At 33.6% G+C, this 127,310-nt stretch overlaps 2 protein-coding genes across 3 annotated transcripts; both read right to left on the bottom strand.

Moving 5' to 3' along the window:
* Window positions 1-22,400: 22,400 nt before the first annotated feature.
* GNRHR (gonadotropin releasing hormone receptor) lies at window positions 22,401-38,372 on the bottom strand (the record flags this gene model as incomplete). 2 transcript variants are annotated; one of them, XM_079153025.1, is made up of 3 exons in its annotated part: window positions 22,401-22,794; window positions 25,765-25,984; window positions 37,857-38,372. In XM_079153025.1, the coding sequence occupies 3 exons, from the start codon at window positions 38,370-38,372 to the stop codon at window positions 22,550-22,552; spliced, it is 981 nt and encodes a 326-aa protein (XP_079009151.1). In that variant the 3' UTR covers window positions 22,401-22,549. The 2 variants fall into 2 exon arrangements, with proteins under 2 accessions (XP_079009151.1, XP_079009152.1); XM_079153026.1 differs by having other exon boundaries at window positions 25,765-25,856.
* A 15,240-nt stretch (window positions 38,373-53,612) lies between these two features.
* Window positions 53,613-112,940, bottom strand: LOC306669137 (transmembrane protease serine 11C-like; the record flags this gene model as incomplete). Its single annotated transcript, XM_079153020.1, has 10 exons — window positions 53,613-53,774; window positions 56,662-56,804; window positions 57,829-58,088; window positions 59,287-59,458; window positions 63,172-63,210; window positions 75,775-75,938; window positions 86,902-86,969; window positions 96,478-96,596; window positions 106,487-106,602; window positions 112,885-112,940. The coding sequence occupies 10 exons, from the start codon at window positions 112,938-112,940 to the stop codon at window positions 53,613-53,615; spliced, it is 1,299 nt and encodes a 432-aa protein (XP_079009146.1).
* Window positions 112,941-127,310: the final 14,370 nt, after the last annotated feature.

The raw sequence follows: 127,310 nt of genomic DNA, 5'->3' as shown, positions 1-127,310 counted from the left end.
CATGCACCTTGGGGGGACATTTATGATCTAAACCATAGCAGAAGGCATTAGATTTGATGAAATGTGGTATGAATTATTTGAGATGTACAATATATTAGGAGCTCAGAGTTAACAGATTTTAATGTTTTATCATACTTTCAAATTGGAAAATAATTAAAAAATCATCAGGCTTTTTGACAGAGAAGTTTCATACCACAAGAAAGTAAGATTACATATTTAGGATATTAAAGGGGAAAAAAACTTTAAGTCAAGGATTTTATATCCAGCAAAACAAACAAGTTCAAAGAGTACAAATATTTATCCACTATTGATAAGATATCAGCCTTTGATTAGACTATCCTTTTCATGAGCCTCTCTTGAATAGTTATTACAGAATTAATTTATAGCCACCAAAAAAACTAGACAGACGTGGGCATGGGGATTGCATCAAGTTCTTCACAGATAATCTATTGTGTTTATTAGCATTTGTATTTCTCCTACTTTGTTTTTGGATACTAATTCTCCTGAGTTCTCACCTCATTTCCAAGTTTTTCTAATTCTGAATTATGTTCATTCATGTCTTGTACCATTTTCTTAATATCATTTAGCCAGTTTCCAGAGAGTAACTTATAATTTACATCTATTTTGTGGTACCTCTTTCAGGCATATTTTCATTGTCTTTGATAATGCTACTATGCTTCTCATTGTCTTTCCTGTGTAACTTTGTATCAGTTTTGTACTTGATGCTTTTTGTTGTTGTTATTGCTCACTTTTATGTGAAAATAGTGATCTTGAATTTTTAGTATGAAACAGACTTCTTGATTCAATAAGCCTAAATGCCTAAATCCGCCAGGAATAAACTGTGTTTCAAGAAAGTCAGGAACATTGCAAGAAGGGAGCCACATTCCAAAAGAATTATGGGATGCCTCACCAAACAAAGGAAAGAAAGATTTATTGAAGGAAATTGGAGAAGTGTGGAGTTTAGCAGATATTAAAATAAAGTAGTATTTTGATAGGCTCAAAAGACTGTATGTAAAGAAGTTTACTTTAGGTCTGAATTGCAGCATGGACAAAAGACTCTGTATTCTTAGAATCAAGTTAAAATAGAAGTAGAATGTGTAGAAAAACACAGCTTTTTTATATGTGTTGCTAGGGTTAGTACAGTGGATTGAACCTTTACCACTGAGGTACATCCCCAGCCCTTTTTATTTTTTATTGTGAGACAAGATCTCACTGAATTGGCCAGGCTGGCTCAAATTTGCCATCCCTCTGCTTTAGCCTCCCAAGTTGCTGGAATTACAGCCTTGTACCATAGCACTAAGCAACATACATATGTTTGAAGTTCTGTAACTTGTTTGGAAATACAGGCTGTTTGTCTGTGTCTAAGAGACGTAGATGTTCTAGCCAAGAAGGAGATATTTATCTTAATGACAGAATTTCAAACAATAGAGTTTTTGACAATCTATGATTTTTTTACAGAAAAGTGTTCTCTGTGAGTGAAAGATCAATAATAACTCAAAATGGAGGGGTTTGTAACACTTATTTTATTTTTTATTTATTTTAATTAAAAATCATAAATTTACATAGGGCAATATTGTTTGATTCATTCTGTTATTTTTTCGCTTCCCCCCCACCCCTCCCGCCCGTATTTTCCCTCTATACAGTCCTTCCTTCCTCCATTTTTACCACCCTCCTTATCCCTAACCCTAAACCTAATCCTCACCGTAACACTAACCCCTCCAACCCCCCCTTATATGTCCTTATCCGCTTATCAGTGAGATCATTCGTCCTTTAGATTTTTGAGATTGGCTTCTCTCACTTAGCATGATATCCTCCAATTTCATCCATTTGCCTGTGGATGCCATAATTTTATCATTCTTCATGGCTGAGTAATATTCTATATATATATATATATATATATATATATATATATATATATATATATATATATATATGCGCCACAGTTTCTTTATCCATTCATCACCTAAAGGGCATCTAGGTTGGTTCCACAATCTGGCTATAGTGAATTAAGCAGCTATGAACATTGATGTGGCTGTATCTCTGTAGTATGCTGATTTTAAGTCCTTTGGGTATAGGCCAAGGAGTGGGATAGCTGGGTCAAATGGTGGTTCCATTCCAAGCTTTCTGAGGAATCTCCATACTGCTTTCCAGAGTGGCTGCACTAATTTGCAGCCCCACCAGCAATGTATGAGTGTACCTTTTTCCCCACATCCTTGCCAACACCTATTGTTGCTTGTGTTCTTGATAATCACCATTCTAATTGAGGTGAGATGAAATCTTAGAGTAGTTTTGATTTGCATTTCTCTTATTACAAGAGATGTTGAACATTTTTTCATATATCAGTTGACTCCTTGTACATCTTCTTCTGTGAAGTGTCTGTTCATTTCCTAAGCCCATTTGTTGATTGGATTATTTGTATTCTTGGTGTAGAGTTTTTTGAGTTCTTTATAGATTCTGGAAATTAGCGCTCTATCTGAAGTATGAGTGGGAAAGATATTCTCCCACTCTGTAGGCTCTCCCTTCACATTACTGATAGTTTCCTTTGCTAAGAGAAAGCTTTTTAGTTTGAATCTATCCCAGTGGTTGATTCTAGCTTTTATTTCTTGTGCTATGCGAGTCCTGTTAAGGAAGTTTGATCCTAAGCCAACAAGTTGAAGGTTTGGACCTACTTTTTCTTCTATAAGATGCAGGGTCTCTGGTCTGATTCCGAGTCCTTGATCCATTTTGAGTTGAGTTTTGTGCAGGGTGAGAGATAGGGGTTTAGTTTCATTCTGTTGCATATGGATTTCCAGTTTTCCCAGCACCATTTGTTGAAGAGGCTATCTTTTCTCCATTGCATGTTTTGGCACCTTTGTCTAGTATGAGAAAATTGTATTTATTTGGGTTTGTGTCCGTGTCCTCTATTCTGTACCATTGATCTACCTGTCTATTTTGGTACCAATACCATGCCGTTCTTGTTACTATTGCTTTGTAATAGAGTTGAAGTTCTGGTATTGCGATACCCCCTGCTTCGCTCTTTCTACTGAGGATTGCTTTAGCTATTCTGGGTTTTTTATTCTTCCAGATGAATTTCATAATTGCTTGCTCTATTTCTGTAAGGTACATCATTGGGATTGTAATTGGAATTGCATTGAATCTGTATAGCACTTTTGGTAGTCTGGCCATTTTGACAATATTAATTCTGCCTATCCAAGGACATGGGAGATCTTTCCATCTTCTAAGGTGTTCTTTAATTTCTTTCTTTAGTATTCTTTATTCTCATTGTAGAGGTCTTTCACCTCTTTTGTGAGATTGATTCCCAAGTATTTTATTTTTTTCAATGCTATTGTGAATGGGGTAGTCTTCCTAATTTCTCTTTCTGAAGATTCATCACTTATATATAAAAATGCATTGGATTTATGAGCATTGATCTTGTAACCTGCTACTTTACTGAATTCACTCATGAGTTCTAAGAGTTTTCTGGTGGAATTTCCAGGTTCCTCTAAATATATAATCATGTCATCAGTGAACAGGGATGGTTTGAGTTCCTCTTTTCCAATTCGTATGCCTTTAATTTGATTAGTATGTCTAATTAATTGCTCTGGCTAGAGTCTCAAGAACGATATTGAATAGAAGTGGTGAAAGAGGGCATCCCTGCCTTGTTCCAGTTTTTAGGGGGAATGCTTTCAGTTTTTCACCATTTAGAATGATATTAGCGATGGGCTTAGCATAGATGGCCTTTACAATGTTAAGGAATGTTCCCACTACCCCAATTTTTTCTAGTGTTTTGAGCTTGAAGGGATGCTGTATTTTATCGAATGCTTTTTCTGCATCTATTGAAATAATCATGTGATTCTTAACTTTTACTCTGTTGATATGGTGAATGACATTTATTGATTTCTGGAAGTTGAACCAACCTTGCATCCCTGGGACAAAACCGACTTGATCGTGGTGCACTATCTTTTTAATATATTTTTGTATGCGATTTGCTAAAATTTTGTTGAGAATTTTTGCGTCGATGTTCATTAAGGATATTGGTCTGAAATTTTCTTTCCTTGATGTGTCTCTGTGTGGTTTAGGTATCAGGGTGATATTGGCTTCGTTGAATGAGTTTGGGAGGGTTCCCTCCTCTTCTATTTTATGGAATACTTTGAGAAGTATTGGAATGAGCTCTTCTTTAAAGGTTTTGTAGAACTCGGCTGAGAACCCATCTGGTCCCGGACTTTTCTTTGTTGGTAGGCTTTTAATGACCTCTTCTATTTCATTGCTTGAAATTGATTTATTTAAGTTGTGTATGTCCTCCTCGTTCAGTTTAGGTAATTCATATGTCTCTAGAAACTTGTTGATGTCTTCAAGGTTTTGTGTTTTGTTGGAGTATAGATTTTCAAAATAGCTTCTAATTATGTTTTGTATTTCACTCGTGTCTGTTGTGATATTTCCTTGTTCATTCCGAATTTTAGTAATTTGAGTTTTCTCCCTCTTTCTCTTTGTTAGTGTGGCTAAGGGTTTATCAATTTTGTTTATTTTTTCAAAGAACCAACTATTTATTTTGTTAATTTTTCCGATTGTTTCTTTTATTTCAATTTCGTTGATTTCGGCTCTGATTTTAACTATTTCCTGTGTTCTACTACTTTTGGTGTTGATCTGCTCTTCTTTTTCTAGGGCTTTGAGCTGTAGTGTTAAGTCGTTTATTTGTTCATTTCTACTTCTTTTGTTGAATGGGCCCCATGACATAAATCTTCCTCTCAGTACTGCTTTCATAGTGTCCCAGAGATTTTGATATGATGTGTCTTTGTTCTTGTTTACTTCTAAAAATTTTTTTATTTCCCTCCTGATGTCTTCTGTTATCCATTCATCATATAATAGTGTATTATTTAATCTCCAGGTATTGGAGAAGTTTCTGTTTTTTATTCTGTCATTTATTTCTAATTTCAATCCATTATGATATGATAGAGTACAAGGTAGTATCTCTATCTTCTTGTATTTGCTATCAGTAACTTTGTGGTCTATTTTAGAGAAGGATCCATGTGCTGCTGAGAAGAAAGTGTATTCGTTCTTTGTTGGATGGTATATTCTATATAAGTCGGTTAAGTCTAAATTGTTGATTGTGTTATTGAGATCTATGGTTTCTTTATTCAATTTTTGTTTGGACGATCTATCCAGCGGTGAGAGAGGTGTGTTAAAATCGCCTAGTATTATTGTGTTGTGGTCTATTTGATTTCTGGAATTGAGAAGGATTTGTTTGACGTACATGGCTGAGCCAATGTTCGGGGCATAGATGTTTATGATTGTTATGTCTTGCTGATTTATGCTTCCCTTAAGCAGTATGTAATGTCCTTCTTTATCCCTTCTGATTAGTTTTGGGTTGAAGTCCACATTATCTGAAATGAGGATGGATACTCCAGCTCTTTTGCTCTGTCCGTGTGCATGGTATGTTTTTTCCCATCCTTTCACCTTTAGTCTATGGGTATCTCTTTCTATGAGATGAGTCTCTTGCAGGCAGCAAATTGTTGGATTTTCTTTTTAATCCATCTGCCAGTCTATGTCTTTTGATTGATGAGTTCAGGCCATTAATATTCACGGTTATTATTGTGATATGATTTGTATTCCCAGTCATTTGACTCAATTTTGTTTTTTGACATGATTTGGTTTCCCCTTTATTTGGTTATTCCTTTAGGCTAGTTCCTCCCGTTGCTGATTTGCATGGTTGTTTTTCATCTCTTCCTCATGGAATATTTTGCTGAGAATGTTCTGTAATGCTGGCTTTCTTTTTTTGTAAATTCCTTTAGCTTTTGTTTGTCATGGAAGGATCTTATTTCATCATCAAATCTGAAAGTAAGTTTTGCTGGGTATAAGATTCTTGGTTGGCATCCATTTTCTTTCGGGGCTTGGTAAATGTTGTTCCAGGCCCTTGTGGCTTTTAGGGTCTGGATTGAAAAATCTGCTGATATTCTTATTGGTTTCCCCTGAATGTAATTTGATTCTTTTCTCTCGCGGCCTTTAAAATTCTGTCTTTATTTTGTATGTTAGGTGTTTTCATAATAATGTGCCTTGGTGTGGGTCTGTTGTAATTTTGTATATTTGGAGTCCTATAAGCCTCTTGAACTTGATTTTCCATTTCATTCTTCAGATTTGGGAAATTTTCTGATATTATTTCATTCAATAGATTGTTCATTTCTTTGGTTTGTTTCTCTAAGCCTTCCTCAATCCCAATAATTCTTAAATTTGGCCTTTTCATAATATCCCATAATTCTTGTAGATTGTGTTCATGATTTCTTACCATCTTCTCTGTTTGGTCAACTTTGTTATCAGTATTAAATATTTTTTCTTCAGTATCTGAGGTTCTGTCTTCCAAGTGTTCTATCCTATTAATTGTGCTTTCTATGGAGTTTTTAACTTGGTTTATTGTTTCCTTCATTTCAAGGATTTCTGTTTGGTTGTTTTTCAATATCTCTCTTTATTGAAATGATCTCTTGCTTCCCGTATTTGCTCTTTTAACTGTTGATTGGTGCGATCATTTAATGCCTGCATTTGCTCTTTCATCTCCTCCTTCAATGCCTGAATTTGCTCTTTCATCTTCTCTTTTGCTTCCCTAATTGTTTTAATTATGTACATTCTGAACTCCCTTTCTTACATTTCTTCTGTTGTGCTGTCCTTGGGTTTTATTGATATAGTATCTAGGTTTGTTTGGGACATTTTCTTCCCTTGTTTTCTCATATTGGTCAGATGTTAGTGGGACTTTATGATATTGCAGAATTCTTCTATTGGCTTATATTGTCCCTGTAGATTTCCAGTGTATCACCTTTCTGCCTTCAGTAGCCTGAAGTCTTGGAGTAACTTGATAATGCTGTGCTTCCAAGGAAAGCTGCCCCTAGCCCGCTACCAGTTCCAGGACTTGGAGCTGGCTCTGTGTGGAAAGGCTCTCACGGGGGGGCCAGCTCTGAGAAGCTAGCATGGAAAGGCACTTCCTGCTGGAGGGGGCCAGGCTGCGGGCTGCTTGGGGAAGTCCCTGGCTGCCCTGTCCTGGTCCCTGAAGCAACCTGCAGGCAGGAACTCGCCGCCCGGGTTCAGGGACTTGAAGCTTGTTACTGTGCAGGAAGTCTCTCACTGGGGGGCCTGCTCCGAGATGCTGGAGAATCTGGCCTTGTGGGAGGAGCCCACTGCCAGAGTGTGCAGAGCTGCCTGGGAAGACTCTAGCTGCCCTACCCTACTCTAATAAGCCACCCGAATCCGGGCCTGCTGCCTGGGCAGCGCTTCACCGGGTGGGGGAGACTCACCCCGTGGCTCTATTTTAGTCCGAGTCTCTCAATGCCTCCCCTTCTTGAATCCTGGGTTCTGGAGCCACTGGAGATGCAGTCACCCTCTAGTCTGCCATCTTGGATTGCCCCATGGAAAAAACCTGTGGCCAGGGGTCGGGGGGGTGGGGCAGGTCCACCTGGAGAGGTCTCTGGCTGCCTTGCCCTGGTCCCAGAGGCTGCTTGGGGGCCGGAGGTCTCCACTGGCTTGGGGACTTTTGGCTGGCTCTGTGTGGAAAGGCTCTCACTGGGGGCTCTGCTCCAAGAAGCTAGCCTGGAAAGGCTCTTCCCGCCGGGGTGGCCGGGCTGCGGGCTGCTTGGGGAAGTCCCTGGCTGCCCTGTCCTGGTCCCTGAAACAGCCTGCGGGCAGAAACTCACTACTGTGGTTCAGGGACTTGAAGCTTGGTTCTGTGCATAAAGGCTGTCACTGGGGGGCCTGCTCCAAGATGCTTCAGAATGTGGCCCTGTGGGAGGAGCCCACCACAGGAGTGCACGGGGCTGCCTGGGGAATTCTCTAGCTGCCGTGCCCTACTCTAATAAGCCGCCCTAATACGGGCCTGCCACCCGGGCAGCGCTTTACCGGGTGGGGGAACTCACCCTGTGGCTCTATTTTAGTTCGAGTCTCTCGATGCCTCCCCTTCTTGAATCCTGGGTTCTGGAGTGTCTGGAGATGCAGTCACTCTCTAGTCTGCCATCCTAGATCGCTCGTAACACTTTAAAACATGTTCTTGAGAAGAACCATTGGTTAACTCAGCATCTGACTTTATCTATGTCTGTTATAAATACTTGATGAATGGCAAAACAGAGTTTTATTTTCTTAGTCCATGCTCATTTTTACTTTTTCATGGGGCTCAGGAAAATTTTTCTAATTTCAGAAAGCTCTCCTTCCTCTTGCTTTTGTGTAGTGTTAAAAATATGGCTGCTTGATGTCTGATTTCCTTTCACTCCTACTTTTTCCACTTTGGTTTGGACAGTCCCTTTTTTTAATTTCTGTGGTCCTGTGAATGCAGGTTTATATTCTAAAGACTTAACACAATAATTTTATTTAAAATATTTACTTGGAATAATTTTATATTTACAGAAAATTTGCAAAGACAGTGCATAGAATGCTGTATATCCTTCAACCAGCTTTCCCTAATCATAACATCTGACCTTATTAACATGGTGAATTTTTCAAATTTAAGATCTTACTGTTGGCATATTACTGTTAACTTATTATATACTTTACTGGGATATCACTAGAGTTTTTTCCATTAATTTCCTTTTTTTTTCACCTGCTCCAGAATCTAATCCAGGATACCATAATACATTTAGTCATCTCATTTTAATCATTATATAAGTGAACATAGTAATGTATATCTTCTTGAAAATTTACGTGCAAATTGGATTTCTATAAATTTGATAGTTTATGTTATAACTTGTAAAGATAACCAACAGCATCTATATTGTGTTTTATAATTACAGAGTATATTTAAATGTACTTCTTTCACTTTATACTTTTAAATTATTGGATATCAGCACAGAGAAGATGCTCAACAGTCATCTAAATATACAGCCCCTTTGTTTTACAGAGGAGGTTAAACAACTTGAATAAATTCACATTATTTTAGGCAGAGAGTCAGGACTTAAACTCAGTGTTCTTTCAATTCTGGTATTTTTCTACGTTATTATACCTACATCTTAACAGTTAGAACCCCTGTTTCATGACTATCAAAAAGGATAGGAATTATTCAGCCCTGAGGTGAGGACTCCATGAACAGGTTTGGAAGGTAACCAGCCTCCTGAATTTTGATACAGGCTTCTTTGATCATCATTGTAGTCACATTTGAACTGGTTGGAAACTATTTAGAAAAACCTAGAGGTAATTCCTTTGTAAAGAAAATAACCCTATTAAAATATGAATATTTATATTCTTTGTGAATTAGAATATGTATGCTATAGACTATGTTTTTGTAACACAAAATTCATATGTTGACACCTAATCCCCATTGTGATGATATTTGAAGGTGGGATGTTTGAGAACTGAGAGTTCAGAGATCTCCTTCTTCCCTTGGGCCACATGGGGATACAGCAAGAACATGGCTGTGTAGGAACCAGAAAGGGCATCTTCACTAGACATGAAATCTTTCAATACCTTGATCTTGGAATTTCTGGCTTCCAGAAAATTTAAGAAATGAATTTCTATTTTTTATAACTATGGCAGATTGTTCTAGCAGCCTAAACAGACTGACAATATGCATATCACAATTTCCAGAAATATTTTTGAAAAAGTACAAGCACAATAAAAACCATCATGAACTAGCAATAGAAATATAATTTCCAAGACACTTTATTGTTTAATTACTTAAGCAACAGTGACTAGAGATAAAATATAATAAATTATGCTCCTAAGTTTAACTTTCCACTAATATAGATATAAAACAGATGGAAAGCTGGGCACAGTAGAGCATGCCTATAATCCCAGCAGGTTGGGAGGCTGAGGCAGGAGGATTGTGAATTGAAAACCAGCCTAAGCAACTTAGAGAGGCCCTAAGCAATTCAGTGAGACCCTGTCTCTAAATAAAATACAAAGAAGGGCTGGTGATGTGACTCAGTGATTAAGCACCCCTGAGTTCAATCTCTAGCACAAAAGAAAAAAAAAAAAAAAAAAAAACAAAAAAAAAACAACAGATGAAAATTTGAAAATCCTTAAGTGGGATTTCAAGATCTCATGGCTTTCTAGGCAATATACTGTAAGTCTGTTGAGATCTGCTTTCCCAGGGAAGTAGGAACGCCTAGCCCCTTTATGAAAGAGAATATTCAGATCCCTATTCCAGAGATTTAGAGCCCATCCATGATCACTTCACCATTAAACGAGTTGACATCTAAACTCATGCTAGTTCATTTTACATCTTTTTTTTTTTTTGCTTGACCAAAACAATGTGCAAATCATTTTCCTGCTCATCTTTTTTTTTCTTATTAATTTGATAGCCATATTCTTTATCCTATTGGGTATCAGACTTCATCAGACATCAAAATCACGTGGTCTACTTGTTGAAACATTTGCTGGGCATCACACTGGCATTTCTGCTTCAGTGGATGGGACCTGAGAATTTGCATATTTAACAAGTTCCCTGATGACATATGTGCTGCTATACTAGGACCACAATTTGTACTGCTCTAACCCTCTTCCTCTCACAATTTGAATTACCTCTAACCTTGTCTTTAGTCCGGTATTCCTTTTTTTTTTTTTAATACCCTTATTTTATTTATTTATTTGTTTGTTTATTTATTTGGTGCTGAGATCAATCCCAGAGCCTCATACATGCGAGAGAAGCGCTCTACCATTGAGCCACAACCCCACCCCCTAGTCAGTTTTCTTTATTGAATTCTGGGCTTCACTGATTGTTGGCTTAGTCTTTTGGTTTCTGTTGCTTGGTGTTTTCAGTCTCATTCTGCCTGGCTATTATCTGTGGTTTTATACTCTGGATTCCGCCTTGACACATATCTAGTGGTACCTGGGTCCCCTTTCACTTTTTAGTTTTCCACCTGACAGATTTCCTTTTTTGCATGCACTGGACTAACATGTTTGTTGTTCATAAATGTGCAATAAACTGAATGCTTTGTCTTTTCATGGGAGGGAGTAATTAGTATTAACCAAGAGAAGAGAAGATGATACAGAATTTTTTTTTTTTACCATTTTTAGGAAATTTTTACCCTTTTTAGGAATTTTACACCTGCATGTTGACTGTCCCAAGTCTGAAAATCCAAAATCTGAAATGCTGTAAAATTCAAAACTTTTTTAGCACAAAAATAACACAAGTGAAAAATTCTACACCTGAACTCATGTAATAGGTTGCTGTCAAAACACAGGCACACTAAAAATGTTATATAAAATTACCAGCAGGCTGTTTTTGTAAGATGTATATGAAACATAAATGAATTTCATGTTTGGACTTGGGTCTCATCCCTAAGATACTTTATTATAAATATGTGAATATCCCCAAATCTGTAAAAATCCAAAATGCTTCTAGTCCCAGACATTTTGAGTAAGGGACACTTAACTTGAACCACTCCCATACTAGGGTATTGTCTACCATACCTATGTATGCTTTGTTCCTTCACAGGATGCAAGCTTCTGCTCAAATATCATTTCCGTAGAGGATCTTTCTCTGCCCACCCCTCATCATGTTCACTCACTAACTTCTTATCTTGCTTTAGTGTTTCCAATCGTTCATGAATATTTCAAAGTATATACTTTTTAAATTTGTATATCTGATTTTTATTTGAACTCTTCTAGGCTAATGTGTCTAGATGGTAGTCACTATGAAGGAGCTTACTCAAGGTAAAGCTGGAGAGGAGACATGAGCCTGGTCACTTGGGAACGTATTGATGCAACACGTATTTTACGTTCAAGATCAGAGATGACTCCCTTTCCTTCTTAAGCGTAGTCTCTTTATGTGTCTCTATCGTCTATCCCCCTGCATGCATGCACACACACACACACATACACACACACACACACACACACACACCTACAGGCCAAAAGAAATGAACAACTGATATTTCTCTCCTTTTTGTCCTTTCCTCTTAAGTCCATACTGAACTTCTCATAATCTTCCTCTAAGGCATGCATACTTTAGAACACTCCTCTTCCTCCATCTCCTCACCAGTATGCACAGTGTACAAAGGCACTCTTGGCATGACAAACCAGTCTAGGCAAGCTCTCACTTATGACAACAGTGTTGCTCAATGGGTCCACATCTCCTTTATTTTTGCAGCGGGAGGCTGGTAATGGATGCCGACTTTGAAGTCAGGGAAGTGCTGATCTATAATCTCATCTCAATGGTGACAGTACTGCCTTCATATTTGTGAAAACCATATTATGTGATACTATGGGCAGAGAGCCATAAATTATCATTGCAGTGGTTACATTTCTTATCTTAATTGACTGTGGGCAAGCATTAGTAATTTCTGCTACAGAAAATGTTTGTGGTAGGTTTTCTAAGCAGAGAAAACTGGGACACACATACACACACATGCATATCTATAAACTGGATATATACATATATATATAACCCCAGTTTATATGTATCTATGTGTGTGTACATACACAAACACACAGAAGAAAGTGGATTGGGAGATAAAGAACAAGTTTGTATGGAATTCTGACATGTTGACTTTTAAGAGATTATAAAATATTAGAGAAATAGTGATGGAGGATACAGTATGGTGGATAATGTGGTTAAGTTATTGTATATTAGATGTTCGATATCAAGGTTTCTATACATATATAATAGATTGCCTCCTTCTCCAATATAAAGACAATTAGAATGCTCCAGGGTATATGGAGGTGAGGACAGGACTCAGCTATTTCAGAAGAAAGCTAAGAAACTGGATAAATGGAGAACTTTTGAGAACATAAAGAATTTGGCCAACAATAGGCAAATTAAAAACTGATTTTGCAAATCAGCAGAAATTCTAGAAAGCCAAAAAAATCTATATTTACATAAACCAATTTCTGAACAACACTAGGTCACTACCGATGAGGTAGGAGGAAAACCAGGAGGGGATGTTTTCATAGAGCCAAGAACAGTGTTTTAAGTATGATGTAAATTGGTGTAGGATTTTATTACTGTCCAGTGACACTCAAATGTTCACGTTAGGCTTTCTCTTCCAAAGCATCACCACTCTTCAGTGTTGGAAAAACATACCCCACTCGTCCCTTTCAGGGGAATTAAAAATGTACTAGATTGATGAAAAGGGTAATTTACATATAGCCTCTCATTTATATGAGAACAGCACTATTTTAAAACAATGACTATTTCTGTGAATAATCAATAGCTGATGTGCAGATATTTGAAAATGGAAGGATATCACTGGCTAGTGATAAGAAAAATAGCCTAAGGCACCTCAATGAAGGCAATGTGGTTTACTCACTTGAAGGAGGAGGCGTGGCATTCAGACATTGCTATGGACTCAGAGTTTATGCCCACATCCAATGCATATGTTGAAGCCCTAACCCCAAATGTGGTTCCAGAAATTGCAATGCAGTGGATTTAGGAGGTGGGTTCTTTGGAAGGTGATAAGGTTTTGATGAGGTCATTTTAGGACATAGCATGAAGGCAGTTTCTGCAAGCCATGAAAAGGGCCCTCCCCAGAACACAGCCATACTGACACCCTAATTTCTGATTTCTTAGCCTTTAGAACTGTTCAAAGTAAATTTCTTGTGGCATCTTTGTTACTGCATCCTGTGCAAAGAAAGACATCAATTTAGCTTTCTTAAAGTTCTCTGGTGCTTGGTAATATCCTGACCCATGTCCTCGTCATGTCTCTCTTAAGCCCTCCCCTCTAGTTTTCACCAAGAGGTGACCCAGTCTTTCTCCACTGGAATTCCTTACAGAAAAAATGGACAATCATTTGAATATCAGTGAACATTACAGTAAGTCAAAAAGAAAAATGTCTCTTCTTAGTTTAGGTGACCTTGGTGATCTTAAGAATAATATGAGTAGTAAGATCAGGATTCAAGTTAATACGTGTTAAGGATTAAAAGAGAATTAAGGAAGAGAAGTTATCATGTGTGGACAACTCTTGACGATTTTTTTATTTCATTATTTTATGAAGAGGAGAAGTAAATTGTGGGAGATGAGACAGATTAAATATATAGTTTAGGATTTTCTTAAAGATTCAAAATAATGAAGTATTTTTATATGCCAGTGGGAATGATTTGTTAGCAAGGGGGCAGTAATGGTGTGGGGGATAGAATGGATATCAGAAAAAGTTATGTCCTTGAAAAATGAGGGGAAAGGGTAGCCAGAGCATGAGAAGAGTGATCTACCTTGAAGAGGTTCAGAGACAAATCTTTTATAATAACATGACAATATAGAGAAAATTATATAATTTAGGGATGTTTAAGATTTAGAGATAGGAAGTTCAGGGAACTCTCCTATTTTGTATTCTTGGTAAGTTTCCATGTTTTCATCTCTTTGGGATATATATTCTATTTGGGTTTAAATAGAAAATATATTCCAAAGAAATATTTTGGTGGTTGTATTTTCTTAAATAGCTGATCATGGAATTATCTCCAGTAGACTTGGGCAAGCTTTGAGGAGTTGGTCCAGGAATTATACCTGTTGGGGCAAACAACTGTTGTAGAGTAATCAGCTTTAGTAAAGAGAGAAAGTGCACCTTAGAAAGCAGAACAGATCCAGTGGGTTTAATGACAGATAATGGAAAGAATTTCAGGAGAGCAGTGAGTAATTGGGGAAGAGATGAATTAGAGTATAGTGAGATGTATCACTAGGTGGGTGGGTGGCATACTAATTTGGGAAGTAGTCTTAGAAATAATGCACGGCTTTAATTCCTATCAAAGGGATCCATGTTTTCCAGGGTGCCAAGATTTTACAATTTGGGGTGCTCTTTATAATTGAATTTAAAGAAAATATTTTGTTAGGAAAAAAAAAACCTATAGGCTAAGGAACTGAACAGACACTTCACAGAAGAAATACAATCGATCAACAAACAGATGAAAAAATGTTCATCATTTCCAGCAATTAAAGAAATGCAAATCAAAACTCAGATTTCATCTCACTCCAGTCAGAATGGCAATTATCAAGAATACAAGCAATAATGAGTGTTGGCAAGGATGTGGGGGAAAAATACACTCATAAATTACTGGTGGGACTGCAGATTGGTGCGACCCCTATGGAAAGCAGAATGGAGATTCCTTATAAAACTTGGATGGAACTACCATTTGACCCAGCTATCCCACTCCTCAGTTTATACCCAAAGGACTTAAAATCAGCATACTACAGTGACGCAGCCACACCAATGTTTATAGCAGCTCAATTCCAATAGCTAAACTATAGAATCAACCTAGATGCCCTTCAACAGATAATGAATAAAGAAAATGTGGTACATATAAATAATGGAATATTACTCGGCCTTAAAGAAGAATGAAATTATGGCATTTGCAGGTAAATGAATGGAGTTGTAGAATATCATGCTAAGTGAAGTAATAAGCCAATGCCCAAAAAAACAAAGCTGAATGTTTTCTATGATAAGTGGATGCTGATCCATAGTGGGGGTGGGGAGAGGAAAGAATGAAGGAACTTTGGATTGTGCAGAGGGGAGTGAAGGGATGGGTGGGGTGGTGGGGATGGGAAAGGCAGTAGAATGAGATAGACATTATTACCCTATAGACCTGTATAATTATACTACTGGTGTGACTCAGCACCATGTACAGCTAGAGGAATGGGAAGTTATACTCCATTTGTGTACAATGTGTTAAAATGCATTCTTCTGTCATGTATAATTAATTAGAACAAATTAAAAAATTCCCAGTAAAAAAGCAAAACAAAAAACATAATATATTACAAAATCTCACAAATACCAAACACATCATAAAATCCACGAAATAATATAATTTTATCATTAGCTGCTTGACATAATTGTGAAATACTTTTTTCCCCTAAATCATTTTGTTTGCGTACTATTTATATTAATCTGTTTTCTGTTACTATAATGAAATACCCAAGGCCAGGTAACTTTATAAAGAAAAAGAGGTTTAGCTCACAGTTCTGAAGGTTCAAGGGCATGGAGCTCAGTTCTGGGGAAGGCCTAAGAAGGGTGGCATCACCTTGGTGAGATGTTGTACAAGAGGGAGGGATCATATTGCCAGACAGAATGCCAAAGAACAAGGTTAAGGGTCCAGTTTTGCTCTTTTTATAATAACCCTTTCTCAAAAACTAACACAATGTCCCATGAAAACAAATCCCTTCCGAGGACAGGGCCCCCCAAAGACCTCCCTCTACTCCATCTTGTAAAGGGCCAACTACTTCTGCAGTAAACACTAAGGACCAGGCCTTCAATACATGAACCTTAAGACACACCAACAATATACAAACCATAGCACTAATTGATTATACTATAGTATAACAATATTCTGTAACATCATTTTTATATTGATCATTTAAAAAGATTTTAAGTTTCACAATTCTGTATTAGTAATGACATCCTAACATGCAATCTGATTCTTCATTGGGATTCATAAAACAGATGTACTTTCCGTTTATGTTCCTGTCATTATTTTGTGCTATATAAACAGGCATTTTGATAAATTAGATCCTATGTATTTCCAATAAAAAAATGTAGAGGAGTTTACAATTGTCTATGCTACGGTGTTGATTGTATTTCCATTTTGAGTAGGATTTGATGGTGACCAAATCTTTTCCTTACAATTTAACATGTTAAGTATATTAGTTTTCCATTGCTGCATAAAAAATTACCACATATTTAGTAATTTAAAGCAACACACATTTATTACTGCTTCTTTGGGTAAGGAATCTGCCCAGGCTAGAGACTGGGTCCTCTGCTCAAAGTCCCACTAGAATATAGTCAAGGTGCTACTGTACTTGTCTGAAGGCTTGAGTAAGGAAGAATTAACTGACAAACTTACTCATATTGTTTAATTCATTTCCTTCCATATGTTTGACTGAGGGTCCTACCTTCTTACTGGCTTTCACAGGAAGCTACCCTAACTTCCTAATGGATGCCCACAATTCTTTATTACATAGTTCTGGCAAAAGCAGTCCACCTCATGACTATTTGCTTCTTTAAAGACCACAGAAGTTCTTGTTCCTGTTTGCTAAGGTAGAATCATGTATAATATAATGTAACCATGAGACTGATCTTTTTTTTGTTATGTCACTTAATCAAGGTAATGATATTATTAACTGTCCACAGGTAAAGCAGAATTAAGTCACAGGTTCTAGTCATAAAGAAAGGAGTTATACAATAATGTGACTTATTGGGATTCATCTTTGGCCGTACATACTAAGGATTGGCAGAACTTTGCACAGACTGTTTTTTGTATTTTATATCTTGTTCCACTCTTACTATCCACATAGTTCTAGGTGCCATTTTTCTAGACACATATCATGATATGGCCATATTGTACCAAATGAGTCAGTTTGGTGAGTATTTTATCTAATATTATGCCTAGAAACTTACTATGATGGTTAGTAATGACTTAATTATACATGAAATGGACCAAGAAGCACATAGTATCTTCTCTAGACTTAACCTAAAGATATCCCTAATTCAGCTTTCTGTTGGCTGGATTCTAAAGCTTCATGGACATTCCAACACCACCACATATGAAAAGAAGTGTGACAGAAGGAAAGTAAAAAATAAATAGTCTTAACCAATTGCAATTAAAATATCGAATTTTGGTAAATTAAAAAAAAATAAATGTGATTGTGTGAAACTGTCATCTTCAGGGCCTCAGGATTAGACTGAATAAATGAGTAGCTTTGAAGTTAAATTTCATTAGCTTTATGAAAAATTCACATGAAGTTGAAGTTATTTATTAATTTACTTGGCAGTTTTTCTCTGAATTTGAAGTAATGATCAGATTTTTTAAAATTTATGAATACTTCTTGGACTAACAGACATACCAACAAATTAAAAAAAACAGAATTCACAAGTTCCTAAGAAAGTCAATAATTAGAACTTACCTTTCATGTCAGACGTATATTCCAGCCATATAGAGTTTAAAATGCTCAGATGGAGATCATGAAAACAATACAAATCTATTCTTTTTCTGTAGGACATTTGTTGTATAATTACTGTTCCCCAGACTACATATAGTTTTTACACTTTGTATTCAAATTGTGTACATTTAAATTTATGGTACATGTAGTCTCAATTTTGTTTTGAGAAGGTGTTTTGGTCAGCATTTTCGTTGCTATGACCAAAAGACTGACAAGAACAATTAGAGGAGGGAAAGTTTATTTTGGGGCTCACAGTTTCAGAGAATTCAGTCCATAGATGGCTGACTCCATTCTTTGGGGCCCAAGGTGAGGCAGAGTGTCATGGCGGAAGAATGTGGCAGAGGAAATCAGCTGGGAATGTGGCATCAGGAAGCAGAGAGAATTTCCCTCACCACAACAAAATACAAGTGCCAAGGGAATGCCCCCATGACCCACCTCCTTCAGTCACACACTACCTGCCTACAGTAACTGCCCAGCTAATCCCTATTAGCAGATTAATGCACTGATTAGGTTAAGTGTCTTATAACCCAATCATTTCACCTCTAAATGTTCTTGCATTGTCTCACACATGAGCTTTTGGGAGATACCTCACATCTAAACCTTATCAGAAAGTGGTGATTTTAGTAGGTAGTACAGTTTTCTGACCCAAAAGGTGCCCCCCCCCCTTTGCTCTTTAACACACACACACACACGCACAGAGTGAATGCTCATATACATGGAAGAAAAAGAAAACTAAAAGTCTACATCTTTTTTTCAGCCATCAGATTCACTAAGTGTTCAAGGAAATTGAGCCCTGTCCCACAAGATAAATCATGCCCTTAGGGTGTTCGGGAGAATCCTCTTGTTCTTTGTGAGTGAGTTTGTGTCCCCATTTTGGTCCATTTAAGAGAAATGTTGAGTGACTTGGGAAAGGAAGATTCATAATTAGAAGCCACTCTTCCTTTCCCCTTTGAGATTTACAATGGTAACAAGTAACTTCTAGTCAGGAAAGAAAAGTCCAGTGGAAGCAGAAAAACTCATGCAGATCTCTGAGTTAACCAGTTATGCATGCCTACTTTTGAACATCCTGTGACATGAGTAGGAAAAATGCCCCTTCTAGTATGATATTTCTTTTCCTTATAGCAAAAATGTTCTAACACAGACAGTGATGCATAAATAAAAGTCATACAAACACCCATGCATTTGTCATTCATTGTTTTTTCTCATAATAAAATCAATATATATTTGGGGGGATTTTGAATTACAGAAATTTAAAAGGAAAAAATTTTATAATAACTATATTTACATATTTTGCATGTGCTTATCTATTTTTTCAGTGCATACATTTTACATGCTATGGAACTTCTAAAATCGGACTGTTTTCAACCTGATTTTTTAACTTAATTATAAAAATGATAAGCAAGATTAAATTGAACTACATTCTTTTATTAATATGGAAATACTTCATAGTAATTAGCAAAGGCTTAGGCATTGATTCTGAAATTCTAAAAATATCTTAACTGTCTAAAAATGTTATTTCTGTTTCAGGACTACCATGTAAGTTCTGAGATGAAGTCACAAAGATAATTCCTTACTTATTTATGCTGATATATACTCCTAGGAAGATAATTGTGATACTACCACCCCACCACTCTGTTTTTGGCTACTTTAATAGGTTAAAATTGAATTAATGTAATTTATGTTCAACTCATTGTTATTAGTTCATGTCACTTAGCTATTAAACTGAGTTACTATAAGAAATCCGAATTTTAACTCTAGTTTATAGATTAAATAAAGAAATCAGGCTAGAAAATTATCTGATATATGGGGTTCACTCTTCAGAACATTTCCTGTTTTACAAAGAATCTTCATCTTTTATTATGATGGGAAATAGAATAAATTAATATAATATCAGGTGTGAAATACTCTGGTGAGTTATAAACCTTTCTTTGAAAAGTCACATTTAATTTGTGGGCTATAAATTTTAATTTATATCTATATTCATATTATAATTTATGGGCTACAATACTGATATCGAATACTTACATCTGTAAAGTTTCTCATAACACATTGAACCTTAAAGGAGTTTCTCAGTTTAAAAAGAATGATTAAGCATATTAGAACAATATAGTTTTAGTATTAGCCCATTATTGTGCATATAGCAAACAAATAAATACATTTTTATTATAATAAACTTCCTTATAAATATACCAAAGCAAGCAGGCATTCTCAACCTTTTTTTTTGTGCCTTTTATTGACAGTCTGATGTAGCCTATAAACCCCTTATCAGGATAATGATGCATTTCTGTATAGTCAAAAATCGATTCCTGTGGCCTCCCAGGTGTTTCTTACTGCCATTCTTTTCAGCCAGGAGGGTTGACTGAGTTCCAGCTGGGGACAACTCCAGTTAGTTTTTATTTTTTTATTTTTTTTTTTTTTTTTTTTTTTATTTTTTATTTTTTTATTTTTATTTTTTTTATTGTAAACAAATGGGATACATGTTGTTTCTCTGTTTGTACATGGCGTAAAGGCATACCATTTGTGTAATCATAAATTTACATAGAGCAATGTTGTTTGATTCATTCTGTTATTTTTTTCCCTTCCCCCCACCCCTCCCACCCCTCTTTACCCTCTATACAGTAGTTCCTTCCTCTATACTTGCCCCCCTCCCTAACCCTAACTCTAACCCTTCCCTCCCCCCCATTATGTGTCAACCTCCACTTATTAGCGATATCATTCGTCCTTTGGCTTTTTGAAATTGGCTTATCTCACTTAGCATGATATTCTCCAATTTCATCCATTTGCCTGCAAATGTCATAATTTTATCATTCTTTATGGCTGAGTAATATTCCATAGTATATATATACCACAGTTTCTTTATCCACTCATCAATTGAAGGGCATCTAGGTTGGTACCAGTTAGTTTTTAAATTGCATAAAATAATATGAATAGGGAAACCCCAAAACAATTTTGATACAATATAGTTCTGTTCATGGGCCATAGATTAAAGACCCCTGATTCCAGATTTTGAGTAGCCCTTTACTAAAGATATTTTTAAAATGCCTGAGGGAATGCCTAAATATGTTTCTTGAATACATAAGAACTGAACTAAGATATGGTCATTAAACACATATGCAATAAAGCCCTTAAATTGCACCTTGTGCAGGTATGTTATTTTTGCATTTATATCCAGAAGAGAGATTTATTATCAGTTTAGGAATAAGTATAAAGAGCCCTGGAGAAGACTGCTTTTATTGTGAGTTATCTACATCCCTATAACATCTAACAGAACTGTAAAATCTTGATACGAGTCTACATACAGTGAGCATTTCAGCACACTGCAGATTTTGAACCATGCCCAAGCTGTAGAGTTGGGTTATGAATTGGTTAATTAAAGGTATGAATTGAGTAACAAAGAAGATATGAAAGAAAGAGTACAAAGAAGGAGCTCAAAAGAGTCAGATTTGGAAAATAAGGTGGGATGTGAAAAGAATTCCACAATAAAACTACAAAACTGAAAGAATGAGAGGAGAAAAATAAGGAAGAACTTATTTAGCAGTTTGCTCTCCACAATTTGTCATGCACTGGAATATTTGGAAATTACTTCCCATTTCCATCCTTTGTGTAGCATTAATAGTTCATATGAATAATTGTATCTTATTTATTTAAAAATGTTAAAGAGTAGTTGAATTTAAGCCCCATATAATATTTTTATCACTAAATGTATATTATACTTCCATTGTTTTCACATACTACTGTTTTTCATGGAAGGGGTAGAACTAGGTTTGAATTAAAAAAAGATATTTTGTATGGACATATTTTGGAAACTGTATCACTTAAGCTGAGTATCAGTAGGTATTAATTTCACATTTACAGAATTTTTCTTTTCCTTTCTTCTTCCAATGCTCTCTGCAGTCTTTGATTTGTACGAACTAAAACTGTACAGTTTTCTCTCCAGAGTTCCTTTTAGGTATCAAATATCTTTTTAAATTTTTTTTTTTATTTTTACAGACTGTGTTTTGATTCATTGTACACAAATGGGGCACATCATTTTGTTTCTATGGTTGCACACAATGTAGATTCATACCATTTGTGTAATCATACATGTACATAGGGTAGTAATGTCTGTCTCATTCCACCATTTTTCATAGCCCCTTCCCTCTCATTTTGCTTGTGCATTTACTTGATTTTTTGACTTTCTCAGTGATTTATGGATTATGCATTTAGTAAGATCAGGAGATGGACAAAAAATTCCTCACATTATTAAAACAGGCTATATTATGCATAGAACATAATCTATATATATTTTTTCTTACTTGTATTTAAATAGTTGTAATTGCTACTCAGTCACTTTTGGAGAAAAACTGCAAAAGCATGTGTTGTGGTTTCTCAGTCTTAATTTTTGGCATATTTTTGCCTTAGATTTTGGTTATTTTAAATATTATTATATTTAGTAATATAATATTTCTCCTTGTTTTATTATACAAATAATATATAATACAAGTTCAGAAAGGGCAGATAATAATTTAGAAGTTCATGATTAGGAGAAAATTTTCAGTATATTTCCTGAAGTTTTGTTTTTTTTTTTTTTTTCTTACAATTGAGACTTTGACAGTATGGTTTCTAAAAGAATAAGAATGGTAACTAAAACTTAAGTCCTGCTTTGCTTGTATGTAATATGTTGAAGCTTTGTCCTTGTCATTCCCAAGTGGAGAAATTCATTATCTTGCTTTTCTTTATATTACTTCCTGTGCAGTCTATCAGTTACAGAGAGAAATATCCATATATAAGTGGATCAAAACATGGATTTAAAAAAGCAAAGAGAAAGAAGAAATGATTTACTGGATCTGACACCCTGTTTAACATTTGAGGATCAAACCAATACCAAATTCCTAGGACATAGTAGGGAGTCCAGCAGACAATAAATGAAGTGGCAAATGCAACTGTCATCTTTAGGGTCTTCAGCCGTGCTCTTGGTATATTGTTCTTGGATTGATTCAATTGTAGTTCTATTAGAGAAAAAGAGTAGGTGTTTAAAGACAGTTTCTCACACAACCAAAACAGTCCAAAAGAGAAACTCACTTATTCAACCTAATAAATATTATAGGAGAAACTTTCCATTATTTTAAATAATGATAGTTTGTTTAAAAAGCATACTTCTATTGTTTTTCACTGTGTCACATAATGAATAGAAAAGATTGAAGAGGTGCATGCTCTTTAAGTTTATACTAGACTAATCTAGATTTGAAATTTGGGATACCCAAACTTTGAAATATAAATTTAAGAAAATAGACAGGTAATCTGAGTTGAATTCTGACTCACTGGGTGTCTCTGCCACTAAGGATAGTAAGAATCATGCATGGATGGAAGCGTGCTACTCCAAATTGTCTACCTCAGCCATATGCTTCTTTCTATGATATCTGAAAAAAATTTCACTTTTCACATAAACCTTTAGAGTTCATAGGTTATTCTTGTGAAGAAATTTATTGAAATCAATGAAATTGCTGACTTTAATAGGCTGCCTCTTAGAATTTAACAACTTAGTTTTTAAAGTAATAAAGTTGCAATTTTAAGTGCTCAAAATCTGTTTTTGTATTTTGTAATCCAGAACTGCTATTTTAGAATAAGAAATACTTTTCACATACTATATTTCTTGAGGGAAGCAGATAATGCTATTTAGAAATGCTTTTTCATTGATCATTCAAGAGTGGAAATATGGAGGAAAACATTTATATTCATAATATCATCAAGTTAATTTTTGACTTCAAATGTTAAAATAGGTATTTTATTGAATATAGACTGGTCATGAATTTTTGGTCAGACAAAACTAATTACCGTTTAGTATATGCCTTGCTAGTGGGCCTTGCTCTTTTCACACATTATTTCATTTAATCATCAATATGTGTAAATATTATGTGTATGTAATAAAGCAATCAGGAATGAACACTTTTTAAAAAAAAATCTTCATGGCTTAGCACAATGGCTGAATATGATAAAATACAGACAAAACATGCTGTACTTCTCCTTTGGAAGTATCACACTTGATTATTGGTTTACTGTTTGTTCTCTGACTTTTATACTGGACTATGGGCTCCATGAAAACAGGATAGATACTAGGCCACCAGGGTATTCCACTCAGTATGATTTCCAGCAATATCAGACAGTATATTTTAGTTGAGTAAATAAAAAAGTAAATGTCTAAAAGTGTTAGTGAATATGTAACTATTACTCCCTACCTTTTTTCTATCTCTGTACTACTCATATTTCTTCAGATTAACCCCTATTTTTTATTCATTTTCTTATTCAGAATGTAGCATTATTAAATAATCCTTACATAACTGAACCTCTCTTGGATAAGATTTGAATAGCAAATTGTTTTTGCACTATTCTTTTTTTTTAAAATATTAAATACCATTTTGGGCTGGCAAGTGGAAACTTACACAACATCACTATAATTATTTCCTTTTGAGAATATCTACTGAAACTGATGATACCTTAATAATTAAGATGATTTTCCTATTCACTTATACCAGTATATAACTTGTGTACTGTGTCACTGGTAGCATGTCTTTGAGATGTCATGCCAATATAATCATGCTTATTTCATAAATTTATAAATTTTAGTTTGGGGAGTGCACCAGATTACTGAAGCAAAAAAAAAAAAAAAAAAAAAGAAAAAATATAAAGCTACAACTGTAATATTTAGGATGAAATAATTATATATTTAATATTTAACTTGTAAATATGTACACGTGCATATAAGCATATACACAAACATGTGCATAATTTATGTTTGTGGATATTAGGGGATTTGAATCAGTTTATCAAGTGTCATGATTTAGATGTGAGGTAACTCCCAAAAGTTTGTTATACAAAACAAGAAAGTAGGTGAACTGTTTGGATTATGAAAGCCTTAATTTAATCAATGCATTAATCCCTGATAGAGATTCACTGAGTGGTGACCATAGGCAGGTAGGGTGTACCTGGAGAGATGGTTTGATGGGGGCGTGCCCTTGGGGTTTATATTTTGTCCATTTGAGGAACTCTCTCTCTCTTTTTCTCTGCTTCCTGGTGTAAGGTATTGAGCTGCTTCCCCCACCACACTCTTTCACCATGATGTTCTTTTATTTTTTTTTCATTGATTTTTATTTATTTATTTATTTTTATTTTCACAGATTGCATTTTGATTCATTGTACAAAATGTAGTACAACTTTTCATTTCTATGGTTGTACACAATGTAGATTCACACCATTTGTGTAATCCATCTTTTGTTCTTTTTGTTCTTTTTAGATATACATGACAGTAGGATGTATTTTGACTTATTATACCTACATGGAGTACAACTCCCCATTCTTGTTGTTGTACATGGTGTGTAGTTATACTAGTTGTGAATTCATATATGGACATAGGAAAGTTATATCCGACTCATTCTACTGTCTTTCCTATTCCCATCCCCATCACCATGATGTTAGGCCTCATCTCAAGCCCTGAGGAATGGAACCTGTTGTCTATGGACTAAGACCTCTGAAACCATGAGCCCCCAAATAAACTTTTCGTCCTCTAAAATTGTTCTTGTCATGTCTTTTGGTCACAACAATGAAGAAGCTAGATAAAACAACAAATTTAGTGGCTAGCATTTAATAGGTTACTTGCTGTATTCTAGATATCAGGTGTTGGTGTATTATTTCAAGGCCCAGCAGTAACAATTTTCAGATGCTTATTCTGAGTTTTAGTGAAGTAATTATCCTTTCTTTAATTTCTTGATGTACATTTAGAACATCAGAAGATATCAAATCATCTGTAAATTAAGCACATAATAAAAGTATTACCTCATGAGGTGACTGTAAATAATAAATGAGCTAATATATATAAACTTTTTAGAACAGTATCTGGCACATAGTTAAGGGCCACTCTGCTTTAGTTTTGTTATATAAAAATTGTTTCACCATAATTAACTCTAAATCTAAGTGATACATACTGTGGGGATCCTGATGAAGGACCCGTGTCAGGGTGAGGATGATTTTTGCATTGCAGATCAACATGATGAGAAGAGGGATGATGAAGAGGCAGCTGAAAGTGAAGAAGTTATAAAAGGCTTGGTACCACCATTGTGGAAAACTACAGTGTGTTACACATTGAGAGAAAATTTCTGTTTGTCCAGAACCATCTGTTAGGTGAATCATCCTGAAGATATATAACTGTATGAGAAAATAAGAAAAAAAAAAAAAAACTTGTTATTTTTTTCAAACACTATTTGGAAACTTTATCTTCTTTATTCTGCTATCCTAACATATATTATCTAAAGCAATTTCTAAGTTCCTTAGTATTTATCTTTCGGCATTTATTGAAAACTTATAATTGAATATTTACTTAAAATATGTTTGAGTAAGTATGAATGGAACTATAGTATTTTGGCTGTTTTTGGAAGTCATTCAATGTTTCAGAATAATCACCCAAGAATTTAAACCTTGTTCATTCTTTCATTTTCAAGTACAATTATACTGAATAAACTTTTGGCAAGTGATTTTGTTTGTAATATATCCACATTGCCTAAAACAGTATCTGACCCTTACAATATCCCCCAATACATATTTAAAATTTAGTTTAGAGACTGACAGCTCTACTGAACTAAAATTTTGAAAAGAAATAGTCAAAAGATGCAAAAGCTTTACAAAAAAGTTTGTGAAAATGGCCCTCAGACATTGCTTATTCATTGTATCCTGATTCATCATAAGATTAATGCCAATTAAAGTAACACTGAAATGCCATTTTCACTATTGAGATTGGCAGAAATATAAAAAGCACAACAATACCATCTACTGGCAAGGCTGTGGGGAAACCAGTAACCTTGTACAGTGCTACTTGGAATGCAAATTGGCCCAACCATTATGGAGGGAAATTTAGTAATGACTAGCATAACTACATATGTATTGTGATGGTTAATATTACTTGTCGACTTGACTGAATTGAGAACTGCCTAGGTAAAATACACTTCTGGATGTGTCTGTGAGGTGTTTCTGGAGATGATTGGCATGTAGGTAAGTCAACTGAGGAAGGAAGACCCACCCTGAATGTGTGACACCACCTAATAGGCTGGGGGCCTGGATAGAACAAAAAGTGAAAGAAGGGGAAAACTTGCCCCATGCCTGTGCTTCACTCTTTTTGAGCAAGTGCTTATTCTTGCTGTCATCATATCCTGTGGACATTGGACTCCATGTATATTTTTTTATTAGAGCTTTATAGTTATACATAGCAGTTGGGTTCATCCTGACAAACTCAAACATGCATGGAAATTGATTTCAGTTCATGATTCCTCCTTTTTCTTCCTGTTGTTCCTGCCCTCTCCCATTCTCCTAATACTCTACTAGATTTCCTTTCACTTATTAATTTATATTTCATTGGTTCTTCATGTTAACCTTTCATTCCTTCCTCCTTTCCTTTATTTTACTGTAGTTGCTGCATAAGAAAAAATATTTGACTTTGATTTTCTGAGTTTGGTTTATTTTACTTAGCATGATATCTCCATTTCCATCCATTTACCAGCAAAAGCCATGATTTCATTCTTTTATGACTGAGTAGAACTCCATTGTCTATATATACCAACATTTCTTAATCCATTCATCTATTGATGGGCATCTGGGTTGATTTCATAATTTAGCTATTGTCAATTGTGCTGCTCTAAACATTGAGGTGAATGTATGCTGCAGTATGCCGAGTTTAGATCTTTTGAGAAAAACACAAGAGTAGGACAATTGGGTCATATGGTGATTCCATCCTTACTTTTTTGAGGAATCTCCATACTAATTTCCAGAGTGGTTGTACTAGTCTGCAGTTCTACCAACAAGGTACAAATATACCTTCCCCTGCTACATTCTTTAGTCCTTGAATGCAGACTTGTACCTGTGCCTCTTCAGGGAGCTTCCAGGTCTTCACTCTAGAACTGGAGCTGCATAATTGGTCCCTCTTATACTGAGGCTTCCAGTTTCTTGGACTGAAAAACTACTGGTTTCCTTGACTGAACTGTGCAGCCTGGCTATTTTGGTGCCAATCTGTGCTCATGCAGACCAATCTAATAAATGCCCTAATATATATGTTCTATTGATTCTACTCCTTTGTAGAACTAATAACAATATTTCCTTTATTCCAGCAATCTCACACCAGGCAATTACTCTGAACATACACTCATACCCCTATTATGTGAAAATACATCTGTGCAAGATTATTAGCTGCATAATTTGTCATTAAAAATGTTGACAATGATCTACATGACAGTTTTTAAAATAATGGCTGAATAAATTATGGTAGATTGCACTATGAAATGCTGTACAACTGTAAAAGAGTAAGGAAAATATGTGTACACACACACACACATACACAATGCCAACAAGACCAAGTCACAGCATCTGCCTCCTTAGATAATGAATTGAGAAGAACTTAGTGTCATTTCTTTAGTATTACTGCTTTAAGTGAATCTAACTATGAGAAAACATTAGACAAAACCAAACTGAAGGGCATTCTACTTGCTTGTACTCTTCAAAAAAGTCAATATTATGAAAAACAAAGAAAGACTGAGGAATGGTTCCAGCTAAAAGAAGACTAAGGACATGTGCAACTGAATCCACTACCTAATCATTTAGTTTGTTAAAAGTATAAAAATTAAATTAAGTACAACTGTTGAGATCTAAACAGGGTATATAGATTGAATAATAGTATTGTATCAATGCTACTTTCCTTGTTTAGATACTCATGCTGGGGTTATGTGTGAGAGGTCTTAAATACACATTGAAGTATAGAGGGATAAAGAGATACAATATCTAAAACTTAAACAATTGAAAAAAATGTATATGAGAAAAGAAAGTAAATAAGCAAATGTAGGAAAAATGCTAATATTTGGGAATCTATCTATCTATCTATATGAAAGATATCCAAGAAATCTTTTTGTGATCCTTGAACTCTTTCTCTGAGAAATTATATTTTCAAAAACTTGCTTTTTTCTAAAACTTATAAAAGCTCAAATTGAATAAGCTTATTTTAAATTTATTTTTATTAGAGCATTGTAGTTAAACTCTTAATGAAACATTGCAAGTAGTTTTCAAGAATAAATTCTAGTGGACATTTATTTTTTTTTTCTCCATTCATCAAGCACATATGTTTTATAGTCATTTCCATTCTCCACTGAGAAACTTCATTTTGCTGCAAAACATTATTATAATAAAAGGATAGGAGATCCCAAGTGTTTTTAAACTGATAGCAAATAAATTTGAACAAAATATTTTTATTTTAATCAAATTAGGGATAGCATTCTTTTCAAAGAAGTTTTTGTTGAATTAAGACAATTTAAATTATTTAACAGGTTCAGGGGTTCTATCCTTTTTGGAATTTGGGGGGCTATAGTAGTGGAAGCGGAATATGATGCTTTAAAAGGTACCACAAATTTTTTTTCTTTTTAGAGTAGGAAAATAATCCTGTTTCTTAAGTTTATTACTAGTTGATTTTCAGTTTCATCATTTTTTCCAATTTCAAGGGGAAAATAATTTTAAACTAATCCACTAGAGGGCGACGAATAGTCATATTATCAATCTCCAAGTCCAGAAACCCCAAAATGTTCATTCAGCTAATTTTATCTTATGATACAGACCAACTTTTTCTCATATTATGAAATGATAATATTTCAGTTTTTCCTACTTTTTTCTAATTTGAACTTATTTGAAGTTTAGTATTGAATTATACCAAACAGATGTGTGAGTTGAAGTCTTTGTAAGGTTTAGTTCACATAGAATCTGAGAAATTGTTTTTTTTTTTGTTTTTTTGTTTTCTTTTTTTAACTTTACTACTCTTCTCCACACCTTTGGAATCAGATGAACTGATTTTGTTTTTCTGTTTCACACTGTACCACATTCTTACTTTAATAATTCATATATTTAAACCTTAATAATGAAACTTTCAAAAACCTTGATTTTCAAAGGTTGTACTATGATATGAGTTACTGGTTATAATTTTTATTTAATAAATGCTTATTTTTTAAGCAACTCCTTGGTAAAAATAAATATACCAGTTGCTCTCTGCTGTAAAAGACAAGCCAGATATATCTTTCTATTGGGGAATTTAATATTTGGTAATGGATATTATGGAATGTTTGTGACACTTGTGATACAAGATAGACTGATAGTTTTAAAAGAAAAAAACAGTAAAAGTAAATGGAAGTTCAGTCTTACTTGCCTATCAATTAATTTGCCTTTGTCTTGCTTTGGTTTATTTTGTGCTCCAAGGCCATACTCATTTGAGTGATTGATATAGGGATACACTTTACTTTCTGTGATTCCTTTGTCCTTGGATTATATTTCTTTGATTTCTGTATGTTTTTTCCTCTGTTATCCACAGCTGTAGTTCTTATCAATGTTTGCTTTATTTTGACATAAACAGGAACGTTCTGTTTTTCTTCTTCATAGGCAATTGTGGATGCTTATTTCTTCTTAGAATATTACCTTTAACCCTCACCTACTCCACACTAATTACAGAATTATCTAATTTTTCCAAAGGTAATTATCTTCAGTGGAATGCTTTAGTTTCCTCATTTATAAAGTAGAGGTAATAATAGTATCTACCTCTAAGGGATGTCATGACAATTAAATGAATTATTACATGCAAAGCAACTGGGATAGTGCCTGTGCACAGTTAGCACTATATTACTCTTAATCATTATGACAAAAATTCAAGGCACACAACTTTATGTGTATCCATATGTATTTATGTATCTATAAATACATACCATATTTTTTTCCTGATGTCTTTTATCCTTCTAGTCTCATCTTAAACATTTCCTTTCTTTTCCTTAGCCTCCTACACGAAAAAAGGAAATAGCTAAGTACATAATAGAGTAGAGTGCAGTAGTTCTGGTTATGGAGTTGCAAGAATTAAGGCAAAATATGCCAAATTGGTACATTGATTTTTTCAAGCTGGAAAATCCTTGAGGAACTCTAACTTTAGAGAGAGCCTTTTGACTTGATTTTCCCTACATGTAGTAAGCCATAAAGATTCTTTTGGGAGGGTCATCCTTCAAATACCAAGATTGGAAAATAGCCTTGATCATCAGAGACTGTAACGGGAGCTGCAGTAACCTAAGTAACAAACTCCTTTAGTAATGCTTCTCTTTAACTAGCTTGCACATTCTCCCCTTCATGTCCTTAGTAACATCCCTAGAATTTAGTACTCTAGTCCACATATCCATTTGTGCTATTGTTTCTGCACTAATTTGTTTTTATCTGCCTGAAAAGTACAAAAGCATCATGCTTTGTTCATTTCTTCAGATTTCACTTTTTTGTAAAGATCTCCATGTACATATAAATTTAACAAAATCTTTACACTTTTCTCTCGCTAACCATCTTTTGTTAATTGAGTTCCACATAAAAACTAAGGTGGGTAGAGGGGATAATTCTGTTTCCTACTGACAATTCTACTTATTAGATAGTAACCATGGGTATCTTACACAGGTTTAGTTTCTTCATGTGTAAAATAAGGATACTAATTGAGCCTAATTTATAGGGTTGTTGGAACATTCATGAAATATTGCATGTGAAGGTATTTAGCGCAATTACTGGCACTTATTTATGTCTTCAAGTATTATTTAGCATTCTCAATCTTATTGTTATTTTTGCTGCTAGCATGCTGCTACTATGTTCTAGCATAGTACTGGCATATTGCATATATGAGGTAAATATTAATTGAATTTAAACTGCTCTTCAAATTCAGAAGTGCATTTACACCAGTGAATTCTCTTATGTGTCAAAGCAAGCCTCCACACATCTTCAAACCACACTCCTTTACAACAAAGACTAAGGAGTGGCTCATATTTCTTGCCTGCAGGCTTGAGTTAACTATAATTTAAAAACTGTCAATATGTAATACTCCATATTAACACAGATAAGCTAGGGATATGAACTCTTTCTCTAAATAATGTGCTACTCTGGAATTCTTGTGGTCTTGGATGACTCTCATTAAAAAGCATGTGATTTTTAATTAGATATAGACACACCTAATTTAGGAAGTGTTTTTTACTCAACTTATAGTTACCAGCCTAACCACAGATAGTTTAAAGTTAGAGCTACTCCCAGGGTGTATGTTTGTTGCTTTTTCGTTTCTTCCCTTCTTTTCTCATTTCCTCCCTTCCTCCTTTCCTCTCTCATTTCTTTTCTTCCTTACCAGTCTACTTTTGGATATGAAGCTTCCAAGACTTGAGTTATGCTCTTATATACAAAACTTTCAGAGTGAACAGTATAGTTTTGTGACCAGGGAGTAGTTTGGTCAAATTTACTGATCAGTCAGAAGGCAAGGTATAATTAAAAAAAAAAAAAAAAATGAAGAGATTCGTCTTTATATAAGCATTTATATTTGTTGTTTCTTAGCAAATTAGCCATTTTACTATTTATATTTCTGCATTTTTCTTTCCTGACCTCAAAAACAATTATGAAGGAAAGAAAAAAGGAAGGGGAGAAGAAAATGAAAAGGAAAAGAAGAAAAAGAACATTAATTGAGTGTTTAAAATTAAAGTGTAAAGTCTCACTATGGATTATTTTATATATCACATAATTTGTTCTTTAGAGTTACTCTTTTAAACTTAGTTATTTGTTCAGAGTCCCATAGCTGGTAAGAGAAAGTACTGAGATTTGAATGCCATTGTTCAAATCCAGTACCCATGCCATTTCTACAATCCACTGGTTTTCAAACTTTGTTGCTGGACTATCAGAAATCTTTAAAGGAAATATGACTTGGGGCTAGTGATCAGCCAAGAAGAGGAGAGGTCTTCTCTTATGACTGTTTGAAACAGAAAGGGTCCACTTACAATTATTTAGTTTATTGGGGCTCCACACAGGATTTTTAAAAAGAATTCTATTACTAGCAAGCCAAGTTTTTATGCCCCCTATGCTGAAGCTTCTGAGAACACATTCCCAAACTCTCACAGAGCTTAGCTTCTGAGGCTAATGATTAGGAAAGTAGAAAACCAAGGTGGCCAATTTAAAATAGATCATTGTGAGCTCTAGCAAAATATCATAAATTCCCAGATTCCCCGGCTTGAGTTGGGACAACTAGGGTCTTGTTTTGTTGTTGTTTTAACTGTGGTTTGACTTAAGTAATAAACAACCAATATATGCATCAAAGAATGAAGATTAAAGTCACACTTTAAATGTAAATTGGCCACAACAGGATATGACTTTGTCAATGGGTTTATGCATAGAGTGTGGTGACGCATGACACATCCTATGTGTCACAGTCAACAAATATAGAGCTCTCAAGCTGTTTTTTTTTTTTCCCGCTCCCCTTCCTTTTCTTCCTGAACATCTGCTATGTTTTTCTCTGCATCTGTGATTTGCCTAACCCATCACCAGAATACAAGTTTTCAAAAATCTATAAATCTTTCCAACTCTGTTTCTTTTATTTTTCTGCCTTTCTCTCTCTCTCTCTCTCTCTCTCTCTTCTTTGTAGTACTGGTATTGAACCCAGGTTATCACACATGATAGGTAAGAAATGAACTATATTCCTAACCATTTCTTTATTATATTTTGATACAGGGTCTGCTAAGTTGCCCAGAATGGACTCAGACTTATGGTCTTCCTGCCACAGCTAACCTGGTCATCATTAGCATTAGAGATGTGTATCACCCTTCTGGCAAAGGAGTGATTTCTGATCTGTTTGGTTTAATTTCAAATGTCCAGCATGTGAAGCAATGCAGGCACACAGTAAGTGCTCAATAAAGAACTGTTTATTGAGCCCAGAATGTTGCTGGGTTCAGTTTTACTGTGTTCTTAGGTTGAGATGCAACCACCCCACTGTAATCTGACTCAGGGGAGGTGAGGTAAAAGAATGGCAAGTTTGAGGCCAGCCAGGGCAAATAAGGGAAACCTGCCTCAAATTAAAAAAAAAAAAAAAAAAAAAAAAATACCAAGTAAACATATACAAAAAAGGGAATGTCACTAAGTGGTAGAGCACCCCTGGATTCAATCTCTACTACCAAAAAACAAAAACAAAAACAAAAACAAACAAACAAAAAACAAAGAAAGAAAGAAGAGAGAGAGAGGGGTAAAAAGAAAAGGGTACAGTTTAGTGGAAGAAACTGTGTAGCATGTGAGTATGAAGTCCTAAATTCAGTCACCAGTATTGCAAAAATTGATTAATTCAAGATAGAACAACTTACATAGCAACTGAAAAGGCTCACTTAATCTCCCCAAAACATACTTCAATATGAATTTTAAGTGACATTTGCTTCCCATATAGAAAAGAATTTATGTGTCATGATGGGAGGGCAAGAAATCAAAAGCAAAATATTCTAATAAGCCATTTACAATCCAGCTAGGTTTGATGGTGCATGCCTGTAATCCCAGTGACTCAGGAGGCTGAGACAAGAAGATTTCAAATTCTAGGTCAGCCTCAACAACTTAGTGAGACTGTCTCAAAATAAAAATTTAAAAATGGCTGGAGATGGACATAACTCAGTGATAGAGCTCTTGACTAACAGGTTTAAGGCCCTGGGTATAACCAGCTCTGAAGAAAGAAAAAGAAAAAGAAAGAAAATGCTTACTCATGAGTTTTTTTTTTTGTTTGTTTGTTTTTTTTTTTTTTTTTCAGGAAACTTCAGCAAAGTTCTTTATAAACTTAAAAGCGTTTTTGGAAGTAAGGATTAGTCATTTGTTATACAAAATAAAATATTACCATTATTTTCTGTGGTTGATAGTCACATTTCTCTAGTAGAACAATGTATTTGAGGTCAGACCATTATGTGCAATTCTTAAACAATTCAAAGTTAAGTTCTTATTTTCTTTTTGCTGTGCCAACATGGATAAGTACGGTATTTGGCATTATCTTTCTATTATTGCTATAATATATTTAGAGAAAAGTAGTTGAAGTAATATATCAGTATTTTAGGTGGGGCTTCTGGGAGACTTCTTTCAAGGAGAAAGAGATTATGGATATGTTATTCAGTTATTATCACAAACTGTCTTATTTCTGCTTCTGTTTGCATTTTCATCTACACAAGTATCACAGATTATCAAATATTTTCCTGATAGCTGTATCTATACAATGATCTTACATTGCCATTAATCATGTCCTAAAGCCATTTTCCCCCCTTTTTATTGGCTAAAGCCTTTTCCCACTGTTTGCCTTCTGACTGTCTTCAAACAGACAGGCAGAAAAATACTTCTCCATCTACTTATTTCAGTGGTTTCACTATTCAAACTTTTGGCTAAAAATATTAGAGCTTTATTTTCCTCTGCTGTATTATTAAATAGAGCTAATTTGTTGCTAAGCTTTTTCTTGTTGTTATTTGGAATGTCTTTCTTATTATCAATTCATTCCTGCCCTTCAATTTAATCACTTACTTGCTAAATGATTTGAAAAGATTCTTTGTCTTACTCTATTCTATTTGGCCTTACATGTATTTTGTTAAAATGTTTTTGTTTAAAAGAAATAGCATTGATTTGAGGTGAAGTTTATGCTGACTTGATCACTACAAAATGTGATTTATGGAAACATTACATTGTACCATATAAATATGTACAATTATTTTTTTGAAAATTAAAAATAAAATTTGAAATGCCATTTTACTCCTAATATAGGACTCACAAAGGTTCTCATATTAATTTTAGATTTTTTATTATCAATGCTATCATAATCATTAATTCATTTACCCATTTTTAACGTTCGATCTTTAAAAACATTTCGTTCAATTTTTTAAAATTGATATATAAAACAAAATTTATCTATATTAGTATCTGAGCATTTTTAACTTATAGTTTTGCTAGGTATCTTAGTAGGAAAAATAAATATTAAGGTGCATACAACAAAGACTGCACCATATAGAAATGTATACCTTAATGGTAAACATGGGCTGACAAACATATATTCACAATGCTTTATAACATCATGAAGTCAAAGGAAAGGGGCAACCACCAAATCTAATTTTTCATTATTCCTAACTCTCAATCTTTCACTTCAGCAAAACAAGTTTCCTATGAAAATTGATCATACCTTTTAGCCTTCATTGAAAAGATACATTTGCTACTTCATTTATTTTTTCTTGCCCAAATACCATTCAGTGTTAAAAACTTACCTTATTCTACCTTTACCCTAAAACCTTTCTTCATAATTTCAACCCAAACTAACCTCTTTTCTTCTTTTAATAGTTTAAATTTTAGTATCTACTTATATTAGTTTTTTTTTTTTTTTTAATATGAGTTTTGTCTTCCCAAATGAATTAATTTTTTTTTGAGGGCTTTTTTGCTTGTTGTACCAGTCTCAGTCTTCCTGTTAGCAACCTAACTTGTGCTTATCTTCAAGTAAACCAACAAATAAGTAGTAATCATTCTTTAAAAAAATAAAATGAAAATTTCAAGCATATAAGCCTTAGACAAATAACCTAATTTCAAGTGACTTGTTTGTGAAGCCTAATCTTATATATTTAGTCGTTATGAGAACAATTGTAATATACTTTTCTCTAAGGAAATAAAACTTCAGAAATAAAGATTTTCAGTTTTTCTCATTTTTCCTATGGATGAAACACATATTTATTCAATTATCTAATATAAAAAAAAATTGAGAAATCTGTGGGAAAATTTCTTGCAATATTCAGTGAATTACTGGCAATTGTTTTTGTTGTTTGGTATTGGGGATTAAATCCAGTGGTGCTCTACCTCTGAGATATATCCCCCATCTCTTTTAAGTAAGACCTGGGTCTTACAAAATTGGTTAGGGCCTCACTAAGTTGCTGAGACTGGCCTCAAACTTTTGAACCTCCTGCCTCAACCTCCAGAGTTTTCAGGATTACAGGCATGCACCTCCACACCTGGCCTGTTGTTATTTAAACTACCTGGCCAGTTTAGAATGTCTAGATAGATTTACTTTTTTTTTGGTGGTGGTTCTGGGGATTGAACCCAGGGTTTTATGCATGTGAAGAAAGCATTCTACCACCCCAATCCCAGGATTTAAAAATTTAAAGGCAATTTTTTGGAGGGTCTTAGGGAACTCTGACTTTACTTCTTAACACATTCTTGTACCCTGGGTTTACCATATAGTGCATTTGTAAGCATAGAGACAATTTATTAATTTGTTATGAAAAGATCTTTGTTATTTGAAAGAATTTCTTATTTTCTTCAGAAATCTGATTGTTGAAAAGGTAGATTCTGCAGGCCAATCTACCAGGCTGCCTTTATTGAAGGCAATCTGAAGAGACATATGCCTTCCAGAGGTATGTGGGAAAGGGCCTGCTGTCTTAGCAACAGTCATAAAGCTTTATCAACAACCTATCCCCAACACAACAGCACAACAGTATTCAATTTTTCCAAAGTCAAAGATTTTCAACTTTCTCTCTTCGTTCGATTTCACCTAACTGTGAACTATAAAACAACATGCTTATCAAGATAATTTTCCCTTAGTTGTAGCAACAGGAATCTTAGTTTCTACTCAAAAAATCCTAAGTCAAAAAAGTTATAAAATTTTTCTATTTATTCAAATTTCATAGTTCCTAGAACTTCTCTCAATTAATCATTAAATGTTCATCAACTAGGGGAAAAGGAAAAATGGAAGAAACCACATCCAGTGGTATATGCTTGTAATCCCAGCTACTCAGGAAGTTAAGGCATAAGGATTGTGAATTGGAAGTCAGCCTACTGGGCAACAAAGTGATAGGCTCCTTCTCAAAAAAACCAAAAACCAAAAAACAAAAAAAACAAAAAAAGGATAGGGATGAGGTCAATTTCAGCATAGTTACTTTTTAAGGAACTTTTACTATGTACCCTATATTATACTATATATTTTAATTACTAGATATTTATTCATTTAATTATTATAAAGGTACATGAAGTAGGCATTACCTCATTTTATAAATAAAAGGCAGAAACCTAGAGATGTTAAGAAATTTGCTTGATACTGAACAGTCAGGTTTAAACTCCACTCTGACATCCAGACCCTCAGTTCCTAAAGGTAAAGCAGAATGTGCTGTCTCTGATAAGACCTTTACTCAGGTTTAGATAGGAAATCCGTGATCACCATATTAATACAAGTTCATGAATAATGGATTACCTGTGGTCCAGCAAAAATACTACTGAGAATCCAGGCCACGCTGGTCATGGAGCGTTCAAGCTTGCTGTTGTTTTGCGCAGCTAGGGGTCTGGTGATAGCCAGGGAACGGTCCAGGCTGATCACCACCATCATGAAAGCTGGGGCATACATAGAGAAAAGCTTCAGATAGCTGAGGACTTTGCAGAGGAACTCTCCCGCATACCACTGGACTGTAATATTCCACATGCCGTCCAGTGGCATGACAATCAGAGTCTCCAACAAGTTGGCTAACGTCAAATGTTTTAAAAGCAACTTCATTCTCGAGAGTTTTTTTCCTTTTTCTTTCTTCTGAGTCCACTTCTGAAGTTTCAGTAAGAAAGAAGCATTAAAGGTGGTGGAGAGTAGAAAAAGGCAGAAAGTCACTGTCACTCGGATCTTTCCAGATAAGGTCAGGGTGGGGAGGTTACCCTGCATCAGCGGGATGCTGTTGTTGATGGCTGAGCAGTGATTCTGTTCAGGAGAGGCACTGTTTGCCATATTTCCCCAATGATAAAACTTCCAGACTTGTATTTCTGGTATTTGTGATGTTTTATTTTAATCGAATTTAAGTCCCATTTTATTTCTGCCTTTTTTAGATGGGAACATCACAGGTTTAGATTTATGTCAACTTTTGTCCCTGAGATACTTTAGACTTAGTGTGAAAGATCAAGGTGAACTTGTTTTGTAGGTTTCTAATCCAACAGAATACTAAAACAGAGGATTTCAAACACATTGTGAGGGCCAAGTGTAACTGTACCCCCTCAGCAGATGGCCTGGCTTTCATATTTTTTCCTAAGTGAAGAAGGACACTCGAATCCTACTTTTGAATTTAAAAGTTCCTCATAATATTTTTAGAATACATTTAATGAAGAGATTTTCCAAAAGCTGTTAACTTTTTTGTTCTGTCCAATATACAAGTGCAAAATGAAAATGAAGGAAAATACTAAAAATACTTGATCCAATTAAAATCTGTTGTCCTAAGAATTGAAGACATTTCTTTTTTTTTTTTTTTTTTTAGGTGGTGGAGATTGAACCCAGGGCCTTATGCTTGTAAGGCAAGCACTCTACCAACTGAGCTATCTCCCCAGCCCCTGAAGACATTTCTGAAAGATGTTTCTTCGTTTTGTTTTTCAAATACACATTGTTAAGTTTCAACCACTAGACATATATGTTGATTTAAAACTGACCCATGCAAAACAAGAAATTACTACCTTCATAGAATCAATGTGAACTAATACAAATTAGACTGTGTTCAAACTTATCAGTCTAAATGGTAAGATTATCCATGCTTAAGTTAGAGTAAAAAGATTAGTCATTTAAAAATTATTGCTTTGATTTTATAATTGTCTAAATATTATACTTAAATTATTATTATGGCACAGGGTTGCATAAGGAGAACAATATATTGAAGAGAAGATTTGCATAAATACTCTAGTACATACATATATATATATGTTCCTTCATATATAAATATATATATTTTTATGTTCCTTTACATCTTATCTGATCATTTCACATTAAGACTATTTAAAATCTTTCTCTGTGTTACTATTTTAACTTTCATGATGAGTGCTTGATGATGTCATTTAGGAACATTGATATTACTTATATTAGAATAATTCAGTGTCTTGATCTGAAAATACCATCAATTCTATGGCAGCCAAAGCAGGGACAAAGATAAAGGTGACTTTTTTTACTTAGATTTTCAATTTTTCTTGGTTTATTTATTGATTTATCTTGTCTTATATTCACTTATTTAGTGAAGAGTTACTAAATATCTACTACACATACTTAGTTTTGCTGATGATAAAAAGCGAACACATTATTCAGGCCCTTTAGGAGCTTGTTTGGTACTAAAATAGGTTAGATGGGTATATGGGACATGTCTGATGTGCCTCCTCATATTCCCTTTACTCTGACGGCTTCCTGCATCTTCAGTAGCTTAGACCATTGCTTACCTGGCATCCTTTTGGTTGTCACTATATGCCCAGAATTCTCTCACTACTTTCAGACTTGGATAAAATATTATATTATAGTAAGAGCATGGAGTTTGAGTTTCCAAATGGCTTTCTGAAGCATCTAGATATATTTTGTCACAAGAGTACTTTGGTTTTGAAATATATTGTTTTGGAATAACTAGTGGGAGGAATAAATAAGTCAAAAGTCACGAGAAGTATACCTTTTAGAAAAATGTAATACATCTGTTTTATCATTTTTAAGCACAAATATGCACAAACACCAGTTGATTATCATTATGTTTCAGTTATATCAAGTCACCACAAACACCAAATTATTGAATATTGAACCATTGCTCCTAGGAAAATATAGGGTTGGATTCCTGTGACCCCAAACACCACTTGTATTACATATGGTCATTTGCCAAAGTCATACAATAATCCAGTTTCATCAACAATGAAAATCTACTATTTCTCATAACTATTTCCCTGTATAACACTTAGCAGATATTTAAAAAATCCTTCCACAGTTGCAGAATGTACCTCACTTGCAACATTTTCTATACCATACTGAGTAAAGTGTATTAGAAATATAAACTGTTCATAACATTAAAAAACAGCATTTTGTCCCAAATTCATAATAGCTTAAAAGAAATATTACTTTGTGAACCCTCAGGTATTGAGATTTTAGGGAAGAGTGAAATCATATTTATATTTGATATCAAAGAGAGATTTTTTTCATTATACCATTATCTTTATTAACCATAAGAACAATAACAATGACATATACACCAATGAAGACCATGGAGCTGATTCCTAGAAAACAATGATTATGAAACACAGGTCCTATCCTTAGAAGTTGATCCATAAACACTACCATTTCTTAGGATAGCGTTCATTGGTGGGAGGTCCTTTCCATAACCTGAATTCCAGAGGAGTTTCAGGAGGGCAACACGATTGAGAAAGCAAGCTTAGGAGTAAGGTATCTGGAAGGAGGAGAGTAGATTAAATCTGTTAGCCTTCTGTTTTACACTATAGTTATATATAAAAGTGGGATTCATTGTGGTGTATTTGTAAATGGACATAGCATAATTTGATGGTCTTTCTTCCCCATTACTTTTGCATGTCCTCCCCTCCTCCCTGCTGCCCCCCTTCCTCTGTTCTGTTGGCTTCCCTTCTATTTTCATGAGATCGCTTTTTTAATTCCTTTTTTTAGAGAGACTTTTTATACCAAAGGTTTGTGACCATAAAATTTGTACCTATTAAATTAGCTATAATGGGTTCCTTATAACAAAACAGTCCAATTTGTTTTTCTTAAGAACTCATGAGCTTTGTATATACATATCAGTTAATCTGATCAGGGCCATATGCTTGAAGCAAAACAAAACAAGATAAACACTGGATAGATTTACAAGCTTGAAAAGCTATCGTATGCATGCTAGCAACCCAAAGAACAAAGGAAATATGTTCATGATAAAATCTAATTTTATTGAAGTATGTTTTGCCCTTTGTCATCTCCATTTAGGCAAAGAAAAAATGAGCTTCATTATTAGCTCCTTCCCTTTCCTTTTTTCCCCTTTTTAAACCTTTAATTCTCTCTCTCTTTTCTCTCAAAACACAACTTATCAAGAATGCTCATATCTATAATCACTGCCAAATGGATAAAAGGGAAATATTTTTTCTCCACATTTTTTATTGATATATGATCATTGTACATAATGGTGAAATTTGTTGTTACATATTAATACATGCACACAATTTAACAATATAATTTGACCAATATCCTTCCCCAGTATTTCTCCACTCCTTCTTTGTCTATCTCTTGGTCCCTTCTCTTTCCTCTATTCTACTGATCTCCCTTTGATTTTTATGAGATTACCCCCCACCACCACCACCTTTCTTTTCCTTTTTCCTTTATAACTTCCAAATATGAGAGAAAACATTACCCTAGATCTTATGAGACTGGCTTATTTTGCTTAAATAATGGTCTCAAATTCTATCCATTCTCCAGCAAATGACATAATTACATTTTTCTTTATGGGTGAATAAAACTCCATTGTGAAAAAAAACCTCCATTGTGTATATGTACTACATATATATCACATTTTCTTTATGCATTCATTTGTTGAAGGATACCTAGGCTGGTTCCATAGTTTGACTATTGTGAATTGTACTGCTATTAATAGAGGAATGCATGTATCAATATAGTATATTGACATCAATTCTTTAGGATGAATACCAAGGAGTAGTATAACTGGGTCCTAGTAGTATGGTGGATCCTAGTTTTTGAGGAAGCTCCACACTGATTTCCATAGTGGTTGTATTAATTTACAATCCTACCAACAGTGTAAAAGTATTCCTTTTTGTCCCATTCTCTCCAGTATTTATTATTGTTTGTGTTTTTGATGACTGCCATCCTGACTGGTGTGAGATGAAATCTCAGGATAGTTTTGATTTGCATTTCTTCAATTGTAATAATGTTGGGCATTTTTTCATATATTTGTTGACCATTTGTATTTCTTCTTTTGAGAAGTGCCTCCAATTAATTTGCCCACTTATTGATTGGATTATGTGTGTGTGTGTGTGTGTGTGTGTGTGTTATTTATATATTCTAGCTATAAATTCTGTCAGAAAAGTAGATAGCAAAGAATGTCTCCCACTCTGTAGGTTATGTCTTCACATTCTTAATTGTTTCCTTTGCTGTGGAAAAGCTTTTTAATTTGATGGCACTCCATTTATTAATTCTTGGCATTACTTCCTGAGCTTAGGGGTCCTATTGAGAATGTCCTTGCCTGTGCCTATATGCTAGAGTGTTAACCCTATGTTTTCTTCAGTAGTTGCATGACTTCTGGTCTAATTCCCAGATCTTTGATCCATTTTGAGTTGATTGTTGTGCAGGATGAGAGATAAGAGTCTAGTCTTATTCTACATATGGATAATGAGTTTTCCCACACCATTTTTTAAAGAGGCTGTCTTTTCTCCAATGTGTGTTCTTGGCACCTTTTTCTAGGATCAGATAATTGTGTGGGTTTGTCTCTGTGCCTTCTATTCTGTGTCTGTTTTTTATACCAGTACCATGTAGTTTTTGTTTAACAGCTGTGTAGTATAATTTGAAGTCAGGTATTATCATACCTCCAGCATTGCTTTTTTTCTTTTTCTTTTTGGTACCAGGGATTGAATCCAGGGGCATTGAACCACTGAGTCACATCTCCAATCCCTTTTTATATTTTATTTTGAGACAGGATCTCTCTAAATTGCTTAGGGCCTCACTAAATTGCTAAGGCTGGCTTTGAACTTGTGATCCTCCTGTCTCAGTCTTCTGAGCTACTGGAACTATAGGTGTATGCCAACATACCCCACTCCAGAATTGCTTTTTTTTTGGTTCAGAATTGTTTTGGCTATTCTGGTTCTTTTATTCTTCCAAATGAATCATAGGACTGCTTTTTCTAGTTCTGTTTTTTCCAGTTCTAGCTGGTATTTTGATGGATATTACATTGAAGCTGTATATCCCTTTTGGTAGTGTGTCCATATTAACAATATTAATTCTTCCTATCCATGAGTATGGGAGATCTTTCCATCTTCTTGTGTCTTCTTCAGTTTCTTCAATGTTCTATGGTTTTCATTATAGAGTTTTTTCACCTCCTTGGTTAGATTTATCCCTACATGTTTTATTTTATTTTTTGAGGCTATTGTGAATGGGATTATTTTCCTGATTTCTTTCTCAGCAGATCCATTATTGGTGTATAGGAAAGCTACTGATTTTTGTATGTTGATTTTGTAAACTGCTACTTTGAAAAATTTGTTTATTAGCTCTAGAAGTCTTCTTCGGAACTCTTTGGATCTTCTAATAGAGGATCATATCATCTGCAAATGGTGATAATTTAATTCTTCCTTTCCTATTTGTATCCCTTTCATTTCCTTCTCTTGCCTAATTGCACTGTCTAGAATTTCTAGCACTATTTTAAGTAGGAGTGGTGAAAGTTGACATCCTCATTTTGTTTCAGATTTTAAAGGAAAGACTTTCAGTTTTCCCCTATTTCCTATGAGGTTGACTTTGAGTTTTTCATGTATAGCCTCTTTGATGTTGAGATAGGTTCCTTCTATTGTAGTTTCTTCAGTATTTGTATCATGAATGGGTGCTAAATTTTGTCAAAGGCTTTCTCTGCATCTATTGAGATGATCAAATGATTTTATTCATAATTCTATGTATGTGATGAATTACATTTATTGATTTGCATATGTTAAAACATCCTTGTATCTCTGTAATAAAACCAAATTAGTCATGATGTACAATCTTCTTAATACATTGTTGAACTCAATTTGCTAATATTTTGGTGAGTCATATGTGTTTAAATATGTGTCCATTTCTTCTAGGTTTTCTAGTAGACTGGAGTATAAGTTTTCAAAATAGTCCCTAATGATAAATTAGATTTCTGGGATGGCTGTGGTGATTTCTACTTTTTTTCCTCTAATTTTATTAGTGTAGGTCTTCTCTCTTTATCTTTGGTTATTTTGGCTAAAGGCTTATCAATCTTGTTTATCTGTTCAAAGAATCAACTCTGTTTCTTTGTTCCTTTGTATTGTTTCTTTATTCTAAACTACTTGACTTTGGCTCTGATCTTCATTACTTCCTTTCTTCTGGTTTTGGATTTGGTTTATTCTTTTTTATCAAAGGGCCTTGAGATGCATCATTAGTTTGTTTATTTGGGATCTTTCTAGTTTTCTTATGTGGGAACTCATAGCTATAAACTTTCCTCTTAGAACCATCTTCATAGTGTACCAAAGGGTCTCGTATGTTGTTTTACTAGTCTCATTTGAGTCTAAGAATTTTAAAATTTCTCCCCTAATTTCTCCTATCACCCATTCATCATTCAAAAAGGTATTGTTCAGTCTTCATACATTTATAGTTTCTGTAGGTTTTCTTTTTTTGTTTTTATTTTTATAGAATGCATCTTGATTCATTATACACAAATGGGGTATAACTTTTCATTTCTATGGTCGTACACAAAGTAGGGTCACACCGTTTGTGTAATCATACATGTACAAAGGATAATTATATTTGTCTCATTCCACTATCTTTCCTTCCCCTGTCCCCGCCGCATTTCCCTCTACACAGTCCAACACTCCTCCATTCTTCCCTTACCCCCAACCCCCATTATATATCAGCATCCACTTATCAGAGAAAACATTCAGTCCTTGGTTTTTTGGGATTGGCTTATCTCACTTGGCATGATATTCTCCAACTCCATCCATTTACCTGCAAATGCCATAATTTTATTCTTCTTTATGGCTGAGTAATATTCCATTGTGTATATACAATAGTTTCTTTATCCATTCATCAATTGAAGGGCATCTAGGTTGGCTCAAGAATCTAGTTATTATGAATTGAGCTACTATAAACATTGATGTGACTGTGTTACTGTAGTATGCTGATTTTAAGTCCTTTGAGTATAAACCAAGGAGTGGGATAACTGGGTCAAATGGTGGATCTATTTCAAGTTTTCTGAGGAATCTCCATACTGCTTTCCAGAGTGGCTGCACCAATTTGCAACTCCACCAGCAAAGTGTGAGTGTGCCTTTTACCCCACCTATTATTGCTTGAATTCTTGATAATAGCCATTCTAAGTGGTCCATAGGTTTTCTTGGTGTTGATTTGTAATTTCATTCCATCATGAATTGATAAGATGCAAGGAATTACATCAAATTTTTTTCATATTTGCTAAGAGTTTCCTTTTGGCCTAGAGAAGTACTTTTATTCAAGTTTAATTGATAGTATTTGAAGAAGGAAGATGAAGATAGTATTTGAAGAAGAGTTATGAAAAGCATATAGAATACAAATTATGAATATATGAAATGAACAAAAAAAAGCATAATGGTCATGGTTATTTCTCAGAAATGACTTATTTACTAAGTACTGAAAGTAATAATATTTTACTTTTGTTTTAATTTAAATTAAGAATATATAACAGACCTAAGCTACCAAGACTATCATATTTATTAAAAAATTTTATTTGGTGAAACATTTATTGACCATTCATGTTAGGCATTATACTTGTGGATAACAAAGAAATGCTAAAAGTTCATTTCTTTATCTTGTATTTACAAACATATTTCATGATTATTTCATGGTGAAATTTTATTTACATAAAATTCCTGTGGGTTACTATTTAGAAAATACAGTATGATTTTAAATTTATCCTTTTACTGATAAGCTGTTGACACCCTTAGCTTTTCTATTTCATAAATTAATTAAACTCTGAAATACATCTCAATTCCATCATTTTCAAGACTGAAAGTGTGAAAGTTAGGACTCCAATAACTGTATTATTTAAGAATTTATGATGGAAGTATATAATACTATAAATATGGTTTAAAAATGGAATTTAGAAAAATATACACAATTATAAATATCATTCATTTTTATTCAAACTGTTTTGGTAAGGTTGAGCTCACATGAAATTGATATCCTATCAATTTATGTACAACATGCTATCATTTTATTCTTTCTTCTTATTCTACTTTTCAAAGTATTTCTATAAAGTCTCTGATGTTTCTAAAAGAGGTTCATTTACTCACACGATTCCTTGATGCTCCTTTCAATAAGAATTTATCTAAAAATATTCAATACTTCCTGCTTTAAACTTTTCATATGTTCCACAGTATAGCATGTTGAGGTTTAAAATTTTTCTTAGGAGAATTAAATGAATTTTCCTGATTTAATTTTATTCAGTGTCATAGTAAGATAGAGCAACATGGCCTGAGTATGTGACAGTGCCACTGAAGCTAGCTTAGAAATGATTAGTATAAGTTAGCAAATATTTCAAATGTAGTATTTTTTTCTGGAAAAATAATAAAAGAAATATTTTTATGATTTATTTTATTGCCTATGCTACTCCTAGAAAGAGCATGGGAAATTTCTCTGTATATGTAAGGATGCACTTTTTCTATAATTCATACTTTGTACAGTGATACAGTGATAATAATATATCATAAACCTATTCAGAATATTCCACAAGGATAAGAATATACCATCTTAAGTAATTATTTTAATATTCACCCCCATTATTTTGTGATGATAGAAATCAAACCTAGAGCCTCATCCATTGGAAGCACTCGCTGTACCACTGAGCTGTATCCCCAGCCCAAAAGTTTCTCATTTTCTAATTTGCATTCCTTTAATGAGAAGAAGTATTATGAAATAAGATCATTCCCATTCTTCAAGTTTTAATACCTATTTTGTTGACCAAACACCAGTATAGAAATTATATGCCAGGAAGTATTCTATGTGCTTTATTGAATCTTCATAACTTCCTTCTGAGGGAGGAACTATTGTTACCCTGATTTTACAAATGGGGAAATTGAGGCATAGAGTTGTTAGGTGACTCGTTCAGAATCATACAGCTATTAGGTGGCAGAAAACCCAAGATTACTGCCTCTGGAGATCAGTGCTCTTAACTTTCTCTTTGCCACTTCATGCAAAGACCCACTCATGCACTTGAGTTTTTTTCTCTCCATAATAAAGAAATAAATATTCATTTCAAAGTTAATGACAATGACATTCTTTTATGACAAAATTTTTATAAACAGATATTTAATGAATTAAACTTTAGAAAAATGCATATTATATTTTTTAAATCTTTAGGACATGAGATTAAAACAGAGTTGAAACACAAAGATACTGTTATTATTTAAGAAGATCTTTGAAAACTATTTTTAGTTAAGTAAATTATAACTATACTGCTTTTATCTGGGATTTTTTCATTAATTTTTGCCAAGATATTAAATTTGAAAATTGTTTGTTATTATTTTTCAAAGGTAGGATATGACAGGAAATTGAAATATAAACAGTTCTTAGCTTATTTGTTTTGGTCTATGATGCAGATATTTCATAACTAAGGCATTTGTTATAAAGAGTCATTTCATAGATTGGGATATATTTTTGTGATATAGTATCATTTATTGTATAGAATATTTCCTTATTAGATCATCAGTGAATCCTTAGGGATAAAGAAAAATCTTTTAAAGCAAGAGTCTTTGAATTGTAAAATTCAATTAACTGGGATTCTAAGGTTTTGTTTAGTTAATTGAAAATCTTTTTGCTTTGTCTTCCCATGAAAAGGGGAAAAGAGAAGTGAGAACGTAAGTTTTGTCAAACACGAGACTATATCCTAAAATCAATACAGTTACATTTAAATAATTAAAACACCTGCCTCTAACTTTATGGTATCATACAAGGAAACTTCATGTTTGGAATGATGAACTTCAGGCAATATATTCTGAAAGAGTAAAGATCCAATCAGGTTTACTGTACTGTATTTATTGAATTAGAAAAATATACTGAAGTATTTCAAGTATTTTAGGAAAAATATAAGAAAACTTCCCTCTAACATTTAAATTAATCTGAAAACTAAATCAACCAGTTGAGTTCTCTGGAATCAAAAGTTGGAGATGAGGATTCTTGTGCATGAATTTGAGGGTATACTTTGAGTTGATACCTCTAAAAAATGAAGAAGGCAAGATGGGACAGAGGAAGAAAAAGGGGTCAGCTGAATTTGAGCCTTAGCCCAGTGTCACCTGGAGTCCTCGGGCACGAATGGAACCACAAAAAGAACCCATCATTAAGAAAGGAGGCCAAGATTTTATGCTCCTGTATCAGTTACCCATTGGTTGATAGGTGGAGAGAAGTATAATTTCTCAGGCATGTCTAGGGTGGTGGCTCCCATTAATAGATGACACTTTTCAGAAGGAGGTGGTGATGAGTCATAGGCAACAACTGATGGAAGAGTGTTCTGATAAAGGAACCTGGGTAGGATACCACCATTGTCCATCAGGATACCACCGTTGTCCATTACATCAGAGTAATACAGTCAAGTAATATTCTAGGAAATCATTGATTCAGGGCCACAGCATGCCCTGTGATGGAATGTCAATTGTTATTTTCATAATGAGTATATTATAGAAGGAAGAGAATTATACAGAGAATCAGGAGATCCTAGTTTTCTAGTATGAGCCCCAAGTCCCCTGTCTCATAGCTATAAAATTCATGATGTAGTATTTAAGTTCTCTTTCAGGAAGCTTCATAATCATTTTCTATTATTCTATATTATTATGGATAGTTTTCTACTTATTAAAAAGATGTGTTTTAATTTTTTGGAGACGTCTTAATATAGCAATAAGAATTATAATTTGTAGACTTTATTCATTTACTCATTCTTCATTCATTTATTTGACAAATATTTCTTATGTATCAGACAGAACTTTAGATTATGGTAATATAGAATAAGACAAAGAATTATAATCTCATGGAGTTTATTAAGGGAATGCAATGTTGCTGGAATTGAAGTTTCTGCTGCTCACCATTCAACCAAAACACAGGAGACATAAGTTCTTAGATGAAAGTAGGTTTATTCAAAGCAAACCCTGAGGGATACAGAGATTTTTCTGTCTTATATTTTCTGTGGGGGTGGTGCTTAGGACCAAGAACAGCTTTTATGCGAGGAAAGCAAGTACAGTGGATCAAAAGGCAGAAATGTACATATATAGATTTAGCAAGGCCTCCCTAGCAAGGGAATTATGTTATAATCATGCTTTTTCAACACTTGATTGTATGTGCCCAGGTTTGGGAGGCAGTTTTTTTTTGCCTCCACTACCAGCAAGAGGAAACCAGGATGCATGAAAAACAGGTTACTAGGAAATTAGGAACAAAAAACAATTTGGGGCTTTTAATTTGAAAGGGGCTCTATTACAATAAGACCATCCTTTTTTCCTGGAATTTGAAAAGGTGTATATAGGATAGCTCCTTTTTTTTTTTTTTTTTTTTTTTCCCATTCTTGAAAATGATACCAAACTCTCTAGAAAGGTCTGTGTATTGTTTATTTGGTGAAAAATCTTCTTGGTGAAATCATTGAGGAAGCCAGTTGTTTCCATCTAAACTATGAGATTTTCTAAGAGGAAGTAAACAAATTATGCCAAAAGATTCTGAACAATCTTAAATGCATTTTCCAGTGGCATAAAAAAAAAAAAAACAGTAAATCCAACAAAATCAGCCCTGAAAAATCAGAAATCAGTAGTCTGACTAAAAATGAGAGGTGTTAGAGATCAAAGTAAAAATGTTAGCAAGGATGGCAAATAAACTGGTCTTACAGTATCACCTGAGGGATTCTGTAGGCATAATTGAGTACAATCGCAAAGACAATGAAGGAGATGCTGGGGTACTTCAGCTGGAGGCAGACACAAAGCTATGGGTTTAAGAAGATGAAGGAAGAAACCAACTGAGAAGTGAAACTTAAGTTGACTAAAATTTTACTCATTTTCTAGTAAGGAGATATTAAGAGTGTATTTAAACATGAAGAAATTGTAGTGATGTCTGTATGATGTTTAATTCACTTTAAAAAACCTGATAGTTATTTATATTCAGGGTATTGATTTTTCAAAATTCTTATTTTATTTTATTTATTTATTTTGGTGCTGGGGATCAAACCCACGGCCTTGTGCTTACAAGGCAAGTGCTCTACCGACTGAGCTATCTCCCCAGCCCCTCAAAGTTCTTATTTTAGAATATTTATTGACAATATTGTATATGTCCAAGTGATTAAATGAAATGAATTGATATATGTATATATTATATAATGGTTATTATGATCAAATTAACACATTTGATACTACCTTTGTATTTAGATCCACAGAACTTGTCCATATTATAACTGAAAGTTTATATCCTTTCATTAAACACTTTCTTTCTCCCAACATCCAGCCCCTGGCCACTACCATTCTACCCTGTTTGTATGATTCAACTTTTTTATATTTTACATGTAAAGGCTATCATTCAATATTTGTTTTTCTGTGTTTACCATAATGTTCTCCAGGTTAGTCCATTTTGTCATAAGTGGCATTATATCCTTTTCTTTTATGACTCAATAACAGTCCATTGTGTGTAGGTGTATACCACATTTTTAATCCATTTTTCCATTATGAATAAATTATTTTCATATCTGGCTTAATGTTGCAGTGAAGATGGGGTGCAAATATCTCTTTGAAATACTGATTTCAATTCCTTTGCATATGGCAATTCTGATTTTAATTTCTTTAGAAAACTTCATATTGTTTTCCATAATGGCTATATCAATTTACATTCCCACTAACAATGTATAAGGGTTGATTTTTTTCCATACCTTTGCTAACACTTGTTATCTCCTGTCTTTTTGATAATAACCATTCTAACATTGCGAAGTGATACCTCACTATGATTTTAATTTTCCCTTTTGTAATAATTAATCAGTTGACCACCTTTTCATATACTTGTTGGGCATCTGTATGTATGTTTTTGGAAAAAGTATTGACAGATGATTTGACCCTTTTAAAATTCAGGTTATTGGTTTTTCTTTTCAGTACTGATTTATATGAGTTCTTTATATATTTGGATATATGGTTATATCCATAATATATGATTATTATACCATAATAAGATACAAACTTATGGTTTGTAGGTATTTTTTTCTCTTTTGTAGTTTGTCTTTTCATTTTTTGATTGTTTCCTTTGTAATACAGAAGCTTTTTTGGTTTAATTTTCAGTTAGTTTTTGTGTATGAAATAATGGTTCAATTTGATTCTTTTGCATGTGTTCTCATCATGAACTCTTTCTATATACTATTTATAGCAGAAATGCTCAAATTTGAAGAGACCCAGTAATTATGACACTGGTGCCCAGGTGGGGAGACACCCTTATTACTGTCATTACTTCCTATTTTGACTTGTACAGAGGAAAAGGGAACCTATTATTATACAGCATATCATCATGCTGGTGGGTTCACTCAAGCCAGTCTTATCTGGAGGCACAGTCTAAAATTTTGCTAACTTAATATATCTGTCCTCATGTTAAATTATTTTCTAAATAAAAAGTGAAACATTTTGTACTTTTTTTCTCATAGGAAGTTTTTACTCCTTTCATACATGAATAAATTAGGTAAAGGGGAATACTGATGGCTTAAGTCACTTACTAGTCCATATTGCTAGTTTCCAAGATAGCAGAATAGGAATAACACGAAAAATCTGTGACTTATAACTTAACATATGAGAGTACAGAATTTATTTATTGTGAGTATGATTTTAAATAATACTTTACTCAGGAGACAGCACATTTTGCATTGGGTAATGGATGGCTATTATTTTTAAAAAGTCTATCCAGTATTTTTTTTCTGAAAATGCCCCTACAAGACCTGAAGTTTTGCCAATCAAGAGTCCACCACCTCCTCAATCACAAGAGAGGTACCTGGATCCATGCTAGGTCAATCTTCACTGATGTGCATGTAGTTTTATTTTGTTTATGCTTAATTTCTAAAACATCAAGTGGTAGAAATGCTAATTCTTATGACTATATAAATGTGTCAAAATATTTAATAAAGCAACAGTATTAATTTATCAATTAGGTTTCTGCAAAATGTTACATTTTAGAATATTATACTTGGAAAAGTCTTAGTTATCACAACGTAACTTAACATAACTTAGTTGTTACAAGTCTGAGCTCTGGGATACATTTACATGATTTTGAATCTCAGCTTAGTGAATTAAAAGCTCTGATCTTCAGAAAGTTACTTGAATTTTCTATACCTCAGTTTCCTTACCTGTAAAATTGATATTCCAAGGGAACAATCAACCTGGGGTTTCTTCGGTGGGTTCAATGTAATAATACACATAAAATGTGCCTGTACATAGCAAGGACTCAATAAATATTAGCTACTATTATTAATGCAATTTGGGGAGTATTATGAAAAATTGTACATCATGATAGAAGCTATTAGTGGTAACTGTAAATTTTTAGTGATGTAAAGGAGAAAAAAAAAACCTCTTATAGAGTCACTGATGGACTACTGTCTTAAGAAAGTACTTGGAGGAGACAGCATTTTTGATAAATAGCAACTGATCTGATGATTTGGCATAATAATGCATATATGGACATGTGTGCTACGATGATTCTGTAAAAAGAGTGAAGTGGAAGCAAGATTTTCACATGACTTATCCTAGTTGATAATTTGTATTGTTGACAAATCTTAAGAGTTTAGAGATATATAATATGTCATTATTTGCATATTCAAGCCATAGGTTGAAACAAAGTCCACATGTCTGAGGATGATGTTACTATTGTGTGTACAAATGAGAATCATGCACAGGTCTCACTTTCAAACTCAAAAAATAATAAGTCAAGAAGCATTGTGATATATTAAATGTACCATATGGCATTATCTTGTTGTTTTCTCTAACCGAAGATGAAGAAGCCATAAATAGAGAAGGAATTAGCTTTGGTACAAGGACCAGAAAAAAAAAGAGGTAGACAGATTTTCCTGAGTAATTCTTATAGGTAGTATTACTGCTACTCACTAGACTGCAACACTACAAATATATTTATTCTGTGGGATCCATGTGCTTGTCAGCAGAGGAGTGTTTCTACTCTCAGTATTGATAAAACCTATTCAATGATTTTCCAAAAGATCTGGATATACAAATCAGCAGAAAATAGTTCCTTAATAAACTGAAAACATATTTACTCACATAATTACCTTCAATCTGGAAATGGGTAAAGAGGAAAATTGTATGTCCTGGTTCATAGTCTCACTAAGCCATTGTCAAAGTCTAATAAAGTTTTCATAGTTCTAAAATTATATGTTTCATTTTGACTTATTAAATATGCAGAAGAAGAGGTAATATCTAAGTTAAACGTGGTCTGGAATTAGAAATGTTTTTAACAAGCATATAATTGTTGAGCTTTAATCTACAGAGGACTTCTTCCCTAGAGACCAGTTTTGGACATGATCCAGTCTCGGTAGTATGTCACTCGAGTGTAGACACCAGGCTTGTTTGGAAGAGCACATTCATCTCCCCAGCTCACAATACCAGCAAGGAACCAGGTACCTTTAGAATCTGCACTAACCAGTGGTCCTCCAGAATCACCCTAGAGAGAAAAAGGGTATATACAATTACTATGTTTTAAAGGTGAATATTGTACTTTTTTTTAAGTAAGGATAGAGAAGGATTAGAGGAAAAAAGAACCCTAGGTTTTTCAAAATTAAAATGTTTTAGTCTAGAATATTCTTCGTCATATGGGAAATTTACCTAAATCCAAGATATATATTTGGATATAACAATATAATAATGGAAAACATGTATGAAAGTTTCAATTCAGTCATTATCCAAAGGAGCTTCTGAATGTATTATTGTTCATGCAATCAACAGTATATTGAGGAACTCTGATTAGTCTCCCCGTGTCCCTTATTTCCAGATAAATAGTGGGAAAAAGGGAAGGTTTTATTTACTGAGCATCAACACTGAATTATTGCTCTTTATTCAAGTTTAAACTTTGCTTCTGTTTCAGAATTGTATAATTTGCCTAATCCCTCTCTATACTTCTTATAATTTTCATCCATTAAACTTTAGCCCATTCCTGGAATGATGGAACACCTTATCATCTGGATTTCCCTTTGCTCTTAATTTTTTTGATCATTCTAGATGATTTTAACATGCATTATATGATGAATCTAATATCTTGACCCACAGTGTCTTGGCTTCCTTGGCTTTGATCATTTGCATATTTATAAACCTTTTCACATATTCCTTGTCATTACCTGGAACTGTTCCACTTCTGAAACACCACTTTTCAGCATTATGATTGTTTGTAACAACCCTTTTTTGACTTATTCCAATTTTGCCCTGCATCTGCTGTTCAACCTCACTAAGAATGCCAATTCTCTCCTCCCCTTTCCTATTAGTTTATCGGGTCTTTTCCTCCTTCCCATCTTTTGTTATGCAAGTTACATTCCTTGATTCATCCATAACACTACTCTTATCAACAGTATCTTCAGCTCCTTACCTTCTCCCCATTATAGCCTGTGCTCGCCCATACACTGGGAAATAAAATCATGTTACAAAATTTCCTCTCAGAAGTATTTTTTATGTCTACAGTCAATTTCTTTTCTCATTTTTTCAGGCCATCATTCCAAACTTTTGTCATTTCATAAATTAAAAAATCTAGTTCTGTTGCTTGAAAGCTAATATAATTCTTAGAGTCGGTGGAAAATAACAGGCGGCAATCCCTCTGTTCCTTGTCCTGTTCCTTTTGATTTCTAAGCTCACCTCTATAAGTCCACATCTCTATCTCCTTCTCAGACAGATTGATGTATGTTATATATTTTTTAAATTGAAGTAAGATTGACAAACATTGCATGTGATTAAGGTATGTAATGTGATATTTTGATATATAAATACATTGTGCAGCAATTTGCTCAATCAAGTGAATTAACTTGTTCATCATGTCATATGTTTATGGTTTTGTAGAAATCTAGTTTCATAGAAAATTTCAAGTACATAATGCATCATTATTGTCACTATCCTATATATTAGATCCCCATAACTTATTAATTTTATAAATAAAACTTTATACCCTTTGAATAATATCCTTCCCTTTCCTCCACGTAACTGTCAATCATTGTTATACTTTTAGTAGAAAATATTTCAGTGAAATATCATATGTTAAGGAAGATATGGATATGGTAGGATAGAGAGTTAAAGAATATGATGAAGGTTTTACATAGCACTATAAGAGATGGGTCTAATATTACAATTCTTTAATGAATCTCTCGTTGTGCCATCTATGAATAAATGACTGCAGTTTACAAGAAGGCACAATTTCTTCTATGTGTGCTCATATAAGAGCAAAGAAAAATGATAGACATCTCTGTGATTGAAGATAATTAGAACAGGTCTGGGGAGAGTAGAAGATTAAGTCATGTAGTTTATTGTAAACAGTGGTTGAAATAATAAAGTGTGGGTTTTATGTTTCATAAAGTCAAGAGTCATGAGGCTGGGGTGATGGACTGAGAGAAAATTGAAGGAATTGCATATTTAAGTACTTCTTATCAAAGAATAGGTTTAGTTAGTGGAACAATTGGAAAGATGGAAATCTGTTAATAGAGATGATAATTATGTATTGTATATACTTGTTTGCATGTTCACTGGCTCCTGGAGTGCAAGAATATGCTCCATTCATTTTAACTTCCCTGTACATAGCACAGGATCTGGCACACAGTAGTAAATAAATAATCATTATGTGTAAGAATGGAAGAATAAAATCAGGTTCTTCCTGAACTTATCACTGATTCTGCCTGCATAAATAACTATAGTAGTACTTTTGATAGCTTTAGGATTATTGCTTATAAACAGCAAATAGAGGCATGAGAGGCTCATTAAGTATAACAAATGGAAACATAGTAGAGTTCCGAGTATGGGCCCCAGAGCCAAATTTCCTGCATTGGAAATCCAGTTCTGTCACTTACTAGCTGTGTGAGTTTAGATAAGGTACTTGATCTCTTTGTCTCAGTCTATTTATCTGAGAAATTGGGTTTAAAATAATTTCCATAACTAGAATTAATTAATATTTGTAAAGAGCTTCTGGCATACTGGGATACTATGTAAAGTATTGCTAAATAAATAAATATTTATTATGTTGAAGCCATATTATGAAATCTCCAGTATGTAGGTTTTTACCAGACTCAATTGAGGGTGTCTTGAAGATCAAACTAAAGTTACCAGTAATCTATTTTTCTTTTCATTGTTTTTTATAATTGAGTCTTTTCCCCACTTCTACTCACTACTTATAACAAAAAGGGTAATTTAGAATTTCAGTATTTTAATGAGTCCTAAATAATATCAATATAATTTTCATTAGATGCTTTGGGTATGCAACATACTTGAGCTTTTAAAAACAGAGAAAAAAATGAATTGGTTAATTGCAAAGTTAAAACTATAAGAAAAAAAAATCTGGAAAATGAACTAGGCAGATTTACCTGACAGGCATCTACACGTCCCTCCAGGAACCCAGCACACAACATTCCAGGTGTGACGACGCCACCATATGCCTTTCCACTGTTGCAGGTCTTGCTATCTATAATCTTCACTGATCCTTTTTGGAGTATATTAGGAATTTTTCCTAAAGGAAGGAAATTATATAATTTTGCTAAAGTCAATGTTAATTTCTCTGGCTAGGTTACTAATATCTTAATTTTAACACTGTGTACAATTTCTAAATCAATGTAAAACATATTTATTAAACTTTTATTTGACTTATTTTTTAGTAACGGAAGCATATAATATTTCTGAACACACTAAATTAAATTAGCAATTTAATTTAATTATCACATTTAGACATAGTATGTGGTGGGATTTTTTTTCTTTAAAATTGTTTTTAGAATTTTATACTTACTACATATTTGACTAACAAAGCAAAGTTTAAAATTCATATCCCAGAAGATAGATTTCATGATCTTTTATAGATTTTTCAATTGTTTATTACTTTAATTCTGAATCTTGGGAATTGATTTTAACTTTATTTTCCTCTTTTCAAAATGTATATATGAACATAAATAGTCACTAAATATTTATATCATTGGGGTCTTAAGAATGCACTTATATAAAAGAAATTTACTCAAGTATTGCCTACTTATGAGGGCTACTCTTCTCATTGCATCTGAAGTGCTCAATCTTCTGGAATCCTTATTTTTTCCATTGGCAATTACATTCATGATACATGCTATATATATTTACTTCTTTCTGGTATTTTTGAAATTTTTGTTTTTCTTTTTATATTGAGAATCAAAGCTTTTATCTTGCTAAGAAAATAGGGATATTTGCCTATTTTATCTTTTTAAGAATCTCGACCATAATCAAAATAAATGTTTATTCAATGAATGAATAAAATGGAGGAAAATGAATTGTGTATCCAAATAATAAAGTTCCATAAAAACTGCCATTTTTAGGAGAATTATGATAAACAGCTCTATGAAATTATAGGTTTTTCATGAATTATGTTGAAGATCATTTTTAATCCATTGCACATTATCCTCTGTGAAATGATCCAGAGAAAGTAATTTTCAGATTTAGATATACTTCTGAGTAGATTTCTTTTTAATTCTTAAAACTCAAGTCATGTAAAAAGAGAGAGGTTTCAAACTCACCATCAGACTTTAATGTTCCCCATCCAGTGACTACCATATTTGAATTGGGTGGGAATTTATAAGTAGCTTCTGGAAGACATGCTCTTCGGATGTTGCTTGTGTATAATACTGGTGAAGACAGATGCACAACAGCAATGTCATTATCATGTGCAGGGTAATGGTAGTTTTCATGAATTATAATATCCTTGATAGTTCGTTGTATTTTGGGATCACTTAAAAGAAGCCCAAAACTGACATTCCAGTCTTTAGGATTATTTGCCCTAAAAAATAGATTTAATTAAAAACATTACACTTTAAAGTTGTAGGACTTAATCTCTTAATCTTTTAAAAATAATTAGGTATGCCAAAATTAAGCTACATGTAAAAGAAAATATAAAAATAATGATAACATCAGATTTGGAATATCTGTTTACTGTCTTATAAAAGATAGCTCAGTGAAACTACATTTTATTTCTTGATTTGACTAGAAAATACTAAAAATACTAAAGAGAGATCTAGAAAGATAAATATGATAACATAAAACAATATTAAGTAAAAAGTAGGCAAGGATATGTGGTAAGAGTGCATTTATGGAAATTAAAAAATAGTCTAAATCCTCTCTTTCAACCATTAAAGACTATAAAGAAAATACTTTTGACATTATTATTTGTTCAAGGATTTTTATATTAACTACTATGTATTACTACTAATAGTGCTACTACCACTACTACTACTAATAGTACTACTAATTAGTACTACTAATAGTGCTTCTAGAACATTTTCAAACCCTACTAAAGAAACATAAAAAGCAAGCATGATTTTGAAGAGAGTGGTTCAAGGTTGACAAGGATTTCTTTTTAATAAAATTAAAATATTCGTCAAAGATTTAAGTAACTTTTAGATTAAAAATTCTATACTTTTTGAGCAATTATCTTTTTTAAAAAGTCATTTAAAATGAGGCTGTAGATTTATGGGAACATGTATTAAAATACTTATGGTTAAATATATGAAACTAACTTTTATAATGATGTATGAAAGAAATATGATACATGTTCAATTTGAAATTTAAAGTTTTCTTTTATAAAATTGAAGTAAATGACTCTAACTTAGTGGTTGTCAACTGGGGGCCATTTCCCCCCGCATTTGGCAATGTCTGGAGACATTTTGGCTTGTTAATATTGAGGAATGCTGCTGGTGTCAGAGCAAGAATGCTGCTAAATATTCCACGGTATACAGGGCAGCTTTCCGTAACAAAGAATTATCTTATCCCAACTGCCTGTAGTGAGTGACACTCCACAAATCCTGCTCTAAACTAACCATTTCTATTATTTTACTGATAAGTCATTCAGTAATTTTGAGGGTATATCTCACGATATTGATGTGTTGGAAGTATAGTTTACGACCACATTGTTGAAATATATTTGTCAGAACTTTAGATACTTAATTGACTTTTAGACCTTCATCTGGGCCAGAGCTTACTTTATAAAACAGTGAGCAGCTGTGACAAGCCAGTTGTTACTAATCAGAGTAGCTCCACATCGGTGGACATCGTTCTGTTGAAGGCTAGCTTGCCAGGGCCATTCTCCTTCTTCTGCATCCTGACCTCCTGCTATTTTGTTGCCAGAGCGAGTTATTGTGCGTTGCCCACAACCTGTTTAAAATAGAGTTCCATAGTATTGGTATTGTTTAATTTTGCTGTAGTAAACAAACTTCCCATAATATAAATCTCATCATGTTGTATCTGAAGTATGAGTGGCAAAGATTTTCTCCCACTCTGTAGGCTCTCTCTTCACATTGCTGATAGTTTCCTTTGCTGAGAGAAAGCTTTTTAGTTTGAATCTATCCCAGTTATTGATTCTTGCTTTTATTTCTTGTGCTTTGGGAGTCATGTTAAGGATGTCTGATCGTAAGCCGACATGATGAAGATTTGGACCTACTTTTTCTTCTTTAAGGGGCAGGGTCTCTGGTCTGATTCCAAGGTCCTTGATCCATTTTGAGTTGAGTTTTGTGCAGGTTGAGAGATGGGGGTTTAATTTCATTCTGCTGCATATCGATTTCCAGTTTTCCCAGCACCATTTGTTGAACAGGCTGTTAGGACTGACTTACTGCTGACATGAGATTTACTGAGAATTTATTCAAAATAGATTGACATTTTCTTCCCCTATAGCCATCACTCACAGATGCTCTGTATGCCTGTATGGCCTCACTGTGACCTGATGTAAGAGGTAAATTCAAATTATAGGGTTGGGTTTAGAAGAAAATAACTGTTACATTATTGAATTGCACAGGGACACATGTGCATTTCAATTTTAGTGAAGGTTGTTGTTGAGCAATGAATTAGTGTGATGAAAACATTCCTATGAAAGTGTGAGTGAACAAACATGAATGTGAAAATATACTGAAAAGACACAAAATAGACTGACATTTATTCTTCCTAACATCATAATACACAATACCTGTATAAATGAATGACATGTGAAGATAGCCAACCAGTTTCCAAAGTTCTGTGATTCTATGAATTGGGACTGTGCCTTATTGTCTATTTAGATCTTGAGAAACTTCCAGATTCTGAGGTCTTTAAAGCAAATCTGCAGTGTTCTTTCCATCTGATTTTGTCTCTCTGATTCCCTTGATTAACTTAACTTCATTCCTAACTAAATACCAAGTTTGTCCTTTCACTGTTTATGGTATCTTTTACTGTCTCATTAATAGAAAGCAGGGATCACACCATCTTTTTTTTTTTTTTTTTTTTTAATGTATCTGCAGAACTTACCACAGAGAATATTAGCACATAAAAAGGAGCTAAATAAATGTTTGTAGAAATATAATCTGTATGGTATAATCCATGAGACATATTGAAACAAAAATGATACTTGATTACAAAGTTCTTTTTTGTAATAGATATGTTCCAAAGCATTTGGAGAGTGAAAAAAACAAAAACAAAAAACAAAAAACCAATTTGCCATAATCATTGTGGGGGGTATAGATTAAAGCAGTGGCTCTCTACCAGGGTTAGTTTTTGAACATTATCTCCTCTGGAATAATTAGCAATGTCAAAGACATTTTTGGTTATCACAATTAGGATATTTCAGGGAGGCTACAGGTATCAAGTGGGTAAAGACCAGGGAAGCTGCAAAATATTCTGTATTAAACAGGAGCACTACTGAAAAAAAGAATATCTGACTCTGTCAATATTCTGTAATGGATGAGGCACCCTGGATTAGAGAAAGGTACTTATACCAAGAATGAGAATACATAAATAAATTGGAAAGGTTAGCTGCTCAATTCTTCAGAGATTTTGTTTTTTTCCTCAAATTTCACAGATTATTATTAATAAAGTATGTTGAGAATAACAGAAGACAAGCAGTAAAAGTTCAAATGATTATTATTAGAAATGGGCTTTTAAAATCTTTTTATTGGTGCAGAGTAATTAGAATGCTAGATGTACTTTGAGATGTTCTTTCCTGAAGTTAGAAAGATATTAGAAGCACAGGAAAAAGTTGTGTAGACTATTTTAAAGGTCTTACTGGTCCTCTGATGTCTTTTAAGTTTGCATGTTGTTTTTAATTTTAGGTTATTCTCAGGTTGTTAAGGTTTGCACTTTGTAAGAATCACTTGGCTGAACTGGAGTCTCTGTGGCTGCTATTTCTGAGTGAGAGCCCTCACACTGACTCACGGTTTGTAACTCCCTTTTCTTTCTTTTTCTTTCCACTGCCTCATCATGGACGCGACAAAGGATAAAACAAATAATCCAGAACCCAGAGGTATAATGGTTCCTCCCTGTCCTCCCTTCTTTATGGACAACTCCTAAAGGAAGTTGGCTTTTATTCAACTTCCTTTACAGGAATATAAAAACAAAGATGCTTCTCTGTGAAATAGGAACTTCCCCTAGGTGATGACTTCCTTGTTTTTGCTCTTACTCATAATTCTCACTTAATTTCTATCCATGTGTCAACTTCCATTCTAAGTTCTCATTTACTCATAATTGTTGTGTCTGTTAAGCTTTCAGCCACCACCTCTGCAGTATTACCTTGTTATTACCTTTGCTGAAATTCTACGTGGCACCTTGTAACTTTGTTATGTCAAAAGAATCATATGGTAAATAAATTTCAAGGATTTAAAGAATACAATAGAGATTTCTGGTTGATACTTCCAGAAACATCGGCAGATCTACAGAGCTCTTACAGTCTCTCTACCCTTCTAACATCTAATCCTTTTTTCTATTACTGTATTTTAATACACTTTATCATGTTATATATGAAAACTATACTTTTAATCTTGCTTGATTTTTCTTGACTATCCCTCTTCTTTAAAAGTATGATCGAAATCCTAGATAGACCAAGTCAAATTCAAAATACTGCATGCAAGTTTTTGTAGTGTTTTAGCTGTGGGATAGACAAATTGGATGATCTCATTCTTACCACTGCTCTTATTTCTTTCTTGGCTATTTCTCTCCTATGAACCTGACAAATTCCCAAATGTGAATTTTGACCTTATAGATACTAGTTTTTCACTGGAAAAATTTACTTTAAGATGTGTTATTAAGTTGCTTAAGGACTGTACAGTCAAAATCTATGAAAGAGAAAAAAAACGAATACAACTCTGTGTTTAAATTTTGCCCAAATTTCTCAGAAGTAACTATATAGTAAAAGTGATGAGGTCTGTGTCACCTGGCTCTGGACGGTGATTCCTTTAACCCAGCTGCCCCAGTTAGTCTCAGACCCCAGATAAAAGCAATGCTTTTCCTGACAGGTTATATCAGGTTCCAGCAACCCTGGGGATCATATTTCCCGGCATAGGTAATGGGAGAATGAAAGCAGAATGCCTTGGTGTGTGAGGAAGAAACTGCTTGCACATAAGGCATCTATTTTCTCTGCACACAAACTTAGCTGCTTAGTTTTCATTGGCAAAATAGAAAATGTGGTTAACTGACATGTACCGAGTGCTTACTGTGAGCACTGTGCTCTTATAAGTACTTGATTGTGTCACTTTATTTTTATCTTCACAACAATTTGGAACTAAGGCTTTGAGAAGTTAAGTAAGCTATGTAAATTTATGCACTTAGTAAGTGGCAGATCTGGGACTCAAAACTCATGAGTAGCAGATGTTAGATTCGAAGTTCTAAAATTATCACTGCTTGTCCCTAGGTCCCCTTGCCCCTATGGCATGTGATAATGTGTTCCTCATTTTAAATCTAGGGAATCAATGAATTTAAGGTCAACTGCAGTAACCTTTATACAAGTTTCTAAAAGTAGGCTTCCTGTTACACTTTTATGGGTATAACATTGACTCTCAAATGGAGGTCTTTTGGCATTTAAGGAAATTAAATTTCAATAGAAAATAACTCTTTGTTGATAAACTTACAGGTATGGAGGAGATTTTCTGCAATCGGCATTGCAATATCTGCAAGTCAAGGGAAAAGAAAATGAAAATATGTACATTTACGAACACATTTTATTTAAATATTAGTAGTAACTGATTTTGGAAACATTTTGTAGTCATAATTATTTTACTCAATCTTGACTATACAATTTCTATATTCATAAATTGATATAGAGAATAATAAAATGCTTGTACTTATTATTCTGTTTCTAAAAAGACTCTCACGTTCTTTACCCTAAGTTTCTGGGAATTGAACCAGGAGCATTCAACCACTGAGTCACATCCCTAGTCCTTTTATTTATTTATTTTTTTTATTTTGAGACAGAGTCTTGTTAAGTTGCTTAGGGACTTACTAAGTTGCTGAGGCTGGCTTTGAATTTATATCCTCCTGCCTCAGCTTCCCAAACTGCTGGGATTACAGGTGTGTGCCACTGTGCGTGGCATCCTGAATTATTTGAAAAAGAAGTTTTGGTCCTGAAAAGTACTAAAATGTATGAGAAATGAAAACCTTCACCATTTTCCTGAACCCATATCACTAGAAAACTGATTGTTTTTGACACCTTTTTATGACCAACTAAATCTTGGCTCATCTTTTATGCCACAGTTGTGGTGATCATGTAAATTTGGATCAGCTTTGCTCAGGTCAATGTCATAGGTGCCCTTTTCAAGTCAGCACATCAGACTTCTCATTTTCTGCCAGAAGAAACACATAGAATATTCAATGATCAACAATTAGGACTTGTAGGAATTTATACTAGTTGAGTCACTGACCATGTAAGATCAGAGCTGATGAACAAATGCTTCCCCATTTAATCACAGGGTGATACAGTTCATTAGGCCCCATGGGATGGGGTCAGAACTGTCCTTGGTAATGCCAACTCCCTTTTCGCATATCTACTGCTGCATGCAAGCTTTTGTCTTGAATCTGCATTTTGGGGGAACTAGAATAAGACATTTAAGTCACTATACTTTAACAAAGAATGCTATTGACGGGAAAGCAAAACACACATACACACATGTTGTTATTTTAGTACATTTTTGTGTTGAGTGCATTTTACTATGTTTTAATCCTTTCAAAATTAATACTCTTTTAAGTAGTAATTTTTGCTTATTTGAAACATTCAGCATGCCATTCCATTTCCATTAATTTCATGTAAAAAATAATGTCATTTAGCAATGAGGTAGACTTTGACATTGTCTACTTATTCCTGAATAGAAAAATTATTTTAGGGAATGTTACAGAATGAAATTATTTACACCAGATAGTTTTGCTATGTACCTCATATTCCTGAAGAATTGCAAACCTGTTCAATTAGGATGAGAAATGTATGCAGAAAGGGTGAGCCAATGAGTCATGCTCCAAATTTCAGATACAGGGAACCATAAACCCACTAGCAATTTCTACTTAAAGAGTTCCTCTTCAAGAAGGAATCACCAGTTGCTATATGAAGTAAATACTATAAGTGTCAATAGAGATTCATTTTTAGAATGCTCTTGGATTTCTGTAAAACTAGGAAGGAGTATCACCAGTTCTACGTGCCAGTTACGGTTACTCACACTTACATTAGGTTGCACAATAAATTGGGTAGACAAAAGAATTCTTTACCAGAAAGTCAACCTGCCTGAACAAAAAGACCAGAGTCATTCAACAGTCAGTTGGACTGTGAGAAGATGTGAGCCACACCTGCTTGAAGAGAAAGCTAGTATTGTTTTATCATATCCTTCACAGCTTGCCTTCCAGAGGCTTTTTATTTGAGAAGGTATCTCCAGGCTTCAGTTTTGAATTTTGTGTGCTTGGTAAAATATATCAAATCATATTTAGATTTTTAGAAATAATTAAACGTGTACCTGTACAGGAAAAATGCTAACTCCTATACTTAAAGGGATTAATTATTTTAAAATCCTGTTATATTCACAGAAGTTTTTTGGTTCTTTGAGGTTTTTTTTAATTCATGCACGACTTGCTAAGGGGAAGAAATATTTTGGACTTATAATTTACTTTTAATTGTATTATTCTAGAGTCAATAGAATAAGTATCACTTGTTTAGGTGAAAGACAAGCTACAGAGAATGGGGAAGTGACTGAAGCCATTATCCTTTTGGACTGAGTCACTGCTGTGACTTTGTTTTCTTCCTCAGTCCCTAAGGACTAAAAGGTTGCAACTCCTATAGATTTGTCTGTGAATAAAGAATTCAACAATGTAACCTATGAGACTCTGTTTACAGTGTGCCATATAAAGGAAGTAACAAAAAAGCAATGGCATTGTCTCTGCCAAGAGGAAGATGAATCAGAGGGTAATAGACAAAGCTGTTAAAAAAGCAACAACAAAAAACAGCTCAGCTAATGTGCCTTGGTCTTCTCCCATGGGCCAGTAGTCCAAGAAAAGACATGATTCCTGTCCTTAATAATTTTAGAGTCTAGTAGAAAAGATAGACAACTAGATAATTTAAAAATCAGTGCAATAGAACTTGGGAGACTGAGGCAGGAGGATCATAAGTTTGAGGCCTGCCTCAGCAAGTTTGAGGCAAGCCTGGACAACCTAATGAGACCCTGTCTCAAAATAAAAGAGATCTGGGAATGTAGCTCAGTGGTTAAGTGCATTAGGGTTCAATCCCCAGAACCACAAAAAATGAACTAGCTAAATAAATACATAAAATAATCTGTTATAATTCATTGATGATTTTTTTCAGATGGGGTCTTATTATGTTGCCTAGCCTGACCCTGAATCCTTAAGCTCAAGAAAACCAGAGGAGCTAGGATTACTGGCATGAACTGCCACACCTGTTTTCCATTGATTTTTTTTTTTTTTTTTTTTTTTTTGGTGCTGAAATAACTCAGGAATGCTTAACCACTGAACCATGTACCTAGCCCATTATTTATTTTTTTGAGAGAGGGTCTCCCTAAGTTGCTTAGGGTTTAGTTAAATTGCTGAGGCTGGCTTTGAACTGGTGATCCTCCTGCCTCAGCCTCTCTCCCAAGCTGCCGGGATTATAGGCATGCACCTCTTCACCAGATTTTCATTGATAATTCTTAACTGAAACAATTACTCCTGCCTAATGATGATGTCCTACTTCCACCAATCTTTCTAAATTCTGACATTTTCCAAACCAAATGCATCCCAAAATAAAACATTTTAAAATCCAACTTTCAGGTGACAGAGGTTATCAATTAGTTTTCCTGGATCTATCTAACTATATTGAACTCTACCAGTATCTCAGACATGGAAGCCCTGGGGATTCCACTCACCTGGTTGGTGGAAGAGTTTGTCTCTTCCCAAGCTCAGGGACAAAGCACCTTCTCACCAGGTACCTCAATTGGTGTGTGATTTGCTGTCACTGTTTGGGGTAGGAGGGATTGGATTGAACTGGGGCAACCAAATCAAAGGAAGAGCTGAAATTCATTTAAAGTGACCAAGTTTTTATTCTTTTTATATTTTAAATATCAAAAAATAAACTCGTCCTGGTCAAGTAATAAACTTAATGGAAGCCAAGAATTTATAAGAGGTGTAGAAATTGGAGTGTAGAATTTCTCCCAACCAAATATTTACATTGTGAAGTCACTGATCTAATATTAGTAAGTCATTAGGTAATATCATTACTCATTTAAAAAACTGTTTTTGTCTATAACCTTGCCCTGTCCTTTTCTTCTTTATTTCATGTCATAAAAGCAATTACAAATGCTGCTGGGGTGTAGCTCAGATGTGGAACATTTGCCTAGCCTGTGTGAGACGCTGGGTTCACTCCTCACCTCTCTCTCTCTCTCTCTCTCTCACACACACACACACACACACACACACACACACACACACACACACATCAATGTAATAAGTACTATGGTGGAATTATGCATAGAAAATTGGACATATGAAGAAAAGTCACTTAGCATAAAGGATATTTGGAATTGCTGATAATAAATATTCTCTTGGGGGGGAGTCCAGAAATTTATTTCACCCAGGGAAAAATAAGCACAATTCACTGACTGTTGAATATCAGATGAGAACAAAATGCTTAAATGCTCTTTGGCTCTGTAGTATATCATGCCCATGATTACTCTTGGAGTTAGAAGTTTGGTACTGGGGATTTAATTTAGGAGTGCTTAACCACTGAACCACATCCAGTGCATAACAATTTGAATGCATTGGTAAAGAGGGTTCCCCCAAAAGTCTAATTTCCAGTGAATATTTTTCCTTGAAGATGAAATCTGAAACAGATAATAATAATGAGACCTAAACTGTATGATTCTAAGTATAAAGAATAATTTTACAGTAATGGTAAATTCATTTATAATAAAAATTTTATTTAGGCCACAGGCTTTAACTCTACTTAAGTGACTATTACTTTACATTATTCCAAATGCTAACTAAATTGGTAAATCCTATTTTTCATATAGTTTTCCTAGAATTCTAACATTAAAATTATGGAATAATTGAGCTGCATTTTATTGTGGAATGTGCTTTATGTGAATTTTAAAATGTTCATGTGATAGAGTTCTGAAAACTCTAAAACTATAAATGTACAGAAACTTATTGAGAAACATCATTAAAAATTCAAAAAAAATTTATGACATAGTAATCACCATTTTTCATCATGGACGCTAGTTCATGATATTTTCATCAAAGTGAAAAAATTAACTACTCTGGAGCTGTGATATGAATGGTCTGGGTCAAAAAGCTGAGACAGAGCCTGGATCTGACTCTTTCCCTCACTGCAGGTTTTGATTAGTCCCCTAGATGCATATCTAATCTCAATAAATGCTTTTATTTATGTTTCTTGTTAGATTTATTATCTCTGGGTTTAGACATTATATATCATTTTTCATTCCTCTAGGGCAACATAGGTTAGGTTTTTTAATAGACATACCTTCCATGTTTATCATTTTGACAATGAAGAGAAAATGTTAATGATGAAATTAAATTAGATTAATTAAATTAATATGAGTTGTATGCACAGGTGATACTTTTTAAATAGACTCGTGCTCCATTTTCTCTTTTTATTCCTTTGCATATTTAAGAAATACAAAAAATCAGGATTTATCTATTTTTATTTGGATATTACATGTACTTTTTCAAAATGCAAGTCATTGTTGACATTAGGCTTTGGAATCAGTACAAAAAGTGAACATGATGCAGGGAGGACAAGATATATACCCAGGTATATACTTAGTGATGTTGAGATATTGAGTAGTAGTAACATATGTGATTATATGTCTTATGCTTTTAATAAGTCATCCTTTTTTTCTAAGGAAGGATCCTTTTGAGGGTACACAATGAACAGAAAGTTAATATTTAGGATTATTATTTTCAGTTTGGAAATTTCTAGCTTTGTCCAGGTTCCTAGACATCTTTTAAGAATCTGCACTTGATGGTACAGCACTGGTGTCTCATCCAGCAAAGACTTTGTGAATCTCTTTCTGTTCATGCCATTGATTTCTTTAAGACTCATCTTAAAATGTAGCTTCTCCAAGGTTTCCTTCTTATCCTCTCTTCTCAGATCATTTCTTTACTTCATAGTCTTTTGCCAGTTTGCTTGTAAGAATTTCTATTGCAAAATAACTATTGACTGGTAATATTCACTTGTTCATGTATTAAATTTTTTTCTCTCTGGAATTTACTTCTTTAAATGAATTGACTCACTAGATGGAGTATTAATTTTTTTTTTTTCTTTTTTGGTGCTGGGGATCGAACCCAGGGCTTTGTGCTTGCAAGGCAAGCATTCTGCCGACTGAGCTCTCTCCCCAGCCCTTGAGTATTAATTTAGCATTAATCATTTAAAATCAGTACCCAACTATCAAAAATAATTATCAGAAAATTATGGTGGTTTTTCCTTTTACAGAGATTAGAAAACAAGAACAACTAGTGTGGCAAGCCACTTTTATGAATTTTTTTCTTTTGTGGAAGTGTATCTCATGTGCCTTATTGCTATTAGCCATCTTAAATATAGTGACCATCTTATTATTATTTATATTTTAAATATCTGGAAAGTGTCTGATATATAGTTGTATTATTTAATAACTCATATTTCAAACTGTAAACTGAAATATCATTTTAAGTGAATTCCTGACTTTTTTAAAAGACATTCTGAAATATCTATAGTTACAATGTCCTGCATATTTTGGGAGACTTGAAACTATTTTCTCTGTAATAAAGTCAAGTATCAGGAAACAAAAGTGTCTGAGGAGCCAAAATCCAATGTACTAAAGTTCATATAATTAAATAAGAAGGTCCAACACCCTTTATTCAAAAGCTGTTTGCTGTTCTAATTTTTATATATAAACTATTGTAAAATGTTTAAAATGAATTGAAAGAAAGTCTAGGTAGAAAAAGGATCATAGGAAAAAATGAAAATTAGAAGTGACAATAGGAATTCTGGTTCACATTGAGGGATGAAAAATAAAGTGTAAAGAATGAAAACAAGGGCTTAAAACCTCAAATATTAAGGTAATTTAGTGAAGGTGACAATAACCCTATGTTTCTCAAGGGCGGACCAATATCCACTATTTATTAGTGGATATTCATTGTGATGCTCAACGAGTTGGTGATGAGTTTGAGAAACATTTTTGGAAAAACATAATTTTAAGAAGAATTTTTATATTTTATTGAAAAGATAAGATATAAACTATTCAGAAAATTTGCCTTTTTAAAAAGATTTATTCCTAAGGAATTTTGGGTGATCAAAGTGTTAAACATTTTGCTTATAAAACAGGCTTATAGAACTGAAAGTTGGTTCTTCATTCAGAAAGCACATAATAATAAACTTTTATCAAAATATACTCTGATTTATCAAAGAATGATTAGTTAGTAATTTGCTTAAGGCATGATACAATGAAGCCATGCCTTGTCTCAGGATCAAGCCATATGATAAAATGCATTCTAGTAACATAATTCCATATCCCAGAATTGGTGAGATGCTCACAAATGAGTGCTAAACTAGTTTTATTGTTATTTTTGTCAAACTCATGATAGTGAGTCAGGACCATCATATGTGTGTATGAAATTCTTTGTTATTATTCTTTCTATTCTGTATAATTTGCAGTTTTATTGTAGCCAATTATGATTTAGAGTAAGTACTTAAAATATTTTTCATACTATTACAATTTTCCAGGTTGCATGTACCATTATACACAAAGCATTTTTGTGCAGGAAGTGATCATTATTTTTTAAAACAAATGATAGTCATACCCTTAAATATGCCTATTAAAGTTATGAGCTTTCAATTTTATAAGGCATTTCATTTAAAACCCTCACTTTAGCATATGAGGCATTTCTTTGTTTTTACAAGAACTGATGTGCATTTTTTCTTCTAGAGCATCTAAGAGAGAGCCACCACATGGTCATCTTGCAGCTTCATAGTTAGTACATAAAGTCTAGTGTTAGATTTTCTTCTTAGTTTGTGGCTTGATAGTTTAAGGCAGTGACAGTCAAGTGCATCATGTGAGGCCAACTTGTTTCGTATATTGCTTTCTTTTATTCTTATCTTGAAGTTTGAATTCATAAATGCTAAATTTTATATGTATATTCTGTTTTGATTAAGCTATATAACAGCTAGATAGGATTATATATGCAGTCATAAAATAATACAGGTGAATTTTTGTACCTAATTTAAACTACTGATGCAATCATCTCTAGTTTAAAGGAATATGATATTGTTTGAGTCTAAGTGAATACATATTTTGGGTTTGGGGAATGCATAACAACTTTTCCTATTGAAATCGTTGGAGTTAATTTAAGAAATTTTCCATATAAGAGTTTTATTCAGGAAATAATTCATTCATGGGCAGGGAAAACTATACTATCAAAATTTTTCTGTTTTTGTGTTAGTCAGAAAGTCTTCCGATAGTGAGCTTCAAATGCATGGATAAAACATTGACCTCTCCTTGAAGAAAACACTGCAGAAATACTGATTTTGTTAGTACTTGGAATGTAGTACCACTGTCACCTTTTATGGGATTCAGGAATAAGTATAAAATGAGATTACATACTATATTCATGGATCTTAATAATGAGCCTTCTTTATTTCCTAAAGCAAAGTCTTCTTGTAGTACACATGAGCCGCACTTGTCATAAAACCTCCTCAATCGGGGTACTGCAAGAACCCCAGGGCAACCATTTTATAAAATGAATGAACTTTACTATGCATATGGCATGGTACTATGCATTGAGTTTGGAAGAACTGAAAACATAGCTATTATATAATCTTCTTTGGGGCTTCTCACCTTAGTTGAGCTGATATTCTCTCCTCTCATGATTGTCAGTTATAGATTTGATATTATTGAATTCATTAATTCACTCAGCAACTATTTACTGCAATATACCAGGGCTTTTGGTACACTCTGAAGATATAATAGCAAAAATGGACATGTCCTTTGCTTTCATGGAAAATATAGTCTGGTAGGAGAGACAGTTGGTAATCAAATAGTAGGTTATCACCTTAGTAAATATATAATTCAAAACTGAGAGAAGTGCTCGAAAGGAAAAGAAAGTGCTTCCAAGGGAACCATATATCTGAGCTCCACTGGGATTATTGGCTAAACCTGGTGACAAAGATGTAGAGCCCCTTGTCTGAGAAACATGAGGCTTTAGGCATGTTTTCTTCAGAAAGAGTTTTCAGCTGTTCTCATTGAACGACTTGCTGTCACTGTTTGCTTTTACCAAATGATGACAGCATTGAATCCAAACTACATTACAAGGTTTATACTGGAAAAGTTTAAAATACATTTGTGAAATAATGATCCTAATCGTGCCTCTCATTTCATCAACACTGACTCTTAGTGTAACCATAAGTGCAGGTAAGCTTTTTGCTGGAGAGACAATATTCTCTTGGAATTCCCCATAGTGCCTACTAGGGCATTTGTATAATTAGTTCATAATTATTAATTAAATTTAGTATTGTATAATATTTTATTTTATCCCACCTAAGCAATTCTTTAAGTTAGATATGGATATACATCCTTTCTTTGTTGATACTAAAATTGAGGACAGAATTTAAAAGATTTGAATTTTGAATGATCAACTACAAATTTGGAAAAAGGAGGCAGTTTTTTTTAAAGATAGAAACTTGAATTCTATAGAATAAGCAGCTTTTTAGTGTAGTCGTAAGTTCCAAATTGATTCTTAAAAAGTGTAGAAATAGCTATTCAGAAGGCTGAAGCAGATGATCCCAAGTTTGAGGCTAGCCTTGGCAATTTGGTGAGACCCTATATCAAAAAATTCTAAAAGAGGCTGGAGACTGGGGGCTGGGGATGTATGTAGCTCAGTGGTGGAGTGCTTGCCTTGCATGTGCAAGGCCCTGACGTCAGTCCTCAGCAACAGAAAACCAAAAATAAGTATAGAGAACACAAATATACTGAGAAGATGGATTTGAGTCTGGGACATGTCCATTTTTTAACTTATATGAACATTTATTTCATTGAATCTTGATTTTGGCAAACAGACTACAGATCTCTAAGGACTTCCCACTCTAAAGTTTCCTGAATGTCCACTGTGTAATGAATAATGTGTTTTTATGTATTCATTCTGGATTAGAAATCAATAATCTATATTTACCATTCCTAATTTTGATACTGATCCGATATAAGTGACTTAATATGTATGGCATTTATAGACACTAAACCTCCTAAATGGAAATTCTGTGAGATTTTGATTTTTAATATTAATCATTAATAGAAAAAATTTAGAAATAAAACCCCATTTTTATATATCTTTTTATCCTTTGGTATGTACATAGGGAAAGAAAATGAATTTAACATTTGGCATAAATTAAAAAATAAATAGTAAGGTAGAATTTTTCCAGAACATCCTGGGCCACAGTGTTCAATCAGTAATTATTCATAAAATGAATAAAAATGTTTAGTCAATAGTAGATGATTAAGCATTTTCCTGGTTATGATTTAGTATTATAACCTCCAAGAGTTATATAAAACAAATTTCCTGAGGTAGGTCTAATTATTAAGTGCTGAAATGTTAATGGTCACTTTACTCGGTTAACTTTTTATTTCTATGAGAGCAATAATTTCTATCCCTGAGGATAGAAAACCTCTTTAAATGGGCTTATGGACCTGATTTGAATCCAAATATAAAAAGCATGTACACATATTCCTTAAGGTTCAATTAGTTATTCAGAGACTATCCAAGTATTTAGCTATCAGAAGAATAACTGATGTCTGGGAAAATATTCCTTGGTATGCACATGCATACACACAAATTATCTCTATATCTCTACATATAATCTCTCTCTCTCTCTCTCTCTCTCTCTCTCTCTCTCTATATATATATATATATATATATATATATATATATATATATATATATATATAATCTTGGTGATCATTCCTTAGAAATGTCTCCATTTCCTTCCCCTTCACTCAGAGCTGCCCAAGATTTGAGGGAAGTTTATGCAAGACTACTAATTAAAAAAAAAAACAGTTCATGGTGTGACTTTACATTGTGTATAATCAGAGAAATAAAAAGTTGTACCCCATTTGTGTACAATGAATCAGAAAAAGAAAAAAGAAAAAAATGTCAAAAATAAAATCTATAAAATTGATTTACAAACGCACAATCCATAGGATGTATATTTCAAATGGGTTTTTTCCTCTTGGTAAAAACTTAATAATGGCACTTTATACTATTCATGTTTCTAAAAGTGCTTTATAGTGAATTAGACATTTGATATCTGCACAATGACAATATGAAATATTTTAAATAATTATCATTCCCATGATAAGATGGTTAAACTGTGGCACAGAGATGTTTAAATATTCCAAAGTCAAATAGCAAATGTATAGAGGAGCTAGGATTCAAATCTCAGATGATTTCATGGCAGAATCCATGGCCTTAACCACTAAGCTATATCATCTTTTCCTAGGCATAATAGTATAGGACACTGGTGCTGTATTCAGTGATTCATCGTAGTTAATATCACTGGCCAGTAATCTCTAAGTCACAGTTGTAGGAAATTGTGACTTTCTACTACATTTAAGCAGCTTATATAAAAATGAAATTCACAACTTTGAAATATTTAGGTGCAGGTGCTAAGTTACTGAACTAGCCAGTTAGCATCAGAAGGTCAAGATATTTAATAAGGTGCTATAACAGCAACTTTGCCTAAATAAACTTTATAGTTCCCTATGGCACAGATCCATTTACCTGGTGACCAGTGAAGACTAACAGTTGATCTTGGTGAGAGCCGTCATGAATGTGAGCCTCATATCACTTATATCAAGTGCTGTTTTGAAGGATTGTCTTTGTCAGCTTCTGGGTTTGCTCCTGTACCCATAAAATCACACTCAATTTTATGAAGCACCTAACTTCTGATGAAGGGTGAAGAGGGAGGGATAAGGAGTTTCTAAACAACAGATAGAAGTTAGGACAGTATCAAAATACAGTTACATTTAATAGGGAATGTGGCTCAGTGGTACACTGCCGTCTCAGTAGAGTGAAGACAGTTCTGTCCTTTCTACCACTGCAATAACCTTCAGTGAAGTCTTCATTGTTTTATTTTGCTAAGTGCAGTTTTTTGCTTTGACAGTGTTATGGTGAGAGGCACTCTAGTATGCTTACAGGAGTTACAGTAGGAAGTAAGAGTGAATTGTAGGATGGCATTTTAGTAAAACTACTGAGAAAAATCATATATCTGGAAAAGGCTTCTAATATGTCTTTTCCTGGGATTGTACATAATGTTCCTAAAGTTTGCAAGAATACTAGGAATATGATTCTGCTTATTTACATTTGAGTTCATGTTTTTTAGTAGATGAGTTTCTAAAAATTAATCCTTGTAGGCAAATTCTTTGTAAATTGGAAGCCTGCTTTATTTCTGTTTTTTTTTTATGACATATGCATACACACACAGTAAGTAAATAATGCAGAGGAAGATCTTAGAGCATCTAATAACCTGAGAAGTCACATTTCAACAATTCAATGGCTTTATCCAGGAGAAGCATGTTCAGGTTTTGTTTTTTGATCCTTTGGATGTCCCATGCAAATGAACTGGACACTCGGCCTAATTTTTTCCCCCCAAACCTATGGGTCCTTCCTTAGGCAGCAATACTTTTCTGTCCTTTGTCAATTTTTTTTGTGACAAAGAATTGATAGTCCAGCTTAGTTTAGACCACGTTAGCAGAGAACCAATAGCCCAGCACACTGTTGGCTCTACTTTTATCGATGTTCGAGAGACACTAATTATTCTGAGAACAGAAGAATTGTTGTCTCCACCTTTTAGAGATTGTCTTCCACATATTACTAGGCGCTCAAGCATAAGAATTAAAATGGTGAGAGAGACAAATTCTACCGAAGGTATATCAAGAATTAAGTGTGATGTTGAAGGAGATTCAACAGTCCTGGAATTTAGGAATCTAGAATCTTGAGACATCAGGTGACATCATGCCCCACCGAATAAACCATGAGTTTAAAGCTGTCTTGCTTTGCAAAGAAATGTTATTTGGGATACTGATTACTTTAGAAAAGGATAAATATAGTTATCATTTTCTATGAAATAATATTTAAAGAAAGGAATGTTATTTTCATTTGCAAAACAAAATACCATGTTCAAATTAAAGATAAAAGACATTCTATGCCATACATATTCTTACCTGAAAACTTAAATGAGGAAGAATCTATAAGTAATGACCCAGTTTGGCCCTTTAGTTTCTCACGTAAAATGATTTCAATTCTGTCCCAAAATTTTGCTGCATTATTTTTGTAACAAGATTTGAACTTCAGTACAGCATGTATTATCACTTTCCCTTTGGCTTGGCTGCAAAACATAAACAGACAAATTAGACTTTCGTATTGAGCCTCCGTAACTCTGAGGGGAAGGCATAGAGGTTTGTAAACAACAAGAAGACAGTGCCAAAGAGGAATTATTCTACCATGTACTAACTATCCCAGTTCCCCACAAGGGAGTGGAAGTGGCACTGTGGACTTCATGGAACAGTGTAAAGAGCATGATTTAGATTCATGTGAACTGAATTTGTCTTTTAGAACTACTGGTTTGCCAACTCCTACACTATGGTAAATTGTTTACATTCTTTGTACTGAAGTTTCCTCATCTCTAAGATGTGGATGATAATTTTACTTATTGGGTTATTTAGAGCATCATTACAGATTTTATACATCTTATAATGGATATAGAGATGTTTAAAAAAATCTCAGAATAATGAAAAAAAGTATTTATTATTGTAAATGTATGAATCCACTATGGAAAGATCAGTAGAAAATAATTAATTGAAAGAAAAAAGTAAAATGAGAAAAAAATTTATTATTTTGGTTTTATTTAATTGAGACATATTTTGTAATAGTGAGCCAGTATTCTTTCACTTATTGGAAATCAAGGCTGAGAACAAAGCTGTTTAACTGAACTTATTTTATTTGTCGTTCTGATTTGAAAATGGAAATATACAAGCCAAAAATTTTTCAAGTGGGTTACTACTGTTGGCTCGATAGAGTGTCTGTTCTACTCTGCTCTCTATTTCTCTGCCACCCTTACCATTTCCTAAACATTTCTCTGCATTTGTACATTTGTATATCTGAAAATCAACAACTCAGAGTTTTATGTAACTTAAGATTCTGAAAACATCCACTTCCAAGCCTTCATAACATTTGGGAACAAATGCAGAAACAATAGCCAAGGTCCAGGATTTTCTATTACTATAATGCCTAATTATTTAAATTATTTTTTCACGATAATTTAAAATAAATAAGTTAATTTCTATATCATCCCTTATCATTTTATGTTTTAAGTTATACCTGTATCAGATGTCCTTCCTTTTGGAGATATAAATGTATTATTTTTATTTCTTTTTAATAGTATTAAGCCATTAGTAATTATATGTCAATTTTTAAAGTATTTTCATCTCTTTTTCTGCTTTCATGTTTCTCACAGGTGCCTTATCTGTAGGGACAACACCTTTGTTTTTTATGGAACAGGAAATACATATTATATTACTGTTTATTTTAAGTGATTTGTCAAATTGTGGATGTCACTCTGAACTTTTCTCCTGGGTCGAATAACACTAAAACTAAACTAAATATACACATGTTTTCTTGTTCTGATATCATTAGGGTCATAGGAGCTTCTTTATTACTGGACACATTAACTAAAAGTTATTTTACTTTTATTTATTGATTAACAGAATCATCTTTAGTTTTATATGACAAATATTTGTAGTTCTTTGCCACATACAGTTTTCCTTTCCATTCTTGAACTTTTCATTTGTTCCTCTGTTTATCAGAAGTACATTAGTCTAAACAACACGCCAGACACAGTGCTAGGTATCAGAGCTATGTCAGCTTATAAAACCACAAAGTCCCTGCTCTCAGGTTGTTTATATTGTGGTAGGAGAGAGAGCTTTAAGGAGGACCTTTTAGAAGCGGTCCCCTGATGACAAGAAGGACTGGGTTGTGCTGAGAGCTGGTGGAAGAACATTCCAGAAAGAAAGGGACAAGGGCAAAGGCCCTCACCAAGATAGACTTAATGGTTCTTTTAACTTTATTAAACTTTAGACAGGTTTTTACCTGACTATAGACCCTAATATTTCTTCACTTAGAGCATTTCCTTTCAAAACTTGTAATTATAAATTCTTTCTCTGTTCCTTTGAAGTGTATGTTAATCTTTCAAAACCTCTTGCCAATTTTACAACCCAGGAAATGACTTTCCCAAGGACCTGGAAGCCATCTCTTTGAAATGTAACCATCAAAGGAGATGGCAACGCTATCTCCAGTTTCTATGAGAGGATGGGAACATAACTTCAGTGGACATCTTGCTCCAAGGTGTAAATGTACAAGTTTACTTTTCCTTTTGGTATGCACAAATGCCTAAGTGGCCCTCTTACCTCTGCCTTTAAACAACTCTGTTTTTGTTTCAGCAGAGTGAAGACTCAGTTCTGTCATTTACACCACTGCAATAACCTTCAGTGAGGTCTTCATTGTTTAATTTTGCTAAGTGCCGTTTTTTTGCTTTGATAGTACTGTGGTGAGAACCACTCTATTTTGCTTACAGGAGTAACAGTACTTAAGTTAGGGTGCATATAAAGTTGCGAGTGGAGGTGAGTTGACATCAGTGGAAGAGGCAGGACCACTTTAAGTGTATTGTACAATGAATTTGGAATTTGTGGGAAATTGTCAGAAGGCATTAAGCAGGGGAATGATGTGTTTCTCTAATTCACTTTGCTTGCTATGTGGAGAATTAATTGTAAATAGAGCAGGAACAAGAGCTAGAAATTAGTCAAATTAGTACATTAATCTAAATAAGATTGCCTGGATTCAAATTATAGCATTATTATTTATTTTTAATAATGAATAAATAATTTTTATAATAATAATGCTTTCCTTTCTCAACGACTGGAAAGTCATCTCTTTGAAGTGTAACCATCAAAGGAGTTTATAGGAGTAATGGTTATGTTAGTTTATGTCACTTTGGCTTAACCTATCTTTGCTTTAGTTGCCTTGTCTGTAAAATGGAAAACTAAAATATACCAACCATATATGAAACCAGGTTAAATGAATTCTCTGGGGGTACAGATTAAAAGTATGGATAACTTAAAAACAAACTAAGAAACAGAATACCATGAGTTCTAGTTTTATGAAGAGGTAGATCCCAAAGTATATTAACTTTCTAATTTTATTTGTAGTTATTCTTTTCCTCCTGAATACAGAACCAGTTCTGACTTATATCTCATTTTCATTCTATTAAATAGTGTTACTCTGGATTGACTTCTTTTTTTGTTTTTAAATAGGTACTGAAAACAGTTATATAGCACATTTACTCCAACCACTGAAGTTTTCATTACAGTTGCTGGAGAATTTATCTTAATTTGTTATGGAGTTATTTTAATTTAAATATTTAATCTTAGGCTTAAAATACCTAGGCATATATTCTAATTATATTTTTAAAATATAGCTGGTGAGGGGAGAAATACAAGGTTACAGTCATTCATTTAATGTCCCACATACTAAAGTAGATAGAATGTGTGTGTGTTATTTTTTTACTTATTGGCAGTTGTTGTGGAGCATGCAGGTTAAGAGACATTTTGTTAGCATTTCATGTAAATTTTCATGCGGGGATATGAAATTATTGCATTTCAAGAATGACTTCTGCTGCATGGTTTACTAATCTATAGGGAATATTTTCTTTTCAGAGAAATGTTCCCTCCTACTTCCTCATCAGGAGATCTCATTAGATCTAATAAGATTAAAGAATAATTTGAAATATATTTGGCGTTATACCTCTGTTTATCTTTTAAAAATTTTATTTGTGCATGATAATTATGTACAATAATGGGATCCATTGTGACTTATGCATATATACACATAATATTTTTTGGGAAATTTCTTTCACTCTATTTTATCTTTCCCTCCTCTCCTCCCTCTCGCTTCCTCTATACCACTAGTCTCCCTTCTTTTTTTCATGAACTCCCTTTTTTCACTATTTTTCTGTGTAGCTTTCACATATGAGAGAAACATACAACGTTTGACTCTTATTTTTATTAGAATAATGCTATAAACATGTGTATTCATGTATTGCTAATAGTATGATGGATTCAGTTCTTTTAGATAAATACTGAGGAGTGGTATAGCTAAGTCATTTAGTGGTTCCATTTCCAGTCTTTTGAGGAACCGTCATACTTATTTCCATGGTGATTGTGTTCATTTTTCCATATCCCTACCAGCATATGTTACTAGTAATATTTTTGATTATTGCCATTCTAACTAAAGTGAAATGAAATCGTGGTGTAGTTTTGATGTGCATTTCTCTGCTTGCTAAAGATGTTGAATAATAAAAAATATATTTGTTGGCTTATTTATTATTTTGAGAAGAGTCTGTTTAGTTCATGTTCACATTTTTAATTGGGTTATTTCTTTTTTGGTGTTAGAATTTTAGAATTCTATATATACATTCTGAATATTAATCCTCTGTCAGAGAAGCTGGCAAAGATTTTTTTTCCCATTCTATAGCTCAGTCTTCATGCTCTTGTTTCCTGTGCTGTGCATAAGTTTTTTAATTTGATAAAATCCCATTTATCTTAAGTATTTTTTGAGCTTTAAGAGTTTTACTGTGGAAAGTTGCTGCCTGTTACTTTATGTAGGAGTGTTATCCCTTTGCTTCTTCTAGCAGTTGCAATTTCTGGTCTAATTCCCTGTACTTTGATACATTTTGAATTGACAAAGTGAGAGGTAGGAATCTAGTTTCATTTTTCTACATATGGATGTCCAGTTGTCCCAGTACCATTTGTTAAACAGATTGTCTCTTCTCCAACATATGATTTTGTTATCTTAGTCAAAGATCTGATGACTGTACCTGTGTGGGTTTGTCTGTGTGTGTTCTATTCTATTCTATTAATCTGCCTGTCTGTTTTTATACCGGTACCAAGCAGGTTTTCTTACTATATCTTTGTAGTGCAATTTACAATCAGGTATTGTAAAGTCACCAGCATTGCTTTTTGCTTAGAATTTTTTGATAGGTTTGGCTTAGAATTTTTGATTTTTTTGGGTCTTTTATTCTTCCATATGAATTATAGGATTGCTTTTTTCTAGTTCTGTGAACAGTGCCATTGGTATTTGGGTGGGAATTGCATTGACTGTAGATTGTTTTTGGTAATATGGTCATTTTAACAATATTAATTTTCCCTATTCGTGAACATGGGGGGACGGTTCTTGCCATCTTCTAGTGGCTTCAGTTTCTTTTTTCTGTGTTCTATGATTTTCTTTGGAGAGGTGTTTCACCTCCTTGGTTAGATTATTACTAAGTGTTCTATTTTTTTGAAGCTATTGTGAATGAATTTATTTTTCTGATTTCCTTTTTCAGTGCATTCATTAGTGTAGAGAAAAGCTATTGATTTTTATATGCTGATTTGTATCCTGCTACTTTGCTGAGTTTGTTTATTAGCTCTACAAGTCTTCTGGTAGAGTTTTATGAATTCTTTAAGTATAGGATCACATCATCTGCAAACAGTGATAGTTTGACCTCTTCCTTTTCTATTTTTATCCCTTTTATTTCCTTCTCTTGCATAATTGCTTAGGATAAAATTTCAAGTACTATACTGAATGGGAGTGGTGAGAGTGGACATCATTTATTGTCTTGTTCCTGATTTTAGAGTAATTACTTTTATTGTTTTTCCATTCAGTATGATGTTGACTTTGGGTTTGTTGTATATAGACTTTGATGTGGAGGTAAGTTCCTTCTATCACTACTTTCTTCATGTTTTTAATAAGAATGGGAAACTAAAATATACCAATCATATAGGATTGTAAGAAATCCTATATAGTTGCAATTGATATAGGCTGCATTTTGTGAAAGGCTTTCTCTGCATACACTGAAGTGATTATGATTTTTGACCTTAATTCTATTTATATGGTGAATTACACTTACTGATTTGCTTTGAATATGTTGACGCATCCTTGAATTCCTGGAAAAAAAACAATTTGATCATGATGTGCAATCTTCTTAATGTGTTGTTGCATATGATTTGCGGATATTTTATAAAGAATGTCTGTACCTGTGTTTATCAAGAATATTGGTCTACAGTTTACTTAAGATGTCTTTATATGGTATTTGTATCAGGGTCATACTGATTTCATAGAATTAATTTGAAAGTGTTCCTTCCTAGTTCATGGAATAATTTGGAATTAGCATTGGAATTAGTTCTTACTTAAAGGTGTGGAAGAAGTCAGCTGAGAATTCATCTGTTCCTGGTCTTTTCTTTGTTGAAAGGATTTTTATTACCACATCAATCTCACTTGCTATTGGTCTATTTATATTTTCTATGTCCTCTTGGTTTAATTTTGGTAGTTTATATGAGTGTAGAAATTTATCCATTTTTTCTAGGCTTTCAAATTCATAGGAATATAAGTTTTCAAAATGGTACCTAATAATGCTCTAGATTTCAGTGACATCTGTGGTGCTATCTCCTTTTTTTTTTTTTTTTTTAATTCCAAATTCGTTGATTTGGATCTTCTCACTCTTTCTTTTAGTTTGTTTGGCTAAGAGTTTACCAATATTGTTTTCTTTTTAAACACTCTTTGTTACATTAATCCTTTGTATTCTTTTTTATTTTCTAATTCATGAATTCTGGTTTATATCTTACTTGTTTCTTTACTGGTTTTAAATTTGGTTTGTTCTTGTTTTTCCAGGGCCTTGAGATGCATCAGTAAGTTATTTATTTGGGATTTTTTTTTTTTAATGAAGGCACTCATTTTTTTCCCCTCTTGAAATCACCTTCACAGTATCTGAGAGGTTCTGATATCTTGTATCTCTATACTTGTTTTATTCTAAGAATTTTCAAATTTCTCTCTTGATTTCTTGTGTGACTCATTCAAAATTCTAAAGAGTACTGTTCAGTATCCATGTAGTTTTCGGTAGTTTCAATAGTTTTTCTTGCTATTTTTTCTAATTTTATTCTATTATGATCTGAAGGATGCAAGGAATTATATTGATTTATTTTATTTGCTAAGATTTTGTAGTCTAAAATATGGTCCATTTTGGAGAAAGTTTTACTTGAAACTGGGAAGAAAGTGAATTCAGTTATTCCTGGATGAAATATTCTGTAAATGTCTGTTGAGTACATTTGCTTTATGGTATTTATTTATTTTTTTTCAGATCTGAATGTCTTTGCTTATTTTATGACTTGAATACTTACCAATTGGTGGGAGAAGTTTTTCAAAATCACACACTATTACTATATTGGGATCTATGTGAAGCTTTATGTCAACTAGTGCTTCTTTTATATTATTAGGTGCACTGATGTTTGGGGCATAAATACTTGTTATTGTTATATTATCTCATTGGATTTTTCCTTTTACCAGTATTTTGTGGCCTTCTTCATCTCTTTTAATTAGTTTTGACTTGAAGTCTGTTTGTCGAAGATGAGAGAAGCTACTTTGATTGTTTGGGAGCTTGACCTACATGGAATATAATTTTCCATTCTTTCACTTTCAGCATTAGATGTCTTTGCCTAAGAGGTTTGTCTCTTGCAGGCAACGTATAGTTGGGTCTTATTTTTTATTCCAATATGCTAACCTGTCTTTTAATTGAAGAGTTGAAATCATTAATATTTAGTGTTATTATAGTGTTTATTATTTCCTTTCATTTTGATTTACTTAATTATATTGTTTAATTATCTCATAGTTCTCATTTGCTTATCTACTCTTCTAATGACATTTATCCTGTTTCTAGGTTCTGGCTAAGAAATCATATCTGATTGGTTTACCTCTGTTAAGGACCTGACCTTTCTCTTTTGAGGCTTTTAAAATTCTATTCTTGTTCTGTATATTTGTCATTTTAATTATAATGTGCCATAGAGAGGATCTTTTTTGATCTTGTGTATGTAGGGTTTTAAATGTCTCCTATATCTGGATGTCCATCTAATTCCCAAGATTTGGAAATTTTTTTTGCTTACTATTTTACCAAAACAACTGGCAATGTATTAGCCTATATTTCTGTTCCTACTTAGTTTCTAAAGATTCTTAAATTTGATATCTTAATATTGTCAGAGTTCTTGTATAATCCAATCATAGTTTCTTTTTTTCTTTCTTTTATACTGTCTGAATTTTCAAGGCTGACCACTTTGTCTTTTAGCACTGAGATTGTGTCTTCTACTTGGTCTACTCTAATAGAGATATTTTCAACTGAATTTTTGTTTCATTTATTGTGGCTATCATTGCCAAGATTTCCTTTTAGTTCTTTTTAATGTCCTTTATTAAATTTGTCATTCATATATTCTAATGATGTCCTTTATTCATTAAGTTATTTTTTGGTATTCTCTTGGATTTCATTGATAATTTTTGCAATCATTCTTTTGAATCCTTTATATGGCGTTTCATTCACTTCAGTATCTTTGGAGTTAGTTGCTGGTGAATTATAAACCTTAGTAGGTTTCTTGTACCCCTATGTTGAAATTTGTGCCTCTGTTGGGATGGATTTTTCTTCCACTTTCATATGAGGGCTTTTTACTGTACATTCTTCTCTTGGCAACGTATGCTGGGATATCAGGTTGTTTTGAATTATCGAATGTAATTCCAAGTGGGTTTCATAGTATAGTTTGTCAGTTTTTTCGTGATGATTTGTATACTTTGATACAGTGTGCATTATGTTGGAGCTTGAGCATCCCACTTTCTCTGTTGGTCTTATAAGAGTGGGATCCTTCTAATAGGTTAGGCCATTATGTTGTAAACAGCAAGGTATATGGCTGTTAGAGAGAGAAGAAAGAAATTAAAGAATAATGCAAGGAACAAAAACAAAACAAAAAATAACAAAAATCCCACTAAACTTCAGAAAACAAAACAAAATGAAAAGAGAAGGAAAAATTTGTGTGTCTATGTGTGTCTGTGTGTGTATACATGCATAAATCAGCAAATACAATAAGAACAAAAAATTTGTATTAAAAAATGAAAGAAATGTCATTGTTGAGGTTGTAAAAAATGTGGACAAGGATGGATATTCGCTGCCTATGTCAGACTGCATTATCTCGGTTCCTTCTTGGGCAATGCACCCCTCATAGTGAGCAAGGGCTGGGGTTATTAAACTCTTCCTCCTTTTGTGTTGCTCACCAAACTCCAGCAGGAGATTTTAGCAGGTACTGAAATTGAAATGGCTCTCAGCTTCCATTCTCCCCAGTGCAAGGTAGGATGGAATGGGAAGTACTATCTATTGGAGTTTTTTTTCCAGACCAACCAGATCAGTCCACTCACAGGGCAGGGCTAATAAGATGTTCTGGTGGCTAAGGTCTAACTCTCATCAGAACTTAAAACTTTCTCAAGTAGTATCTACTCTGGAGAGACAGGAAGAGAGACAGGAGGTTGTCAATCATGTTGGGCATCTGGATCTCAGGGACCTCCTGAAATTTCGACTCATAGGGTGAGGTAACCACCCTGGGTAAAGGGAACACAGCAGTTCTTGTATATCCACCAATCATGAATATTCCCTTCTAAGACTCACTCCCCAAACATGTCAGTTAGTCACATGGACCATCAGTCTGAAGGGGAAAATGAATTGTACTCCCCTCTGTCTCTGACCTAAATCTCCCTGGAGATAATCTCTGTGCCTGTTTCAAATATGTTTCACCAGGAACACCCTAGGATACATGGTAGTAGCTGGCTGAGATGGTGTGGCCAAATATTTCTGTTTATCTTATCCTGAGTTAGTTTTTTTCAGGGTGAAAAGGTAATTATTATGCTCCTAGGAGGCTTAATTCTTTAGTTACAATGTAGTATCAAGCATGGAATTTTACTCATAACATTTAAAGAGTTAATGATGCTAATAACAAATAGCAAGGGGTAATATGACATGTTATACACAGAAGGTGGTGATAGTCTATTTCACTGAACTTACGTAGGAAATACAAACCTACTTGAGGGAATCTTGTTTCTGAGGCCAGCATTTGCCTGCATATGTCCCTCGCGTGCATGCTTCAAATCCAGTCTCACAGCTTCACTCCCATTCATACTTTCACACTATTTGTTGGCGTATTAAGTCTATGTCAGTTTGCTTGTTTAGTGTCTAGATAGCTGGGTTCTTCTGGAATTTAGAAACTAGAGATCCTAGTAGCTCAGTCATTTTCTTTTATTCTAGGATATATTAGCTATAGGCACCAGTAGCCAGTTTAATTACCTAGTTGGTTTCTCAATTATTCATCAGGATAAAAATAGTATTTTATTCATATTGAATCTGTAATACCCAAGAGACTTCAGAACAGTTAATTGCATATGAGTGATTAATGTATTTTTTAAAAATTGAATTCCATTAACTCTACTATAACATTATTAAGGTAACATTCTCCGTATTATTTCCTGTTTGGTTGTCATGATATAGCTAAATGGGGATACATAATAGGTGGCAAATATATATAGAAAACTTAGTGCTAACTGGAGTTTGTAGTGTGTTTCTTGGTGATGAAAGAAAAGGATGTACCTGACTTTCTTTCCTTTCCATGAGCCTCTTTCTCTCAGAGGGTAAGTTCCTAGAGATGTGACTTTTTCCCCAATCAAATATAGAACTTTTTATGGATGTAGACTCCTGACCATTTGAACTTTCTGTTTCTTCCTTATCTATTTTCAATTTTCTGTACCTCAGCTATAAAGTTTGATTTCTATAGGGTCCAGAGTAGTAAAGAAAAGAAGTGAGGATGTTTGGGTGAAAATACACATGCATACTTTGTGTTTGTTAAAAAATGCTGCAAACTTTAGAACCTCAGTTTTTATCTATTATTACCATTGGTAATATGGGCTCAGTGTTGTCCCAGATTATAATTTTTACATCTGAAATTTTTTATGTGAAATTTCCCAATTTTAACAATTTGGTTAATTTTTGTAATCTATGTGCAAACCAAAATTACTACTCTAAACTAAATTTGGCCTATTGGTTACTAGTTTGCTAATATAGGACAGATAGTCTATACATGGCTCACTTGTCTTGCTTATTATTTTTTATTTTTATTTTTAAATGAAATCCCAATTTTAGATTTGCTATCAGACCCTGTGCCCTCAAATAAATAAGCTAAACCATTTAACCTTCATTTGATGATCATAATCAGCTAAAATTCTTGCTTGTGGTTTAATAAGTTTCCAGCAGATCTTAAATCTGTTTTTTCACATTCGAAGTGCTGGTGGTTTTAATACCCCAAATCAAATTTATTTCAATCCTTCAATTGTACATCAAACAAAAAACATTCTGTTGACTATGAGATGAACAAAACTCCATGCCTCTCAGGCTATATTGTACATACCTTACTTGGACAACATGAGATTTGATGTACTGTCTTCTCAGTTTGGATTCATTAAATGTTTCATTTATCTGTTAAAAGGTAAAATGGATAATGATGAATGTTTTCTTTTTAAGTTTTCATTTTGGAAAACTTCAAATATACACAAAAGCAGTCATGTATCAAACTATGTATCCATCATTCAGCTTGACCTTTTATCAACATATGACCAAATCTGTTTCATTTTCCTTCTCTCTACCTCACAGGAATTAAATAATTTCTTAATTTCATCAACTGTTCAGTATTCAAATTTTCCCAGATCATGGGGTATGATAGGACAGAATATTCATTTTGAAAAGGTACATTCAAAGGACCCAATTGACATTGTTTGCCTTCCACATGCAGACTTCAATTGAATATTAATGCAATAAGACTTTGCAGAAATATTACCATAGGGGATGCTAATTTTTTGTTTCTACTATGGAAAAGTCCTATTATGCCTGGACTACAATCTATTTTTCTTCTTTTTCAATTACATTTTACTGACAGATTTAAAAAAAAATATGATGCGGTTGAAAGTTTTATGTAAGTGTCACTTTCTTAACTTTTCCCCTCCTGATCTGTCCAACCTAATGAATGACTTCCTATAGCAGGAACTTCACATGTCACTGATCAATTGCACTTGTACTTTGGCAAATACATGCCTCATAAAAAACAACTTGTTGGAATTCACAAAAGATTTAATTTATATTTTTCCTCCTCTAAAACAATTGAAATGTGTGCATTTATTCAAAAAAATCTCAAAGTAAATCTATGAATGGGTAGATAGTGTCATGTTTTCTTGGTGATTCAATGGACAAAAGATAGTAAACATGATCATAAATAAATTTATAAGTATGGCAGTTTGAGATACTATTAAGTGGTATAAATAATGTAAAATAATGAGATAAAGTAACTCAGAAACAGTATTTGAATGATCAAATAAGGCCTTTTTGAAGAAGTGACATCTCAGTGAAACCTGAAAGATGAAAAGCTGATGGTCCAGGGGAAAAGAGTTCAGTTTTCCATATGGAGTGAACAGCAGGCGTGAAGATCTAAGTAAGGAGATTGGTGTGTTTGGGGGATAGAAGCAAAGTTGTGACTCAAGTCAAGTGAGCAAGGGAGAAAGTGTTTAAGAGTTTGGATGTCATTTCCAAATACACTGAATGCAGGGATTCTGAAAAGATAGTAAGTAAATTTAATTATATTTCTCTCCCATTCATAATTCTGATGTGTGGGTTTTTCTTGGGACCAAGTAGAATTCAGATTTATGGGAGCCAAGGAAGCAGGGAGTTGATAAAGAATTTTCTCTCCCATAGGACAGGCAAGAATCCAGAGGAGTCTGAGAGCCTTATGTAAAGAACAAGTCACAAAAGGCTCTTGGAGTAACCAGGCTGTGAGATGTTTGTGAAAACCTAGGAATGAAGTTGACACTGAGCTTCTTTGGGGCTATGGAAAGCCACACAGAAGACAATATGTGATTGCAAAGGAGAGGGTGAAGCTTCCTTGCACATGATGTTAGTCTTATATAGCGGGCAAAAAAGGAGGAGTCAGAAAACTTTCTTCTGACTTTGGTATGGAAAGACAGAATGCCTGTTGTGCCAACCTCAGCCAGTCAGGATTTAAACACATTTCACTTTCCATCTTATGAGGCACCTCCAATAACAAGAATCTGGCCCCAATAAGCCAGCAAGGAAATATGACAATGCAAATAAAGGAACCCAGCAGATAGAGAGGACATAAAACAGATTAGGTTCTAATCAAACCACAACTGCTGCAGCAAACATAGCAACTTGAACAACAATGGCAAAAAGCCCACATAAGAATCCTCAGACACAGAATGAAAAGAAAGAAAAACTATATGATACCAAGAAAGAAATTTTTCAAAATTAAAATTCATTCAGGCAATTTAAAATAATGATTATTATCCCTAAATTTTGAATTTGTGACTTGGAAGATTAAATGGAATAAATATCTAAAAATATCTCAAATTAAAGTAATAATATTATACACTTATCAAAAAGTATGATAGAAACTGTTGCAGGTGAAGATGGAGGAAAGATACCCAAATTCACTAATGGTGAAAATGTGAGTTATTTCATCCTTTTGGAAAGCAATCTGGCAGCATTTCATAAATTAAAATCCTAATTTGATTTAGAAATCTTAGTGTAGAAAATTGTCAACTGTAAAAAAAAAATAAGAATGTAGGTAGAATTTTTTGCAATGTTGATTATATTAGTCAAAACTTTGAAACAAAGGCAAGTGCATACAAAAACACTATGCTATATTCATACTAATGAATATTTTGGGATCATTGAAAAGAATACATTAAATCAGTGTACCTTCAGGGCTCAACAGTTGAAATGTTCAACACCTTTAGCAATTAGAGAAATGCAAATTAGAACCACACTGAGATTCTATCTCACTCCAGTCAGAATGGCAATTATCAAGAATACAAGTAACAATAAATGATGCTGGCAAGGATGTGGGGAAAAAGGTTCTCTCATCCATTGCTTGTGGGACTGCAAATTGGTACAACCACTCTGGAAAGCATTATGGAGATTTCTCAGAAAACTTGGAATGACCCAGTTATTCCACTCTTTGGTGTATACCCAAAGGAGTTAAAATCAGCATACTACAGTGATGCAGCCACATCAATGTTTATAACAGCTCAATTCACAATAGCTAAGCTATGAAACCAACTTCTACAGATGAATGGATAAAAAAAAGTGGTATATATGCACAGTGGAACATTAACTCAGCTAAAAGAAATAACTTTTTGACTTTTGCCAGTAAATGGGTAGATCTGGAGACAATCATGCTGAGTGAAATAAGCCAATTCCAAAAAACCAAAGGTCAAATAGTCTCTCTGATATGTAGACGCTAAGACACAATGAGGGTGGGGGAAGGGAAGAATAGAAGTTCAGTGGTTTAGACAAAGGGGAATGAAAGGAAGGGTGTGGGGATGGTAATAGAGAAGACAGAATGAATTGAACTTAACTTTCCTGTATCCATATATGAATACATTATCAGTGTAACTCCACATCATGTGCAACCAGAAGAATGGGATTCTAATTAGAATAAGTGATGTTACATGTATGTATAGATTGTCAAAATACACTCTAAAGTCATGTATATTTAAGAAGGACAATTTAAAAAAATATATTAGATGTTTACATTAAATTAAAGGAATTTATATGAGATTTCTGAGAAAAATAATTTTATAAGACTGTGTATAATGAACTCATGATGGTAAAATACTGACAAACATCCATCCCTATCTTTTGTTTTTCAACATAAGCTAATATAATTAAGAATGAAAATAAAGAAAGATAGACACTATGTTGTTAATATGGGTTATTTGGAGGTGGAGTTTTAGGATATGTATACAGGAAGGAAGAGGAATGAGAAAAGAACAAAGAAAATATGTACTTTAAGAAAAAAATCCATTTACTATGGTTTGATCCTTTTTATCCTCTTACATAAATCTTATATTTCTCCTTTTTACATTTGTATCTTTATGTAAGTTCAAGCAAAATTGAAGGTCTTTGGAGAATTTTTAAGTTGGTCAATGATATTATTCTATTTTAATTTTTAAAAGATCACGATAGTGTGGAAAACAGATTATGTGGAAATTAGGGTAAAAACAAAGAAAATAGGAGGCAATTTTAGGAGTTTGGGAGAGATGGTAGTGGCTGCAGTTAAAGAGAGAAATGAATAGATCAAAGCTATATTCTGATGGTGGAATCAATAGAATGTGCTGATTTATTAGTTGTGAGAAATATTCTTTTGTTAGGCTGAATGACTATTTTGATTTTAGAATTTTTTGCTGAGATGGATAGATAAGTCTTGGGAAGGAATAGGTGTTTGAGGTGAAGATCAAGATTTTACTTTAAGAGTCATAAACGTAGATAGTTTAAAATAGTGGGTTTGGATGCAATAAGTGTATATAGAGTATAGCTAGAAAAAAGAGAAAGGATGGGGAGAGGTGGGAAAGGTAAGCCAGACTCCGGACAGTACATTGGCAATCTCCTACATTTAGAGATCTGGATGATAAAGAACTAACAAAGGCAACTGGAAAACACAGCTAGTGAAAATGAAGAAAATATGGAGAGGGATGTGTTATGGAAACGTTTTCATATTCATATATTTTATATTTTTCTTATTGCATTGGTATGACTTCTAGTAGTATGTTTGATTCATTCTTTAATTTATAGTATTTCATTTTCTATTGAAATAATAAAGTCCATTAATTAATTAGTAACCCAAATCTGGCCTTCTTTCACAGTCTTTTACTGTTTCTAATTTTGGGTTAATTCCAAGCTTCTGTGGGAAAATTCACTTTTTGTGGGCTCATATTTTACCTTTTTTTTTTTTTTTTTTGGTATCAAGGATTGAACCCAGGGTGCTTAACCACAGAGCCACATCCCCAACCCTTTCTTTTATGGTATTTAGGGACAGTGTCTCATTGAGTTGCTTAGGGCCTCACTAAGTTGCTAAGGTTGGCTTTGAACATGTGATCCTCTTGCCTCAGCCTCCTCAGTTGCTGGGATTACAGGTGTGTGCCACTATGCCTGGCCATATTTTACCTTTATGAATTTGTTAGCAAATGTGATACTGAGATCTTATTATTAATTAGATTTCTTGTCTTTGTCTTCCAGAACTGCTCACTTATTTAGTCTACTGAGAGCAATATTTCTATCATTGTAAGGCACATTACAATGTAGTTCGATTTTATTTTTGTTTTTCTTCTGTCGTTTTAGTGAGATTGGAAGAGAGAGTAAGGGCAAAATGCTTGTTGGCAAATAACAATCTTACCTTGAAGTTTTAAAGTGGTTATACACTTTAAAAGAGTAATTAATAAAATTTGGTAACAGAGTAGATAAGGGAGAATGATAAGACAAACTTGATTTTAAAATGTAATGACAGGTGAGTGGGAGAACTGGAAAGCCATGAACTGAAGCTAGGGAAAGAGATTAGACTGATGACCAAATGGACGACTGTTAAATGATACTCTTACTTTTTAAAACAGACTTCAATATGAACTCAGACACATAGTATATAATACTTGTTCAATAAAGGTATAAATGGACAATATAGAACCATTTTTATATGGCACTGTCTCTAAACCAAATGTAGCTGAACTTGTAATGCTTTAGCTAGTTGTTCTCTTCTCTAATAATTATTAGAGATAATAATAATTATATTCTGTTCTAATGTCTTTATTCATCACTTTCCACATTGTATCCATCTTCTCAAATCTCACAATAGCTCAAATGATCAACATATACTTTAAATACCAAGACCTTAACTTTATGCTAAGGGTGTTCCAAGACATTGTAAAATGCAGTTATGGGAATTTTCCCAGTAATACTTATGTAATCCCTATTTTAAAGAAGCTTAATTTCTTTTCGGACTCTTTAATTACAAGTATCAGGATCCCACTGGGATTATTGGACAAAGCCTTGAACAGGAATTTCAGAACTAGTTTTTTCCCAGAAACGAGGAAAACAAGATGTGACATTCAAATTACACCCATATCACAACTCCAAATCTTGCTCTTTAATACCATATAGATATAATGTTTTCTTCTCTTATCTAGTTCATGTCACCCCACCTTCCTCTTTCCCTTCCCCTCTAAAGTAAATTGACAAAACGCCATCTGAGCCACTGCTAGACAAATGTGTGGAAGGAGGCTCTGGATTATGTTGATGGAAAGATTTTGAAGGTAATGATCCCAAGAATGGGCCGGCTAACTGAAAAATTATTATCATTTATGGTATTAAAATTATTTTATGGGTGAGGAATATCAAGCTTAAAGTACCAGTCATTAAATGTTTTTAACAAAGAAAAGTCCAAATATGTAGTTATATTAAGAAAGTACATTAAAAATACAAGAGAATGTACTTTGAAAAATTTCATAATAAAGTTCAAGGTCTAACAATCAAAAAATATCACATAAGAGAGGAGGAAAATGAATTTCGGAAAGTAATTGGATCTCTCCTTTTAAGGAATTTCTAACCTCCCCGACCCCAAATGTAAGTGTAGTTATAGTATACTACTATTTAAGGTATTATTTTATGAGGGGGGAATCTCAGGAAAATAGTGGGGGAGATCAGTGGAGTAGAGGAAGGGGATTGAGTGGGAAGGAGGAGGTTTGGAGAAGGAAAGGAACTGTAGAACAAAATTGATCAAATTAAGTTATGTACATACATGAATATGCCACAGTGAATTCCACCTTTATGTATATCTGTAAGGCACCCAATTAAAATAAAACGATAAATAAAAAGAAATAAGACCATTAGAGTAGATGAAGGAGAATGGGGGAGGAAGGAGGGTAAGGGAAAGAGGAAACATTTGGAACTGAAATGGAGCAAATTATATTCTATGCATGTATGATTCTGTCAAAATGAATCCCATTATTATATATAAATATAATTTTCTAATAGAAATATTAAAAGCTATTCTTATGATTATTTTTATATATAAATTCAGATCTTTAAAATTCACCCTTTCAATTGAGCTCACAAATGTATAGAAAAACTTTTATGGTGTTGTTGTTTATTTTTAAATTATACTGTCAAATGTATAACGAACAAGATGATGTATTGTTATCAGGGCAGAAGAATACTACCTCTACATGAAAAATGACACAAAAGTGGATATAAAAGAAATATTGTTTGTAGTTTCGTATTTCCAGTTATGAAGTGAAAATTGGGTATATGGTTTCTCCAATTATTTTATAGTGATTCCCTGTGTGTTCAGATGTCCTGAGTGTTTAAGATTTATTACTTCTATACTTGTTTTCCAGTTGTAGAAAATAAAACAACTATATCGGTAATTTTATAAGTTGTTTTCTTCTCACTTCAAATATGAATAAGGGCTCTGTAACATTGGTTACACTTTTGTTATAGCTTAGAACTTCTTAATTCCTTTAGGGCTAGAAACTTAGGTAATAATAATCTTCTTTTAATTTTCCAGCTAAATATTTTATTTTAAAATAGCCAGTATAGTAATTTTTAAATTTAAGACCATCTTGGAATTCATAGAAGTTTTCTGATACATTTTGAGGGGTATGAAACTGAATGAACACTAAGATAATCTTTACTCAAACTGAGATACTACTCACCTATATTAAATGTTAAAAGGAGATCTGACAATTGCCATTCTTTGTACTATTTTTTTAAAAAATGATGTATTTCTAAATCTGTTACATCCCATAAATAATCAGTCATTTGATAGGGTACTCTAAACAGAGTTATATGTATAAAATGTGTATAAAAGTACATATGTCCCAGCAGATTCACATTAGCTTAATGGAAAATGTTTGACCTGTAAGCTTGGTTGACCTGCACAACTTGTATGGGTTATCTTAGTTTCCTTACACATATCAGGTTCCTTTGAAAATCTAAAATACAATGCCTTTATATGTGTACACTGTACTGAATTTTATTAACATTTTAGAATATTTGACTGGCAATGTGAACTTTATGTAATCTGAAGTCTGTTCAAGATTTTATAATATTTACATGCTCATTAGTAATAGGACAAAAAGTGAAAGATTGGAAGCCCACTTGCAATATGACTTTGTATAAATTAATACCTTAATTCGGTATCTCCATTTGTTCATTTGAAAAATTGGGATGTGATGAGGAATGTGAGTACATAATGTGATTTGACTATACTAAAATTAGTTAATATAATTATTAGTGTTAAGGTCTTGTCCTACCTCTAATTTTTAGAATTTCTGTTCACCTTAATTGGGCATTATATCTGCCAGAGAGCTACAAAAAAAGAGGACATAGAGATTTCTTGAATTGTTCATTAAAAATATCACATATCTTAAATTTGGAAATATTTTCTATCAAGATCTATCTGTAGTAAAGAAAACTATCATTCATAGTAAATTGACATCTCTTCTGATCCAATTTATTTCCCCCTTTCAGTAAGAATCATCACAAGAGTTATATAATGGAAATCAGAAAAAGAAAAATAGGCTATTGGTATTATAATAATGACTAACAGGCTTGTCTAATGACTCATAGCTCTATTTGGTATGTGTTATTATCATCATCAGTATTGTACTTACAAATTTTCTGTATATGGTAATAACTATAATACATAGTGCATCATTGTATTCAATGAAAACAGGAGGGCATGTGAAAGCAAGCATTCTGACATATGTAAATGAAAAAAATATGAGAAACACCTGGTGAGCATGTAAACAGGTGGGTTAGAAACTATGAATGAGAGTTGCTAAAGGAGCCCAAAACAAGTATGTCAAGATGTGGTTGATAGACTAGAACAATTTAATAATTAGCCAGACAGATATTTTTAAAATATTCATTTGTGGAACAAACAGGTTAATTGACTTGAACAAATTTGTGTGAATTTATCATTGAGTAGTTTTCTTAGTGTGGGTATCTTTGGAACTGTTTTAAGTTATATATTAACTTCGTTATATACTTAGAGTTTATTAACAACATTAATGATCCTCCCATTTTAACTAATTAATTTTAGACTTTTTTAGGGCTCAGAGAATAATATAACTTCATTTTATGTAATGCCTACAACAACCCTAGTATATAGGTATTTGTGATCTCATTTTTAGTAGAAGGAATTGAGGTGTATGGAAATTTAAGTCACTTGTTGAGTTTATACAGCTAGAAAGTGGTCAAGTTTAGAATTGAATAAGGACCTTGAGTCCAAAGACTATATCTTAAGTATTATATTTCTTCCTTATTACTTTATTTTTATCATAAAGCTAAGCTAAGAATGGGGTTTTCTGTCTCCATTTTCTATCAACTAACGCTTAGTATAAAAGGCACACAGGACTTTCAGAAACTCTGAACGTATTAGAAACCAGGAGGTAGTGGGATGTTATGGAAAGACCACAGCTTTAGTCAGAGCAAGATCTGAAGATGTCTGGCCTATAGGAATCTGCCTGGGGAAATGAGAGATGAATGAGGCCAATATTGTTCTTGACAGGATTTTGTTTGATAGAATTATTTGAGTTAATTAGAGTGGTGTCTGTGTTAACAGATGCTATGACCAAGGCACAGTTAAGACTCTTCATTGAGTTTTCAGTCAGGTAAACTTTAACTTATGACAAAGCATATTCTCAAGCATTTTATAGTTGTTACACAACACTGAGGGGCTGCAAGATGATATTTTATATTGGGTCATGTCCTCTCTCAGATTGGCTGTTCCTCTTTCTCAAAAGACTGCTTAGTTTCAGGAGCAGAAACAGCAGCCTTCGCCATGTATCTTTGAGGTGGAATATATGTTCATTCATTTAATTTATTAATTCTTTTGAAATATTAATCGACTACTTCTTAGGTGTCAGGCATGTCTTAGGTGTTTTTGAAATTTCTTCCTTTTATATTTTTTCTGTCATGTACATTTTTAAATAGATTTTCTGAAAGGGCTGTCTATTCCAATCTAGAATTAAAGTAATGATTAGAAATTGCTTCCCATTTTGAAGGTGAGTGCTAAGATTCTAGCACTTTTAGGAGCATAACATTTAAAGAACAATGCACAGAAAAAATAATTTCAACTTACCAAAGATACTATCTTTTTATTTAGGTCCATATATTCTTGTGAATAGGGTTTTGCAAATTTGCTGTCATAATCAATGTTGTTGATTTTAAAGCTGATGTGATAGTAGAAAGGTGTCTTTCCTTAAAAGGAGAGAAAATAAAAAATAGGTTTCACATTGAACATTTTGCAACTACTCTCATTCCAAGAAAATCATGTGAAATAGAATGCCCTGATGAAATTTCAGGTAACTTGACATTTAAATAGTCTTGATGTCTCCCCAATATTTTTGATGTCCAATGATTGTTATAATTGCTTTGACAGAAGAATGCTAATTACATTATAACCATACCCAAAAAGTGTATTCAGAAATTTTAATGTGAATTTTTAAAAATTAGTTAATTATTTATTTTTTACAGACTGCATTTTGATTCATTGTACACAAATAGGGTACATCTTTTCATTTCTTTGTTTGTACACAATGTAGATTAATACCATTCATGTAATCATACATGTGCATAGGGTAATGCTATCTGTCTCATTCCACCATTTTTCATACCCCCCCTCATTTCCCTCTATATAATCTAAAGTTTCTCCATTCTTGTCTCACTCCCCACCTCCTCACCCCCATTATATATCACCATACGCTTATCAGGGAAAACATTTGTGTCTTCTTCTGTAAAGTGTCTGTCCAGTTCCTCGGCCCATTTATTGTTTGGGTTCTTTGTATTTTTGGTGCAAAGTTTTGTAAGTTCTCTATAAATTTTGGAGATCAGTGCTCTATCTGAAGTGCATGAAAAGATTTTCTCCCACTCTGTGGGCTCTTTTTTCACATTATTGATTGTTCCTTTGCTGAGAAAAAACTTTTTAGTTTGAGTCCATCCCATTTATTGATTCGTGGTTTGATTTCTTGTGCTTTGGGAGTCTTGTTAAGGAAGTCTGATCCTAAACCAACATGATGAAGATTCAGGCCTACTTTGTCTTCTATTTGGTGCAGGGTCTCTGGTCTAATTCCCAAGTCCTTGATCCGCTTCAAGTTGAGTTTTGTGCAGGGTGAGAGATAGAGGTATAATTTCATTTTACTACATATGGATTTCCAGTTTTCCCAGTACCATTTGTTGAAGAGGCTATCTCTTCTTCATTGTATATTTTTGACTCCTTTAGTATGAGTTGACTGTATTTATGTGGGTTTATCTTTGTGTCTTTTATTCTGTACCATTGGTCTGCCTGTCTATTTTGGTGCCAATACCATGCTGTTTTTGTTATTAGTGCTCTGTAGTATAGTTTAAGCCTGGTAAAAAGATAGTGCACCATGATCAAGTGGAATTTATCCCAGGGATGCAAGGTTGGTTCAATAACTGGAAATCAATATATGTGATTCATCACATCAATAGACTTAAAGTTAAGAATCATATGATTATTTGAATAGATGCCGAGAAAGAATTTGATAAAATACAGTACCCTTTCAAGCTTAAAACACTAGGAAAAATAGGAATAGTAGGAACATACCTCAACATTGTAAAGGCTATCTATGCTAAGCCCTAGGCCAACATCATTCTAAATGGAGAATACCTGAAAGCATTCCCCCTAAAAACTGGAAGAAGACAGGGATGCCCTCTTTCACCACTTTTATTAAACATCATCCTTGAAACACTAGCCAGAGCAATTAGGCCCAAGAAATTAAAGGAATACAAATAGGAAAAGAAGAACTCAAGCTGTCACTATTTGCCAATGACATGATTCTATATTTAGAAGATCCAAAAAACCCCACTTGAAAATATCTAGAACTAATAAATGAATTCAGCAAAGTAACAGGATATAACATCAGCATGCATAAATTTAATGCATTTCTATTCATAAGTGATGAATCCTCTGAAAGAGAAATTAGGAAAACCACTCCATTCACAATAGCCTCAAAATAAAATAAAATAAAATACTTGGGAATCAATTTAACAAAAGAGGTGAAAGACCTCTACGATGAAAACTACAGAACACTTAAGAAAGAAATTGAAATCCTTAGAAGATGGAAAGATCGCCTGTATTCTTGGAGAGGCAGAATTAATATTGTCAAAAGGCCATTCTACCAAAGGTGCTATATAGATTCAGTGTAATTCTAATAAAAATCCCAATGACATTCCTCATAGAAATAGAGAAAGCAATCATGAACTTCATCTGGAAGAATAAGAGACCTTGAATAGCCAAAACAATGCTGAACAGGAAATGTAAAATTTTAATGTGCCAGTTTTCAAGTTTGGACAATCTGGAGACAGATATGTTATTATGAAAATAAATTACATTAAAGTATAGTAATTATCTTAATATTTGTGATTGCCACAGATTACATTTAGGAAAACCAGTAAAGTTACAGGGTTTATTGTCTGTGAGATACCTAAGAAATCAAAATGAATAAGGTAGAAAGTAAAGGAGGCATTATTTGTAAGTGCTCCACATTAAGTAAGCAGAACAAAAAAATGAAACCTACAATTTTAGAAAGAAAAGCAAAGGAACTAGAATGAGGAATAGGTTACACTGTTCTATTTGAATACATCTAAATTAGTAGAAAATAAAATTCTTGTTAATTTTTCAGGTCCCATTGTTTTCCTCCATTCTGTAGACTAACTGGGCCAAATAAGAGAGAAAGATGAGGGGGGCAGAGAGAAGGCAGATATGTGAGAGAAAAGAGGAAAGGAGAGAGTGAGAAAAATTTAAAAAGGGGAAGTTAAAGAACTTTGCAATTTTTTTTGGAGAAAATTTTTCACTTCAAAGACTACAGTTAATTATTTGGAACAGATGTCCAATAGAATAGAAGTGCAAAGTAAAATAAGATAGTATTTTTGAGGGGTAAAGGTTACAATAAAAAAATCAGGTACTCTTATGGACTGCCTGAAGGAATGATAATTGAATACCTTTTTGAAAGATAATAATTTGATAATGTTATCAAAAGCTTGAAAAACATTCTCTTCTCATTCAGTGAGTCCCCTTTTTAGAATTTATTTTCATTGTATTGAATTCTATACAAATCTATGTATACAAATGAATTGTTTAAAGTAACATAAAAAGTTAGAAGTAACCTAAGTGCTTAAGGTAGGAAATTAACAAAATAATTTATGATCTGCTTATGAAATAGAATATTGTGTCATCATTAAAATCATGTTTCAGAATAATATTTAACATCATGAAAATGCACATGAAAAGGAAAGAAGGAAAAATGCCAAAATAGTGAGTAATTCTGACCAGAGAGTAGGATTATTGATAGTTTGTTTTCTTATTTATATTTTTCATACATCTAATTGAATGTTATCACATTTATTAGAAAGATAATTTTTAAAGAAGAATCTTTCTCTGTGATTACTACTTTTAACTACTGTTTTCTATTCTTTTCTCCCTTGCTTTAATTTTTTTTTTTCATCAATGTCTATTTTTTATATTTATCGTTCCCTTGTCACTGGTTTTATTAGAATAATCTGAAGGAAATATAATTTTTCACTGTTATTTATTTCTTTGCATGAAAACTTTATGACTTATTGGAAATATTTGTGCATCTAGGTGCATAGGGGCAGTATTAGGTTATGTTAACTCATTGTACTACTAAATGAATTTCAGACACTACAGACTGAAGCCATTCTCCAGCTCTGTTATCATATTAGAGCACCAAGCATGGAATTAGAAGAGATAGATGTAAGTGTAGTACTGCCATGGGCATTGCGAGGAGTTACTGGATTGCCAAAATAAAGGGTTGGTTCAAATCTAATATATACCATAGGCAGCAAAAAATTGGACATAAAATTCCTTAAAACCTTATTTTGGGGCTGAGGATATAGCTCGGTTGGTAGAGTGCTTGCCTCGCAAGTACAATGCCCTGGGTTCAATCCCCAGCACCGCAAAAAACAAAATAAAACAAAAACCTTATTTTATTAATTTTTTTCATTCCTCTAAGAGTAATATTTTTCAAATAATGCAATTCACATTGTGGATAAAGATTAGAGATCAAGGAAGATTTAGAGCCTCACTAATTCTCTTCCTTAGATTTAAATAATTACTTTAAAATACTACACAGTTGTTCAAGGAAATATATTTATGTTGACTTCTTTAAAAAGATGTCAGTTGTCCTTTTAGAAATTTAATTTTTACCTCGCTTTCCACTCTCTCTAGCATGTGCCCTTTCTCTTTTCCTCTCATTTTCTCTCTTACCCTGCAGCAAGACACTTCGTTTGCTTAATAAACTCCCTTACATGAAAAAAAAGAAAAAAAAAATATAATTTTTATTTTTATTTTTCCATGAATTCTTTTCTTTTTGTTGTTGGATTCATACATATACGTGTACTGATGAGTACCAGTACATTTGTCTCTGCATGGTTCTTAGATGTTTCCCATATACAGTGACATTTTCTCAAAACTGGGTTCTTGTGGAAGTCAATTATTCCTATTATTGACAGGAGTAAACTTAGAGGATGGATCACCTTTAATATCTTTAGCCTGGGTCTCAGCTTCTGTTATCTACGTTTAAAACTTGCTGAGAGAAGTTCTACATTCCTTTTTCTCATTAATTGTTCTCTGGAGGGTCAGAAATGCTTTTTATAGAATCCAGTTAATACTAAACTTGTCGCTGAAGGAACAGTATAGAAAAAGTAACACATACTTATCATTTTGTTCCATGGACATGAAGCAAGAAGACAGAGCAAATTTTTTTTTTTTCTTTCCAGTGGTGCTGGAGATTGAACCCAGGGCCTTATGCTTGCTAGGCAAGCACTCTATCAACCGAGCTATATCCCCAGCCCACAAACTTGAGTTCAAATAGGTATTGACTTGCCTGGACTTTGATGCTTTTGCTTCTGTTTTCTATTCTTTGAAAATAAATCTTCTGTTTTGCAGGCTGAGTTTCCATTTCTAATCAGCACAATATTTGAAAATATTGTCTTGAAATAGAACTAATGAGAAAATTCTTAAGAAAGGTTAACATTTTCTATGCATATCAATAAACTTTATAGGAAAGCTCATCTGTCAATTTCCTTACTAATTACTCAAAAACTTACCTACTGCAATATAATATTAACTTCTTGAGGCAGAAACTATGTATTTTTATATCCTTTCTTCTATGCTGATATAATCTGTTATTTTTAATTGAGAAGATGCTATCCCAATATAAAAACTACATTTTCCATTTCTGTTACATCTAGGAGTAACCTTGTGCATATGTGTTCTGACGAATGAAAAGAAAAGTGATGTGTGCAACTTCTGTGATAGTTTCTTGCTGAGATAGTACCTGTTCTTCTCCTTCATCTTCTCTATTCTGGCTGTCTGGAATTTGTTTTTTTTTTTAAATGTAATTTTAAAATTATTTTTTGATTCATTGCACACAAATGGGATACAACTTTCATTTCTCTGGCTGTACACGAAGTAGAGTCACACCATTTGTGTAATCATACATGTACATAGGGTAGTGATGTTTGTCTTATTCTATTATCTTTCTTTCCCTCCTCTTGCCTGCTCCCCACCCCTCATTTTCCTCTGCACAATCCACCCTTTCTCCATTCTTGCCTTACCCCTTTCCCCCGCCATTATGTATCATCATCCATTTATCAGAGAAACCACTAGGACTTTGGTTTTTTGGAATTAGCTTATTTCACTTAGTATGATATTCTCCAACTCCATCCATTTACCTGCAGATGTTGTAATTTTATTTATTTTATTCCTCTTTATGGCTGAATAATATTCCATTATGTATATATACCACAGTTTCTTTATCTATTCATCTGTTGGTTCCACAATCTAACTATTGTGAATTGAGCTGCTATAAACTTTAATGTGACTGCATTACTGTAGTATGCTGATTTTAAGTCGTTTGGGTATAGGCCAAGGAGTGGGATGGCCAGGTCAAATGGTGGTTCCATTTCAAATTTTCTAAGGAACCTCCATACTTCTTTCCAGAGTGGCTACACCAATTTGCAACCCCATCAGCAATGTATGAGCGTACCTTTTCCCCCACATCCTCGCCAATACCTATTGTTGCTTGTATTCTTGATAATCGCCATTCTAATTGGGGTGAGACGAAATCTTAGGGTAGTTTTGATTTGCATTTCTCTTCGTACTAGAGATGTTGAACATTTTTTCATATATCTATTGATTACTTATAGATCTTCTTCTGTGAAATGTCTGCTCAATTCCTTAGCCCATTTATTGATTGGGTTATTTGTATTCTTGGTGTAAAGGTTTTTGAGTTCTTTATAAATTCTGGAGATTAGTGCTCTATCTGAAGTACGTGTGGCAAAGATTTTCTCCCACTCTGCAGGCTCTCTCTTCACATTGTTGATTGTTTCCTTTGCTGAGAAAAAGCTTTTTAGTTTGAATCTGTCCCACTTATTGATTCCTGCTTTTATTTCTTATGTTTTGGGAGTCATGTTCAAAAAGTCTGGTCCTCCTAAGCCAACATGATGAATATTTGTATAGATTTTCTTCTATTAGATGCAGGGTCTCAAGTCTAATTCCTAGGTCCTTGATCCATTTTGAGTTGAGTTTGGAATTTGGGCATGATGGCTATAACTGGATGTTGAGATGACATTGACAATTTAGGTCATGCATGGTAGAGCAACAAGATAGAAGGAGCCTGAGTTCCTGACACCTTGAAATGTGTAATGAATCTGGGCCAATGACCTTTGAAATTTTGCATATCTGGATCTTATATATGCATCTGTCTTCCTTAAGGCCAGTGGTTTTCAACTTTAGTCGCACACTAGAACCACCTGGGAAACTCTGGAGACTATGGTTTCCCCTCTACATAGTATCTTTGAGAGTAGAGCTTATGTACTGGTATTTTTTTCATATTTGTTGGAGTAAGGAAATATAATTTAATTTACTTTTTGTATTTTTACTTTTTAATTTGTACAATAATTGTATATACATGGATATCCTGTGTAATGTTCAAATCAGGGTAAGTATAACTATCTTCTCAAGCACTTAACATTTCTTTGTGATGATACATTCAAAAATTTTTTGTACTTTTTTGAGATAGTGCAGAATCACCATCTACAGTTTGCTATATCTATCTATCTATCTATCTATCTATCTATCTATCTATCTATCTATCTATCTATCTATCTATCTATCTGGTACTGGGAATTGAATCCAGGGGTGCTCTACTGCTAAGCTACATTCCCAGCCCTTTTTGTTTGTAACAAGTGCTCGCTAATTTGCTTAGGGCCTCCCTAAGTTGAGGAGACTGGCCTCATACTAGCAATCCTCCTACCTCAGGCTTGAGAGTCACTGGGATTATAGGTTTCTACCACCATCCCAGTTATGTACTAGTATTTTTAAAAACACCTTTACAGGTGATTTCAGGTACAGCTGGGGTTTAAATTCATTGACCTAGAACAGGAATCTGCAACTATGACTTTTCAGCCACCTGGTTTTGAGTGGTCTATGAACATAGAATGTCTTTTACATTTTGAAAGGTTGAAGAAGTCAAAAGAAGAATAGTATTTGGTGATATGTGAAAATTACATAAAATTCAAATTTTAGTGCTCACATATATTTACTGGAAAATAGCCATACTTAATTATTTTTGTACTCTAAATAAAGCACCTACTTTAGTAAGTGCATAAATTATAAAAGTCATCAGTAAGTGAAGGTTTGTTGACTTCAATCTGTGTACATTTTCAGACACCTTAATTCTTTCTCTCATGTATAACTAATTAGAAAAAATTAAAAAAGAAGACATTAAAATTCATAAAAATTAAGCATGGATAAAAAAGCTAACCAAATAGAAAACACATCATTTTCATTTAGGTTAATCCGAAGCAGAGAAAGGTAGGTGACTAGAAGTGAATAGTTGTCCTGTGTTTTGGTTTGTCCAGCTGTTTGTTCTTTTTTAATTACTGGGTCAAGGGAACTAATAGTGAAGAGATGGCTCATTTGCTTCCAGATTTGGAGTCTGAGAGTAGGGAATGACAAATAAAATAATGCTGACAGCTTCATTCAAAAAAGGAGTATTATAAGGCTGCCTCTATGTTTTCTGAACTTTGAATTTCCTTTTCCCTCATTGCTAGAGATTTCTGGTGTATCACTTTACAGGGACAAATATATCTCTGTTCCAGCTCAAATTTATTCCTTCCTCAACACTTGGACAGCTAGAGACATCTACCATTCTATAACTGAGATCTGATTACTTCTCTTGAAGCCTCTTGAACAAGACCTAAAATGATGGAACTTTTTCTGAGTGGTCTGTATTTGATCCATAGGAAGTACTTAATGTATTATTTGCCCCAAAGATCCTGTTGCTCAAACTGCCCATGGGTACCACCACCTATTCACACTACTAAACAATCATGCACCAATTTCTTGCCTTTTAGATAATCCAGTTGTGAGTCAGAATTCAATCAGTCTGAAAGGGTCTTAGGGACATACTGCTCTGTTTTTTAAGTTCATCTCTTGATGTGAAGGGGAGAACACGATCCACTCTTCATATATGGGATGGTGGTAATGGTGTAATAATTATAACACACCTATCTCCAAAGACAAACTCTGTAAATACTCTCCTCCTATCTCTAGTTTCTGGTACTTTACACCCTTGATGAAAGACAGCAGGTTCTGTGTCTTTCTGGGGAGTGAGCACTTCTTATTCAATGTTTTATGGGCATATGCTGACTATAACTCTTGGCTTGGCAGTGGTAATAGGTGGCGTTACAATATATCTAATGATAATGTTTGTACAATCTGTGTCTATGGAAAAATGTAGGAAGATGAAACAGATGGTTGCAAACTTTTGGTTCCTGAAGGGACTGCTTCATTACTTCATTGTGCATACACCTCTGTATTTTGATGTCAATGTTCTTTTTGCTTTATAAACTGAAATGGATATTCATTTGGATAGACAGTCTCTTTTATAAATGTAATTTTTTTCAGAAAATTCAAGTATGTTTTTAAACAATAGTCCTCAACCTGGGAACCGTGAATTATATGTGATGGAAACATGGTGGCCACAGGAGATGATTCCAGGAGAAAATATTTATATACAGCCAAGCATTATTCTTATAGATTGAATAAACAATGATTCTCATACATGTATGTATTATCAATTTTCAAGAATAGGTAGATATAACTAAATACAAGTTAATTAAACAATATTATTGCCTTGAAAATACTTGGTGACCTTTATGTATTTTCTTATTTACCACATAACTATCATAGGAAAGCAAGGAAATGTTTTGCTTATAAAAACAATATCCTCATGCAGAAAGACAGATACTGCCATGTTCTCGCTTATATGTGGAAGCAAAAAAGTAGATTACATAGAAGTAGTGAACAGACTAGTGATTAGTAGAGGCTAAGAAGGGGAGTGAGGAGAAAAGACAGAGGGAGATCAGACTACAGGTACCTAGAAACAGATAAGAGAAATTCTAGTATACTATAGCACAATAGGATTACTATAGTGTGAAATAATTATTTTTTTAGAGAATAGGCTCCTTTTCAAGGAGGATTTCATAGGAAGAAAATATTGTATGGGGAAATATTATAGGTTTTTGAATAAGAAATTTCAGATTCTATGCTTAATATTTATTTGTTAACTCATTTATTATCTCTCATGAGAGCTATTGAGGACATCAAAGATATAGGGGTGGGTCCAGGTTAGTGATCAAAGTCTTCCTAGCACATAACCCTTTCCCTGGAAGAAAAAAAGAAAAGAAAACATATACATCTCCTCTTGTGTTAGAATGCCCTAATCTAAGTGTCACTAAAGGACAAAATTCAGAGACAAGAAAAGTTTTAGAGGGGATAGAAATGTTTAGATTTCAGTTGTAATAATAGTATCATAGCTGTATGTGTATGTCAAAACTCATCAAAATGTGTATGTTAAACACGTGCAATTTTTATGTCAATTATACCCCCATGAAACCTTAAAAACAAGTGTAAAGATTGCAAAAAAGCTAGTAAGGAAATACTCCGTATGATTTATTTTTCCAATTTTCAGAATTCCTAATTTTCCCAACACAGAATCCACAAGTACATGTGACTATAAGACAGACATATGAATACTTACCATAAGCAACAAAATAGACAATGAGTCCAATGATGATTGCAGCAATCACCATCATCAAGATACACAGGGTAATCTTCCCACACCTCGTGAGTTTGATTTTCGTCCTTGACTCTGTTCTTCTTGGCAAAAAGGAAAGGAGAACAAGTTTCAATATAAGCTTGATCTAGGACTCTCAGAAATAAATGTGGACATTTTTTGGTGGGGGGTGGTTACCAGGGATTGAACTCAGGTGCACTCAACCACTGAGTCACATTCCCAGCCCTATTTTGTATTTTATTTAGAGACAGAGTCTCACTGAGTTGCTTAGTACCTTACTTTTGCTAAGGCTAACTTTGAACTCACAGTTCTCCTACCTCAGCCTCCTGAGCCACTGGGATTACGGGCATGTGCCACTACGGGCTAAATATGGGTTTGATGTTAAGCATAAATGTATGTTTTTTATATTAGTTATGGATTTAGTGGACTGCTAAGCTTGGAAAACAAAATGAAGAATTAGTGAGTGTATATTTGGACTACTTATTTTTCAGTACATATGAATAATAATGGTAATACTAAATTAATATTCATTTATTCTTTCAAAAATATTTGTAGATGTCCTACTATGTACTAGGTATACTGTAGTAGCAACTCTCTATCCTCTGGAACTTATATTTTACCAAATGGAACCAGACAACAAAAGCATACTTAATATATAAGATATATAACTGATTAAAAGGTATTAAGTGCTACAGAAAAAAGTAGATCTAGGAAAAGCAGATCAGAAATGCAGGTGTGTTCGTGAGGTATAGATGGTGGCAAGATACAAATTAAATAGAGTGGTCATGGTAGACTAAATGAGAAGTTAAAATATGAGCGAAGTTGACATGGGTGAGGGGGTTATCCATACAAATATCTAGAATATTCTAGACAAAGGCCCTGTTGTAAGGTCATGCTTGGTATGTTATATAGGAGAACTAGGACACTGATTAAGGGAAAGAGTAATAAGAAAGTTAAATCCCAGAGGTACAAATGTCAGATCTTCTTGAGCCTCTGGATTATGATAATAATTTTGTTTTTCCTTTGAGTGAAGTGGGAGTACTGAAGAGTTTTGGTCAGAAGCTTGTGATGATCTGACCAAATGTCTTAAAGGAATACTTATCACTTTTGCAAAGAATAAATTGTAGAGGGCAAAAGTAGAAACAAAGTGACAAGGTAGAAATTGATTACAGTAATTCAAGTAGAAAGATTATGTTGACTTGGACCATGGAAAATGAAAGGGTTTGAAGTTTGGGTATATTTTGAGTGTAGAGTTGATGAATGGTATGAAATGTGAGTAGAAGAGAGGAGTCATAGACAGTTTCTAAGGTCTTTCAATGGAGACCTTAAAAGATGGAATTGTCATCAGTTCAAATGGGAAGGCTGTTAATAGACCAAATTTGTGGTAATGGATACAAGTTGAATTTTTTATTTTTTGTTTGGGATGTTCATTAGGTATTCAAGTGGAGATGTGGGTTGGATATATAAGTTTGAAGGTTGGGATAGAAGTCTGGACTGGTGATATAAATTTGGCATTCACCAACATATTCACCAGCCCATAGGTGTTGGGACTAGATGAGATTACCAGGAATAAGTGTAGGTAGAGAAGAAGACCAATATAAGATCACTAGATTACTTCCTCAATAAAAGACTAGAGACAAGAGGAAGACCCAGCAAAGGATACTGAGAGGAAATAGTAAGGTAGAAGGAAAAACTGAAGAAAGTGGTATCCTGGAAGCCAATGGAAGTGAGTCAAATATGAGGAAGAGGATTCCAGATGATTGCTCAAATAAGATAAACAAATGAGCACTGAAACTACTAGATGAGCATTATAGTGGTAATTAGTGATCTTGATGGAAGAAGTTTTAGGAGTGGAAAGAGCACAAGACTGGTAAGAGTTTAAAAGAGAATGGAATTAGAGAAACTAGAGGCAATGACCACTGACCACTCCAAAAGTTTACTGAAAAGGAGAGTAAGGAATTGGGACTACACATGAGGAGAAAGTGGGGTAAAAAGAAAATTTATTTTATCCTGAGAAAATTTCAATTTATATAAAAGTAGAATAGTTAAGTAGAATGCACCATAACCATCACAAAGGTATAAGAACTATTAACATTTTGCAATATTTACTTCATTTTTCTGAAGTAGTTTAAAGAAGTTAAATAAAGTAACTATATTGTAACATTCACTCCTAAATAATTGTTATTCCAGCTAAGAGAAAAAGAACACTTTTTATATTATATTGACTTAATTACCTCTTTTTACCAATCTCCAAATATAGTCATATTCTGAGATACTAGGGATTAGGACTTTAATGTACAAATTTCAGGGGGACACAATTCAGCACATAATATGTTTGCATATTTTATTTATATTTATTTTGTTAAATAATATGAATATATTTTATTTATATAGTCTATTTTATTTTATATTAATATAAATGTATTTTAATATTTTATACACTATCAATATATAATACTGTGATATGCTTCTATGAATGTGTTTATTTTTGACATATATAAGGAAAATCAATATACATTGGAATCACTATGAAATTTCTATATTAATATCTATATTATTTTGATTTCTATTTGCTAACAAAATCAAATATCTATCAGTAAACATATTTTTTTAGTTTGTTAGCAGTCATTTGTCGCTGGCTCTTTGCGGTTCCAAAATCCATGGATATTTGTCATCGCCTGCAGCAACAACTTGCATGGGTCTTATGGGTGGTGGAGTGGAAGCTGAGGCACTTCTATCTTTCTCTTTAGTGCACTGCTTTCTTGCTTGTTTACTTATAGAGGATAGAGGAAATGAGGTTTACTTGCTTTGAGAGGAGAGAGAGAGAGAGACTTTGCTTATCAGAGAGAAAGAGACTTTGCTTAAGAGAGAAACTTTGAAAGACACGCTTTGCTTAGAGCTTAGAGGAAGAGGCTTGCTACACCTTAAAGTCCTGCATCCTGTGAACTAAGGGTACGTCCACCCAAGGTGCCCTAGTGATGCGTCTCAGTTCTCTGTTCCAGGATCTGCCTTCCGCCCGCTGCCCCTACTCGCTGCTGTGTTCTTTCTTCTGGCTTTTCTGCTAATGGCTGCTGTTGCGTATGTCCCTACTAGCTACTGCCGAGTGTTTTTCCCCTCTGGCTGCTGCTGCGCGTCTTGCTGCTTTTTTGCTAATGGCTGCTGTGGCGTGTCTTCTTCTCTGGCTAATGCCGCCCGCGCTGGTATCTTCTGCTACTGCTTCTCTGCTAATGGCTGCTGTCTTTCTGTCTCGCTCCACCTACACTTATATCACCTCCAGGACGCGGAGAGCAGGGCCACGCCTCTTACGCAAAGATTAGGGGAGATGCTCTGAGCAGGCAATTAGTGCTCGAGAACACATGTGCATACATTGTGTGCAGTGGACGAGAAAATCACCTGAGTGTGCTTATGTCAATTAACCTCCTGGCTGCCAATGTGATCAGGCGCCATCCCGGCGCCGCCAACATGGCACAGCCCCCAACAGTCATTCCCTAAATAGGGGATAGTTCCTAAACAGAAAATATTAGCTAGATCTTCAATGCTGGTAACATGTCTAAGTGTTAATCTTTTTTAGAAATTTCATTATACTCTAAAAAAAAAAAAAAAAATTCTGATCACTTAAAAGTATTTTATTCAAATTGTTTGGACATTGCACATAATTATCAGTATCTCAATATTTCTATAGAAATATGATGCCCATGACCTTTTTGGTTCATTGGGAAAAAAATTAAAAATAAATCTCACTATACAAAAACTTCGAAGAAACACTTCTTTTGTTATTCATTTCAAGCTGGGTGTCTCACTATCTTGCTCTGACTGGTCTTGAACTCCTGGGCTCAAGCAATCCTCCTGCCTCAGCCTGATCCATTTTTCAACCTGATCAACTCACCTACTGAGTCTAGAATAGTAGTTAAATTTTTTCATAGGACAATTGACTAAATGGTACAGTAAACCTTGGTAAATTAATTTCCTACAGATGAGTATGTGTTCTAAAATATCTGCTTCTAACCCGTAGCAATATATATGCCTGTTTTACTCAACACATCTTGCCATGGGATAAGCCCCAAGGAAGATGTGATAAATGAGTGATAAATTTTATGTAGCAAATATTTATAGTATATTTCCTATTCCTTTAACTGTGTCCTTCTAATAGATTGAATTGTATAAAAGTGTTACTTTTATACATAAGAAAATTGAATATTGACAATTTTACAATAATTCAAGCTATGGATATTCAGAAACCTGTCATTTGCTGTTTCTCCTGATTTGTCTACAAGGTGATATAAAAAGAAATTGTTGTATACAAGAATTTGTCTCATATGGAGCATCATTTGTCTTTAAAATTCCCTTTAAATTTAAGTTTCCTTGAGTAAGATATTTCCCTAGGGTACACCTGGAAGGGACTTTGCAAATCATCCATCCTGATTTCCCAGTTTTACACATGAGGAGACTATAAAACAATATTTTCCCTTTATGACATTTTAAATCTAGAGAAGATTAGCACTAGAAGTAGAGATTTTTCTGCTGGTTGTCATTAGTATATTTAGGGTTAGGGTTAGAGTTTGGATTAGGGTTCTTTTCTCATCCCCAGAAGGAAATTTAAGTCGTATAGGCTACTTTAACTTTCAACTCTCACCCGCCTTATAGTCAAAATTTAAGGTCATTACAGTGACCTCTCTATTTAACTCACAAATGTGAAATTATGATTAATGAATAAAAATTAATTTTAAAGGCAGAAAGAGTTTATTTCTGTTATCTTCATCTAAGTTTTCTAAGATTTAGGTGTTCCTCCTACCTGCCAAAAGTTTTATTAATTTAGAAAATATCCATTGTCTGTGTGTTGTGAGGGGCAATGTGTATATATTACTAAATTCAAAAGGAAAATTTAACTTTATTGTTATTCAAATTTTTTTCTTTAAAACATTCTCTAAAATCAATGTCAGGTGTGTAAGTTTCACTTCCCAAATTTTTATTATTAGTTGGAATGTTTGTTGTAGACTACTTAATATTCAACACAAATTGAATCTTGGGTGGGAGTGTAGGTGAAGAATAGAAAAACCTGCTTTGATTTTAGCAATATGCCTTACTTTTCCATATCTGTTCCATTAGCTCACAACATGTATCCTGAAGTCATTGAGTAATAATAATAAGATGACAATGATATCAAAGATTATTTAGGGATTTTAAAAACAGTGACTTGTGGGTGAGTTTTCCTTAAAATGATTAATTCCTTAAAATGATGAAATTAAGTTTGTTTATACATTCTCTCTCAGATATTATTTATGGAGAATAAGAGACTGAAGAAGTTGATATGACAACTTCAACAAAGAAAACATTATTTAGAAGCTGAGATGAAAGATTTTTTAATATAGATTTGTTAATCAAAAAGATTCACAGTAACTTAATTTGATGGAAAATATTTCAGTGTTTCCCTTGTAGTTAATTAAGCTAAATATTAATGTTAATGTGAAAAGTAACATTATTAAAGCATCCTACTGGGAAGTTACATCTTGCCCAATATTATTCCGTTCACCAGATATCAAAACCAAAGTTCGTCAAAAACTATTTTTAAAAAATGAGTGCATTTCAATAGGTTTATCAAGGCATGCATTTTGTTGGAGTGCTAGGTTAAGCCAGAAATGTATGTGAACATTTATCTTTGTATTAATTTCATTAGCTTAAGAATAAAAATGTAAAAATTTTTTTGTCCATCTGTGTGTACTGTGGAACCAGTCAGCACTTTTCTTTGATGTTCAGTTCTGTTGCTTTCTAAAAATATGGCTAACGGGAAGGAACAAAATCTTCTCTTTTTGTTTCCATTCTTGTTTCCAACTAAAATGTTTAACCATACCAAAGCATATATAGAAGTGAAGCAGTGTAATATTCTAATAATTAAAAATTGAGATCTAAACTTTGGTCTAACACTTCCTGCAGGTGAAATAGCATATTGCAAACATAAACATTGATATCTTATGTCAACACCCATCATTGGAAATAGATATAAATAACTCACTTCTTTTCAATGTTCATAGTGAAATTATCTTTTCAAAGATAAAATCTCTCAACATCTTCAACTTTCAACAATTGTACACATACTTTAAGTGAATGTTCTGATTGTAACAGAAAGACTCCTCAGAAAAATTGATCAGAACAGACCCTAATGATTAAACTTTAAACATCTTAAACATTTTTTTCTTTTGCTTAGGATTTATATTGCTCCTATTTCCACAAAATGTTGAGGGAGCACCTCATTTTTGAGAACTTTAAAACACAAATTAACTTGCTTTAACAAATTTGGTCCCTTTTTACAATTTACTTGAGGAACAATGGCAGGCCCTCCTGCTGCCCAACCCTTTGAAACACACCTGTTTTGCAGAGATGTCCATGACTCCTCTCTTTGCCGAGGTTGTCCCTTTGCCATCTTCCCCTTGAGTGCTAAGCAGCACAGTCATTCTCCACCTATTTAGCTTACAAGATTCTGCAACTTTTATGTGTTTTATAATGGCATAATGATAATACTTAGCACTTACACAATTTTTCATCTTCAAAGTGCTTTCTGGACATTTGCTAATTAATTTTAAAACTTTAGTAAAGCATAAGCTGTATATATGTCACTCCATAAATAATAAATAATCATATGGCCCTAGTGGGGAAAAATTTAAAATTCAGTTGTGTGTCTGAGGAAGCAGTAGGGCCATCTGGTTTGAGAAGAACCATTTTTCTTTTTTGTCTACTGGGAAATGAGTGACTGCCGTTTTCACTCTTTAGAATCTATTTTTGATAATTATAGCAATCTCTTTTTTTGCTCTTCATTGAAAAGCTAATGACTCTCCAAGTTGCAACCCTCCATCAGAATCTGGATTCTTTCCAACTCATAACTCTCTTGCCTCCTTTAACCACATATCATCCTTTCATGAATTCTTCCCTGAATGTTTTACTGCTACTTTAATACTAGTACTTGTTAAAGAATGTATGCTATCCTAAAATCTATAGGGAGTTGATTTTTAATTTAATAAAATATATATTTAAGCAGTAATTTTCTAAAATTTTGGACAGCATTCTGGTTTTTAGTAGCCAATTTTGATATTGCTATAGAGACTAGATAGACAACTAATGCAGTCAGTGTGACCTGGAAGAAAAAGAATTTGCCAGAGGTCAGGGAACACAATAAGGGAGAATCTAGTTATTATGTTATTATAGGGAAATATAATCTGAGGAATCATATTTGTATTAGGATCAAAAGAATCATAATGGCAGTTTCATATTAATAGGAGTTATCTACATTCATACTTCATACATCTGATCAGATCTATCTATATTCTTTTTAGTTTCTACACTAATTGTTATTTATTTGCGTACCCCAGACTCTATACTTTTGTGTATGCGTTTAACATATCTAGAGTATTCTTCCCATTCTTCTCATTTGTCTATATAAATCCTACTTATCCTTCAAGGTTAGCCTAATCCTACTTTCTTGATGTGACTTTCTCAAAACCTACTACTTTACCATCTAAAGCTCAGAAACTCTAATAAACTCATAGATTCTTGCAAGAAAACATGTTTGGGTTACATAGTATATTACATCAGGGACCAGATGAAAAGTTTCCTGGTCTTTCTCCAAAGAAAGACTCAAAGATCCTACTACAGGATATGTTCTTTCTTCACTGAGCAAAAAAATATGTATTGCACACCTACCATGAAGTTGGCACTATGCTAATTATATAATTAGAAATAATATTCTAAGATGCTTATAATATCATGGTGAAAACAGTCAAAGAAACTGGTAATGAAAAGATATCAAAGTAAACACTTGATAGAGTATACATGAAGCATTATGTGAAGATAGAAGTGAAATCTAATTCCATTGTCCTGGGCACGAGTCAGAGAATGAGATGTTTGGAAGTATCCAAGGAAAAACATCAGATGATACCTTTAAGAGTCTATGGAAGGATGCTACAGAAAGATGTATGGAAGTTATAATTCTAAGTTTCCTTGTTAATTCCTTTATTTTATGTAAAGTCTCTTTTCTATCTAACTAAGATTTGTGATAAAATGTTAGGACACTTTAAAGAATCAAAGACATTTTTCTGCTTTTCTTTTCTTCTTTGCCTTTTGATTACAACTTTAATGTCCACTTTATAAAAGCTGCCACTAAAATCAGTCAACCAAATGACTAGTAGATTGAAAATATTACACAATTTTCCCACACTTTTTTTGGTGCATTATAGTTGCACATCATGATGGAATTTATTGTTATATATTTGTACATGCACACAATTTAACAATATAATTTGACCATTATTACTCCCTAGCACTTCCCACCTTCCACCCCTTGGTCTCTTTCCTCTATTGCTTTCCCTTTGATTTTCATGAGATCCACCCCCACCATTTTTCTTTTTTCCTCTCTGGTTTTCACACATGAGAGAAAACACAGGACCCTTAACCTTCTGATTTTGACTTATTTCACTTAATATAATGATCTCAAGTTTCATGCATTTTCCTGCAAACATAATTTCATTTTTCTTTATGGTTGAATAAAACTCCATTGTGCATATGTACTACATATATATCACATTTTCTTTATCTATTCATCTGTTGATGGATACCTAGGGTGGTTCCATAGTTAGCTATTTTGAATTGTGGAGCTATAAACATAGGTATGCATGTATCAATATACTATGTTGACATTAATTCTTTAGGATAAATAACAAGGAGTGGTATAACCACATCATGGTGGTTCTTCGTTTTTGAGGAAACTCCACACTGATTTCGGTAGTGGTTGTAGTAATTTACAATTCCACCAACAGTGTAAAAGTGTTCCTTTTTGTCTACATTCTCTCCAGGATTTATTATTGTTTGTATTCTTCATGACTGCCATTCTGATTGGTGTCAGATGAAATCTCAGAGTAGTTTCGGTTTGCATTTATTTAATTGTAATGATGTTGAACATTTTTTCATATATTTGTTGGCCATTGTATTTCTTCTTTTGATAAGTGTCTGTTTAATTCATTTGCCCACTTATTAATTGGGTTATTGATTTTTTGGTGTAAAGTTTTTTGAGTTCTTTATATGTTCTAAATATTAATTCTCTGTCTAATTTTTATCTTAATATTAACAGATGCACTGACATATAAGCTAAATGAAAACATCTTTTGATAATGATCATAAGTGAGCACAGCAAATGTAAAATATAAAGTGAATAAGGAAGAATGAAAAATTTATTTTATAGTCTGGTTACAAGCTGACTAAAATTATGTTTGTATTTATATGAGGACTGAGAGAATTTAGAATGTGAAAATTGTTATGATTGGCAGTGTTATTTTTTAAAAAATGTTTTAAATTCCTCATTACTATTATGTTGCTTACACAATGCTTTTTTAAAATTAAAGTATATTTAAAATTTTTTGTCATATTCATTTATAGCCATTTGAGCATTTCAGGTAGAATTTTAAGATGAATGTTTTAAAAGTAAGTAAAAAACATAAGCACTTTCCTATGCAGCTTTCAAACAGAACACATTTTGTAAAGTAAAAGTTTGTTAGAAGTGAGGAAACTACACAAAATAAAACCTAAAGATATTTCAATGTGTGAAGGTATTTAGGAGAAATAAATTTTGTTGACTTTTAAACATAAGTAAGCCATTTTAGAAGAGATATTGTTCTCTGCAAAAAAGTTTTAATTTTTTTTAAAAACCCAATATAGATAATTTAAGAAGTAATTCTGAAATACACACAATTTATAATCTGAAAAACAGTACTTTGGATTTTGTTAATGAGTATATATGCACACACATATATACTCATTGCTGATAATTTGTATTTTGAATATTTTTGTAAAGCATTCTAATAAATAAAAACCAATTAGATTCTGTTTATCTGAGAATGCTTTCTTTGATACTTTTATTAATGTGTGATATCATTGTTTCTATGAGCATATTTAATTTTCATAATTACAAGTTTGAAAGTATCTAATCTATCATATATACATTTACATTTCATTTACACTCTAACCTTTAATAATTCAAAGTTTTTAGAAAGAGAAAATACTGTTTTCATAAATGCTACAAATCAAATTATTTCTTTTTTCACTAGAATAATATAATTAGCTATAATATCCATTACATATGCAGAATAATTACAAAGTTTTTTCCCCTAACTGGACCTAATAGGAGGTATAAATGTAGCTTTGAAGCTGGTGTTCATTTTTTATGATTCTATTTTTATTGCTTATGATTTTGATAGTTCATTCAAATTTCTTTCTCATTAAATTTCTTTGATTCTCAAAAGCATAGGGAAAGTGATATCTTTGGGGCTAAAAAGGAACAAACTTGCATATGAAGTGCGACCAAGACAAACAAAACATAAAGTGAAATTAAAGCCCAAGGATGTGTAAATCGTCACAAGAATAGTAAAAGGCAGATGTTTCCCCCACCTCCATAGCCGGTGGCCCACTATGAGTATGAGTGCATAGTGTTGAGTTAGAACAGCATTAGAATTAGAAAAGAAGCTTAGGAGTTAAAGGTAGTGTTTAATTCAGTTAATTATATGTGTAGAAAAAGAAAAAAACTATTGTAGTATACTGCTTTCATCTGACTCACTTGAGCACAGCAGCTTTTACAATACCACATCCTTTCATCCATCTATTAATCTAGTAAATTCCACCTAGTCATCTCTTTTTATTGCATTGATATGTACGGAAGCTGCAGTTTTATTTCCTCAGAAATAGAGTTACGGAATTTTATTGGAGGCAGTGATGAGGGGAGCGCAGGGGATATATCAGGTCCCCAGGACTAAGTGTCAACTCTAAAGATGGAGGAGTCATGGGCCTAAAACAGGACATGCTATAAAGGGGTTTGGAGAGCTTTTCAGGAAGGAATGATTAGTAAGAGTTGAATGAAATGTTCAAGAAATTTCTCTTGAGACTGCACTCTATCAGAATTTTTTCTTATAAAAATACATGGCATAGATTTTGGGAGGAGCCAATCTTTTTGTCCCTGCACAGACTCCTGCACCATTCCTAAGGGTGGAAAGTTTAGGACACCTCTAGAGAGAGCACTAATGGCTTCATATTGGAAGATAGGTGGTCATGGTGTTGAGTGTTAAATGCATGGCCTTCGTGACCACAGGCAGTGGACACCCTGGAGCCTGGGAAAGAAAGGAAGACAGGCCTGATTCTCTGTGGTGCCTATAGCTGGAAGAAGCATGCAACAAGGAGGCATATGTGGTGCAGGATCACATTGAAAGTAAGAAACATGCCACGTGGGAGGACATAGATAAGCTCACTAGCCATCTGAACACCAGGACTCTGAAGTTTCCAATCTGAATTACGGCCAGTGTTTATATATTTGTCAGTAATAAGGCTGTGAATGGAAAAGGACTTAGAAATCTCGGTCCTTAGAACATGATAACTCCTACCATGTGGGGGCCGCTAGTGAGAGAATGGCTATTATTAAGACGATGAGGAAATTGTATTCACTCTGATTCTTAGGTAGAAAACTCAGAGTTTGGAAAATAAAACTAGCATTGATACGTGAAAAATAATACCAGTGTTGTGGAAACGACAAGACGGCACTCAGAAAACAGGAGAAACCAAACTTTATTTTATGCCGGCAGGCTCAGAGGAGATTAGGACTCCAAAATTCTGAGCCCCTTTCCACAGTTTCTCACAATATTTATAGGTTATTTGATGCCATCTTAGACCCATCCTATCACTGGGGATTTTTCCTCTATTTAAAAAAAATTCCCAATTTATGCGACTAAAGACCTGTGCAGGGTCTCTAACATAAAGCATGCTCACAGAACAGAGAAGAAGAAACAACTCTTTTCACAGACATATATTACATTTCAGGAGGAAATAGTCAGACTCTTAGGGCAGTTATTGACAATGCAAAAGGTAGGGACCCATGGCTAACTAGGCTTCCTGGAGAAAGGCTAAGAGAGGGAAGGGGAACTGACTCCTTCCAAAGGCACTGGACTCTTCCCAGATGTTTTTGTAATTTCATTTCACAACCCTGTCTGGTTTTGCCATCACACCAGTATCTTGGGAGGCTGAAATGGGAGGATCATAAATTCAAAGCCAACCTCAGCAACTTATTGAGACCCTGTCATAAAATTTAAAAAGAAAATTTAAAAAGGGCTGGGGAGATGGCTCAGGGGTTAAATGCCCCTGGATTCAATTCCCCCAGTATGGAAAAAAAAAATCATATCAACAGTTTCTAATAGATAAATACATAGGCTTTAAAATCTGAGGACCTCGTTTCAAGCCCTAATTTAGCAATTTACCAACTCTGTAATCTTAGACATTTTATTTTACTTTGAATTTCAGTTACTTCTCCTTAAAAAAATAATACATCTCTTGAATTTATTACATGGAGTGCCTGGTCATTAGCAAATGCTTCATAACTCTGACTATTGTATTTATCATTATTAGTCTTCATTATTTCAGATCAAATTTTCAATGGTTAGATTTTTATTAATCTATAGGCAAATTAGAATTTTTGTGTAAGAAATTTTACTTATTCTTTGATAATGAGTTTATCACATAGTTTTATTTTGTAACACATAAGACATATGTGGGTATATGAGGCTCCTGAAATCATGGTATCTCAAGGGAAAGTAATGAACAGCTAGTCATGGCTTCATGAAATCCTCTCAGAAGGTAAAGATTCTGCAATATTAAGCAAATACAACTTGTGTATATGTGTGAGAACATACTGGCAAAGCATTTGATTGAAAACACATGAATCAACTGTTCTTCACTGTACAACCAAATCTGGGCCACCTGATGTGGGAACCAACCTGATTGACCTAATCAGATATTTGGTTGTTGTAGGCTGTGAGCATAGAAAACATTAGAATACCAATCAGTTATGCTTAGTTCACTGACACATTATTCTCTAAAAAATCCTGAGGAAAAATGGAATTTTAGCTCTGTCTTTGCTAATTATAAATCACAAGAGCTAAAATTTCATATTAGAAATTATACAATGAAACAGAACAGTTAGTGAGGAATCATATAATTTCTAAATTAAATTTTTTTACTGATAGAAGTTCAAAATTGGTCAAGAGACAAAAAACAGTTTATGCTAGAGTAACCAGAATAATTAGCTTATGCGGGAGTTTCCTAACAAAATCATTGCCAGTAAAAATAGAAATCCTTATAAAAGTGTTGATCTGAAGCAGATTTTAACAGAAGAAATTTTGTATAACCTATATTCTTTAACAGCAGTTAGACCTGAACATATTAACTACAACACTTTCAAAATATTAATGTTAGTATTTAGAGAAAATGTTTTTACTTCATAATTTCTCCCCAAATGAGTTCTGTAATTATGAACAGAAGCTCACTTTGAAAACTTCCAATGGGAGAGGATTTTGAACTTTCTGCTGATGAGTGACACTTCTGTTTCTGAGTATAATTTAGGTATTTAGAAAAAGGTGTCATGGTAAATATCATTAAAATTAAGAAATAATGTAAATAGGTTTTTAAAATATATACTTTGTGAAATAAATTGATTATATAGCTTTGTAGCAAAAACTCTTGCCTGCTTATATTTTTATTTTTATATTTTTTCTAAGTCATGAAGTTTCATATTTTTCCTTTTGTGTGATTTATTAAGATGCTCATATTGCCTCATTTTTTCCAAAATAAAATTCTATGAAGTAGGAAAAATTATTGTTCAAGCTTAACAAATTAAAAAAAAAAAAAAAAGCAAATGTTCCCCACGGCTTGCCATAGTCCTTCAGGAGACAAATGTGAATGGCACAGTTGTGTAAATGACTGGTGAGAGTTGATGGGTACTAATGAAAAGTGCTTTGGGCTACATCAGAAGACCATGAACCATATTTTGCTGTTTCCTACTGTGTGAACATGGTCATATCAGTGAACATCTTTAATCTTCAGCATAGATTTTGAATAATATTTTATTTGAATAACATTTTAAGGGAAATATTTCTTTTTAAGGGAAATATTTAAATCATTATGATTTGAGTGTGTTTTCTTATCTCTTTTTTTCTAAAAATGACAATATGCAAAAATGTCTGTATATGCAAAAATATCATTCAACACTGGTACAAATAGACTAATAGCCACCATTATCATTTATCATTTACCTTTATATTTTGAATTTTTAAAAAATATATTTTTAAGGCTCTGGCATAGGGGTTAAAGTTTTTCTTTAGTAAAAATACCTAAAAAAACCCTAACTTTAAAAAATTATGTATGCGTGACATACCAGAAAATGAGAGGAAATAACAAATTTAGGCAAAGTTCTGATATTTTCCTTCTGAGTCCAAATATCTAAATAAGCAATCATTAAAAGATTTATTGAATTTACCTCCCTGTCCAAATATTAGTGTCCTCACATAATAGACTTGGACATTAAATTTGATAGTTTGCTTTCCCTTTTGTGAATTAATAGCTGGGGGATTCTAAAGATACTGGACTAGAAGGAGAAAGCATTACCTAACAGCTCCTCAGCATCATACCAATAAAAGGGAAGACAGCTTCTCAGAGAGGTGAATAGCCAGGGGAACACACTGAAAGTTAATACTAAATTGTAAAAAATAAAAATTTAAAAAATGTTTTTTTAAGACACAGAAAGTCAGATACCTGAACGTAAGAAATAATATGTAAAAGAAGCGCCAGCCTGGGCACCAACAGGGTCGCCAGTGGCAATTCTGAGGCTGAGGGGCAGCGCAGACAGGCAAATGAGAAAGCACTAGTGGAAGATTAAGAAATTCTTTCAAATGAAGAAAAATTAACTTGGAGAAACCTGTGGATTAGAGAGAAAGACTGATTTTAATGGACTTGGAGTTGATGGGTGAAGTGGCTTGGTGAAAATAAATCAAAGATTCCCCCACGCCCCCATAGGATAAGACTCCCAGGTAGGAAAACTGGCCACTGAGGATCCTTGTTCCTGGTGGCCCCACAGCTGGGGCCTCAGAGTTTCTTTTGGGGATAGGATTAGAAATATATGTATCTTTTAATTTTATCCTCAAAAACTTATTCTTTAGGAAAATTGCTACTTGTGGAGGACCTATAACCAGAAATTTGAAGATCATTAACATTAGAAATACTTAAGTATGCTAATATTAGTATAGATAGATACTAAAGTTATAAAAATTTAAATGCAAACAATTAGAATAATAATCTTTTCCTACTATCTCTCATTATATATTCAGAACTTAAAAAAAAAAAAGAGTTGCATATATTTCCTTAAAGGATTCTTTCCTGAATGACCTGAAAATAGTTGATTGCTTCCCCTCACTATCCTGGGACACCACAGAAGTTCTGAGTCAGAAATGTGGAAAAAAATATATGTACAGGAAAGTGATAAAGCGTGAATATACGACTTAATGACTTACAGTTAGACAAGCACTCATGGAACTTTGCTAACAAACTGGCAGCTGTATGCCTTTCCCTTACCAATTATAAGTTTCCTCCTAGTCCTACTCCCTGAAAGGTAATCATAAGTCCTTTTTATTGTGACAAATTCCTTGCTTTTCTTTTTGTTACTGACTTGTTTTAACTTTGTGTTCTTAAGGCTTATCTGTGTTGTTAAATGTAGCTAAAGATTTTTTGTCATATAATATTTGATTGCATGAATATAACAAAATCTACTTATTTATTTCTGTTGGTGGGCATTTGGTTTCTACTCTTTGGCTATTGTGAATAAGGCTTCTTTGTTATTCTTGCCCATGTACATACATTCCTAAAGTATTTACTCTGGAATGGAATTGTTAGGTCATAGAGTCTGCATATCATATCCTTCATTAGATGTTGCCAAATTTTTTCAATTTTATGAAGCAATGTACACTCCTACATTATTTCTAGTCCTTGATATTGTCAGACTTTTAGTTTTTAAACCATTCTTATAAGTACATCATGGTAGTATATTATATTGATTTAATTTTCATTGCCCTTACTTCTCATGAGGTGTAGCTTCTTTTGTCATATTTATTGAATTTCCTTTTTCTCTGATATGTATGTCCACTCCAAACTTTGACCTATTTTTTTATTGCATTATTGCTCTTTTCCTTATTGATTAGTAGTCATTCTTTATCCATTACAGATACAAGCTATGTGTTAATTACGCATATTGTGAAGGAATTAAAAATATGACACTGGCATATTGACTATTTTGAGTTAATGCCACTTAAAAAGCAGCAGGTGCTAGATCACTTTTTCTTTGGTGCGGGTCTTAAAAGTAAGAGATGAGTTCCAATGTGAAGAATATCTGCCTTAAAGCAGAATGAAAGAAAAATTTCATCACTGAGAACAGAAAACTGAGACATAGAATTCTGTACAGACCTTGTTAAACTAACTCTTGCAGCTTTCCCACATAATTTAGTTACTTTTCACAATTTATTACTCTTTGTCCACTTCAGCATATAAGTGATCAACTCTAACTGCATCTTTGAGTCTTTATTTTTTTATGAAAGTTCCTGTGCTATGTTAAAATTTGTTTCAAATTAATCTGTGTGCTTTTCTCCTATTGATCTAACATGAATTTAATTCTCAGGCCCAGCTGAAAAATGCCCTAAAAGTATTGAAATTAAGTTTTGAATCCTCCAATATTGCAAATATCTTCTCTCACTTTATTATTTTGCCATTTTACACTGTCATAGTATCTTTTGAATAACAAGGTTCTTATTTTAATAAAATAGAATTAATCATTTTTTAAGATTCTTTTTATTATGACACCATTTTTTTTTCATCATCTTTAAGATATCTTTTTCTACCTCAAGGTCACCAAGATATTATCTAATATTTTTTTCTAAAACCTACATGTTCCATTTTCTCTTCTAGTCATTCTAACTTGACTTTTTCCTCTACTTCCTTGAAAATTTTCTTGTAAATTCTGCAAAGTTGTTATTTCCAGACTTAATGCCTCCCTTGAATTATAGATATATATTTATATTTACCTTCCCTCATTGCTTGTCTATGTCAAATGTACAGGTTCAGAAGGAAATTCCCCATAGTCAAACCTAACTCTGTCGGGGGCTGTGCCATGTTGGCGGCGCCGGGATAGCGCCTGATCACATCGGCAGCGAGGAGGTTAATTGACATAAGCACACTCAGGTGATTTTCTCGTCCACGCACACATTGTATGCACATGTGTTCTCCAGCACTAATTGCCTGCTCAGAGCATCTCGCCTAATCTTTGCGTAAGAGGCGTGGCCCTGCTCTCCCCCTCCTGGAGGTGATATAAGCGTAGGCAGAGCGAGACAGACGTAGCAGCCATTAGAAGAAAAGCAGGAGGAGGACACACATGCGGCAGCAGCCAGAGGGAAAAACACACGGCAGTAGCTAGTAGGGACATACACAACAGCAGCCATTAGCAGAAAAGCCAGAAGAAAGAACACAGCAGCGAGTAGAGGCAGCGGCGGAAGGCAGATAGCGGAACGGAGGAAAGCCTGTCTTTCTTTCAAAGTTTCTCTCTTAAGCAAAGTTTCTTTCTCTCTGATAAGCGGGGTCTCTCTCTCTCCTCTCAAAGCAAGTAAACCTCATTTCCTCTATCCTCTATAAGCAAGCAAGAAAGCAGTGCACCAAAGAGAAAGATAGAGTCCACTCCACCACCCATAAGACCCGTGCAAGTTGTTGCTGCAGGCGGTGACAAATATCCACGGATTTTGGAACCGCAAAGAGCCAGTGACAAACTCTACTCCCAAACTTTCTTATTTTTCCCTCTCCTTCAGCTCCTAAATTTAATCAGCAATTTTGTTGTTTTTTTCTATAACTATTTTCTCAATTCAGCTATTTTTTCACCATCTTCACTTGTAACTCCTTAATTCAGTTGCACAGCATCCTTTCCCTGTATGCCTGCAATGTTCTCTGGGTTAGTCTCCCTTCTACTCTTGTCTTCTTGTAGTTGTTGTTTTTTTTTTTTAATAGTAGACAGATTCATCCTTAGAAAATGGAAAATTAATTAAATTATTTCTCTTTAAACTCTTATTGTCATATTTAGAATAAAATAGAAACTTCTTCATCAGGCCCACATTCATATTTCTTCTGCCTCATCTACTACCATTTTCTCCCCCCTCAGTTTGACTCCACACTTCTTTGTGTTCCCCAATCCTACCAAAGTTGTAGTCACCTGAGGTCCTTCCTTCAGCCTTGCTCTTTCCTTTGTCTTCCTCTTTTCTAGAGCTCATCTTGACTAGCCTAGAATGGTGCCTGTCACATGATAAGTGCTCAAAAGTGCTTAATAAATAAACTTAAGAATGAATGAAAAAATACATGAATGGATAGATGGGTGAATTTTGTAGGAAAAAAAAGAACTTTCTTAACATATCAACCAATTTTTATCGCATCAGTAATTTTAGTCTAATTTATGTGATTGAAGATATATGCAGCCCTGGAAACTGTTCTTTTTTTTTTTTAATTAATTCTTCAATTTCACTCCATTTCCTTTTCCTCTAAAATGTATTGTTTTCAATGAATAGAAATCTTCCATAATAATGGACCTCTTTCTTCAAAAGACAACTACTTGTTATAGAGATAAACTACCAGAAATATGACCCATTTTCCCCACTGGAGATTAGTCAAACTGCTCAACATGTAAAGGCTTGGTTTTTGAGGTTGGATTATGTATACATGTAAAAACTATAAAGTGATAGGTCTATTTTGGGTCTCTGAATCATGTCATATTTAGGAAATTGAAAAAAAAAAGGGAAAAAAGGAAGTGAATAGTGAAAGTCAGAACCTGTGTACAATTTAGATTCATAATCTGAGAGATTCTTAGTTCCTTTTTTTGCTAACTACAGGGTAATTGTCATGGTTGATGGCAAATTAATGCTCTGCAAGATTCGTTTTTTATTTTATTATAAACTGAATAAATTTTCTACTAGACTTTTAGGATCTTTCCCTATTTTTGTTTCCTGAAAAAAAATGTAGAACTCTTTATCACTTTTTACATGATATTATACATTGCATAATATGTTTATCAACAACACTATGAGTGTCTTAAGGGCAAGAAATATGTTTTATTTTTATTTCACTGTGGCCTAATAGAGAGCCTGGAACATGTACAACTCAATACACTTCTTAAATGAATGATTTATACACTGTAATTAAGACTTCCATTTAGTATAATACATAGTCAATTGTTTGCTCTAAACTTTCTTGGTTAGTTCTCTTTTTATTAGTTCTGTTCACTATTTTAATCCCAGTTTAAATATCAAATATTCACTTTATTTGCCATTTAAAAATTGGTTAATATCTATGCTCTCTATATGATGAATGGATTCTTCTTGGTATTAATAAGCCTTTCTACAACTAAATTAGGCTGCTGGAAAGTTTCTATGAGTTTTCAGAAATGATTTTTCAAAAAACAATTTGAACCATCACTTTTTCACAAATCTTCAAAATTGACTTCATGCAGTCACTTAGGTGTGAGGAAAGTGGAACCTCATCAGTACATAAAAAAGAAAAGTTTTTACAATAGTGTTTTTCTGGTTTTCACATATCCCTCATAATTGTACATACATGTAAACATACATACACATATATATTTTTGGCTAAGTTTTTATAATTTTCAGTAAATAATTGAATTTGTTCAATTTCCTCTAAATACTTTTAAACAGCTTGAATTTGGAGAAGTAAACGTCTTTGATTACCTGAGGGCACGTGCACATGCGCACACACAAACACACCCATGCACAAAGACTCCCTCCCCTTAAAGCTTGCTCTGAATTGCCAGTTTAATGTTGTCCTCGCAGGGTGCAACCAGGGAGTGTCAGGCTTGGCACCTACCTCAGTTATAGAGCTTGATTATAAGGTGGCAGAAAGTGCCAAGCCTTTAGAGTTTTCTCATCAGAGAAATAATTAAATAAATTGTTTTGAATTGTTTTTCAGTAATCATGACTTCCATAAATAATTAGGCAAGAAAAGATTGTAAAAGAGTTTATTTGAAATAAAGTGTACCAAAGATTTGTTTGTACATTCTACCAAGAGTTGGTTGCATTTCAGTTCCTTTTCTTTAAAAGTAAATTGTTTTAATGTAGGTCTCTTCACAATATTATATTGAGATGCAAAAAGTTTTCTTCACAATTCCTGGAAGTGGTCTGATTCTCAGGTATAAGTAATTAATTCTAGGAGGAAGCTCTGACACTTGGATGATCACGAATAACGAAGCTTCAGCTGCACCAAGAGCCCATAAAAACTCAGTTAACATTTGTGGTTCAGATTATATGGATTGCTGTGCCATTAAATTTTAATGCATTTTATTTAATTTATACTCTTTGGTCATGGTGGTGGTGGTTGTGGTGGTGGTGCAGGTGGTGGTGGTAGTGTGTGGGGGGGGATGGGGAGAGAGAGAGGAGAGAGGAGGCAGAACATTTTCAAGATAGTTTTATTGGTACTAAGCTATTTAACCTTTCTCTTTGCAAACCAACTTTCCCCCCTCTTTCCTATTTAACTTTTAATTCATTATTTAAATTTGGCTATTGAACATCCTTTTACTCTCAAAAATAACTGTCAGTGGTGGGAAGTTGGTATTGGGAAATCCTTCCTGACAATCAAATCTCTACTTCTTAAAGTTACTATGGTTTAGTTGTTAAAGAAGTACTATGGAGTCGTAAAGGTGCCTAAAAGGTTGTGTAGGTACACTTCCTCAGTTCCTCTATAGGAGATATAGTTTCTCTTCTAGGTAGAAGATATTTTAATATTAGTCATTATCAAAACTATTTATATATCTTTTGGTCTCAGTTGAGGACTGACCTATTTTAGCTTTAATGTGAAATACCTGAAATTCATTAGAGATATCCTGTGTCAGCATGCTCTTACAGGA

The sequence above is a fragment of the Sciurus vulgaris genome, assembly GCF_902686455.1.
Source record: "Sciurus vulgaris genome assembly, chromosome: 9".
Lineage (NCBI taxonomy): Eukaryota > Metazoa > Chordata > Mammalia > Rodentia > Sciuridae > Sciurus > Sciurus vulgaris.
This window is presented reverse-complemented; position numbering and strand designations above follow the sequence as displayed.